This window comes from Scomber japonicus, chromosome 6 (genome assembly GCF_027409825.1).
Source record: "Scomber japonicus isolate fScoJap1 chromosome 6, fScoJap1.pri, whole genome shotgun sequence".
Classification (NCBI taxonomy): Eukaryota; Metazoa; Chordata; class Actinopteri; order Scombriformes; family Scombridae; genus Scomber; species Scomber japonicus.
In genome coordinates this window covers 15,642,459-15,786,637 of record NC_070583.1, presented here as the reverse complement: position 1 = coordinate 15,786,637, position 144,179 = coordinate 15,642,459, and the positions used below count along the sequence as shown (strand labels likewise).

At 40.7% G+C, this 144,179-nt stretch overlaps 4 protein-coding genes across 12 annotated transcripts; 2 read left to right on the top strand and 2 right to left on the bottom strand.

The window, feature by feature from the left end:
* Positions 1-4,185: 4,185 nt before the first annotated feature.
* On the bottom strand, positions 4,186-18,265 carry kcnj5 (potassium inwardly rectifying channel subfamily J member 5). Its single transcript, XM_053321124.1, has 3 exons — positions 18,203-18,265; positions 15,228-16,101; positions 4,186-4,571 (listed from the first exon to the last, which is right to left on the bottom strand). Exons 1-3 carry the CDS (start codon positions 18,263-18,265, stop codon positions 4,186-4,188), a joined length of 1,323 nt encoding a protein of 440 aa, XP_053177099.1.
* A 32,460-nt stretch (positions 18,266-50,725) lies between these two features.
* kcnj1a.1 (potassium inwardly rectifying channel subfamily J member 1a, tandem duplicate 1) lies at positions 50,726-51,844 on the top strand. The gene has a single exon (XM_053321125.1). The coding sequence runs from the start codon at positions 50,726-50,728 to the stop codon at positions 51,842-51,844; it is 1,119 nt and encodes a 372-aa protein (XP_053177100.1).
* Positions 51,845-54,940: 3,096 nt separating this feature from the next.
* Positions 54,941-89,168, bottom strand: fli1 (Fli-1 proto-oncogene, ETS transcription factor). Of its 5 annotated transcripts, none has more exons than XM_053321117.1 (10): positions 89,107-89,168; positions 87,214-87,298; positions 77,200-77,411; positions 76,753-76,904; positions 75,174-75,377; positions 68,373-68,441; positions 59,742-59,801; positions 59,262-59,321; positions 58,437-58,484; positions 54,941-58,238 (listed from the first exon to the last, which is right to left on the bottom strand). In XM_053321117.1, exons 2-10 carry the CDS (start codon positions 87,250-87,252, stop codon positions 57,709-57,711), a joined length of 1,374 nt encoding a protein of 457 aa, XP_053177092.1. In that variant the 5' UTR covers positions 87,253-87,298; positions 89,107-89,168; the 3' UTR covers positions 54,941-57,708. The 5 variants fall into 5 exon arrangements, with proteins under 5 accessions (XP_053177092.1, XP_053177093.1, XP_053177094.1 ...); XM_053321118.1 differs by having other exon boundaries at positions 76,753-76,901; XM_053321119.1 differs by lacking the exons at positions 87,214-87,298; positions 89,107-89,168 and adding an exon at positions 82,393-82,612.
* A 12,346-nt stretch (positions 89,169-101,514) lies between these two features.
* On the top strand, positions 101,515-138,392 carry ets1 (v-ets avian erythroblastosis virus E26 oncogene homolog 1). 5 transcript variants are annotated; one of them, XM_053321114.1, is made up of 10 exons: positions 101,515-101,605; positions 103,109-103,185; positions 106,281-106,428; positions 126,008-126,127; positions 126,904-127,104; positions 127,416-127,493; positions 127,941-128,186; positions 129,562-129,822; positions 134,504-134,622; positions 135,059-138,392. In XM_053321114.1, exons 2-10 carry the CDS (start codon positions 103,117-103,119, stop codon positions 135,272-135,274), a joined length of 1,458 nt encoding a protein of 485 aa, XP_053177089.1. In that variant the 5' UTR covers positions 101,515-101,605; positions 103,109-103,116; the 3' UTR covers positions 135,275-138,392. The 5 variants fall into 5 exon arrangements, with proteins under 5 accessions (XP_053177089.1, XP_053177090.1, XP_053177087.1 ...); XM_053321115.1 differs by having other exon boundaries at positions 101,550-101,609; positions 102,989-103,185; positions 127,989-128,186; XM_053321112.1 differs by having other exon boundaries at positions 101,553-101,609; positions 102,989-103,185.
* The last annotated feature ends 5,787 nt before the right edge of the window (positions 138,393-144,179 follow it).

Below are 144,179 nucleotides of genomic sequence, written 5' to 3'. Positions count from 1 at the left end.
TTAGTTTTTCCTGCTCTCATGAGGAACTACATTTATTTAACCCCTCATTTTCTCACAGATGCTACACCTATATAACCTATAACTTTTCAAATGTGTTTATTTCAACGGCTTAACTGACCTGCTTCAAACACATTTTCACCATGAACAAACAGCAGTATGAAGTGCGTCACCTCAGAGCTCTTTGCGATTGGCTCACTTGTTCTGCGTAGCCTATTACATAAGGTTTTGTAACATGTTCACTGCTGGATTCTGGAGGCTTACAGCTTTTGTTCAGTTTGCAGAGGAAGATTCCCAGGAAACCCGCAGGTCGTGTGGGTTTCTACGCAGAGCTGCACATGAATAAGCATGTGCAAAAAAAAAAAAAAAAAGGGCTTCAGCCTATATGCACCAGCACCTTACAGTGGAGATAGGATGTCAAATTAAAAGCTACAAAAAGGGAATAAGAAATAAATACCATGCATAAAGCCCATCTTTTACCAGTGGGAGATGTAAGGGAATGAAGACAGAAGAGCTATTACAGTATCATGTAAGAGGTGATTTGAATGCATAATAAGATAATTGCAGCAAGGAGTCACAGTTGTTAAAGAGGGAGACAGTAGGGTTTAGGGGCTTTCTTTTTCAACTTTGGATGTCTCTTTTCTAGGCACTACATCACCAGGCAATCCACAGGAAAAAAAATCTGAATAGTACTTGTGCAACCAGTGCTCTGTTTGATTATGTCTGTGTGTGTCTGTTTGTGTCTTTCTTCTGTGTGGGACGTATTTGACAGGGTGACAGTCTGAGAGACATGCAGCAATAATATGGAGCTCTTACTACAATGTGCTGCACCAGAGTAAAATTCCACCCATTAACTTTTTTTTCTGTCACTGTAATTTTCTTTCTTATGCAGGATGTTTTATTCTGACTACACAGTTGTTAATAGCCTATGTGCTTCCTTCTTAGTCACAAGCATGCATTATTTAAGGGGAAAGGGAAGAGTATTAGCTGGCCACGGAAAGAACAATAGCTAGTTACTCTGTTGGTGCGGTGCCATTCATCAACCTTAGCAATGTTATCTCACTTTATTTTTCCTTTCATCATTTTTCTTTCCTGCTGTAGAAAAGACGAAAGCTTAAATAGATATATTTGTGTTCAGTTGTGTGTTTGTGGATGTTGCTGCTGACTTGAGGGTGTGATGACTGATTATGTCTCTCTTCCTCTCTTTTTCTCTCTCTCGCTATCTCTCTCTCACACACACACACACACATGCTCCCCCACACGCACCTGCCTTGGGTACCTATTTCAATGCACCATTCAATGGATGCATTATATTCATCATCGTACATTATTCAGATTTGAATCAGGGACTGTCATCTTGCTGACGATCTAGCTTCCAAATTTAATAGCTTGGACAAGAATAGCCTTGACAGCACATTGCTGTGATTCAGTGAATTTCTATGACACACTGGCCACCAAATGTAACATCATGTTCCATTTTCTGACTGGTGTACTCTGAGGGCTCTGGATAAATGTGATTACCCCTGTGAGTTCTGCAGTGTTTTCTCTGTCGTTAGTTAATAGCTGTGGTGGCCCTTTTAATCAGTCTGCCAGCTGTTTTCTGTGATTGTGTCTTTCCGTGTGTGTGCATGTGTCGAATGTAACTGCTGTCTCATAATACACAAAGCTGACTCAGGGATGCTGTGTAGGACTCCAGCAACCACAGTCATGTTCGTCCATGAGAAACCGCTGGTTATTTGCCTTTATAGATTTGAACAACTACTGTTAGATTTCAGGTTTTAGCACAAGAAGGGTGTAGGTTCCTGCTGTGATATATCCAGAATTTGCTGCTGTATATATGTTTTTAATTAATTTGTTTAAATTCAGATATGGAAAAAAGGAGATGTTATCCTCTGTATTTGTTTCATAGCATGCAGAGAGAAGTTTTTACCTGGAGCTTCAGTGCATGATAAAGTTGTGCTCTGCTGATAATTTAAGTTGCTTAAGTCTCCTTTTTTAAGATTTGGTGCACAGTTAATCAAGTTCTGCAAGTGCAAGAGTGGTAGTTGTTTTACCAAGAGCCATAGGTTAAATCTGCCATTTTGTCAGACTACAGCTGATAAAGTGTGGTCCCCGTTAAATTACAGTACTTTCCAATCCTCAGTTGCAAAGTTAGGTGCAAAAAAACTACTCACACAAAAGCACACACACACACACACACACACACACACACACACACACTTGCTCATGCATGCACACATTATCTAACAGGAACATCTTGTTCTTTCGGCCATATTATGTTTATTCCCATGAGAACACACAGAAAACAGATGACATTCCAACAATGAAAGATGATCTTTCTCTAATGACAAACATATCGTTTAGCAAATGGAATACATAGTAAGATGCTATAATGTCACAGTGGAAATAAATACATTGATTGGACAAGCATCTGTAAAAAATCAAAAAACAATTGGGGAATGGGAAATTTATCAATATCAGGAATCTCATTTTTCTCTCAACAAATGATATTTGGATACATTATCTGATAACATATTGTAGAAATCTCATAATTTGCATGCCTAGAAAATACCCTGTATTTACTGTATTAAACTTACTCAGCAATGGGGGACATAAGGGTTGATTCATGCATGCAAGCTCTGACATGTGTCCTTTCAAAGAAAAGTCAAAAAATACTGTAGGCTATGTCCCTCACAGGACAAGTGTCAGCTTCCAAAACAGTGGTCACAAGGGCCATAAACTATATCAAGCAAAAGACCCAGGGGCAGTTTGTGAAACAAAGCCAAAGTGCAGACTGAACTGAGTTTGCATGGACAATGAAGACCTTGAATCATAGGTGAACGTTAAAGGTAAACTTCAGAGGAAACAATTACAAAGAAGGCTCAACCAGACTCATGAGATTGGAGAGAAAACCTGCTGCTATCATTTGTATACTTTTATGCGACAGAAAAATATCCAGGTTGAATCTCATAAATATTTAAAACAAAAACAAAACAAACATTTAATGCTTGTGGAGCATTTGAAATATTCACGTGTGTGGTATATAAAAATCAAGAACATTTTAAATAGCAGTTGAACATAAATATTTCATATAAATATTTCAATCTACATTTGAATGTCACTTGTAACTAGGACTGACATGCATCAGCCATGTAGCGGTGTCTAGGAGGGTGGTTGGGTCAGTGTGGAGTCACCTCTTGGGAAGTTGTGCTTTATGTACCAAGAAAAGGGCACAGGATCAATGTTTTAGTAACTGTAACAAGAAAAGGAATTAAATCTTTAATCAGTCACAACATTTTCAAAATAGTCAGTCAGTAGCACATACAGTTTTTTACCAGCATTTGCTTCGTTCTTATTATTAATTTGAAACCCTGAAATGAGTATAAAATGAGGTACTCGCTGGCTTTTCTTGGGTCAAGGCTCCCGGTGTGTTGGGGAGACAGTCAGACACACAATGAAATTATTTATGGTGGTCCCGCCATGAGGAAGGCTTTCAACAAATAAAAAATAAAATCAGAAAGTGGTTGCCAGTACACGTTGCATTTTACGGATAAGTTCCTCTTGTCTTGCTAAAGGCAAACTACAAGCTGTACATATATCCTCCAGGTGAAGGGGACACAGAATAATAACAACACTGACAGAGAAAGGAAATAATAATCCCCCATGTCTTTTTGTGTTTAAAAAAAAAAAATCAATAGTAAAGTTCAATTATCACGCAGAAGCTGCTGTCAGACACATTAGCTGAGTTTTGAGACTTATATTCTGCTCAAATGAAGCTGAATTAACACACTCTAAAATGAGAATATTGGAGTATCCATGAAAAGCCCATGTTACTCTGTCATGGCTACTTGTTTCAGCTCAAGTTTAAATTATATAAGTTGAGCCGGTATAGCAGATAAGTGGTTATTACGATTATAAAAAGACAACCTGAACCACCAACCTTTAAGTGTAGATATAGATACTGTACGTGTGTGTCTTTGTATGTGTACTTACGTGTCTACAAAACCAATCTATACTATAGATTGACGCTCTAGTAGAGGAGTATTGCATGAGCCGGGGGCTGGAGAAAGATGCCTTGTCTCTCCAAACATTGCAATGGAACAAGCTGGCCATTGACTAAATGAAGCATTATATTGTCCAGTCCTCCTGTCCTTAATCTCTTGGGGTTTTTTTAGCTGATGTGGCTCATCAGTCAGGCAGTCCATCAGCAAGGGGCAGCTCCTCTAAAGCAGCAGCTGAGCCATTGGTTTCTCCTCTGTCACCCCCTGATTCTCTCTCCTCCTTGTCCTCATCCTGGTTTAGTGGGTCTGGTTTAGACAGGCGGTCTAGGGGGTCAAAAGTATGCGTTTTGGGTTCGGGGCTGAGGAGTGATAGCTGAGGCAATAGAGGCTCATCCCGAAACTTAGCAGCTAACTCCTTGGCGCTACAGGCGGGGGTGTTGGTCTCGTAGATATCATGGAAGTTGTTGTAGTCCACCTCGTAGAAGCCCTTCTCCAGAGAGAGGACCGGTGTGAAGCGGTAGCCCCAAAGCACCTCAGTGTCCAGGTAGGAACTTCGCGCCTGACATGTCATCCCTGTTACAGGTATGGATAGGTATAAGTGTCCACATAGACACACACACAGACAAACAAGCACAAAACAGCCACATATAGCACACATACACACGGTTTGGAAGGAGGGAAGTACACATACAGTCAGAGTGGACAGGTAAAGAAACACACACAAAGATGGAAAGAGGTGTGGGGGGAAAGAGAGACAGCATCAATTAATTATTCATGCTTATATAGACACTACACGCAGAAGAGGCCAGTAACCTGCACCATGTTTCCTGCATACCTCCATCGTGTTTGTGTAAGCTAAAATGTTTGAAATGCCACTGATCTAAATAGAAAGGTTTTTTTGTCATTTTGTTTGGCTGACAAAATACACACAACTGACTGGCGAAACAGTGTCAGTATTAATTTACTGTGTGATTGTGCCAACAAGCAAGTCAGGAAGAAAACAACCAAACTAAACAAACACGTTTGGGATGCCAGACATTTTTCTTTTGGAATGGAAAAAGAGAAATGCTCGGCCTTGAGAATGCTAAAGCCACAACTTTACTGTAAGTGTTTCTCATTAGCAAAATGTATGTATTGCTAGTGTCAAATATGGATTTTTAGGCACTACACAATGGTCCTCTTTATGGGCAGTGTTGATGTGTAGGTGTTAGGTTAACATTTTTTTTATGGCAGCAAAACCACAGGTGTAGCTAATAACATGAATGATGCTTGGCTTCTATTCAGTGTCCCAGAGAGCCATTTGACTGAGCCAGCTTGCATGATACCAGGGCCCTGAAACTGTCTCAATGAAATGGAATGTAGTCGTTAATAACATTACTAATTATGTCTGTGCTTTCCTGAAATGATAAAATCTCTGCTGTGAAAGCTCTATTAGTGATGTAGCTGAGCCGCAGATAGCCATGCGACTAATGATACAGACAAAAATGAGAAATAAGAAATGGGAAGTACAGAACTCGCAATTCACAAATGAGGCCGTCCATTGTCACTGCAAGGTATGAGTCTTTTAGGTTCAGTGGGAACATCAGATGCTTTCATTAGCGGTTAGCAAACTAGTTACTAACTCGCCTACATTCTGAAGCATTGCTTGTATTCAGGGACATTTTTTGTTTTAAGGTGATTAAAAAAAAGTTGTTTCAGTGCTTATTTCAGTGAAGCACACTCTTTTTTTCTCTCCCACAGCTTTTTGTTTATCACAGAGGTGTATTGCATTTGGTTTGCATCCTCAGGAAAGTGGCCACAAGCTAATCACAACAGCAGCCATTTACGGTCACCTTTTAAACTTTCAGAAGGTGATTGTTTGATACTCGAAAGACAGAGGTGTAGTATAGTTGTAGTATCACTTTAAACTGAACACACAACTCATCTTGGATACTGATTTGATAGCTTGCTTCCCCAGCTGTTGAGCAGTGTGTTTTTCCCCTATGAATGCTTAATATCCCCCATAACATCAAGCATGTGCTCTTAAAATAGATGTATTTGCCAAATTGATATGGCATCTAATGTCACTGCAAGAGGAGCGGCTTTTACACCTTTTCTTCAGCTTTCTCTCTGGAAGTGAGTGGCCTAGTTTCCACTTTTAACTTGTTTATTATTTCTGTGACTATCATCAAATGTAATATAGACTAGCATCTTTAGGTTTCTATTGAGAATTGTTTTCTATAGTGTCTGTTTATTGTTGGTTTTAAATTCCTAGTTATACTAAAACTTTGCAGTTCAAATACATTAAGAATATTTGTGAGGATCTTTTAACATCTTGTCATATTAGCATTGAAGAGATGCTGCATACAATGTTAATCTTTATATTGAAGGTGTTACTCAGGTGGACTCAATCCAAGTGTCCAGCTGCCTTTTACATTGAAATGTCCTATGAACAGGATGGCTAAGACTTTTTTCATAGACAATACTACAGCATTTTGATGATGCTCTGGTATGTTGATTATCATAGTAACATGAACAGGTTGTTCATGTGACAATCGATTCACAAATACAAATAGTTGAGTACTATACTCCATCCTCCAAACACACACACACACTTAACACACAAACAGGTTTTCAGATACTACAAGGGACACTGGAGACTATCCATAATTGAAGACACACTACATTTATCACTATCAGCATAAACAAATACTGTATGATAATGTCTCTCTTTTTCCTGTGCTGCTACAGTCAGCCCTTGGCTCCAGAACAGTGAGTTGGCTTTTTCATCTGTATTTTTTATAAAAGCACCTGTGATTTTTGTTTTGTTTTATGCATTTGGTTGAAAAAGTGTGCTTTGTGTGTAAAAGACACCTGTGCTGTGATGTGTTCATGTGCTTCAAGACTTGACAGTTAGCGGATGAGCAGCAGCCATTGAAGTAGAAGATGTTACTAAATTTGTATTATTCTTTTCATGACAATAATGTTTTGCTTTTTGTTGGAAATTTTGGATTTCTGAAAACACAAAACAACTTGTGAATGCAGTGATGTTTGGCAGCAGATGAACACAGCACCCACCTACTGTAAAACAGCTTCTGCTTTCTGTTATCTACTGTATTTTATTACATTTTTATTATGTAAACTACAAGGCTGCTGTTCCATGCTCACTGTTTCATCTTCTGAGCACATATTATTGTTTTCTAATATGAAATTATGTTGAACTGTGGTTCCCCATCAGACTGACAGTGAAAAAGCAACAAAAGCAAGCATGGACATCATGTAACTTTGGTTGCTTCTTGCATTACAAAAGTTGAAATTAGGGGTTTTCCACATGTATGTAAATGAAAACACAGCTTAGCATCATCTTAACAATAAGAGCAAACCAAAACACGTCTCAACTCGTATATCGGGATAAAGTGATTAAAAGCACCAGCATTATCTTTGTCTAACATAGGTGTAATTTGGCTGTTTCCATTTAGGTATTGTGTTTTCTATCATACCGGCACACCCGAATGGGCTCATTGTTAATATTATTACTTACACCTAGGGATGCTCGATATTGGCTTTTCTGCAGATATCCGATATTCCATTATTGTCCAACTCTTAATTTCCGATACCGATATCACCCGATACCAATACATGCAGGCTTTTCACACCAAAACTGTCAGGTAACAATATAACATATTTCCTATTGTGGAGTTAACACATTATGCCTAATTGTATTGTGATGCCTCACTGGATGCATACAATGCAACATGGCTTTCCAAATGTAAACAACTTCAACTTAAGTTATGGAAAAAAGTACCAATATGGCACTGCCATATTTATTATGCTCCTTTGTAGTCATTCCAAATTGCAAATTTACTATCCGTAGGACACACTTGGAAATAGTTCCAAACCACAGACATAAGCCCCGTTTCTGGAGGCGGGACCTTTACAGGAAGTCCTCTCATTCGCACCTCTCAGCTGTTGTGTCTCCATAGCAGAGTAGGACCCAGATAGGACCCACCGGAATCTGACGGTGACGTCACAAAGGCGACTCGCCGAAAACATAACAGAGAAAATGACAACGAGGAGGTAAACCTCGTTTCTGGTTTGTGAGTTCCTGTACATGGCGGTGGACACTGTGAACCTTTTAGCCACGGTTAGTGACCCACGAATCTAGCATGTTGTTGTTATGTGTCATCAAGCACGCGCAGATAAACGTCCCATGCTGCCTTCATGCAGGCTCGGAAATGCTGAAGCTTACAGAACAAACATCGGTTATAAAAACCTGATACGATACTTCCCGATATTACATTTTTAAATAAATATTGGCCGACATCCCTACTTACACCTGCTCTTTATTTGCCTTGACACATCAAAATGTCAGAGTGTCACTGCTGGTGTTACCGCTGTAATCACATGCTGCTCTTACTGTCAGTGCTAGCGTTTTTCATGTAGCCCCACCTCCACCTGTAAGCTCTGAGTCTACCCTGCGGGGGAAGTTGTTGTAATCACTCCCCATCCTCTGCTGAGCTTGGTGTATATTTCTAGGCATTGATGAGGTCAGAGCCTAGATGTCACATTCATGTAGTGTTCTGTTGATTAAATTACTGTAATGAATCTGTTCTGTGTTTTTCTTAAAAAAATGTTAAAAAAATATGTTGTAAAAAATACTACACATTTTAAACATATATATTTTCGTTGTACCAAACACATAATCTATGACTTATTCCCTTTTATTTGAAATCAATAATGTTTATGCATAAATAGAGTCAATCTTAATTCAATAAAAAGGTAATAATATTTTGTATGACTACAGTTAATCTGTTGTTGTGTGTTCATTTGCCCTTGTGTTTCATGGTGACTCTTGATTTCCCCCTCAAGGTTTCATGTACACAATCTGCTCTGACTACAGTGTGCTGACTAAGCTTGGTAACCTGTATAAGGACAACTAAAACTCATTCCCGTACCAGAGAACAAGACACCCAGGGCATGTCTTTTTTTCTCTCACTCCGCCGGATCACTCCGCCTTCCTTAGAAATACATTTTGCTGGCTTTAGTTGTAAGCATGTATGTTATACCTGCCAAGTGTTGTGATGGGGCTATACAGATGCACAGAAGCTTGTTCTGATCTGACGTTCCATATCATCAAGCCAGCATAATTTTCCTGCGTCTTCCAAAACCGTTACAAATCAATTTTATGGTGTGACAATGCTACGGTTGCGGTTTGTTTAGATTTAGGCATAAAAATGTCAGGTTTAGGGATGTTGGGGCCTCGACTTAAAGGCTATGGTGGACTGAACACATGGCTTTTCTTTGTCTGCTGAAAGACAAAGCATGAACTGCAGCCTCAAGGAAAAATCAAGGCCTGATTGACCTGCGCCCCCCTCAACAAAGGAAAACCGCCAAGGGGGCAAGCAGCGCCCCTTTCCCCCAGCCCTAACCGGTCTGGGTTTGAATCAGGCTGAACTCAGGATCCCATAATCCCCTGTGTGACTCTCGTCCCTCATTGGCCGTGAGACACCCGATGTCACTTCTAGCCACTGATGTCACCGCAGTCTTTAAAATGGGGATGCGCGAGTAACGCCTGGCCTTTAAACCAGTGAACAAGACGCTGTCTCTGCTAGCGACTAGTTTAAAAAGGTAAGCTTACACGTGTATTCCTCCCCCCACTTTTCTCCGAAGCTTCAACCCACGGGACGACAAGAAGAGTTCAACCGCGTTCCTGTGAACTCCACCCTGTTAATGGATTCCTTAGAGCCTGCTAATCAAAAGCAGTTCTTAAAACCCTTTCCAGCAGACGAAATGTAGCGAGACCCCTCGTTTGAACCCGTGGACAACCAATACCCGCGAGAATTGTCGAGAGCCGAAATCAGCGCCTGTTAGCCTGAAGGATCGGGAGCTTGAGGACATGAAAGACACACCGCTTGCACCAAGCCCATCTTACAGTAAGTGCTTTTCATCTGGGCAGAGTTATTAGTGTGTGTATAATACCAGTTTAGTATTATTTTGTATTGCTGTTTAAGCTTGTGTTTGGGCCAGCGCCCTCACTTGCTGTTTGACTCCATGAGTCTTTGTTTAACAGCTGTTGCCATAGTAATAGTCGCGGGTAACAGAAACATTTCCTCTACATTGTGTTTGTAGAGGACACAATGTGTTTGTAGAGGAATTAAGTCGTCCTGTCGAGTTGAGAGACCAGATTAAGCAGCCATTGACCCCACTGTGGCTCGCGAATATCTGTGGACCGACCAGCACCGTATTTCCTTTACAATCACGTCACTACCTTTGTTGGCAATTTAACTCGCCGTGGGTTAACGCCATCTTGAGCGAGAGGAATAACGGCTTTGTCAGCCTGCATCAGGTAACACGTGCACACAGCTTCCACGCTGTGTACATGTTTATCTGTGTATAAAATTTGCCATTCTCTCTCCCTCTTGATCGCTATCTCCCCTGCTTCTCTTTCTCACTCATCCCTCATCACACAGCTGTTGGTGAGACAAAACAGGCTAAGCTAAGCTACATGCTACATACAAGTAGCCTTTTCGTCAACTATGTGTGCTGCTGCTGAGCCGCTGTGTTGGGGAGCATTGACCACTAGTCGGTGCCATTGTGCCATTTTTGTCCAGCAGAAACGCCCCCCATGTCCGCCATACCATGCTCCTGAACACCCCCATTCTTACACACACCCACACCCTCTTTTTCTCTCCCTGCATCCACACACACACACACCTGTTTATTTGTACAGTCTTCCATACACATTTGTTGTTGTTTGTCTGTTAGTTATAGTAGTAGAGCAATTTATAACAATTCATTGATTAACTTGTTTATTAATAATTTGTTAATAAATTGTTATAGCTTTAAAGAGAAGTGTTTTGTGATCATTGTGCATATGCTATTGTGATAAGTTGCTAATCAAAGTAGTCAGAGCTCGGACTTTCTATTTGATTCTTGATTGTGGCTAATTTGATTGTTTGGTTAATGTTCCTGGTTTCTGGGTGGTGTCCCAAATGAATAACTAGAATTGATAATTATTTGATTTGGTTTTAATAATTTATCATTATTTATGATAATTAGTAGTCATTATTAATAACCAAAATCCCTTACATTCCTACATTTTTAGGGTCCCCGTAGTGAGGGTACCCAACATCTTTTTGGGGTGACTCATAGTGAGGCAGGGAATAATTGTAGTTTGGGTTTAAAATGTCTTTTTCTTTAAAGCTGGAGTAGGGGATTTGTGTCTCCCCCTTCTGGCAGTGAGAGCAAAGGGAGGCACCTGGCTATGATTGCTTGACACAGGTATGCAGCACCCGGCCCGGTAAAAAATGTTATGACTGTCCACTGTCACACCGAGATGTGTCACAGTATGCCTGATGGCCAGTAAGTTCTGCACTGAGGGTTTATGATAAGAGGACCTTTGTCTCCATGGTTACAATAATAACCTTGTGATTGAGATCAAGGAGTGACAGTGGTCATGGTTAAACGTAACAAATGTCACTTGGAGACAGGATCTCCTGTGTTAAAGTCTGACGTTTTGTTGACCCATCCATCCACCTCACCTCCTGTTCAGCTGACTTTATTGTTCTATTATAATGTCACCTAATTTCCTCCTTTGCTCCTGATGTACAAGAGTCATAATTCCTACAGCTGCTAGAGGACTTGTCACTTAAACATAAATATGTCGGGGCACTTGCTGAAATTACTTTTTCTTGGGAGGACCCTGACTGCCATTAACCCCTTGCGTCAGGTATAAATCTAGGTTAAATCTGCAGTTCTAAACTGCTGCTAATGGTAGTTTCCCTTCCAAAAGATGCAGCAGACTTAAACTGGACTGGATTGCAAGTCCTGAAATGGAGGTCTGAAACTTCTAGAGCTGTGGCTCTATAACTGGACTATATTGGCTGGGCCTGGTTCTGGTTGCTTTGAATCAATAAAACTGTGCCCTTGCTTTAAATAACGTCAAAACAAACACTTTGTAAGAGATTTTAAGCAATCATATCTGTTGTCAATCCATTTTAAACCACTACTGGTAACTATTACTAAAACTTACTTTTGGACTCTAGTACAGGTGTCTGTTTTCTGGGATTTTCCTGAAAAGCACTGAACCAAAAACATGAGTGCAGACACTCTTGTTCAATATTGATTCAAGATGCTTCCTGAATTATGAGAAACGTCTTGAAGCAGGCCTTGTTTTATGTATAAATAATTTACTGTAAAGAAAATCAGACAATCAGTTATCAGCATCACTGATGCACACGGCTGGGCCTCTGGCACACCAGAACAAGTATGATAAATGTAACAATAAACTGCAGCACAATCACGTTTTCTTTAGGAGCAAAATGTGAGATTAGGGAGTTTGGTTCATTATAGAACAACTTCTTCAGGGTTTCCAAAGACAATTTGGTAGTTTTGTACTGGATTTCTCTGTTTGTGTTTAAATACATGCTGCAAATAAAAGGATGTGAAAGTGGTAAACAGCAGAGAAAAAGTGGAAATATATAGATAGGTCAACAAAATAAGCAATTAAAACAGAAGTATTACTCTGTAGCTCTGTACGTCATCACCTTTAGCAGCTAAAAGTAAGTCGAACAATCTTACAACTACAGTGAAGATGTTGGTATTGCAGTCGTTGTGTGGAAGTCTACCATTTGTTTGAATCACCTATTCTTAATAAAGAAAATGATAGCTGATAGCTATGTGTGATAGTGAGGTCATCTTGATTTAGAATGTTCATGATTTCATATAGTTTTATGGTTCTCAAATACATATACATATATGTGACATTATTATTTTATTTATTAACTGAGAGAATGGAATTGACTTTATTGTATGTTCTACTTATTTAATTTATTTTAATTAGTGTGCAACCCTGTCATCAAGTGGGAAGTTACAATATTCTTCTCATTATCATATGTTACATTTTATATCAAATGCAGTGGAAGTGCCTGGAAAGCAAATGCTATTACAGATTTCCCAAGCCTGACTCACAATTATGCTGAAAACCGGATGGTTGTCAATGGAGGAAACAAGTGATGGCTGGCCATTAAGGAGAAAATGAAGCCATTTCGCACCCACTTATCTGTCACTACCAAAGTCTGTGACAACATCCATCTCATGGTGTGGTAAATATTTTACTCAAGAGTTTTAGTCTACAGAGTATGCCCGAACAATTCATGGGCAGCAGTAGATGCTCATTTCAATCTTTCTCAATTGGACTGAATTCATGAAATCATTATTTGTTTGATATGGGGCCATAAATGCATATTCTATTACTGTTTAAAAACATTTTAGTACATGACATGCATTTACTGTATCTTTACACTACAAATATTAAAAAAACAATATGCTTTTATGTGTGATCAGGTGGATAGTATTTTTTTTTTGTGTAACACAGCACTGGCCCAACATTGATTGATGCATAATTACTCTGAGAGGATGATTCATCAATTTCAAATAGCAAATGAGAATGCTTATTTAGCCATTGAATGTTTGTGACCTATGATCTTACACTTCAATTTATTATCAAACAAAAGTTCTTTTTACAGGCTTTAGTCAAACCCCAACATGGGATGCTGGTCCTATTTTGGTTAATACCATCCTGACTTCAGCATGTGTGTCAAATGCAGTACTGCAAGGATTTATATCAAGCTGTCGGCAAAAAATTTGAATCCAAGTGTCATGATTGCAATAATGATGCAAAATGGGTAAAAATAACATTAGTTAACCTTAATTCCCATGCTTAGGCAATATGTTTAACAAGTCTCAGTAAGGTTAACATGAGAACAGAGTGGGGGGAGGAACAGTAAATAGTCAGATAGGTCTGTTGCATAGCGGTCAAGGACAATGACGGCATAACCCCTGCATGATACCATGGTCTCTGCCGGTGAAGCGAGAGGTGATTTAATGTCTGAGTCAAGTATCCAGCAGTGTGGGCAGGAAGGATGATGGTGCAAATAAATAAATAAATAAATAGAGAGATCAAAAATGAAATAGAGCAGAAATTTTCAGATGCATGCAAAGCCATGCCTGATCACATTAGGGAGCTGTGTGGTTTGTGCTTTTGTTTTTGTTTTTTTATGACAATTGTGTTTCCAGGAGACTAAACACTCCTAATCAACCAGTGTGTCTCATTTATTGATGCAAAGTATGTTGATATCTAATAAAGTAAATTAGTAACATGTATAATGCATTGTATTTAAAATGAGTGTATTATAATTAGCCCTTGAACAAAGGCCAATAAACAATGCAGCTTAGGCATATGAACAATACCTGCTTTAGCCAATACCCCACAGAAAACACATTAGAACAGCAAATTAACAGCTAGCAGTGGGTCATCATGCTGTAAAGGTCTGTATTCATTACAATGATGAATAATAAGGTGATGAATAATAAGGTTTCATACAAGGGTTTTCAAAGATTACAAAACAATTACTTATTACTAATTACTAATTACTTACTTACTTAATATCATACATTGACTGTTTTTGAAAATCCCATGAATGAAACATGGACATAATAACCTGCTGTTATCTCATTTTGATAGTTGAGCTGAAGATGGTACAGTTTGCTCTTACAGCCTTGACAGACTTTTGTTGGGAAATAGGAGTTCTGTGGAACTTTACAGAAACACGGTCACGCCTGCCTTATAAATGAAAACTAGCCTGGAGCACTTCTTGGGACTGCCTGGCCTTTACTCAAAACACAGACCAGCAGTGTGGGTAGCTACACTTCATTCATTTTGAAATAAACAATATCAAAGGCATAACCTTGAAGTAGCAACAGTGGAAATGCGGGCAGCAGTGAGTACGTTGCAGCACAGAGAAACATTTGCAAGGCAGTTGTAGCAGACAGCTTGGACATCTTACAATTATCTGCCTGTGTGTAAAACATGCTTGGAAATGTTCAGAAAGGATTTGCTGATGAATGTTTGCATTAATGAAGAAACAATTGACAGCATCCTCAAAAACATTGTTAGCTTTTATGACATCATTAAAATAATAAAAACCTTAATTGAAACCTGTGCTAACCTTGAGCTGAAATGCATTAATATTATTTATGTCTCACTTAAGGAGCTGATTATCTGTTAATACTAGTCTATCTGTTTCCATCCTTTACAATATTATCTTTTGTTATTCTTTCCATTAATTTATCCATCCTCCCACCCCTGCCTCTCAGCTCACATCCTGCATTCAACAATTAATTTATCCAAATATCTGTCATATGTATTCTCTCTTTCCTCCTCCCTTGACCATCTACACCCCTTCATACCTGTGGCCTCCACCATGCCCTCGAGGATAACCACAATCTCGAACTCCTCCTTCTCCATTTGTGCCAGTGACATCTCCCAAAAGGGGCTCTTCTCGTTGATCTCATGAGAAATGATGAGCGGTGACACCAGGAAGAGGCGATCGTCTCCCGTGTCAAAGCCGATGTTGATGTCAGTCTGGTTGAGTGGGATGAACTCCCCCTCCTTCGTCTGTTGCGAGCGGATCAGCTTTGCTCGGATCGAGGCCTCCACGATGTGAGAGTTCCTCAGGTCACCAACACGAAACATCAGGCACATCTTGTTGTCTCGTACTGATATGACAGCTTTGTGTGAGAACATGAGGGTTTCGGCACGGTTCTTTGGCTGTGAGATCTTGACAAACATGCAGCCCACCATCATTGCATTAACAATGGAACCCAATATGGCCTGCACCAAAAGCAGTATGATACCTTCAGGGCATTTTTCTGTGATTACACGATAACCGTACCCAATGGTGGTCTCTGTTTCAATTGAGAAGAGAAAGGCTGAGACAAAACTGTTGAGGTTCTCAACGCAGGGGGTCCAGTCCTCCTCGTCACCATGCACCAGATCCCCACGGATGAGCGCAATCAGCCACCACAGAAAGCCAAAGAAAAGCCAGTTGACTACATAGACCAAGGTGAAAATAAAGAGACTAAGACGCCAGCGTAGGTCCACCAGTGTTGTGAACAAGTCACTGAGGTAACGGTAAGTCTCTTGCACGTTTCCGTGATGAACGTTGCACTTGCCATCCTTCTGCACATATCGCTGACGCGGTTTCTTTGCAGGGTCGGAAATCAAGTGGGTTCGCTCTGTCGAGATCTGAGCCTCCCGCAAGTGTTTGGGAAGCTTCTTCACCTACATGGAAGATGAAAGATATAGATAGAGAGGCACAGTAAGGGGAAGAAGAACAATGAAAAAAAGCAAGCAAACAAAGACAGAAAGAAAGGGGGAGAGTTGAGTTTTTTTCAGACAGTGGGATAACCTTTTTTATGTGATTTTATTGTAGCCTTTGCAAACCCACACTGTTCTGTGCTGCCGGAGGGGAGGCAAATAAAACTAAGTGCTGTTACATAGTTGCTACTCCATGCTGCTCCAAAATGACATTGTAGGTGTTGGGGGATGTATGTGTATGTACGGGGAGAAAGAGAGTAAGGACACAACAAGAACACAAGGTAACCCAGGTCTTTGTCTGTGTTGGCCCAGCTCCAGTGAGGCGATCTGGCTCCACAGCTGTGCCCTGCCTCTCCCCCTGTCCCCTGTGTTCCCTTCCGTTGCAACCAATGGGACATTGGCAGCACCTCCTTCATCCTCCCCCAACAGATGCTTATGGCATCCTTAAAATGAGAGACATGTGCCTAGCCACATATATACTCTTGTGAAGAAACAGGCTTTCACATATTGTACACACAGGATTTAAATATTTGGTGTCATGCGTGGATTTAAGAACATTTAGGGATACAAAAAACAATGACTGTCACACATTCTGGAAATATATTGCTACAAGCACTGCATAGCACTTGCCAAGTTGCTCTGCACTCTTTTTAGACAGATCCATGCATAGATTCAGATGGGAAGACGCACACCAGAGGACACAGTTTCAATGTACCTTTCAAACAGACCAAGGACATGTTGGCAGCACACTGACACTCTCCAATCTGAGTTGATAATTGAAAAGTGTTGTGTTGAGGCACGAAAAAAGCTCCTGTGTCCTCTGAATCTCTCACTGCTAATCGGACACCTGTGATCCGTCTCTCTCCAGGGTCATGCTCACATCACCAGGAAAGTTATGTCCTTTTGTGCTTGTACTGACTGCTCTTCTGCTCTATCACAAACACGATCACTCTCACAGTCCAGCCGGGGAAGGACATAATCTAAGGGCACCACAATATCCTTGCAGTGCCTTCGATTGTAGCGCCTGGATAATAAAATCTGTCAGAGAGGTTTATTCAAGATGGGCGAGTTTCATTGAGATGTCAGATGCTGTTTCACTGCTGTCCTGTGTGCATGCGCATTCGGTCAGGTATGTGTGTATTGAGTTTTAAGATATCGATTTGAAGTGATCTCTGTTTAAGGAACGTTTTGACAAAGAAGAATTGAAAGACAATGCTTATTGACCAGCATCGCAATTAGTGGCTTGATGACAATGCATTCAGTAAATGTCAACGGGCTCCCTTATGTCCAGCTGTGCTCAGAGGTATTGGATCAATTGTAGAGTCCCCCCATTTATTAGATTTAAACTTTCCACTGACAAAATCAGTGAATGTTCACATATTTGTTATTGTTCTGTTGTTGAGTTCTTGTTAATCACTACTACACTGCTTTCAAATGAATTTCCACACAGGTGCTAATTGAGTGATGGATGAAGCTGTCACAAGCAGTGTCACCCAATCTTTGGCCTTTGTAGTCAATACAGTCCCTGGGGGTGATGGTCCATAAACAAATTCATTAGTTCTCTCTGCGTGGCAGTAATAAGTGGTGGCTGTTTTCTCTCAATGAGCTCTCCCGGCCATGCTTGGGTAGACAGTTCCAATCAGGTGGAGAATCAGCACAGATAGCCAGTGAGACTTCACCCCTTGCTATTGGGACTGAGTAAAGTGTTTTTTCCTTGTGTCCCTTTACCAAGCAAACTGAAACATGCACTTATCTGAACAACACAAACAGGTTTGGTTTTACTTTGTTGTGCTTGATCTATATAATCTGTACCACTTAGTTGATCTGTAAAGCATGTATTCAGAATATCTATTGTATATCTAAGAGCCCTTTTATCCTCCTTATTTCCAACATTCTTGAAACCCCATCGGTCTGGTTTTCTTCCTTACACACACAGCTCAGTCCCACCTAATCATTCCCATCTCTCTATATCTTCTCCATCTCTTTCTCTTCTCTTTCAATTTGCTGCCACTACCATTTCTCATCACATGGTGTCTGTCACATATATTTTCTCAGAGTTGTTTACCTGTGCTGGCGTGACACCTATCTCCATGTTGTGGTCCATGAGGACTCGAGAATCTCCTGCCATCCTCAGCTGAAGCTTAACACCTGTAGGACATAAAAAGTATCACTGAGATATAATTCAGCCAAAACAATGAAAGCATTTCGCTGGCATTTACAACAACAAAATGAGCTTCACTGCATTGATCACCAACATTAAAATCAACCAATGCAACAGAGACTAAAGGTCAAAGCTGCAGTGCACTCAGACATATAAAAGCTTTATCCAGTGGACCTTAGCCCTCAGCTAAAATACACAGCCTCTTTGAAAAGAACATACATTATGTCTACACTAACAATGTGATGTTGATGTATAGTGCAACCCCCCAAGAACATTATTTTTCACTTGTCATTTAAATTGCTTAAATTTGTCAATATGTCAATATTTTCCAGCTGGTGTATATAGAACCCACAAAAACCCACAAAGGCAGTTTGAACCATATGCTTTTAAATCAAGTCAAATCTTCAGCAGACTACGATATTTGCATTTGTATTGGCTGGGATATGGGTAGAAGCTAAGAAGCTGCCATTACCGCAGTGGCATCCCATTTGTAAACCCAAGAAATAGCACTGTGGTGTAGTCTATGTCAGTATGTGAACCATATCACGTCTTTCGGGGGCCCTCACATTTTTCCTGGGGAGAGGGTGCACTGAGGGAATATTGACATGATAATCAATTAATGAAGACATAAAACCAAACAACACCAAAATCTGTTTGATACAATATAGCCAAGCAGGGCACTGCAGAGCAATGTACTATATTCTATAGCTTATCAGCACAAATAAGACAGAGCGAGGTTGATCTGTTCAGTTGTCACTTCTATCTCCAGCTTCTTCTTTCGCTTGTCCTATGTTGTCAGCCCAGGTGTTAGTGGGTCTGTGCTGACAGCAAACATAGCAGTCCCAGCAGCAGGTCTACAGTGTCGGTTGTCACTAACATTAGACAGTAGAAAATGCCACTGGCTCTGGTCTTCAGTCAATTGACATGTGTTGTTTTTTTTTTGGCATCACTGTATGCTGACGACCATATAACAGAGAAAAGAATAATATCGATTTGGTGCACAAACCAATAAGTGACCAATAAAGTTTTGCCTAACCCTAACCCTTTCAGTAAAACTGGGTGAAATGTATGATATATGATAGCATGGCCACACTTCGATTTCACTTTTTAAGCACTTTTATGGAGCTTTCACCCAACCCAAAATGTGAGCGACGAATGTGTGTTTTATTGTCTCTTCCAACATTAGTGCCAAACTTCAATTTTGGGGTGTAAAATCAATGTAAAATCATCAAGCCTCTACTCTGTCAAAAAAAGTGAAAGAATACTTCAGAAGAGTTTCACTTTTACATTTTCATATCCATTTTTTATTTTATTTTATTAAATTGTGTAACTCACCACAATGCAAGAAATCATCTGGATGACAAGCGTTTGCATGAAAATTAAACTGAAGACTAATGGCACAGTAGCTGAGGCAACTCTTTCACACAGCTTTCTGTCAAAAATGGTGATGTTATCTCTCCCAAAGCTGATATCATGATGTATTTATTTACTTATAATTATGGAAATATGCTCATGCTGCTGCCACTCACCTCTAAACCACGTAAAACCCTATACTTTACTCCATCACTGAAGACAGCTATCACACTCACTACTGTCAGGTCAGATATATGAAATCACTTTGAATCACGTTTGCTTACTACTAATTTGCTCTGCCAAAGGACATTTTTGTTGCCATAATTGTTGTATTTTTGTACAATGTTTTTTTCTACCATGCGCAAAGTCAAAGAGAAATCAGGATGGATGGAAGTGAAGGACTTTGACAGCACGGCTGGGATTTGCATCTTGAATCATGTATGCGGTACAGGTTTAGGCAACACAAAACACTATTATCAGGTAAAAATCTGGGTTTCAGCGAGATGTTAAAGTAAACACACCATGTGCTCACATTCTGTAAAAGATGAATGCACGTATCAAAGGGAACTACTACTGAATGTTGTCAGCTACCAACACAACTACCATGATTTCCCTGTCAGTTAAACTTGTTCAGATCAACTTTGTCATCAGAGATCACACCTCTGTGTATTCTGGTGAACAACCACTAATTAACAGCCAAGTGGGTAGCTCCAGGCCTGAAAAGTGAAGCCAAGGTGGAAGGACTTTAAACCTGCATTTAGAGTGTAGAGAGTAGAATTGAATAACTATTTCAGTGTGTTCCCAGGTCAAGAAAGTTAATTGAGAAAGTTAAAGTTTCAGTGTTCCGTTGTACTAACAGACCTACTAAGGAGTCAGCTGTTCAGTTTTTATGGTAAGTACTGTTTGTTTTAAATCTGTTTTCTGCTAGCCCAAATGGGAGCGTACCTATGTTCCCCGATCGTGGCTAACTCGGTTGCTAGCTCGGCGGCTAACTCAGCTAACTGTAGACGGGATCATCCCTATGTTCCCCGCTTTGTATGTGACCGGGGAACATTAGGGATGATCCCGCCCAAATTAGCATTAGCATTATCACAGTTAACCATGGACTGAGCAACTAATGCAACTAAGTTAGCAGCTAGCATGGGGGTTAGCTTCATCTTCTCATACAAATATGGTAACTTCTGGCTCCAAAAATCTAAGATGACAATGGTCAAAGTAAAAACTTGAGGCTTGGGAGTCCACAAACCAATGGGTGCAGGCCCGTTGTAACCAGGCAAGCAAACCAATCAATTGCCTAGGGCCCCGAGCTGGCCTGGGGCCCCCAGACAACGACTGGTTATGAATTGAATGCAACGACAAACTGTGTGAGCGCCCCTTTAAATTCTGTGATAGTCAATGCAGGAAAGTACACCACTGTTACTGGAATCCCCCACTAGTTGCTGACTGTAGCCTGCCAGCCAGGTTTGTGATTCCTGCAGCCGGACCCCAGCAAAATTTGAAGCTTCAGCTATCATGAAGCAGAGTTACCCCTCAGGAAGTTGTAAAAGAAAGAAGAAAAAAGAAGAGGAGGAAAAGAAAAAACAAGATGGTAAGTGATAATTTACATTGGATAAATTAGGTCTATGTGTCTTGTTCAAATAGTATAATATAGCAGCAGGTAGGCTAAACATACGGGTAATATTTATGTTAGCTTCCTGCGTGGCAGTCAGTGCTAGTAATGAATTCAAACAGTTAGTGCAAGAAACATAAACATTAGCTTGGGGTGTTTTTAAGCATTGGTAGCTGTGAAAGCAGCTGGATTCCTTGTAAATAAAATAAAATTCAGAAAAAAATATGGTAATGCTAACTCTAACCATATATTTTCTTTCTCCCTCAATGTGCTTTGCTTAAATTTCTAAGCCCTTTTCCTAGGGATGCCTCTACTGACGAAGGTGAGTAGTAGTTTCTGATGTCATGGTACTGAAGTATCTTTAAAAATGCCACTGAGAGCTGCTGAGAACACCGTAATACTATGGCTGCATATACAACAAAATAAGCATAGTAAGTTATTACATTCATAATGATGTTTACAAACTTTGCAACTTTGTTACTCAAGAATCTATGATTAAAACTATGGGGTAAAATAAATAATAAAAATTATTTGTGATTTTTTCTTTCTTTCATGATGATAATAAATACTATTTTGAATTAATATGTACTGATTTCAACGTTTTTTTGGAACAATTCATGCAATTAAAGGTAGAATATGTAGAATGAGCAGAACAACGCCATCTAATGTCTCGAGATCGTAGTCGCAACAACCAAAAAGTAATTCCAGCAGTCGGGTTGCCAGGTCCGGTGCCGGATTTTATTTTAGCTCTAACTCTGTAAATATACCACTTTATCCACATGTCTAACCTTTTTAGGCGAGAAAGTAGCCCTTTAGATCCACAATGTGACGCTAATTTGTCCAAATAACATCTGCTTAAAGTTTTGTTCCTCCGAATTGGAGCCACTCAAGTTAGCCGTAGCGAGTAACGCACTTCCGGTCATTTTCACAAAATAAAACACCCGTTGCCTTTAATTATTAAGAAAACCATAACGATAGAGTTGGTGCATTTATTTTGAAAACAGGAAGCGAACATACCCTCGCTGTAACTGACTTGAAACCACCGAGGTACATTACATTGTAACGCCACTGGGAGAGGCAGCAATGTCTCTGCATGTACTGCCTAATCCTAAACACCGATTGGCTTGTGTGTGGTGTCGTCAGAAGCAGGAGAGGCTCACGGTCGTAAACATCTAGTCACGTGTACTCTGAGATGGACGCGCAGGTCAGGAAATGACGTAAACGGACCGTATATGGTTTGTTATTTGTGTTATTACATTACGTGTTGGACTAAATACATGGACATATTGAGGAAAATATTCCGGTGTTATGAAAACGGATTTCATATTTCACAAGAATGGATACTTGGCGAGCTGTACAGAAAGTCCTGAGTCATAAGATGATCGTTGTGGATAAAGGGAAGACCTGAAGGTATGTAGGCATTATAGCTTTTCTCACTTAGCTGAGTGGCTAGCCGAGCTAATCGGTAATACTATTACGGCTGTGAGCAACCATATAAGTCGTGAGTGGTCTTGAATGAATCAGAACAATCTAAGCTTTCCAACAATGTACGGCATGAGTATATATGTTTAAGGGTTGGTGTTTAAAACATTCAGAAGACCGTGTGGCTACCTCCTAACATCCATCCCGTCCCGTGAACGGAACAGCGTGCGTTAAGAGGTTAATGATCAAATATCAAAATCCGAATAGCGTCAGAAAGTCAACCCACTCTCCACATTTCCATTGCTACCGTTTTGATACTTCATGGTACACAAACAAATAGCATCTCATATGAAACCTAAGACCCTGGCGAGTTCAACAGTACCACTATTATTGCGCTAAAAACTCAGTGAACCAGCAGCATACAAAGGTAAACAACCACTTATTTACAGCGACTAACAGATATTCTGTCTTACCTTCGAAGTTTTGTGATGAAAAGTTGTACTTGAGAGCAAAAAACGCTGGTTTTAGTGAGTCCAACACGGCTCTGCTTGTTTACAACTCCATTTCACCCAGTGCCAGCCTACAGTAGCTGCACCGGAACAACAGGCAACCCTGGCAACCCGCAATTCCGGCCGCTAATTGGCTGGTACAATGTACACAGAACGTGTCAAAAAATTTTTAAAATATTAATTCAGACTAAATATTTTTTTTTTATGGAAAAGCAATACTTTCATTCTGTACCCCTCAAAACGCCCCGTGGCTGTATTATTTAAAAAAAAATATAGCTTTTAATAAATATTCTACATATTCAACCTTTAAATCTTTCTTCCATTAATAGAAAACATTTGTAACTCCGTTACCATGACATTATATTAAATGTCTCATGCCTAGTATAAAAAACATTTCCAAATGAGTTTTTAAAATGTTATATTCTGAGAACCCCATGTTTGACGATGTTGAGTTTTATGGTTAAAAAATGTTATTCATTTTCTGTAACTCCATTACCGAGCACATTTTGGCTTCAAAGTCATATAAGGTCTTAATTTAATTAGATATTTTTATTATTTATTATTGTTTTTAAATGTCAGTTCATTAATCACTGAGTGGCCCCAAAATGTAGTGGAAATGTAACTCCATTACCGCGTGATCTTCCCCATTGATAAAATGGTCAAACCCTAACCCATATCTGTTTAAAATTGCCCATTCCATCTTATGTCAATTGCTCTGTCACTTTTATATTGTCTTTATTTTTATATTTTATTTGTATTGTTGCTTCTTTTTAATGTGTTTTTAATTTCACTAATTCTGTACGGTGCCCTTGAGTGCCAAGAAAGGCACCTTTAAATAAAATGTATTATTATTATTTTTATTAAACATATTTTTCGCTGTACATTCCACTGGACATTTCCGATTTTTTTAATAGGGGGCCTTCCTAATGTCTATGTTGTGCACTCTGTACTTAAAAATATGATACACAGACTTAATTGTTTTCCCAGCTGCACCATCAAATTAATCTCCCATTCATGAGGAAGAAGAAGACATGGGAGAGACTATATCCAGTGGTACCATGGCCTCAACATCAACACAAATTGGGTCTGCACCACTTCCCAGCACCTCAACAACACAAGGTACCACAAGCTGTGTAATTATAGCTGATATCCTGCACAGTTGCCCAGAGTCTTAAGTGATCATGTGCACTGTCAAATTGTTAAAACAAATGACCAGTGCAAATCACAGATATTGAATTCCCCCAAAACTGTGAATATACCAGTCACTTTGCCCATGGACATTTCTTCGATCATGGCTGATATATTCCATGAGCACAGACTCAGTATTCTGTATCCTTTGCACCGTTTTTGGGAAGCGTGACAATGCCTTAAGCTGTGGCTTCTGTACATGGAGGAACCTAGGTATGAGTTGCAGAGGAGACCGCAAACCAAGACAACTATAGATCAAAGAGGGCAGGACTTGATGCAGATCGAGATTGAACATTGGAAAGGTGTCAGAAGGAGAGTGCTTGCCATAATTTGTCATTTTGCAGAACGCAACCAGGCTTTAAGAGGGACCACAAGTGAGTTGTATGACCCTCAGAATGGGAATTTTCTGGCACAAGTTGAACTGATGGCACAGTTCGATTGAGTTATGAGTGAGATTGTGAGAAGAGTACACTGAGCAAAGTATTACTCTGTTATTATGGATTGCACTCTTGATGTCAGCCATGAGGAGCAGCTTTCCATTGTGTTGAGAATTGTCAATTGCGAACCATCTGTGTCTATTGCAGAACATTTTTTGGATTTACCAATGTTGAAGACATATCTGGTAAGGGCCTGACTGAAGTCCTGCTTGACCACTTGCAGAAACACAGCCTGAGCATTACTGACTGCTGTGGTCAATCTTATGGCAATGGCAACAATATGATGGGCCAAAAACTGGGTGTTCGGGCAAGAATTTTGCAATTGAATAACAAAGCATTGTGCATTCCATACAGCAGTCATACGCTTAATCTGGTTGTGGCAGATGCTGCCCATCTCCTTCTTTGGCGTGTTGCAAAGACTCATTCAGTTCTTCTGTTCAACGTTGGGCAGTTCTAAGGGAACATGTAAAGCAGCTCACTTTAAAACCTTTGTCAACAACAAGATGGGAGGCTCAGATTGACTGCGTGAAGGTGGTGCGATACCAGTGACCAGAGATCCTGGAAACCATGTCCTCTTCCATGGTGAGTTGAAGACCTGGTCTTTTCTGCATTGCACAATGACCTGGTACAATGTTTTGTACCTGGTCAATCATGTCAGCAAGCTCTGTGTTTGCCATACATAGACCAATGTGTGGTGCCACAGAATCAACACCGAGCACCACGAATTGATTCCGTTTTTTGTTTTGTTTTTAACGCGATTTTGAAATATAAATATCGTCCCATTCATTCACCTCCGCATAGCACTCTTACTCCCTGTCAGTCTCGTACACAGAGAGAGAGAGAGAGAGGCGCCCATACTTGCCAGTAGGACCCGCACTCGCCCGACGTTTTCAACCAACCCAACTGCAACTCGGACCGCAAGTATTAATATTAAAATAATGTACCCGACCTGCTTACCGACCTACTTATTTTAAAAGGTATCTTGATTAGCTTAATCATAGCCATACTGGCTTACGTAAAACTGACATCCCTGAGTCATATGCATTTAAAACAAAGTAGGCTATTACAATGTTGATGCCTAGCAGTTTAACGTGAGGAACCTGCATCATTGCATTAGCCTAATTTATTCTGCGTCAGCATTCATGCAAAAGTTAATAATAATAGCTTAACATTCACAATAAATAAGGATTTTCCACTAGCCTACATAAAATATTGTTTGAGCAGTTTCTCACAGGTCAGACCTCTACCTCTGCCTCAGTCTCCTTGCCAGCATTGCCCTGATTGTCCCAGTCTTATCTGTGACGAGCGGGATTTCTCAGCTGTGAATAGAGTAAGCACATAGAAATTCATTATTCCTTAGTATATTTCTTGAAGTAATGGGCATTTTAGTGCTCTATTGATAATAAATTGTATTTTATTTTATCCCCAGATAAAAACAGACCTCAGGAACAGGCTTCAAGGGGAACACCTGGCAGCCTGCTTAAGACTTTCCATAAATGGGCAAGAACCCAAGGAGGTCCCTTATAGGCATGGGCCGGTATGAGATTCTGACGGTATAACCTAGGTATAAATATTACGGTTTCACGGTATTATGATTACGGCTACAAAATGTGATGTTTTGAAATGTCTATTTAATTAAAAACAAAAAGAAAGATTTTTTTTTCTCCATTGAACGGTCTTTTATTTTTTGTAAATATGTATTTAAAATAAAAAATAACAGAATTCTCTAAATAAATAATAAAAAAAAATAAGTGCAGTCCTTAAACTGAGACTAAACCTGCAACTCAAGTCACGACATAAATGAATTATTTTTTGTGGGGAAAAAAACAACACAAAATGCAAATAAATGCAATCACTTAACCTGTGGCTCAAGATCAGAACATAAATAATTGAAAAAAGTAAAAACACATCTAAGATGAATATAAATAAATAAATGCAGGCAGGAGCTTAAAACTGAATCTCAACAGTTTTTGGAGACTTGCTCACGATCATATAGGATGTATTTCCTCCTCGCGCTGCTACTGTCCGGGACCTTCTTCCTCCAAGCCGCGGCCGTCTGTCTTTTTACGGTAGCCGAAGTATAAATACAGCCGACTTGGTCCTTTTAGACGGGGGGAAAGTTCGGGGGGCTCACCTCCTTCAGCCATCATACAGCCTGCAGAGCTACATGCTTGTAACAGCAACAGGAGGAGCGCCGGAGGAGGGCTACTTTACGCTGCAGCTGCACACGACTTGAGTGACCTCCACTTTCAGTGTGACGGAATATTTTTTGTGGTTTTGAAACCGTGACTTTTTCATACCGTGGTATAACTTGAAACCGGTAACCGGCCCATGCCTAGTCCCTTATGATAGGGCACTTGAGTTCTTTTTCAGGAAGCCACGTAAAATTAGGTGTTCTGATAGGGCATGCAAACTTTGCACCAAATAGGCTAATGCAGTTTCATTATTTTAGTTAGTTGCCTTGTTGTACTTGTAGTAGTTTCTTATATCTAATTATAGTATTTTATTTATTTTATTATTATATTTGTATTGTTACATTATACTGTTTATTTTGTTTGACCAAAAAAAGTTAAATACAACAACAGGTTGATATTGGTTGAGGTAGGTCTTGAGTTCAGTATTTGAAATAAAAACCTCCAGCTTTAGTTGTTTTTTGCAATTCATTCCTTGAATGTCACAGAATCTAAAGTTCAGGTAAACACTAAACTTTAACATCAATTTTGGTTCTCAACATGAAACTTAAAAGCAAACTATTCTACTGGCCTGCCCTGTAATGTATGGAGTTGGGCGAGGAATAAAACCAGGCAGGGTTCTGGTAAAATGTTTTTAGCTGTCTTCTCTTAAAGAACTTACTTTAAAGAATTAAGATTGAACTGAATAATTTCAAATGCTTCTTGTAGCTTTAAAAAAAAACAAATTTTAATGCATTATATGAGCATTATCCGCCATGTTACTTGTCCTGTTTTCTCATTTTCCAAACTGTGACCAACTCCAGTCTCCCTTCCCTGCAGAACTGTGAATTTCAGAAAGTTGTGGCTGAATGTCATTGTGCTAGCTATCATCGTCTGTTGTCTGGTCGGACGGTGACGCCCCCTCCCCCTGGTCAGAGCCCTTGCCCCTCAAAAGGTCTCCGTACGGCCCTGCACCACACATTGCTACCTGGTCTGTGGGAAACACTGAAGCTGCTACAAAGTCCAAATGTTTCCATGGAAACACTTGTGGCGCTATTCCACTATACAGTTCTAGCATTACTCGACTCGACACGGCTTGACTCGACTCGTTTTTTTTTGCGTTTCCACTAGGGATATACCGATACTAAATGTTACGTCATACTAAATGTTACGTCAACAGACTGCTGGCCACTGATTGGCCAGATAGTCTTCACTGGAAGAGTCATGAGCCGTCCCACACAAAAATCAAACATTTTAAATACCGGCAACAGCGTTACAGCCGTACGGATCAATTTTCTTGCTCTATGTGTGACAAAAGCCACATTCAGCAGCAAGTACACTACTACCTCCATGTCCTCCATTGTTTATGTGTTTGTGTCGCGTATACAGTTTCGTAGTCATTCGCCGTGGAAAAGGTCGTTCCTGGAACCGTGTCGAGTCGAGTAGTGCTAGAACTGTATAGTGGAAAAGCGCCATTAGAGCAGAAACAGAAGGAGTAAGAGAGTACCTTGAAGACTTGAGGGAAAACAGGCTTGCTTCCTGCCAAACCGATGCAACAGACAGAAAATCTGGATGTGGAAATGGCCCTTCCTGAGAAAAGGCAGCATTAAAAGACAAGACAGTTTCTATACGAAGGTACAGAGTAAACTCAGTCCACTCCAGATCTGCCCTTGGTTGACACAGCCCTCAGAAGCCTGGTTGACAGGTTTTCAAGATTGAAAGGTGTTTATGACCTTTATGACTTTCTCTTCTCAAAGGATAACATGAAGCACACAATAAAGAATGGAAAGCTTCATGAGCGTTGCAAGAAATTAGAACAAACCCTCCATGACATTCATGCAGATGACTTGGCACTTGAGATCAATTCATATCTCCACACTTTTCCAGACCATGTAGCCACCTGCCCATTTGACATGCTTAATTACATATACAGAGAGAAGCTGCTGGATCTGTACAGTTATTTAAGTATTGCCTCACGTCTACTCCTGACTCTTCCTGTGTCTGTGGCCTCAGGTGAGAGGAGCTTTTCAGCTTTGAAGCTGATAAAAACGTACATGAGGTCCACCATGGGCCAAGAGAGGCTCATAGGACTGGCACTTACATCGATTGAGCGTGATGTTCGCTGGTCTTTGAACAAGGAGGACATTGTGGTTATCTTTGCTAAGGCAGCAGTTTTAGATATTTTGCACATGATGGCCTTAAAGGTTAATCTTATATGTGTGTGTGTACTTTTATTGATGTTGGATTTTAAAATTACTACGCAACTTGCACTCTTTATAGGTTGTTTGTGAAGAATGTGTGCTTTTTCTGCATAGTTTTTTGTTAGTGTTTTATTTCAAATGTTCACATTTAAATATTCCTTTTGTTAATAATTTAAATAAGCAGTATTTGCACTGTTCAAAAATATTTTGTAGACAGTGTGTCTATGCTGTGGTTCCTGTAGGCTTTGGGCCGGCGGGGTAGGATGGTGAGGCGTAGGTTTTTTTGCTGTGGTGGGGGTGCCTCCAAGTCCATTTTGCTTGGGGCCCCCAAATTCCTAGAAACAGCCCTGAATGGGTGACATCAGGGTGGCTACTTTCCTTATTTTTTTTTACAGTCTATGCATACAGCCCATGCATTTGCAGCTTAGCATGTAAATCCACTGATACTGAACTGAAAGTACAAATACATTTTAAGTATTTTAAGATCAAAATGAGCACAGTAACACAAATCAAAGCAAATAAAATTAGGTGATAGAGGTGGAGCAATTTCACTGCTAAAAGACGAAAGTAAGGGATTATCTGTTAACCTCACATGGGAGATGACCCAGTGTACACTGTTGGCTAATTTGCCCATACAATGAAGCAGCCTCAGCTGCAGCGTTTTAACTATGTCATTTTTCCGTCATTTCCAGAATTGCTAGTTGCTACGGCTTCATGTGCCTGCTCACAGACACACACATATACACAAACGCAGATACTGTACACAACTCTATAAATACAGACAAACTGCTCCTCCGTGGACAAACCATGCTTCATATCAGAGGCAGTGATTTTTTCTTTTAATCCGAAGCAGGCAGAGAAATAAACACTGTCACAGGAAATTCAATTGCTTCTTTTACTTTACATTTAATCTAATGTAAAATGAGTGTTACATATTTTCTTTGTGGTTGTTTTTAGCTCCAGTGGAGCGATTAGGTGAAGCGCTGACAGGCTACATTATGTGTGATGAGATTTTAAAGAGTATTTCTCTGTTTATGCCGAAACAGGTATTTTTAAACATCTCTTATGTGAGATCCAGTGACAGGAGTAGTAGAAAAGGAACATTTTTAATGTCTCCTGAATGATTTGGGATGCAATAACATCTGCTGCTATAGAGGCGAGTGGGGGTGTGAGCGTGTTGGGGGAAAACCTTAGATAGAGCCATCATTTTAGCATCAACTTTACACCTTTGGAATTCCACAAGAGGCAATTAACTAATAGAGCCCTTGGGTGTTGTTTGAAAATCAACTATTTTTAATTTACTAAAAGAACAAGGGATACACAGGGTCTTGTAACCAACCAAGCAAACAAATCGGTTAAATTACCAAGGTCCCTGACCTTAACAACATCTGACATTTCTTTGTCATCTGTCTTTGATGTTACTCTATTTGATCGCTGACAAGCGAGGAGAGGGAATGCAAAGGCGAGAGTGGAAAAGTGAGAGGACCACGTCACAAATCAGATCCACACAGGAATGTAGTGTTGACATTGATGGTCCAAAGCAAAGGGCAGAGTGACGTGACAGGCATCTGAGTAGGGAGAAAGACAGACAGACGGACAGGAGAGATGCGTGGGACACACACAAACCTTCAGAAAAACCTCACAGAATACATTAAAGGGTTGCAAGGTCTCGCTTTCTGACTCATTTTAGGTTCTCTCATGAATTAAACATGACTCCCTGGAGATTTGTGAACTCCAGACCTGTGTGTATTTTCAGCGAGGCTGTGATTGCAGTGTCTGTTTGCAGCAGCAGACTCAACAAGCCCAAATGAGAGGTGTTCGAACATGGATACCAGCTGGGGTGTTTTATCTTGGCGCTTTAAGAGGGTAACAAGCATTTATCTTGTTACTGGGAGAGTGACAGGATGCTTTGGCTGAATTGTGTTTGTGTCCTGATAACAAGTGTACTCATCTATTGTGCTTAAAGCCAATGGGGTACTAGTAAACCAGGGAACTTGCTTCCTAAGGGATATCTATAGCACATATATTTCCCTTATTTGCTGACGCTGCATGCTGTAAACTATCTGTACAGAGTACTGCAAAATGTGTCTTTTTTCCTTCTAACCTGTGGCAAGCTCTATAATTTTCCCGTAGGGCCTGTACTGTACTGAATATCACACACTTCAAGATTTAATTTTCTACATTTTCAAAACTTCAGAAACTAGTGCTGTCAGCGCTGTGTGCAGCTCTGAAAGGTAGAAACTAGCTTAGAGCTGAGCAAATAGAGGGTTTTCTTATCAATACTAATCACCACTCCACTAAAGCTTCAGCAATAGATTAATTATCTGAATTATAATTTTCACTTGATCAACATCATTTTAAATGGTTTCATTCTATAAATTACTTTTTTGTTTCCCATTATATGGAGGTAATCAATTTAGTTTTTCTAGTCTGTGGAGAACACAGTTTCCTGCTTGAGACGTGCTTGTTTTGCAGATTCATAGATTGCTGCTGTTGGGTTCAAGCTTTGTCTCCTCAAATTGTTAATATATCAGTAGGGCAAAATCAGCATTATTTAAATAACAAAACAAACAAACAAAAAAGCATTACATTAACCCATCTCTCACCTTACAATAGTGCTTACGTTTTCACATTTCCTCTTTTGGGGTGGTAACACTACCGTTGACCATGACAGGGTTACAAATGGCAGCAAGATATTGCAAACTCAGCGGTAACCCTTAGTTTACAATACAAATTTGACTATTAGTGGGCGCTCATCCATAGACTTTGAGGTCATAGCTTGCTGTTTTCTGTCGATTCATCAAATACAGAGAACAGTGCTGACACGGTAGTGGCAGAAAAAATAGGCAAAAAGAAAAGAAAGAGGGAGAAGGAAGGAGGAAGAAAAGGACTGCAACAGAGCGGAGCTTCTCAGAATACTGAAACAACTATATTTACCGAATCACTGCATCAGATAGATATCTACACTGGTAGAGCCGTCCTAGCTTATCTGCTGTCTCTGCTTCGTAGGCATGGAGCTGGAACTTTCTATTTCCTTGATTCTTTACCCTCCCTCACTCCTTCCCTTGAGTGAAACTGAAGAGTCATGGTTACTGGACCTGTCACGATTATGTCCCGGGCTAAGATTGGCCCATAAAATAACATGGCTTCATCACTATCTCTGCTCACTTATGACACTTTGAGGTCAAGTGGGTCAAATGACTAAAAACGTCCCCAGCTAGTTTGGCTCCAGGCCCAGCAAACACACATACAGCACGCATGCATAGAGTCACACATACACACACACACACACACACACAATCAAACACACAAAGTTCATACCAACCCTCCCTCCCATTTTCCCATTATGCCTGCCCGATAGTGAGCTGAGTGTATCCAGTTGTGTCCTTCTCATGGATGACCTTCTCTGGAGTGACACTGCTGCACCGAGACGTTTGACTCACACTGGAGAAACAATTTCCCTAATGATTTCTCTCTCTCTCTCTCTCTCTCTCTCTCTCTCTCTTACACACAACCAAGCACACACACAGACGCATCTTTCTCTTTCCTTGCTCATCATTCACTCTCCCTCTTACAGTACATTCTGCTCACACATGTAGAAAAAAAATGATGATTGTTCAAGCCAAGAATAGCTATTTCATCGCTTCATTTTTCAGATCTACGTCACTCCTCCACCAAGATGAATATGTTTTTAAGTGATAGCCAAGATTTCAAAATGGTGCTGAGTGGAGCTTGGATGGGATTAAAATCCAACACCTCCTGGAGCCAAATAACACCCTCTTCAACCGTGCTGGCCTGGAGCATGACAGACAAGATGGTAAGAGTCCCAGAGAGAGAGACAAGAGATGTGTGAGGTTGGGTGGGCATGCTCCCCAACACCTTGCTTCTTCTTCTTATCAGGCGTTTCTGTCAGGCTCTTACCATGATTTACTGCCTGGATCCCACCATCCCTGGGCCACTTCTCCTACTTAGCAGGAGAGAATGATGGCTAAGCAAAATAACTAATTTTAAAGAGAGGAAACTATGTGGAGATAAGTAGTAATATCTGTTTAGTATTGTATATGTACAGTATGACTCTGCAGTAATAAGGCGAATCTCTGCATCAAATGTTACTTGCTGAGCAAGCAAACTTGATCCTACTATACTGGTTCATTACTCCTCTGTTTCACCTCACTGTAAAGGACAGCAGAGTGGGAGAGGAGAGTGGATGTTAGGCCATGAGGAAGGTGGGGTGGGGCTGCAGAGCCAGGCAGCGCATGGCAAATGCTGGAAGAGCCAAAGGTCAAATGTCTTGATTGGAATTCCTGACATGCTTCACTGTGTCCATGGGCTTGTCCCTTTGAGGAGCCTCCTTCTCTGTAGTCAGCACATAAAATCAGATTAAAATGGGATTATGGCTCTGCAGTTGCACGTTAATTTCTCAGACCAACTTGTTTGTTTGTTTTTCATTCATCTGACGAGGAATCAAACAAGCTTAAATCTCTGTTGCTACAGTGGATGATGGCAGATGATAGTGTGAATGAGTCTTAGCTGTATAAACGTGAAGCAAATTGGTGTGGATGATGTTCAGCAATCCCTTAATCTTTTAAAAAATATATCTTTAAAGAAATAAATAAAAAAAATCCATGCTGTCACTCTGCAGCCCTTATTATCCATGCAGTATTTCTCTTTTCTGTTGGTGTTAATGAGCTGCAAATGTACAGGGATGTGCTTCCCTAGGGTGATGGATGCTCACGGTTCATAGATGCTTACATAAAACCTGAAAAAAAGAGAAAAAAACATCCCACCAGATGTAGAGGAGGCCTCAGTGTGTTCACTTCCCACATCTCAAAGGTACTGCAGTGGTTAGCAGCATGACATTATTATGGAAGTAGGTTTTACATGTATGGAATGTCTTCTATTTTATTTGTATGTGAAGTGTAATTGTTGACAGTCTTCATCAATGTAAGCAAATCATATTCATGGGTATTTGTTATAGTCGCCAATTAAAATGTCCTTGGCCCTAGTGTTTTTGTTTCTAAATCATATGAGAAGCTAAACAATATTAAAATCAGCCTGCAGCTAGTGGTAATATCTACAAGTAAATGCACTATATGGCTGCAGAAATCTTGTAGGACAATAAATATGATCCCTCATGTGATTCAATTAAACTGGCCTGACCTGAATGCTTATCAACTGGACATGAAACATCAACGCATATCTTGCCATTGGCTGCCATGCTTTACAAAGGAGTCTCATGAATAGAACCAGGGATCCGCCTTTATTAAAATATCTCCAGATAAAGGCTGGTTTATCCCCAGGGCACAGCAAAGGGCAATAGATACTGTAAAACTTCTATTTCATTCCACATAACTTGCTGCTGAAAGATACTACTTCTGGTGTCACTGAGAGCAAGTTAAATCGGACATGGGATTAGGGATGGGAATAATTCATTTGAAAGCATTTTACAATCTCCTGTCTGTACGACAATAACAAAAGAAGTGGTGGAACACTTTGCTGTTATTAACGTTAATGTTATGTATCTCTATATCTATATGCACCGTTAGCTTTGGGGGGAAGTCATCACGGTCCAACACACTAAGCTGGCGCAGGGTTGTTGAGTTGAGACAGACCAAGTTGTTTTCTTCACCACAGTGTTGGTTAGAGGTGTTTAAAGCTGCAGTGTGTGTTGGTCAGACAATCTTGTTTGTATTAACATTAGCTGAGTGATGGCATAGATAGTTCACAGTGAACTTCACATTTGTCTCACAAAAGTAATTATTTAAATCAAAAAATGCTTGCAACCACTTATGTTTCTGAAGATGAACTACAAGACAGCTGAAGAAAACTTAACTTTCTGGAGGCTGCACTGAACTAACAGATGAGTTCCACCTTTTCCATTCGGTCAACACCAAATGCCTGAGTTAGGGTTAAGCTTGGAGACATGCAATTTGGATGGCTCGGACCAGTTCTTGATTCCCATTCCTACATGGGATGTACACTGAAATGCATGTTCACAGTTGTCAAAATGTAATCTGTGACAGATTACACGGGATTGTCAGTCTTGCTAAATGAACATTATTCCTTCCTATTTCTAATGCGATACTTCAAAATGGATGATAGGAACACAGCTTCTCCTATCCATGATGAGGAGTTGTGTTAGAGTAGCTGTGCTGGACAAACAAAGAGCACAGAGATGATCCCTAAAACAGTCATCTCTTTACAACCAAGCAGCAGGCGAAGGTTTGTTTATGCTGTTTGTTCGCTGAAGTAACAGCTACTGCATCAACTTTATGTGTGACAGGAGTGTAGAAGAAACCCATGCATAGTGAGGTCATTGCTGAAACAGTGAGTGGGTTGTACCATAAATCTGGTACATAAGTAGACAACAGTAGACACAGGAGCTTGAATTTACATTGGTTGCAGATATATGAGGGCATAAAGTGAGTGATTTTCCCTGCAGGATGACGAGATTGTGTAAGAAAATTTATGCTGCTGATCAGTTTCATGCAAATACCAAGAGATTGGACTGTGTTGTATTGTGCTCACAAAGTGCAAGGCTACATGTTTAAAATTATACACGTTTTTTTTTTTTTTTTTTTTCAAAGAGCCAAGTGCACAAACTAGAACCGAAGCAGAAATGAGGACTAATTCAGTGCTGCTGAATAAATAAGGGATATGCATGTAGGTCTATCAAAGCCCTACAAAAATACTGTATTTTTATGCAGTACTCTTGACATGCACACACATTTTCCAGGGCACTAAATACAAAAAAAAAAAATCTTAACGCCTGGCTAAGCTCTTGACACAAATGCGCCGCTGCGGTGTTAGAGAATGTGGATCTGCTTGAAGAACGGAGCTTTCTCCACATCCCCTAGAGACACGCAGTCTTGACTAAATAAACAGATCCAATTAATTATTCACAGTGTCTTCTCTTTTGAGAGTCTCCTTAGATCCTACTGAGAATTACATCTGTCCTTTGCCCTCTTTTGTCCACTTGTTAAGAAGATCAGGACATGGATAATAACTGAGCAGGAGTGGAGCGAGGTGCACAGTGTTGAGTTGCAGCTACAATGATAGTGCGGATAATAAGGTCAAAAGGCCATCCATCAAAAACCATTACATCTTAGAACTTTGCACTTCCCCCAACACTCTTTAAATAACCAATCATAATTCAACCATCTGCAGGGTCATAGTAGATTACAGTGATAAAAGTAGCTTGAAGTGTAGTAAATAAGCAGGTTTTGTTGCAAAGCAGTATTAAGAAATCATTCTGTCAGGGTGTGCTTTCGCTTTCCTTTTGCTCCGAAGAGTTTAACTTATGACATATGTAAAAATGTGTTTAATGATGAGAGCAGAGATGCACTTAGTTATTCTTCCACAATGTGCCAAAGAGGAGACATTAAAAAATGATGATTGAGTCCACACACAGCCTTGACGCTGTCTTTATATTCCCTGATGAGACAATACCATGAAGTACCGGAGCCTTGGGAAAACTGTGCTTGATTAATGTGGCTGCTAAGCTCACTGTCATTGTCATCAAAGTTTTACAGCAACAACTCTCAAGATGTGTGTCCTGCAGAGTGCACTGGATTGGAGCCGGGGGAGAAAATAGTGGTGTACGTCAGACATTAAACCAAGCAGCCCAAATCCTCAGCCAAGGAAGAATGTTTCAAGGGAATCAGTTGAAATGATTTTCTTTTAATGCGTTTTCCTACAATAGCAATAGCTGTCACTTCCCTGTGTCCATCTGCTCTATCTCCTGCTTCTATTGAACGTGTGAAAATGTGTAAAAGCAGAAACATGCGGTGCTGTGTGACAAAGGTACAAGACCCCCACCCCCGCCCCCTTCTCTGTACACACACACACGCACGCACGCACTTACAGCAACTCACAGTGCACATTCGCTCCGGGTTTGCTCCTGCTGCTACTGCGCTTGTAAAACTCACAGTTGAAAAACTCGCAATGTATCCGCATTGCACTAAAAGAACTATAGCACGGTACGCCAGTAGGCACAAACAGCAGTAGTGTTGACAGGCTTCTCTCTGCTTGCGTCAGAGAAATCTATTGCCTTTTTGATTACCCTGCCCCCGCCATGTGGACAAGGGGATGCATGGTGATGATCTATGTATCTCTGCAGTGACATCAGTGATATAAGATGAAGAGAACAAGATGTGATGATAAAGGTTGTGGTTGATAGAGGAGAGTAATCCAGCCACTTGTCCCCATCAACACTTTCCTTTTCGTGCTCCCTTGCTCTGGAAGTGTCTCACATCTTCCTTCGCTATTTGTCCACTTATCCCTCTCCTTGTTTCTCTCTGCAGTTGCTATCTTGTCCTTATAGTTACTGATCTTTCTTCAAGTAATGCACACTTTTTTTTGGCAAGCCACTCCAGATGGGATTTGTGGCTGTGCAATGATACACATAATGCAATCACAGCATGCAATGCCATCCACAGACAAATTGAGAGGAGGCAGCTTGGATGTGGAGCCACGGTTGTATCATGCATCAACGGCTTCAAAACCTCCCCTTTCCTCTTTTTGCCTTGCTCTCTCTGTCTCTTCCTCTGCTTTTATCCATCAGCGGCTTACCTTCAGGTCTCTGCAGGAGTAGCTGGCAGGCTCCCTTCGAGGCATTTCACAGCTGCTCTTCTCCCCAGGACTGCGCACTCCTTTCCTGGCTTTGTTCAGTCAACAACAGCCCTCCTGCCTCTCTCCTGCCATCCAGCTCCTTCTGCTCTTCACTGCTCTCTATCTACTCCTGTGTGCGAGGGGGGTCTGCCAGTACATGTGTGTATGAGGGTGTGTGTATGTGTGTGTGTGTGTGTGTGCATGTGTGAAAGAGGCAAATGAGGAGAGAGGGGAGGGAGAGAGAGAGAGGGAAGAGATGGGAAGGATGTAAATATGCGTGTTCTCTCTATTGAACGCTCCTCTTGTCTCACTTACAAACAGAGATTGGACCTCTTGTCTCTCAGGATTTGTCCTTTATAAAAGTGTATGGGTTTTTGCTTGTTTGCACAGTCCGTGTGTGTGTGTTTGTGTATGTGTGTGTGTACATCTGTCACAAGGCTCTCTTCCTGCGGCTGCAAAGAAACATCCTCAGAAAAGTCAAGTACAGATGTACAGTGAGAGGTAGGAAAAGAGACGAGTGTGTGTACACGTATTGAGGATGCAGGCAGCGTAAGAGCGATGGTGAAGAGGAGTGTGGTATAATCAATTGCTCTAAAACTGCAGTTGAAGAAAAAGCCCTAAAGGGTTGAGAGAGATATAAAGAGAGTCTTCGCAAAAACACACGGAGTAAGACAAAGAAACACGAGGAGAAACTTGCAGGTGTAAGAAAGTACCAGACAGGAGTGAACAGGATGAGGCATTGAAGGAAGCAAATACAGCGAAAGGGGAAGCAGTCAGGTAGAAATGAAATGGTGGATGGGACATTTTGACCCAGAATTTCTCACTAGAAGCAGCCAAAAAATAAGCTGTCAGGTCACTTTGACTAAATGTCACATAAATTGCAACTCTAGTTCTTTGCAAAGAGTAAAGGATGCTTCTTAAATGTTTGATTCGAGGGTGAATGTCAAATAAGTTCATATAGCAGCTAAATGGAGCCTGTGGGTTCATTTATTCCCAATATTTTAAATTCTGTTCAGGAGCTGCATGGCATAGGGAATAGTGTGTGATCTGTGATTGGGAAGTGTGAGCACATGAGAGGACGTACAGACAAAGACAGACTGATAGATACTTGACATTGAGACGTTATTAGCATGGCACAGAGAAAATAGACTGTAGACTCTACATAACAGAGGAGGAGTAATGAGAGTGAGAGCAAAGAGAGAGGAAGATAGGGAGATGCTGATAAGTGGGGGAGGAGCAGCTACAGTATTGCAGTCACCCATAAGCCGCTTCATATAGGTCTACTTCCTGCATTGAGTTTGGGAGGAGATTTATGACTCTGCAGCTCCCTTTTGTTCCTGCTTGTGCCTCCCCTGCTGAGTCGCAGGGGTAAAGCAAGATGCCTCGGAGATACTTCTTCTGTCCCCAGCCTCGACCAGCCTGGGAGCCGATGACAGCGGATTATGGAACATCAAGGAGTGAGGCTGCAATAATGAGGAGCTTGGGATTTGGCTGAGGTATACGAGTTCAGAGCCATGCTCACACTCACTCCTGGGGTAGAGGTGCTAATGTCAGCAGTGATCATGAAGTGTTTCTCAGTTGTAAAAATTCAGGTCCTTCAGTGCCTCTGCTACATGGATCCTGCGTGTGGATCATCAGCCCCTCGTGGCTCCCAGTTGCTCAGATCCGGGGTATGTGTAATTATTTCCCCTCCTGAGGTTACACCATTATTGATCAAAGCCGAGCTCCTTCCACCTTATTGCCTCTGCTGTTTATCCTGTGGAGAAATCCATTCAGTTGACTGTACCAGGTCACATTAATCACACATCACGTATTAATAAAAGCTTCTTGACACGTTCATTACTACAAATGCTCCAAGAAAACTTGCAAAGTGCATATTCATTTTCTTAATGTTATGGGGTGTGGGTAACACATTGTAATGGGCTCTTCACTGGTCCTTTAATAGATGATCTATTAGAATGATCAAACTGAAGTATCCCACTTTACTACAGGATGAAAACTTTTAATGCAAATAGTGAAGTGTTATGTATGTTCTGGGGCTGATTTAATATTCATCAATGCAGGCATTTCCATATGAAATAACCTGAGCTCTATCTCCTATGTTCACCCTGTGTGCTATTCTTAGTCTTCTTCCTGTAAGACTAAAAAATAAATGTGCGTTACTTGTTTACCATGTAAACAGCGGTTTAAATCTATACAAATAGAATGATTGTAAAAGCGAAATACATGACATAAATAATTGATTTCTGCAACTGGTTCTGTTAAAACACTTCAGACAGGATAACAGTATCTGGGGTTGGTCAGACTCTCGTGCAAAATGCCTCAGTCCAAACCAGCAACACTGACAGCAGCCCTCAGTCGATAGTGCATGTCAGGTCACAGTCATCAAGTGAAGAAATGATCATTTCAGAGGAAAGAGGAATTAGTTCCTCCTGGAGTCAGGAGAAAGTGTCATAATCCTCTCTCTGCTCCCTTGGCTCTGGTATTCTCTTCCTCCAGCAACACCTACACTGCCCCCCCCCCCCCCAATACACACACATACCATCATCCACACCCTCCCACCGACTCCCCCTTTGGCTTCTCTTTCTTTCACCTCCTCCCAGGCTTCATTAGCTCTGATTGATCCTCTTGTCAGAGCTTATGGCACCACGATGAACTGCATTGTTACAAGCAGCCTGAAACTAAAAGAAGCGGGAATGGATATCAGAGGACAACCACAATAAACATATCACTACAAGGGTATGATGGAGGAAGTTGAGTGTCTGAGCATGGGTGTGTGTGTGTGTACTGAGGAATTCCTTGACTAATTGCCAAAATGTGTCACACAGCAGAAATACTGAAGTTCTTGCTGAGGCTGCTGGCAAGGCACACTGCTATATGGTAATGTCTTAAATATTTAACTGTACAACCAATTTTCTGTTTTGCGTTTGGCGTTACGCAAAGATCGGAACTGGAGGCCAGCATTTAATAGCATGTAGAACTGGTGAATGCTTGAAGAAGCAAGGTATGTTTGCAATGAAAAATGTGTAAATTATTAAAGAATCTATCTGAGCGTAGCTGGTACAGCTTTGACTTATACAAAGTCTTCAGTGTCGTCATTTTAGTCCATAAACTAAAATTAGTTTATGGACGGGGAAAAAAACATGTAGAAACACAGCAGTAACCATTAAGTACCCCTTATTTTTCATATTTATATGCTATCATTTAAAGGGAAGCTTAACTTTAGGGGAAGAGTACATCTATTAGTGTTTAAATTATGAATTATATGAGTGTGAAGATCTACAGCGCAGCACAGTGCTTGTTATATGTGAATACATAATTTAGAAATACTGTAGCATGTTTTTCTCTTATGCACAGAACCCTTACATATTCACAGCGGGATTCCTAAGATAAAGCATATATATACACACATATATATACAGGCATCATACTGTATAAGATCATGTGCAATGACCACTGAACACCTTCTCAAAAACAACATTCAAATGTATATTGTAATGTAATATAACTGCTTTATGAATGGCAGTTTTTAATTTACAACATAAAATATTATGGGTGAGTAACCAAAATTATATTCCGCAATAGATGAGAAATCCTCCATTTGAAGCGAATTAAAGATGCTGATATCTTTATATATGACAATACCATAACTGGTAGCATGTGTGAGAGAGGAGATTACATCATTAGCATGTTTTCATGGAAAATAGATTTCCTTGCCAATTTATCTTTTGTCATTTGTCAATTTTTATACCATAACAGCTCTGTTGCCATTTATATGTTGAATTGAATAGAATGGGACTGCTCCTATCCAGGCGCTACAACACATTCCACTCACAGTGACACTATGTGGAGGAGAGAGGCATAGCAATGACTGATTAAACAATCACTGGACACTGCTATGCTTGGACGTTGTATCTATCTTGGGGGCATCTTAAACCTTTGCTACGCTATGGAAAACAGTGTATTCTTGTACAGTAACACATGCCAGATTTGAGACATTTTGGAAAATTTTGCAATTGCAAGCAGTAAAAAATAATGAAACTACAAATTGCTTTTTTTGGTTACACCCTATCAGCTACTGACAGCCTGTAGACGATATAAGCAGATATTTCTCTGTTGGTCTTTTTCTGTGAGAGCTACATGTAAGTGGTTAATATAATTGGTGACCACTGACAAAACCAATCCAGTACATTTTCAGCTCACTCTGTTCTCTGAAATCAAGAACTCAAATTTAAAATGTAATTTCCAGTGTTTCCTTTGTTGTTTATCTTGTCATCATTTGCAAAATGTTCCACTTAGTCCAGGTCTTGTGGGAAATCTTGTGTATCTCTTTGGATTGATGCCCTACTCAGTGGAGAGCAGTCCTGAGAAGACTAGCATCAATGATTATCTTGATAAACACACTTTTTCAATATGATGAGAATAGAGGAATAAGCACATATCACAAATAGCCCCAGAGATATATAAATATTTGATTTAATTAAATTATTTAGAAATAATTTGACATTTGACAAGAAATAGTCAAGAAGCACTTGACTCTTTGAGCCAGTTGCACCTTGCCCCATTTCCCCCTGTGGTCTATGCTATGTTTTAGTCAAAGATCAAAGGATCAATGACAAAAAATGTGGCATCCATAGTTTAGTGCAGCCATCTCTTCTAATGGCTATGTGTTAAAAGAATATAGTCTGTTGGGAGCTGCTGTCAGGTTCAGTTCTTACTGAGACACAGAGCTTACCTTCTGAACATATCCCTCCAGGCAGAAGGATTTTTAAATTCTCTTGGACACACCAGCTGCACAATTCTTGTGAAGGGTTTAATATGCAAGTTTAGAGATACCTTCTTCTCAAACAGTACTGCGCTTCAATATAGTCTGCAGGGAAGCACTGTCAGGCCCATCATTATAACCACTGCAAAGCAGAGATTAGTCTTTTTACCTCATTTTTTTCATTTGTAGAATATTACTTTGAGATACAAAAAGATAATGAAGTGGCTATAAAAACAGACAAAGAACTGTGGATCTGTATGAAATGTGATATAATGGCTATGTGGTTGGGTTAGCAACCTCAGAAAGGTATTCCCTCAAGTGGAACAAAAGTGCAGTGTTCTCTTGCGGATTTTGTCACCAGGTGTCACTTTACAACTTGCAAAATTGAATTCATGCTTATTCCACACCTGACACTGACCTTCGCTGAGCACAGAGGTGGGAGGGAGAAAAAGAAGTGAGAGAAGTGATTTTAAGCTTTTAAGAGAGGTTTTATATGTTCTTTCCTTTTCACTGAGTCACTTATTCAGGCGAGGTGGCTGCTGTTTAATCAGGCAGAAGTCCTTTGAGTGGTGAATGTGCGACAGGAGACATGAGACAGAACAGTATCATAATGTGACCTGAGAATATTGAGTGGAGGACAAAAATACTCATGTGATCCCCATACAACCTTGGGAAGCTTCAAATTGATGACTGATTATGCCAGAGGACAGAAAGGTCCCTAAAGACCCTGCACATGCAGTTTACAACCCTTTACAGTTCATTACACTATATACATTTATACCATACATTATAGTCATTGAAATCCAATTGAAAAAATATTCATGAAAGGCTTAAAAATAAGATATAAGATTGTTTTTATTCATTTCTGGTTGCAACCCCAAACCTGGTATTGTTCTAATATGTCCACAGGGCAAACAGAATGACAATCTGTTGTTCAAGAAACAAAACAGACAAATTGAAGCCTGATTTATGCTTCTGCGTCGGACCAACGACGTAGCTACGTGTAGCCCTCTGCGTCAACGCGGACCCCTACGCCATAGCCTGACGTGCACCTCCAAAAAATCCTAACTACGCGGACCGCAAGGGCGGTGATTGGTCGGGTCAAAGTGTCAGTTCCTTTAGCAGTTGCTTTATTTATTAATAATGAACAGAAGGTATGTGTTTTCTGTTATTAGCACATATAGCGCAATGCTACATGCTACTGTGACCGGAAGATAAACAAGGATACAGATAGAGACTCCTCTGAAATCACACACACACACACACAGACAGTCACAACCCCTAGCAACACGTTCCCTCGACGCAGAACTTCGAAAGGACAACAACGGTGTTGGAGCGGAGCGACGGTGTTGGAGCGGAGCGACGGTGTCGGAGCTCTGACGGCGTAGCCACGGCATCGCTCCGACGCAGAAGCATAAATCAGGTTTAATTGCCCTGGAGCCTTGCATAACACATCTAACTTGTCTGTAATGTAAATGTTTGAGCAACGCTTTTCATCTTACACTTCACTGCCTACTTACTGCATTCACATCCCAGCCATCTGCTTATGAAGCTGAAATTTGTATTAGAGAAGATTGCTTCTATAGATGTGTGCATTCCAACCAAAGGCATCAATACTGTATGCATAGATCCTACGATCATTATAGTTACAACAGATTGCCTTTTTCTACATGCCTATATCTCTGAATTTTCCAGACAAAATGTTCTTGCACAAAAGCAAATTGAGAGTAAGCTAGCAAAGTACAACTTCTGAGAAAACACTTTGCTGCTTATGTTTATATTATCACAAGAGGCAAATACTTTACCAACACATCGTCATAAATAAACAACCACATTGATTGATTGTACCATACGCTTCAGAACAACCCAAAGCATAGTTTTCTAGTATGTCACCTCTTTTCAAAACCATTACCACTGTTAGCAAATATTGATGTACTTATCGTGAGACAATGCTGCTGTTAAGGTCTGGTTAGGTTTAGGCACAAAACACAGTTGGTTATGGGTAAGGTAAGGTAAGGGTCAAAATGATCACTTGAAACATAGTATAGGTTAAAGTTTGGCAACCTTGGCAGTCTCCTGTCCAATTTTTGGCATATCTACCAATCCACCCAGCCCACCACCTCCTATTAGGGAAATTTGTCACCTTATATGGATGCCATCTGAAGTACTTCCTTGGGTCATTATTACTATGGCCGCTAGATGGCGTCTGTCAGTCAAATGTAACTACTGTATAAGTCCTTTTGCCGGCTGAATTTTCAACATATGCTGTTGTTTTTCTTCAGGACGGGCTGGTGAGCAAGTTGCACAGCTTGGGATTACAGTGCTTGGCATTTAGCACTTTGCCATTTTTACTCTGAGAATGATGGATATGGAATATGAATGCTCAGTGACATGATGACCCAGCAAAATGGCTGCAATCAGTGTATGGACCCCTCTCCCCCCTTTCCACTGACACACTCACTCACACACACACTAGCACACGCAGAGTTGTGTTTCCATGACTTCAGAGGACATTACATTGACTTACATTCATTTTTTAGATTTTACCCTAAACACTACTTGTCTAAACCTAACCTTAACCTTACCCTAACCTTAACATGACCCTAAACTAACACCAACTTTAAACCATGTCTTCGCCTTAAAATTAAGGATTTATGTTAAAATTACATACTTTTTGTCCCCCTTAAGGGAGACGAGACCCCACATCATGAGTAATACCTGGCCCACACACACGTACACACGCACATCATCCCTGAAGTATAGACTATTCAGTTCAACCCTATCAGATAATGTGATCATGTGATCATCACAAATCACAAAGGAAAGAAAAACATTTTTTATTTGATTTAAGCTAAAATTAATGAAAAGGTTTTATTCTAAGGCTACATTTCATAATTTATTCAGACTGCAATGACTTTTTTCAGACATGAAACAATTGCATGTGTTTTTTGACTGAACAACCTTTTTTTTAGGCAAAAATGAAACAAAGACTTTGAACACACAAACCAGAAACGCAGCAACCACCTCAGCTCCTACCATGTTTACTTCCTTGTTGTCATTTATTTGTTATGCTTTCGGTGACGTCAGAGTCCGGTGGGTCCTATCTGGGTCCTACTCTGCTATGGAAACACAATGGCCTAGAGGACCGAGGGAGAGGACGTTCCTGTAAAGTTCCCGCCTCCAAAATTTTACCAGGAACTTCCTGATGTTCCTGCTGTGGAAACGAGGCTATAGTGACTGTGGATGTATGTGTGGGTGTTTTTGTCCTGTTTAGATGATTGTCATGTTATAAATGTTAATAAACATATGTCATGGTCTTTTGTAGATTGGATTCAGAAATGATCTCCAGCATGGCTCTGGATTCTTCTTCTTATTTATTTATTTGACCATGTGACTTTGGCATATTTCAAATATCATTTTCAGTTGATTTAATGCAAATATACTGTACTGAATCTCTCAAAAACATTAGCAGCAACATATGGAGATAAATCTTGGTTTAATCTGTTGTATCTTTCCCCTGCTGTGCTAATCACTTCACAGGCAATAAAGATAAGTTACTGACTGGTGCCAACTAAAGCTGATAGACAGAAACTGACACAGAAACCCCCATTGTTCATCTGAATGCCCTAGGTGAGGAGGTAAGAAACTGCCATCGTTTACTATCACCTTGAGACATCAAGTTATCACAGGCACATCAGCTGATCCCTTAAACATATATTTCTGATCAATGAGATGACAGAGTTGTGTTTTCGTACTAATAAGCTTAGTAAAAGTGTAAAAGTAAACATTAACAGTGTTTACACGCGACAACTGTAGCACGTAATGGAGATCATTGACTTTTTCTTTGTCTTTTTCTCTGAACACTAAAAGTAACAACAGATGGAACAGTAATTTAAAATTATTTAAATTAATTAAATACTTCAAACACCTATTTATTACAACAACAACAAAAAAAGAATAATCACTTATGTTCATACTTCTTACAGCTCTCTCTTGAAAACAGCAACACCATCACTCTGAGGGACTAATCTGTTAATTGTTGTTTTGTTTTTTGGTCATTATTATTCAGTGGAAGCAATTGTCTCAGTATCGTCTTGCATTTCTATCAATCAAATGTGGCCTCCACGGGGATTAAGTTGCTAAACTGGCCCAAGAATCAGTGCAGCTATGTGATCTGGTGGCAATTGACCAGCCTTTTTTTTGAAACAAAGGACATTTAAAACAAGAGTCAATATAACAAACACACAAACTAACTCTTGAATAAAAGAAGAAGCTTAAATACAACAAGCTTGTCATCTTTTTTTCCCTTTTTTTACAATAGCTTAACCCACAAAAAAGCCTAATCTTGTTGTGTGTCAACAGTAATGTATTGTAGCTGTCAATAGAATACACCTTCTGCAGCTTGCAAGGTAATACAGCTTCCTTTTTTGTCACTTTTTCTGGGAACAATAGAGTTGAAAAATGACCTCTATAACAATTCACAACTTTTCTCTCCTCAGCATTCAGAGCATCTTCAGCTCATGAACTGATTTGGTTCCTGGCTGACCCGCAGAGCTATCTATTTGGAACTAGAGCATCTTTTTTTCATCTCCACCGCCTCTGTTGTCTCACTCCATCACCTATTTATGTTCTATGGTCCCCATATTTCATCACAACAAAGCTCTGTAGTTGTGGCAAAGAGAGGGAAATGGTTGCTGCTCGGGGGAAGATGACTCTGCCGTGCAGAGTTGTGAAGCACTGATGTTTGATTGATAATGACAACACTGTACCCGGGATGTGTTCAACATTTTTTATGGGGATTCTTTTCAGTGAATTTGAAATTACATGCATAAACAAACATGGGTTAAAGTTTCCTTTCAATCATGAACACATTCAAGGGATAACTATAAGATGTTAATATCAGCTGATAAAAAGCTGTGAAAGTGTAGCACCTTCTTATAGAATATTTTAAACATCCTTGCTGCTCAAATATTCTCTTATGTTATGGAACATATTTCACAATCAGATATCATAGCCTCAGCACAATCGTCCACTTACCAAAAGCTGGCAACAACAAACAAAAAAAACAACTTAATTGATTTCCCCAAAACAGCAGCTACTAAAATTGTGTCTGTGCGTGTGTGTCTACAGTAAATAATCCCACGTCACTGTGGAGCAAAGAACCGGAACCATATACAGATACTGTTTTGCGTTTACATCGTCAACATTCACTTGGCCATTTTCCTGGATTGTACACTCACTCACTTTGAAAAAGAGCTTAAATCCTAATAACAAACTAGAAACAACAAAGAGTAAATCCAGAGCAACTCTCAGACGGAGGACTGGGAGTGTAGCGGATAGAGGTCAGCTTGGCCCGCGCTGCCAGGCATCTGTGGGGTAAACACAACTTATTCGAGCCAGGAGGGAAGGGTATGCATGCATATGTGTGTTTGGGGGCGGAGGAGTGCTTGATGTCCCTGTGGGTGTAAACATCACTTGGATTATTCCAGCACACCTTGAGAGGACAGTATAAATGAACACAGGTGTTGGTCAACAGGTATAAAATGAGGACACACCTAAGCTGTCTCAATCAGTTGTGAACAAGAAACACACAGACACAGAGGAGAGGTCGAGCTGGAGATTTCAATTCATCAAGTTTTGGATGTGCCCCAGTACATGCAGGTGAGTGTGGGCTGAACAAAAATTTCACTTTCATGTTGTTGACATTTTTCATTTTCTGCTGTACCTCATTATTGCACAAGAAAAAAAAGATGAGTATGATGTCTGTGTTACTGGTTCAAATGCAGTTAATTGAATGGGATGTATGATTGTCACTATTGCTGTATTGTTACTATGAGAGAAAAAGAAAGAGGGCTGTACAATTATCTTTTTACATATATACTTTATATTTTATCGCGTGAAACTGGTTCGTAGCTTATTGACAAACGAAAGCATTCACCACAAATAGTGCATTAAGGCTCACTATAGATGTATTTCACTAACCCGCTCTTTAAATCAAAAGTATTTCTAAGTCCCTGCTATAGCTGAAGTTATGTAACAGTTACAAACAATTTTTAATAATAATCAAATTAGACTTTTGTTGCTCTGTCATTAGAATTAGCTTTAAAAATAATCTATTATAATGAATTAGACAATTAAATAGAAACATATATAAGATTAATAATCTGCTAATCTTAATGTCAATTAATGACAATAATGCAACAGAAATAACACTATTACTCTACTATATAATACCTAGATTTTTATTTGTTTTCCATCACAGTAGATAAGTAAAAGAAGAGGTTGTCCAGTGCTTTTCACTGTAACACACAAGATATAAGAACTGAGCCTGCACTTGGAAGACAGTGAACTCCCACCACTATATCCAAAGTATTAATTAACATTAAATCCAGTCAGCACAGTAGAGTGTTAAAGCTTTGAACTAAAGACACTATTACTGTCATGACTCTCTGAGCCTTTTAATCACAGAAATGGCTCAATACAGCCAAACATTCAAGGTACATTAAAAAGTTCTGTGTAAGGATACTGGTATGCCAACAATACAAGAAAAAAAGGTCAAATACAATTCGATCATTCATATAAGGAACATATGCATATACAGTTATTGCTAGTCTTAATGACTGATTTCATTTAAACTTTGATCTTATCTCAATAATCTTAGGTTAAAAATGCTTTGACTCTGAGTCATGACAAGAAGCAAAGGTTGTTTCCTTTTGGAAAGCTATTTGTTTTGAAATGCAAAGCAATAATTTAGAGTAAGTCGTCATACATGCAATTAAAATAGTCATTACCTGAAATGATTTCAGCTCTTGTTACAGTATGAAAACATGCTGACCTAATCACTGGGTGTGGAAGGAAAAGGTTTACATTCAAAGGGATTAAAGCTAGCAAACAAGCTACACCATGTGATTATCAGATTTCTTTTGGCAAAATCACTGTGTGTGAGCCTTGAGGGCTGAAAACAAAAACATAAACTCACTGCACTGATCGTTTTGTACTACTTAACACTCACTAACAAGCACGCCATGATCCAAATGGGTAGTTTGCATGACTTGGCAAGAACAGAGGCCATACTTGTTTGGAAACCTCTGTCAGCCAATACTGCCAGTTACCATTCATCAAGTACCAGACTTATGAGAACTCAGAGCTTGAATAAAGTCAAAGATTGTTATGTCTGTGAGCAGCTGGCCTTCTGGCAGGGTTTGCTCAAATTATTTTAATGCCACATTTATTTTTTGCTGCATTGAAACCTAGAAAACAAAGATGATCCTTGTTTTGAGACACTTACACGGGACCAAAAATCCCAAATTATTTGGTTTATTTGGATCACATGCGTTTCTCAGTGGAAACTTTTGTTTCTTATTAATGTCAGGTCTTTACTGCAATCCTGCATCCACCCAGGATTATAGCCTTTCACTAAGGATTTAAACTTCAGTGGGACAGAACAGCTTGGAACATATGAGACTGTACATACAGTAAGCAGTCCACAGTGAGGCTCAGTCATAAAGTAGGAAAACAGGGAAAACAAATTGTGAACAGAAATAGGACAGATGCTCACTGGAACTTATCATGAAATACAAAAATGCAAATAAACAATCTAAAAAAGAAGGAAAGTGATTTCAAGCACAAATGTTGTTGGATATATAACTGGGCATATACTGTATACTGCATTTGTCCTTGGCACAGAATGTGCAACTATATCCTCCTTTTTTCATCTCCCTTCCAGCACTTGACAGTCTGTGTCATCTCTACATTCTGCTCATTGATTGTGGTGCTTTCTGACAGACTGACTAGTTAAATGATGGACATTGTAATGCAAAGCTGGGGCATTACCGAGTACTCATTTATTTTATGTTTTATTATATTATACATATTTCTCATGTACTCAAGTGTGGTGGGGCCCCCGGTGCAGTGTCTGATGTGCTTACAGGATAAGTCAGCTATGAACAGACTGCATTTTTGCTTTGCTTTTATAAGTAGTGTAAAGTTTGCATTCATTTCATTTCCCATCACTAAAAACAGTTTTTCCTAAAATTTTATTTAAGTAATTCATCAGTGCATTTTCTTTACACAATTAATTGGTGACTAGTTATTATCTATGTACTTATGCTGTATATATTTTCTTTCGTTTTATTGTCTTGTAGGTGGTTGGCTTATAGAAAATGTGTGGATCCCTGAAAAAACGTATCCAGAATTATCTGAAGGACCGACAATATCAGAGGACCAGATTAGTAACCAAAGATGGTCGCTGCAACATTGAATATGGAAACATTATGTATAGCAAACACTTTGCCTTCCTGGCTGACTTCTGGACCACCTTTGTGGAGATCCGGTGGCGTTTTGTCCTATTCTTCTTTATCGCCTCTTTCACCCTTAGCTGGTTCATTTTTGGCCTGCTATGGTACTGGATTGCCCGCAGTAATGGAGATTTGAAGTGGCAAAACCCCCCTGCAGAACATATTCCATGTGTTGATAATGTTGTAGGACTCACCACTGCTTTTCTCTACTCCCTTGAAACCCAGACAACAATTGGGTATGGTGGACGAGCGCTCACCCCAGTTTGCCCAGGTGCTGTGGCGCTTCTCATCATCCAGTCCCTCCTTGGAGCAATTATCAACTGCTTCATGTGTGGAGTCATCTTGTCCAAAATCTCTTTGCCTAAAAAGAGGGCTAAGACCATCACATTTAGTGACATGGCTGTCATCAGCCCCAAAAATGGTTCCCTCTGCTTATCGATCCGAGTGGCTAACCTGCGCAAGACCCTGATGATAGGAAGCCAGATCTATGGCAAACTACTGAGGACAACAAACACACCAGATGGGGAGACCATCATCATGGATCAAGTGAACATTGACTTCATGGTGGACGCTGGCAAGGACAACCTCTTCTTTGTATGTCCTCTCACACTGTATCACATGATCGACAAGAGCAGCCCATTCTTCGAGATGGCGGTGGACACACTCCACAAGCAAGAGTTTGAGTTGGTTGTCTTCTTAGATGGTACTGCAGAGTCTACCAGCTCTGCCTGCCAAGTCCGGACCTCCTTTATTCCTCATGAGATCATGTGGGGCTACAATTTCTTGCCCATCATCTCCAGAAGCAAAGAGGGCAAGTACAGGGTCGATTTCTCTAACTTTTCCAAGGTGGTCCCTGTGGCCACTGCACACTGTGCCTACTGTTTCCATAACATCAGGGGTCATCATCACCACTCCAGAGATGGACATGACAACCAAGGTTTTGACGTCATTGATATTGATCAGCCGAATGTCACCAAGATGTGACACAATGGAGACAATGACAAACTCAAACAGGTGCTGGAGACAGGTGGGTTTACTTAATGGCAGCACATTGTGTAGCATTTAAATAAGAACGGAAAACCCACTTAATTGTTATTCTTTTGTGTTTAACACTGATAAGAAAACCATCTATGGGTCACAACACATAGCCTATTGTGAACTATTTGTATGTAAAACCACACCTGTCACTGTCTATTGACCAAAAACCTGTTCTCAGAAAGGAAACTGGGTCATGCAAGATGGCGAAACTACAATTCAAGAACAGAAAAAGAAAGTTCTCCAAATTGCTTGCACAAGAAATATACTAATGTTAGCTCTTGCTGTAAATTAGGATAAGTGGTCCAATTTAACTATGGCCTTACACATCAGGTTTACTGAGTATGGAGAGTCAGAACAAAACAAATGTATCATCCTGTATGCAAATCTTACAGTTACTTGAAGTTCTGGTGTTGAGGACCATGCTATTGTCATGGGGTAGGAAAAAGATAAAGTGGTTGCTCAATAATTCATGCTACTGTAGGCTGCTGTACACAAAGAGACACTTGGCCTTGAAGCATTAAAGTATGCTTAACTATTCAGACATCGAGGCACAATGGATTGGGCTCAGGAGCCAATTTTTTCAAACAGTGGGAGAGGTAGTTGGGGTTTTCTTCTTGAGTGAAGAAATTGTGAGAGAACAAAGCTCTCAGGAAACACTTAAATTATGGCTGCATGCAGCACTGACTTGTAGTATGAAAATCAATTATATTTGTTTGTCTTGTTTTGAATTTGATATCAAGGGAAAATAAAATAAAGGCTATTTTTACATTAAAGATGTGTGCATTGTATTAATCTTTTTCTAACCAAACTGGAACATCATATAAGTGTTGTTATCAAAAAGGTCAAGCAAAAATAATGACAGGTGCCAACCCCTATCACATATTCTCATCTACAAACAAAGTGAAGTTGTGACAGTAAACAGAGATAGTCAAAGTGTTTGGTAGATAACAGCTGTTGCGTACTGTCCATTATTTTGCCTGCAGGTTCTGAACATGAAACCAGAACTCTCCATTTAGAAAAATGACACAGCACATACTGTATGCTCGCATAGAGTTTTAATGGGTCTTGCTAAGGCAGACCTTCCTCCATGACCCCTCTAATGAACTACATGTTTGATCCTCATGAATTCGTCTGCTCTTAGAGATGTTACTGTAGCAAATAATAAGCAATAGTATTATTATTCGGTGAGAAAAGCAAGGTTGATAAATATGTCATATTTACAGCTAAAGATGATTCATGCTTCACTAGCACATTTTGATTAAAAAAAAGAAAAAACACAACTCAACACGGCTGTTGTGCCTCTGTTACATGTATTTTTGTCTCCATGCAAATTGATAAACAGTGCACTTTAAAAGGCTGGAGCTTACCATTTTTCACCATGCCCACATAACAATTAAACTACGAACACCTATCATTTGAAGCAGTGTTCAGGAAGAGAACTAAATTACGTAAAGAGTCATCAAAGTGTCTGCAAGAAGGTAAATACTGAGTAGGCTTATAAATAGATATGGCACACTAAGACGATTATAGATTTTACACCTGATGTTATAAAACACAAGTTGTGTTGTAAAGAAGGTGAGAGAAGCTGAGGTGGACAAAGTGAGTTTCCAGCTGAAATATTTACAGTTTTTGCCATGTTTCTTATGAATTGTACTTGTGACAATTCTGCAGGTGCAATTGACATTAAATGTCAACACTCAAGATGACGTGTAGTGCAACAGAGTGGATTGAGAGGTCAGGGTGTCAGCACTGACATCTCCATTACGTGATAATTACCTCTTGCCTTTATACAAGTGGTGCGAGTGGACCAACCATTTTGAATGAACCTAACCCATTCCCAATAAACATTTGTTGGAGATAGGGCCGAAAATACACACACATATGGTAAAAAATACTGGAAGGCTTAAGGTTTAAGGCTTAAGGCTACAAGGTAAGCTTTAAGTAGTGGTTGGTACAACAATATGGGTTTTCAAAGTGAATGAATAAGTGAGGGATTATTGTAGTGTTGCTAAATGGAGAGACTGTGAATGTTCGGATTATCTCCCAAGATGCAAAACTTTATGACTATATATCATATAAATGATATATGTTCAGCATTTCTCATACCTTGATAGATGAATGCTGGAGATTGGCAATTGTTAAGATAAATCTAGAAGGTTTTTTCTCCATTCTTGACAGAGCTTTCTCATCTGCCACTTTACTGTGTCAGTTTCTACAAATGGAGAAGTACAATTCCCTAAAAGTATCAGCCTTTGGCCTCATGTTTTCACTTGATTCCAAATATTTCTGGAACCAAACAGGGTGTGAACACAGATTAACAGTATTCTTGCAGTGAGAAAATGCAAGTTATGGTCATCATGGTTAAAAGCTGGCATCAAGAAAAGAAAGCCTGTAAATACGGAGCACTTTCCTTGTCCTCCGTCAACTTCTGTCTGTAAATGATTAGTGCTTAGAATATAAGCTAGTCTTTAAATTACAAACATTTACGCTGCCCTCCGTACACACAGTAAATGGGATGGACAACAACAGCACTGCAAACTACAGCCTCCAAAATGACCACAATGTTAAATCTAAACTTCTCTAAAAGAGCTTAGAGTTTTACTATATCCCCTTTGGTTATTTTGTGTATATATTCAATTATATTACAATCAGATGACAAGACTTTCATGGTTGATCAAGATTAAATTGCCTAACTACAAACTGCAACAACAACTTTATCTTTTTGTAAATCACATGGGAATCTAATTGAAAAAGGTACACTGTAGTCAAGAAAATGATTGAATAGCAAGATGTCTCAGATGTGATCAATACAAGGATACAAATGCAACCGCTGACTTATCTAAAAGAATAAAATAGCACAAGAAATATACAGTACACTTTGAAAATATGTAATGAGTTATCATGAGCTGTCATGAACTTGAGGGGAATGGATGTCCGGACTTGACAGATCCTGAGAAACTGTCACCATGGAAAATATACTGGCTGTGTTCACACTCAGGTCAAACTGTGGGCAAGCAATAGAAGATAACTTGAGAGGTAAAAACATTTATTTTGTCACATTTTCCTATACAAGTCCTTTTTCAAAAAGTATTACTTCATACATTGCAGGAATGACAATAATAATAATACACTGGGTAATTGTAAAATTATACACATATATATATATATTTATATATTTGATATCCAAAATACATTGCATATACGAAGTAGCACAGATCCCTTTTCATTGATAATGATTGTGAAATATGGAATTAAGGGTCCATTAGAATAATTTCTTTATGCTACAAATTACATGTTCCCTTTTTATTTGTTCATTTAAAGCTATAAAATTTCAGGAGACGCTTGTTGTGGATATGAATACTGTTTGTATTATTTTGCATAAAATACCTAAATTCTTTAATGCACAGGAAAAGCGACCAATTCCATGGCTATTTGGCATCAAAAGTCATTAATAGTGGAAAGAACCATCATTATCACATGTTGCATATAGAGTAAAGGAATCCCCGGTTATTAGATTATGATTCAAGCAGGCATTTGTGGTTTTCGGAATACTAGAAAATCTTGTGCACGTAAAGGCACGTAGGATGTTACATGTTGAATTTCAGAAATAATAACAATAACAAGAAAACAATAAATGTTAAAATGTATTGCCCAAATGTACAGATATAAAAAACGCTTAAAATGCTGAACAAACTACTTAGCAGAAATGGACTTAAAAGGTTTGCATTTTTGACCGAGGTCAACTCGTATTAATTCTCTTGACTTTTTAATACTGTGTCACATATGAAAATAACTCTGCATAATTTATACAGTAAGTTGCTTTAATGCCTAGTTGACTGATGCTTATAAAATAATAAAAAATAGGTCTGACAAACGCACAGCGTTTGCGAATCTGAGGATTTCTTTGTTTCATCTCGTCATACTTGATTGGTTTTGTTCTCTGATGAACTACTTAGTCCTAAGTAATTTATTTTCAAGTGTCCCTTTTCAGTTTCTCTAAAGTAATACTTTTGCTATTATTATAACAGCTTTGAACACCTGCAGATGGATATGTTTTGACATGATACTATTACATGATGATGAAATCCTGCCTTGAGATTCACGTGTATGTGGCTGGGCTTTAGATCAGTGAGAAACTAACATTCAAACACACATGCTGCTCTCAAACTAGGATCCAGCCCTGGTAAAATGCAACTTGACTGTCTATTAACATGACTTACTGCTAAGACACTTCTTTGTGTCTGTGTGACCTATATGGTCCTGACTGGCCTACATAGAGGGAGACACCCACCGTAACAGCCATTATTGTCAGAGTGCACTTCAAAATCAAAAATTGTCAGATTTCTTGTTTGACATGGAGATGACTGTATATATCTTACCATGCATTTCAGATGTAATGCTGTCTCTCTATAATTAATAGACAATAAATGGTTTAAAACAGCAGTTAAGGAATGGCACGAACATTGTGAGGGTCAGGCTTTGATTCTCATTTTGGCACATAGTAAAAGTAGATGCACTTATGGCACTGTGATAAAAAAAAACATCCAAACAACATCTTGTTATTTAGATATCAACATAGTTACATTTGGAAAAAGGCTATCCATGTTTTGAATTTAGACATTTTTGTGTCCAGCAAAAGTGATGTTAAGTAAAAGAACAATTTTTTTTTTCATTAAATGTTAACAAAGTGAAAACATCTGACAAATTTTGATTTTGCTCTAGGATATCCTTTTTACACGTGTTTCACAAACCAGACGACATTCACATTAATCCTGACATGGTCGAGCAACAAAACATCTGGAAATGACTGAAAGGCAACAACATGGCGAACATTTAATAGCCTAGTGTGTGGCCCCCTGAAAACATCTGACCTGGGTTGAATTATCGTTGCAAATTACTTCAATTACATCTTGACTCTTCTGTTGTGCTTCCCCAGCACAACTGAGTCAACTGTATACATTGCCCATCTTGAACTCCACACCCAACACAGAAAGCATTTGAAGTAACTAAGTTGACACAGGTCAGCAAAACATACAGCGCTTCCTTCTCTGGTATTTAACTCTTCTCTAGCCTTCCAGTTTGGAGGATAAATTAAATTGTGAATGGCATATTCCAGTTGCCAAATTTCATTCAGTGCTGAGAAAAGTCCATCTGTTTGAGAGCTCCTTCTTGTCCAGCGAATTCCAAAAGACTCTCCACACACACATAAAAAGATGTAGACGGACAGACGAGCAGACGGAGACAGTGGAAACAGAAGGCTAGATGTGGTGGGAATAAAAAACCCCGACAAGGCTGTAGACAGTAGAAAGGGCAGATGCTTTAAAGCGTAATGTACATAATGTACTGAGGAGGATGTAGATTGAGACCTATAAATAATAGGCCCATGTCTGGTTGTGGGGCGAGGAAGAAGACAGACTTGGGTTGCTCTCCTGTCCTTAGGCTTTGATTTGGGAAGGTTTTGGAAAGGATACCAACTGGCCTATAGTTGCAGCTCTCAGGAGGTTGGGAAAGAAAAAGGCACAGGAAACTCAGACGCACGTCCAAAACATAAACAAACAGTTGCTAGTCTTGTAAAGGTAAGTAGTATTCCATTTTGGACCATAGCATCCAGTTGTTTATAGATTTTTACAAATATAAAATAATCTCCTTCAATTTTTTCATCCTTCATTTATGAGTAAAATTTCTTCAGAGGACAACGGCCTCTATCAACTAGTCTTCATTGCTTCGGCGTCATTGGGAGTGCAGGTCAGCAATTGTGGACTTAGAAGGGGGGAGGTTTTCAAGGGTAGTGGATGGCCAGATAGAGGTGTTTAATAGTAACTGCCCAGGTGGGATGGCACATGGGTGTTAGGATGACGGGGAACATTTGGGTTGGGGTAGATACCTGCAGTGGGCGAGCTCCAGTATGGAGCGGTGGGTCCAAAGAAGTTAGAGGAGGTGACTGGCATGGACGGAGGGTGGGGGGACACAAAGTTGACCTTCTGCTGGTGGGCGTGGTAGGAAGGCACATAGGCTAGGTCCGAAGGGTACTTGTACATGGAGGACTCGGTGGGGTGTGGCTGCAGCGCCTGAGCGATGCCATGGAAGTCGAACTTGTAGGCGTAGCGCTTGCCGTGCACCTTGGTCATGATATTTTTGTCATAGTAGTAGCGCAGCGCACGGCTCAGCTTGTCGTAGTTCATATTGGGCTTGCTCTTACGCTCGCCCCAGCGCCGCGCCACCTCGTCCGGGTCTGTCATCTTGAACTCGCCGTTGGTGCCCTCCCAGGTAATACAGCCAGCATTGGCGCTGTCAGACAGGAGCTCCAGGAGGAACTGCCACAGTTGGATCTGACCTGATCCTGATGGTAGACACATACACAAACATTGGTCAGACACAGAGGCATCTTCATTCAACTAAGAGCACATTATTTACTGTTCACACCTTAACAGCTCATTATCTGCCAAATGAAGCCTGGGACATTTCTGAGAAACTTCCAAGACAATGTCCTATACACCTCGAATGCATTATAAATATGCATGGATGCTCAAATTCTTACCTGGATTGGCCAGGCGACTACTGGTGGGGCCCAGAATCTGGTAAGGATCTGTGGACAAAAGGAAATATTTGTTGGTATTCAGACTGCTGTGGTGATTTAAAGGAATGTGACCCACCAGTAATTGGTACTAACAGGTCAGTGATTTTGCCGTAGCACACAGACACAACAATTTTAATTGGAATACACTTGATAATGATAATTATCAATTTTTCTTTATTACTATTGTTCATAATATTATGTTTCAGCTTGAGTAATTAAAGCTAAATATGCTTCACTGTGGTGAAGTCTTGGATGAGTGTATTTGGATTATTGTGCTCTGCATACCCACTACATAATGAGCTGACCAGGAAAACCAATTACATGTGTTAATAGATATGTGGTTGAGAGGAAAGAGAAAAGTACACACACTCACAAGTAAGCACTCAAAGCTTGGTGGTAAACTGTATTCCAAAAAGTCCATTGTTAATTTGCAGCTGAAAGCCATGTAAACAATGGTTTCACACTTTTCGGTGGCTGTGATGATTGAACTAATGTTGAACTGTGTTTATTTACATTTATACTGCACTAACACATTAGATCTTTAGCTGATTATATGGCAATATTTAACATACAGTATGCAACAGTAATGTAAGGTGCAGTTTTTAGTTCTATAAAATCAGCCATCTGAGGAGTGCTTATCATTCTCTCATAATAACCATGCATCAACTGTTTTGAAATTCAAGAGAATAAGAAAAAATACAGGTGCAGACAGGTAATAACAGTTCTTGTTATACAGTATAGTGCTGGTACAATATTGACCAAGAAAACCATCAGGTAAGCTGTTACCTGGCTGAGGTCTAGGCTGCTCAGTGGACTTGGTCACATTCTGAGTTACCACTGGTGAGCCTGCAGAGACATAGAAAGAGAACGACATGAAAAAGGTTCAGAGAAAACATCAGTGGGATGGCTACAGATAACCAAGCTACACATCTTGAAGGCATGTTGTCAGCAGTGGTCCAAAGTCAATAAGGCAGTAACGGGTGGCTGGACTGACTTCTGTTCATGTTCTGACAACAGAGGCTGTAATCTGTCCTACACGTCTAGACATTGTGGATGTTGGAACTGTCTCTAGTGTGATGCAAACTTAGGTTAAATAGTGTTTGCAAATAATTTGGTGGCCTTAACCTGCATGGAATGACAGATGTTAATGTTCACACCACATCAAGTTTAATGTACAATAGATCACAACCGCTTTCAGTAGGTTATAGTTATGTATACTTTTCAGTTACGAATACTTTTCAGCTTTAATGATTTTTGTGTCCTCACCTTTGCCACTGTGCATATTGTTTGACCATCCTGTCCGCCGTACAGCATCATATGAAGGGTCTGAAAAAGAAAGAGAAAAATATGAAATATTGTTATTACAATTCATTCACAAGATTAGCGGGTGAACTCAAGTGTTATGAAAATTTGCGGCACCCTGAGCAAAATGCTGTGTATTTAGTGAAATTACAATCTCAATGTCGATACCCAACATTTGCCTGTGTGTACGTGACTACTCATCTCACTGTGTGCTTGCCTCTCTAAGAAATGCAACTGTCACAGAAAAAAAAGGACCAGTGCCAAAAGGCATCAATAAATCCATCAGAAAATGGTTGAAGAAACCCTCGACAGGATGTCTGGGTATGGTAATGTGGTTTGGTTAGCATGCAGTGATGATTTAAATGTAGGTGGCACAATCATTGACAAAGACTACAGTTAGTTGAGCAGCTTGCAAAATTCTGACCACAAATAAAAGGAGTGATGTAAATTAACGTACAACAGAGACACACACATAGACAATCCATGTAGATGGTGTTCACTCCCTTCCCAATGCCCCACACAAGTGGCTTTCATGAAACCTTGTCAAACAGCCAACCTGGCCCAGTTTGCATGAGTTGTACCTGCTGTGTGTCTGCGGTTCAAACCTCACTGAGTGTGAAGCTGGACAGCTTCCAGTAACAATCAATCACTCTGACACAAGCAGATAAAACAGAGGATGTATCGCTCCCCTGGCAATGACTCAAAAACACCCTGGTATACTCACAGTGCACCTGGCCAGCGCCCTTGTATTATTGTGGGATATAACAGTTCAAATGCTTGCCAGAATACAGGGAAATATGATGCGTATTTTGGCCAGATATGCTTTTCAAAATGTTATCATGCTCTGCAAATCTTTTTGTCGACAGTGTTTCTCGTCAGCAGTGTTTCTCCCAGAGGGCAGCGATAGAGATGGTGTAATGGTGATGACAGAGGTTGTTGCTGGGATCAGCAAGCTGTTAGAAGGTCAAGAGGCAATCCCATTTCCCATCAGTGTAGGCTGAATTTTTTAGAAGCAGGTATTGGCAATTAAAGTTGGTGGTTTGTATCCCTAGGTATGGCTCTGACGATCTTGTCAGAGAAGGCGAACAAGCAAGACTTGATCCCTTTGCAACAAACTGAACACCAAATCCTGCAATGAATCAGATCAATATACAACAAAGACTGAATGAAACTGTAAAACTTGCTCAAATATGAAGCATGATGTAGCTTATAAATAGTTTATGGCACACAATGTGGATTATTAATTATTAATCTGAAAAGGTATGGTGATTAGAATATGTTTTGACACTTGTCGCTGTGTTGACTCCAGATTATAAATGCTTTCTGAATATGTGTGTGTGTGGGCGGATGTCTTTTGATGGACATGAATATTTATATGGTTGCAAATTATTGTCATTTTATCCAGTGCATTACAATTATTCACATACTGCCAGATGAAAAGATCATCATTAAATTCACTATTATGTACTCCATGTAGTTGTCTAAACTTTGTCAGTCTTATTTATGTTCATACATGGCAAAGTCCTTCCATCTGGCACATAAGATGCAGTTAAACAATCAATTGCATGTGAAGCATGTTTTTCAGTCTTTTAAGTCTGAAGAAGAAAATCTTCCCCCAAATTCATTTGGGCTTTATGTGACATCGTGACCTATATACACATCATACAGATACATCATCATCATCATCATCATCATCGTCATCAGCTGCCACTACAAGTCCCGCCATTTCTAAACACTGTACAATACTGCCCTCTTGTGGATCAAAACATATTGACATTATAATATACCCATTTACCCCTCTTGGTTTCCCTAAAATAAACAACAAACCAAATTCTTTAGTTCTCCTTAAAGCACAACTGAACTCTAGACTCTAATCTCTTGACAGCCATAAAAACAGTGTTTGCCTAGTAACTTGCCACACAAGTGTTTTATTGTTTCACTAATTTCATAGCCCACCAATGGAAATGTAAAAACACTTCAAATCCAATTATAAGTGTTGTGCTTCTTTCAAAGGACATTTTGTTGCCTTGTTTTCCCTTTCCTTATTGGCAGAATATTCTCCAATGGGAAAAACTTCCTGCTGCTAAGGGACCCCTTGATCTCATCACTAATTTCAAACTTTTCAACTTTTAACCTCCAGTGTTTAACCAAAAGGCCAATTCCTGTCTGCAGACAATAAGAGGGTTCTGGTTTCTGACTGGAGAAAAGTTATATTCAAAATTAAGTAAAAGGGCATGTAGTTCAAAAATTTAAGGATAAAGTATAATGAACAAAGCAAAACTTAAAAAAAAAAAGTTAATTAATTGGAATATGATGAAACAAATGAAATAAAGAGGAGCGCAATAGAGATTAAGACAAAAAGAGGGAGAAGAGGGACAAAGAACAAGCGGGCTCCCGTGGCTCAGCAGGGCTGTCAGGTTCAATCTGGTGTGGGCCGGCAGGATAGCCAAGGAGCAGTGACTGGGGGAGAGTCCTGGGAGACTTGCGTTTCCTGCCTGCTTCGCCTGCAGACAACCTCTCTTTGTTTTACTGGCCCTTTTTTCCCCTCTACTCACCGCCAGCCCCCACCTCCGTCCACTCTCCACCACCCCAAAAAAACACAACGGGGCTACCTCCATCTACGTGCAGAGAGGGGTTACAAACAGAAGAGGAGATGGTGGGGGAGAAGCAGAAGTGTGGCAGACGATGGAGACAGATTAAGTGCACAAAAAAAGAGGGAAAGAGAAAGCAGAATGGGCAAAAGAAAGAGTAGGGGAAGAAAGGACTTAAGAGAGGGAAGAAAAAATATTGAAAAAAAAAAGTCAGACAAAACACAACTTTGGAATTTGAAAAGAAAACAATGGCAGCAAATCCAGCTACTGTCTGGTATGGGCTGGAGGAGATGCCCAGTACTATGGGCTCATCCACATCTTTTATATACCCTTGGTGAAGTTGTTGGCAGCAGACTGCATTCAATTCCAAAAAAAAAAAAAAAAAAGTTCCTTTACCCACACACGAGCGAGAATAGAGAAGGAGAAGGCCAAAAAGCCCAAACAGTGCTCTACAATTAAAGGTTTTCAATACTATTCACTCCGTTTTGAGGTTAATTGGAACAAGACAAAGGTGGGGTAATGGAAGTAAAAGTGCAGAAGGAGGAAGAAGCAGCAGATGTAAAATGTACAAAACCCAAGTGGTCGGGGGTATGTGGAGTGAGCCAGCCACGCAAACACAGACACAGACCTGAATGTGCACACACAGAGCTGCCTCATCCCAAACCCCGTCCTCCTCCCCCCACCCTCCTTCATTTTTCCAGGCCTCGCTCTGACTGCGACTTGAGCCAGTTTCCACTCTGGTCTGGGGTGTGGTGCACGCTCCTGGGAGACTTCGACTGCAGGACCAGTTAGTCAAAACAAGGCCCGGGCGCTAGACAGAGAGGCAGAGAGAGACAGAGAGACACAAGGAGCAAGAGAGAAAGAGAGACAGAGGGAGACACGAGAAAGAAAGAGAGAGCAAACATGGAGTATGGAGGGTGAGATAGAAAGAGACTGAAGAAGTAGAGAGTCGTGTCGTGGACTGTTTTTAGCTCAGAGCCTGAGCCAAGGAGAGAGACTCAGACAGGGTAAACTTTTTTAATACCCGTAATACAGGTGCTTTAAAAGCCATCTGTGTGAGTCAGGAGCCATAAGAGGAGGATAATGATGGCAAACTACAGGAGCGAGAAACACTGTAGACAATGAGTGTACCAGAATAGAGCAACAGAGGACTATAACACTGCTGCGTATATGTGTGGGCAAAAGTTACGGGCAACTCTCTCAGTGTTATTATTCCAAAGAGAGATTTTCATCTGTCGTTTACTTTTTCTTTAATTTAGAAATGCAGAGGGAGCAATTGAGAGTGAATAGATTGAATGTGAATATGTGAGCGGCCTGTTCAAGTAATAGTGCACTTTAAGCTGTATTGCCCCTTTGACTTGGCAGCAAAGTGAATAAATTCACAGAGGTGAATCATCATCTTTCACTGAGGAGCATTGGAGAATATGAGTGTCCTTACTTACTAAAAAAAGTACAAACAAAGGCTAAAAGAAAAAAAAAAGTCAATAAAGGTGCAAAGCCTCCGCACAGTCAATAGCTGGACAAGTAGGCAACAACCAGGACTGTCAGTTTATTATACTGTAGGTTAACCTCCACACTGTACAATATGCATACTTTCCTATACTCAAAAGCAATGCAATGGTATACTATAATACATGCTGCACGGAGACATGAAGGAACCCACCCACACACACACACACAGACACACACACACGCACCCTTTCATAGCTGCTGCATTCCATGTTTTATATGCTCTCTTTTATTCATAACATTGCATTTTACACCACAGAGTCTGGAGCAGATTAAGGGTTGTCTCCTGCTGTATGCTTGTGCTTACTCTACCCCAAAGAGCCTGTATGGTATTTGACTGTTCTCGAAAGGCAATATGAACTTGAACATCTGGCAATACTGGTCTGAGAAAATGTTGATAAAGGCTTCTCCTGAAGCAAGGTTTCTTTAATGGAGAACTGTTGAGTCACACACTCCTGACTAACAATTTTGATGTTTTTACTCCTAATCTTGTTTCATTTTTGTACTTAAATTGGCATGAAAGTTTCGTAATATTTAATAGGGGTTAATAAGTTGCATGACTTTAGGGTCAATAAAAATATTTCAAAACAAGGTGATTTATTTCAAATTTGGAAGGATATCAAGGCAAGTTGTATTTCCTAATTCCTAAGAAGTCTCCCTATTGGAGATGCAAGCTTTTTTCTCGTCTAGAAGTGGTTGACTGTACAATGGTTGGGATCACAGGACACATCTAGAGGCACAGTCAATGTTACAGGAGCCCATAATAGAAATCACCTCTTGTGAAAGGGAAATGCTGTTGAAGGGAGTGACCCTCTATTCCTGCCAGTCCAAATACCTGGTGCTGAGAACCAGGAAGGCCGGGGTCGGGGGTGACCGAGCAGAATCTTATCTGGCTTGCCCATTGGTCTATTGGTATTGAAGCTGGGCGAGAAAAAAGTACAAAGCCTGCTAACGCTCATGACTGGGGCAGATAGAGAGAGGCAGAGGGCATTCTCGGACACTTATCAGACCTAGTGTTTCCTCTTTTCCTGCCTTGATAGGGCCTCTCATCCTGTGAGCAAGGCTATCACTGTTATTGCAGTCCTTTCTCCCGTCTCTGGTGGTGACACTATATAGCCAATGTAAAGGATGTGTAGCTTTTTTTAACAGATATGTGGTGCAGCCTTCACACAGTTCATGTTGTGTCAGCACAAAATAATGTTTTTAGAGTGAAAAGGTATCCAGAGGAAAGAGACAGTCATCCTGAGCTGTTGTGGGTGTTTCTCTAAGAAGCTCTGTTTGGGTTTTGGAAGGATTTTACAGGTCACATCAAAACTATGAGCAGCAATGGCAAATGAGTCAACAGTTCCATATTGACAGCTGCATCTACAATTAATCATAGATTTAAAAGTGTAAATGGTAATTCAATTAGTTATTTGTTTGAGTAACTTATAGTCAACTAAGAGACGTGTAAGAAAAAAATAATTCACTAAGCAGCCTATTTGATCATAACATAAACAAAATGCTGACCTTACAAGTTTAATATTTATAATTTGAAACCAAAGTTGATGAATCTCTCAACGAACATTCATAAATGTCAATACCTTAAAATGGACTGGAGAAAAAAAAAGGAATCTAGTAATATGTGCGATTCAAGAACATTTGACTTGTGTTGATACCCAATACCCAACATTCAATGTGCCATAATTTGAATCTTCTCTATACTTTTGTTAGGTTTCATCAAAAGGTAGTGATCTACGGTGGCCGAGACCCGCCATAGTTGCAAATAAAAGTAACGCTGCAAACAAAAAGAAACGCTGCTGCAAATAAAAAGAAACGCTGCTGCATATAAAAGAAACGCTGCAAATATAAAGACACACCGCAGCAAACAAAAAAAAAACGCTGCAAATAAAAACAAACGCCGCAGCAAACAAAAAAAAAACACCGCAGCATATAATAAAAAAAAAACGGAAGTGGATTACCGGGGACTGTTTTTGCCGAAACACCGGAAGAAGAAACAACAACAACAGGACTACGAATTGGAAAACGAACTAGAAAGTAAGTGAAAATAGTAGTGTTTAATGTCGCTACTTGTACTTTTTAATGTGTTATTTGGTCAGGCGATGTAGCCCCAGGTTTTAAGTTGAACTGGAGAATGCCGGTGTATTGTTAGCTTCGGCTAACACGGGGAGACCACTAACGAGAGTGGAAACAACTGACGGCTACATAGTTCCGGCAGCTTATTACTGTCGTTGTTGTTGTTGCTTGTACGTGTAGGTCAGGAAAAGACGTAAAAGGGACCGTATATGGTTTGTTATTTGTGTTATTACGTTACGTGTTGGACTAAATACATGGACATATTGAGGAAAGTATTTCGATGTTATGGAAATGGATTTCATATTTCACAAGAATGGATATTTGGCGAGCTGTACAGAAAGTCCTGAGTCATAAGATGATCGTTGTGGATAAAGGGAAGACTTTGAAGGTATGTAGAGATTATAGCTGTTTTTACTTTAGCTGAGTGGCTAGCCGAGCTAATCGCTAATACTATTACGGCTGTGAGCAACCAATATAATTCGTGAGTGGTCTTGAATGAATCAGGGCAACCTATGCTTTCTAACAATGTACGGCATGAATATATATGTTTAAGGGTTGGTGTTTAAAACATTGAGAAGGACTTGTGGCTACCTCCCAACCTCCGACCCGTCCCGTAGGCGGAACAGCGTGTTTTAAGTGTCTGCAGTTCCGATCCTCATCCCCATGTTGGCTGAAACAGACAAGTCATCCTCAAACATACTGAAAACCATATTGATGTTTGGTTTGCAGTAAGTCATCCCTAATGTTTATGTGGCTTTGAGGATGTTCCTCACGTTGCCGGTGACAAACTGTGAGGGGGAGCGCTCATTTTCTCATTTGGGGAGAATCAAAAATGAGCTGAGAACAACCATGAATCAAAAACGCCTGAAGTCCTTATCATTACTGGCAATAGAGTCTGAACTTGTCAGAGACCTGGACTTTAGCGATGTTGTGGAGAAGTTTGCTAGGAGAAAGGCCAGGGGAAAGGTCATTGTATAAGGGAGCTACTCTAATGTGTGTGTGTATCCTTGCCTCCCAAGTGTTGTTAATGTGCATTGTTTTTTTATGACTCGGAAAACATTTGTTGGGATGTTTGATATTGTGGAGATTCTATGAACAGGTCGTTTGCTATTCTTTGAAGTGTTTCTGCATATCTGAGTGTAGACTGTTTTCATAATACACACATACACTGCATGTGCTGAGAGTCTTGTGTTGAATTTATCAGTCAGTGTGAATCCTGTGACCAGCATTTTCGTTGAGTCCTTTCAGTCTATGGTTGCGTCTCGTCTCGTTTTCGTCACGTGATTAAGGTTCGTTGACGAAGATATTTCGTCATCATTTTCGTTGACGTTTTCCAATGCGTAGTGTTGTTTTTATTTGCAGCGTTTTTTTTGTTTGCTGCGGTGTGTCTTTTTATTTGCAGCGTTTCTTTTATATGCAGCAGCGTTTCTTTTTATTTGCAGCAGCGTTTCTTTTTGTTTGCAGCGTTACTTTTATTTGCAGCTATGGCGGGTCTCGGCCACCGTAGTGATCTCTTAGAAATAGCATAGAAATTGATTTTGTAGAACAAAATATGCACAAGGTGATAAACTCCATTCTCAGACAGCTGCTCTTGTCTTGGGTTTAAGACAAAAGCCTCTCAAGATTGTACTGTTACAATCTTTTCATTCCTCTGCCATAAATACACCCACAGACAAACACACACACACACACACACACACACACACACACACACACACACACACACACACACTCTTCACACATTTCCAATCCAATCTGGTCTGAAGCAGCCGCCAATCAGCCTCTTCTGCCGTGTGTGTTGCACCATACACATTGTTGCTTCAGCACCTGTCTCTGATGCATGTCTCTCAGTAAACAACCTCATTCACATGTCTTACATCCCGCATCTTTTCCTATAATCGCTACATTCATAGTGTGTGTCCACCCCAGCTGCTGTGGATAGAACTAATCAGTACACTGCTTTTGTCTTCTTGTTAATACGCCTGTATTCTGAGGCTGCCCTTCTAAGCTGCAATGTGTTGTCACAGGTATCGGTTTTGAATAGTACGGTCTGCTGTAGCAGCTTGCCTACTGTTATTTTAACAACACAAAAGGTGCACCTGCCCAGAGCCTTGTCAGTGGCAAGCAGTGACTGCATGCGCTTTGGATTTGCGTGATTGCTCTGTATTCTCAAGTGTGTGTGTGTGTGCTCCGTGTGTGTTTTTGTTTGTATCTGCTTGTGTGAAGCTGGCAGCTACAGTGAAGGAGTATTTTACAGCACTGCTGAAAATTCTGACCTCTATTCTTTGAACCTATTATTCTCACCTCATTCCCTTGATGTAAAACAGTTCAGCTCTGAAAACACTTAAGCCAAACCAAATACAGAGACACATGGATAAAGACGTGGATAAAAGATAGACAATAAAAATTGTGCTCCTACCCTCTTTGGCAGCTAGGCGAGGGGATGGGTCTGTGTGAGATGGCGTGTTGTAGGATAATGATGAGCTACCTGCAAAGAGAAAAGAAAACACATTAAGACAAAAGAATGTCTTATGTACCTGTCCTGTAATAACACAGACAAAGGAATGACACCAAAACTTGCACATAAAAACCTGAATAAACTAGTAAGATCATTTTCACGAAGTCTCTTATGCTTATCAGGAAATTAGAATATAATCAGTTATCTCATGTAGATGTAAACTTTTATAATCATCCTGAAAATTAGCTATAAAGGAAATTTAGAGTAACACTTGGGCACCCCTATTGAACTCTGAGTCATATATAGATATAACAATAGCCAGCAGGTGGCAGTAAGAAAGTTCAGCTCAATTACTGTCAAGCAGCACTCAAGCCCCTTTCAATTTTTGAACTGTGTCCCTGTTTTGTCTTAAAAAATAATCTCAGAAGGAAAATAATTCATGACACATAAATCTATCCCCAAATATAAAAAATCTTGCAACGTGTGTGCACTGTCAATCCACCAAATGTAGGAAAAACCCTAAAGTCTGCCAGCATTTTCACTGCAAACCCCTATTCCTGAATAATAAAGTCGGAGAGGCAAGACTCTACATATGGCTGCCTATTCATTTCACCTTATGGAGCAGAACTCTGCGCTGCATTCCTGCACTTACACAGGCACCCTGGGCGGCACCAAAATGCTCTCTTAATTTTAGCTGCCCCCAGGCATAAATCAGCGAGTGGAAAAACAGACCCAAAAATGCACAGAGAAAACACAAGAGCTGCTGCTACTACATGGGGAGTGTTAAGATTTAGCACTACGACTGCTAAGAGGAGCTGCTGAGTAGGGAAGATACATTTTCTGAATCGGGGGCTGGGGGGAGCTGACAAAGACAAAAACTGAAATGAAAAATAAATAGTTTGTGATGAGCACTTCTTGAGATTTGCTGCAGGATATTGTACCTAACTCACTATGCAGTTGGTGGTGGGGTTGGGGGTGAAAAGGCCCACGGTGGCAGACTAGGGGTCTGTTTTTAAGGGAGTGGTGGAGGAGAAAAGAGGGGTGCTCCACAAATGTATTCTAACCTCCCAACACCCCACCCCTCCCAGTTCTACCTACTCCACGGCACCCCCAAGGCTCTGGGTCTAATTTAGAAACCTGGGGGCCTCAGAACAGGGGAGCCATTGTATGAGGCAGGGTCCCTGCACAGCAATCAAATGCAGTCCCTTGTAGAAAAATAATTCCACACACAGAGTGTAAGCGCACACGACGCAAGTAAGCCACCAAAGCACCATCTCTGGAATGAGGGAGAAAGTGTAAGAGAAAAGATGAACAGGCAGACAGAAAAAAGAGAAATAAAGAAGGGAGGGAGGAAGGGGCTGTTAACCCTTTTCCTACTGTGTGCCACATATGTGGGCTGACCCAGACAGGCAAACAGGCAGCATTGCTGAGAAAACCTCAAAACCATCCCACAGAGAGATTCAGGACTGCTGTACAAGAGAGAGTGAGAGTGAGTGAGAGCGGAGGGGTGAGTGAGCAACACACACAGAGAGAGAGAGGGACCACAGCTGACAGTTTGGTGGAGGGAGTCTTGGCTGTGTTGCCTATTTATTTGGACGGCCTCTTTCTCTCTTAGAAAACAAACATATCCTGGTAATCTGACAGCACAGTGGGAGGACTGACCAGTGTTCAGCCTTTAAGACCCTCACTCTCCCTTTCCCTCCCTAGTCACATCTGCTGAGAGTCTGTTAGATTACATAACATCCACAAACAATTTTCTTTTCTCTCCTTCCTATGACTGATGGCTCTTTCCAAAGGCACTGTCCTCCAGTTTGGCATGCCTATAATATTGACAGAGATCTTTCAGGTCTTGTGATGGACCTCCATTGGGCCCCTGCTGTTTATCCTGTACAGCCATATGATACCATCGCCTAAAACATGTGGCACAGACTTTGTCAACAAACTGAGGGTCCCAGCCGTGCAGTTTTGGGCATTCTGCCACCAAAAGAGAGCCAAGTAGACTCTAGCCAACAGAAAGTCATCATTTAGCTCTATATAAAAAAGCTGCACTGACTAGAACCATTGCCCATCAGGCACCGTAGAAATTTACAACTAGTCCTCAAAACTTAAAAAGACTGTCATTCTTCCAAAGTGACTTATATGAGCACTGTCTGATCTGATGCCCTTATTGTCAAGACATCATTTGTAAGTGCCTGCCAATACTATAATTAAGGTTTGGTAAGGTTAAGGCACAGAATACTGAGTAAAAATAGGGACATATCATGGTTTGGTTAGAGTAACTACCAGATTGTGGTTTGGATAAACACTTATGAGTACCCTGCTGATGTAGCATTGCACTCCTATTAGTCAGACTCACAATGGACATTTTTTTGGGGTGTTTTTTTTAAGGACCAAAATCGATGCAGCAGAACTACAGACATTCTTCTTCCTTGTCAAAACCTTCCACCCACATTACACACAGTGCAACCCAACCAACAGTCTGTCTAGACATTTGGGTGTTATGCTAGTAGCAGCTAATGTAGCCTCAATCAGAGATTAGTAGCAGGCTACAGAGGGCTTGTAAGGTCACTTCTTTCTAACTCCACATTTAGGTTTTTTAATTTTCAAACTTGTAGTAGTCATCAACTCTAACCAATGGTGATCAAATTTTTTTTAGCTCCCTATGGAGCCAAAAAATGCTTTATATATATATTTTTTCACATATGCAATAGTACTCCTCAGCACCTGTGGTTTTCCTTTAAGCTTAGGGGAATATTATTTACATATATTGTTATTATATATTACCGATATGTGAATGGACTACACACCCAGTCACCACCATAGCTCTGCTTTCATTTCTGCCATGCTACGTACAGGATACCTATACCTACATACTGACACTGGATGCTGGCAATGCAAGTAAATCATGAGCTGCAGAATCATCCAATATGAATAATATTATTCATATATATTATTCCTAGGAATACATGGTATTACTCGCCAGAGAAATTATAGAATTGGTTGTTTGTTCAAATGGCTAAAACTGCCTTTTTTATGGACCACTTGTGGCCATAAAATTTATGGCATTTGTCTCTCAGAAGTAGAGGTGGAAATGTTGTCATAGTTCCACAAACACTTTTAAGGAGGTGGCTGGGGTGGATGGATGGGGTAAAAATGTGAGTTTGACATTAGAGACAACTGTTCACATCTTGTCACCTATACAGTACTAACAACCAATGTTGTTTTTGACAATCATTTAAAGACCACAATCTTTTCCTAAGCATAACCAAATGTTTCTGCATTACCGCTATACTGTTATTATAGGAATAAGGAACTTTTAAAATGTATCCATTAAAGTAAAAAAAGGCTTATAGAATCATCCAATATTATATATGACAATTGAGATACAGTTATTTTAGACCTCAAAGCAGCCAGCTTCAATTACTGCTGAACTCATCTCTAACCCTGTTTACATGAATGGCAACAGCTTATTATCCACCTCCACTTATGCTAATGCGATATGTACATAAATTCTTGTAGCGCTAAGTGTCTGAACCCCGGCAGTCAAGTGAGCAGCCGCAGACTGCTCTATAATGGTGGCTTACAGCAGACAGCTAACAGTAAAGGGTGCAGAGCCAGGCCGTTGAGCCTCTCTGCACTAGTGATAATCTGCCAATAGAAAGAACTAATGCAAGGGGAGCTCAATAAAAATGTTGTGAGGGGAGAAAGCGAGAGAGAGAGAGAGAGAGAGAGAGAGAGAGAGAGAGCTCTCCAGACCTCCTTTTTCCCTACTCAGCCTTCGAGCCCAGATGTTTATGGTCTGTATAAACTATTGAGGGCTCGAGAATGTCCCCCACTCTGGAGCGAGTAGCAGCAGCAGTGCAGTGCAGGAGCCCAGACTTATCACTCTCTCTCTCTCTCTCTCTCTCTCTCTCTCTCTCTCTCTCTCTCTCTCTCTCTCTCTCTCTCTCTGTCTCTGTCTGTCTCTCTCTCTCTCTCTCTCCCTCTGTCTTGACTCCCTCACTGTAAATCCATCCAGACACAAGCAAAGGCGACAGCTGGGAAACAGAACTATTGCTATTCTCCAATGGCACTCAATCATGACCACCCTGGACCGTTTCCACACACTTCTAAAAAACAGTCCACCTCCCCGACTTCTTTTTTTCTATCTCACACTTGCATTCTGTAACTGTTTATCTCGCCCCTGCCCTTGTCCTCAGTTAACTACTGTAAAGACTCCCTGTCAAGGATATCTTTCTACGTCCAATTTCTTCTGTTTCTTTCTTTCAAGTCTCAGTCTTGTTACTTTTTCCTCCTCATTCTCTCCTTCTCCCTTGTCCTTCTTCTCTCTCTCCTCTTGCATCTCTGTGTGTTGGAGGATACAGTGTCTCGTTGTCTGAGGTTTTTGCTCTGCTCCGTTTCCAGCACATGTGGTATCAAACCGACCTACATGGGTGTGATAAAGCAAACAGTCCGCGGTCCCTCCCTAACAGACTAATTTGAACAAATTCTCAAATTGCACCCCAAATTGAAAGCACATTGGGGTGCGGGCGGCCATCATTTATAAAAATCTGGATAAGTGACCAACAATGAGGGCAAAATAATGCATGGGCAACTACCCTTGTTACTGCAAGCAGCTGGGTAGCCAGACAGATGTTCAGATTGTGCCCGTGGTTGCGCCAGTGTGGGTGCACCAACGTTATTCCTGCGCATGACGTGGCAGGAATGTTTTGTTATGGTATGGCCGAAGGGAGGGGAAGTGTTTCCCTACCCCGTGCCGAGTGTACATACAGCGCTTAATGACTCTGAGGAATGTTAATCAGAGGTTCAATAAACAGACGCAAACACACACATGATGCACACAGATGTGTATGAAATTATTTCAGTGACCCTTTGGACCATCCATTATTCAGAGGAGGATCGGGTAATGTATGAAAGAGCCCTGAATGAGGCTGGAGGAAGACATCACATGACCTGTAATCACTAATACTTCCATGGTTTGGCTCAGTTCCCCCGCCCCCTCTCTTTCTTTTTCTGTATTCTGGAAGCTCGGCCCAGCTCCAACACTCGTGAGTGAAGCCAGAGGTCTATTTTCTGGACGGGGTTACTCCTCGTCTATGATTGTGTTTGTTTGTGCTGCGGGGGCAGAAGAGAGACCGGCTTTAGTTACCAAATCATTGGCCCTGCAGGGTCTGCATATAGCCTCAACCCGCCTCCTCTTTCTCCTGCTCCTTCACTGTCTTTCTTAGACATTCATTTACTAACATGGTTCCTCTTGCCCTTAGGCTCCCAGTGTCAATAATACACACTGCTCACTTCTCCGAGAGCTGCCCCGAAACAGGTCAGTCAGTCCAGGCACGGGATGGGAGCATTCATCTTTTTTGATTGTCGGGAATGGATCCAAAGCAATTTCAGCTGGCAAGTGGAAAGGATTCCCGAGACATCTCTTCTGTCTCCAAAACACACAAGGTCTAAATCAAAAAAAGGGCAGCATTGGGCAGAGTCGCGGTGCAGCACGCCTAAGCCGTGGCTAAGTCCCGCAGCCAGTGGCCATAATGAAAACTGCTTTGCGGAGTGTGCCCAGTGGCGGTCAGACAGATCCACCCGCTGCAGCGCGGCACAATGAGGCTGTTATACTCATGACAAGCATCTCTCTCTGCCCAGACGCTGTGCATAGAGAAAACTGTTGACACCCACAAAATACAGTTCCCATTACATCACACTAAGGCCCATCACAATTTTTTGGGAGTAATTTTAAATTTAGTTGAGCCATCAGTCACTCCACCCAACGTGGCGTCATGATATTCTGCAGCAGCAGCAAAGGCAGCTCTTACTATTATTCAGTTTAGAATGCAAAGTATTGGGACAAAATGATGGGACAAAGGGGCCTCTGACAGTTATATAATTGAGATCTACTTATTTTGAAGGTAAGCACTGGGCATACCTATTGTTTGAACTGGACCTTGCTGTGTATTTAAGCTTTCCCCCACACCACATGTTACATCTTTTTATATTAAAATGTCATTTACATACTGCCTCAGAAAATTGGCTTCATTTCCCCACCGAAACATATGAAGCAGGATTACACTGAGAACCTCTTCAAAGGTAAAAGGCTCAAATTTAGTTGCCTCCATCGCAAATTGCAGATCAACTTTCTTTGCTGTGCTGAACACACAGGCCTAGCATGATTCCTGAGGCAATGCACCTGGGCTTCATCTTTCTGTGGACCATGTGGAATAAGGCGCTGCAAAGTGTAGTGGAGGATGCAGTCGATGGTTATCTCGATAGGGAAAGAAACTCTCCTGGTTTCCACAGCTCTGTTTAAGGCTGGGTAGCCATTATGGAGAAATGAGTTTCCAGTGAAAGCAATTTCATTGTTTATTGATGGTAATATGAATATAGTGCGGTGAAAAAAAAAGTGTCATGTTGTTTGCCCAGGATTGGCATTTTTTCCTCTCACATCTCATCCAAAAATAAAGAAAAGTGTATGAAAAGAGGCTTGTGTCTTGACTGAAAGTTGATTATGACTTCTTTTCTTTGGCAAAAATAGATGCAAGCACATACTTTGACAGTAGACATGGAGTGAAGTTCAACAAAATGACTGTCCTCGTGCTGTCTCGTACTAGATTTTTTTTTTAATCACCCCAGGCAGAATTCAGTCTTCTGATCAAATTTCAGAATTGTTGGAGTCTTTCTTTCACTGATCTCTGACTTAATTAATCATTCTTTTTTCTCGAGTTGCTCAGTTCATTCTTAAAACCAATTCTCACAGAGCATACTTACTTTCCCTGAGGTAATTGAGATGAGAGAGAAGCACTTCGGCGTTGTACATGGTGGTGAGCCGGAGGAAGTCGTCCTTGCTCATCTTGCAGAGCTCTTTGCCGTCTGTGTTCTGAAACATGGCCGTGTCGATCTCTAACAGGCCGTACTCCTTGATAGCCCACTCTAGCCACTGGCGCACATGGTCCTGGGACCACAATGATGGGTCTGCAGGATGAGAAAAGAAGAAGTTTATTGACTCCAACACTGTTGGTTCTGGACAGACAGCAATGAAGACAGAGTTGAGAGGGTTTCGTATCTCACTAGGGTAGAGGAAGAGGGAAAAATGAACAAATTGGAAACAGAATTTTATATCAGTAGCAGACCTGGTTCACATAGTAAATAATACTTTGTCGTATTTTAACCACAGAAGGATTTACTGGAGTGGGATGACTCATACTAAGTTTCAGGTAAATCATCTTTCACAGTATTCATTCTGAAGTCCTATGCTCTCATTGTTTAACATTTGTAGTATGTCGTATATTGTTCCATCTAGCTATAAAATGGACTAAAACAAACACGCAGTATGTTAAATATACTGTAAAGTCAATCTTGAAACCGAAGCCCAAACTTACCACTAGTGGTTTAAGGAGTGGCTCCTATTAGGTTAATAGATGAGTGGCCTTTTGCATCAGTTTAGCACAACACTTTAATAAGCATTACATTGGAAACTATACCAAGGCTCCATTTGATTTTATGAATTTCATTTTCTCATTTTTTGGGAAAATATAGTCATTCTCTTTGGCTCTGTGGCCCAAGTGTAACAACGTAATCAACTTTCACATTAAAATAACTTTTTTACAGGCTTCAACCCTGAAACTACACTTGTTCCTCCCAGAACTGACTTCTGACTGGTGCTGTATTTCAAGATTCAATTTGTGAAACCAGAGAAGAAATATATCGGTCTGGCAGACAAACAGACATCTCTACCTGCACACATTCAGCCGTGCTTCCACGGGTGACATAAAACATTGGAACAATGCTTTACCCCATGAACCAGCTATATAAAAATTGGACTCATAAAACATTTACAGCAGACTAGCAAAACTTTAAAAAAGTGGATTCTTTTAGGATAAATGACCCATCAACTGTTGTCTGCTGTTTGACTGTATGTCTCTTGGTCTTATTGTTTTCTGGTCTTGTTGGACCTTCATAGTGATCTTATTTTCTTTTGTTTTGTTTGAGTCTGTTCTGTTTTTTTCTCAATTATTTGCCTGAGTGCTTTCCTTCCTGGTAGAAATAGTGTTTTGTTTTGTTCTATTTTATTTTCTCTGTTTATTGTAAGTATTATTATCATTGTTGTTATTGGAGTGATTTTCTTTTACAGCTGAGAGTGTTTAGTGAGGGTATGAGGTGATATGAGGGGTGCCAGGTGAGGGGAATTGAGGTTTGATGTGAGAGGTATTAATGGTTGTATTGTCTGACTGTTTCATATGCAGTGTGCATTTTAATGGGGATCCTAATAAACAAATAAATAAAAAGGCATACACAATATAACCATCCTATGCCAGATATGAAGAATAAAAAGAAAAGCTCATCTTACCTGCAGGTACAATGACTCTTCGCTCATTGGTGGTCATGTTGGGGGGAGGGGCGTTCTTCTCATCCATGTAGTTTCCATAGTTCATCTGAGATGTGTCACTACCCACCAGCTTATTACATTTACCCACACTGCAGTCCACCGGAGACTCCCTGCTACACACACACACACACACACACACACACACACACACACACACACACACACACACACACACACACACACAAGTGAGTTGTAAAAATATTATCAGCAGATAAATTGGGTGTTGTTGGTTTTCCTTTCCAGCCATTGACTTTGGCATGAGCTATTTAAGCCCTTTGCTGGCCAGGGCCAAGTATGTAGAAGATTAGAAGCAAAAGTGAAGGTTAGTCTAATAAAGACAGATAAAAAAAAGTCATATTTTACATGGCTGAAGAATGTTACACACAGGAAGTGGTTTTCATGCCCTACCTGGATCCATTCATGTGCTCATATTCTCTCTTGACGTTGACCCGCACTGGCTGGTTGATCCACTCCTGCTGTGGGGGTAAGGGGTTGATTTTGTGGGTCTGGCCGTAGTCCTGTGTGCCAGATGCAGTCATGTCTGTCTTGGGGAGAGGGGCAGCAGCAGCGTATGGGGGCTCAAATAAGGACTGGTCTTCACTCACCACTGATAGCGCCTCCTGTAAGTAGAAATTAACAAATACTTGGTATGTCTTTCTTCACTCATGTTACAAGTTATGTAAGCAAATTCCAAATAGGCCACATACAGCCAAACCAATATGCACTTTAAAGGATTAGAGACAATTAGCTCAGCTCAGCATAAAGACTGGAAGCAAGGGGCAACTGCTAGTCTGGCTCTCTCCAAAGGTAGTATAAAATACATGTACAAGCACCTCTAATTATCTCTTTTATATAAAAAGCACCAGTTGTAGTTTTATGTGGGCACTGTGACTTCCTGGAGTCTCTGCTGGTTCCCTGCCACATAACTTCACACTTCTGATTTAGTGCAGATTCAAAAATTAAGATATTATGTATTAGTTAGTGAGCTTTAGAGGTGATGAGACCTTTGAACAGTGACAGTCCAACTGTTTCCCGCTGTGTTCTTCATGCTAAGCTAAGCTAACGATCTCCTGGCTGTAGCTTCATTTTTACAGTACAGATATGAGAGTGGCATCTCTCTTCTCTGTCCTTGGCAATGCCGTGAATTAATGTATTTCCTGAAATGTCAAACTACTTAGAATGATAAGAACACACTCACAAAAAAATCCAACTTCAATCTCTTATTTGACACTACCCAGAAACCTGTGATGTCAAAATTTTTAATCTCTTGAGTATGTTTTGTTTAGAGTAATTATGTGCAGTTATGGGTCATATCGCAGTCTGGCATCCTAAGTAGTTTGTGTATACAGCCCACGTAGCAACTGTAGCTTCCTGTTGATGTTAGGATGACTTCAATCATGCCCACAGTGGAGTAAGACAGAGTTGTAAGCTTGGGCGCAACCAACATGCTGATTTACTAACATTATCAGTGAATACATACAACTATTCTACTGGTAATGACCCATAGGTCTACAGATCAAAAAGACAAACAAAAAGCTTCTTAAATTGATATTTTCAAATGTATTGTAGAACTGACAAAACATCCTGTAGAAAACTTTCCAGATTCCTGACTTTGGAATAATTTTCACTATCTGTATCTTCTTTAAGTCACTGGACACCAGACTTCTGTGTCAGGCCCTGGTGTGTGTGTCTTGTCTGGGACTTGGGTTTCCCTCCACAGCTGAAGACTCAACAGAAGCAAGGGGGGGTCACTGCTACACTGACCCCTCTGCTGTGGCTCAGCTGGAGCAATGTAAGTTTATTAAAGAAAACAAACGCAGAAACTCTCGGCTGGCCAAGATATTACGTGGTTCCAACATGCTCCTTGTGTAATGTCTTGGAAGTAAAGCATGGATTAAGTACTTGATGGGTTACATTTTAACATGCAGATGTCACCACTTAGTATTTGACAGTGAACAGAGTCGCGCAATGTCACAATCACAGACCCGTCCCACGCGCAAATTGAAAGGATGCTTAACAATGACTTGATGAGCCAGTCTTTGTCATTATTGCTCCATCTGTCATTGTTAAAAACAATCAAACAAACAAATACCGAAAACAATAAGTCAGAATATCAAGTGAAATCATTACAGTCATATGGCTCTGCTGAGGATTAGACTCGGGTCTGACTCACATCTGGATCTGATAGGATCTGATGGCACAGCTTAGACCGAGACGTGTCTAATCCCCGAGGACTGAATTATTTCATTCCAAAATGCCACATATCTGCTTCAGGGGAAAAATGCTACTTGATATTCATTGATCAATATTTCCAACATGTAGCCGTTTGCATTCTCTGAAAATCCTCAAGATCTCACATAACTTCAGTACCATTCCACTCTAAGACATTTCATGTGAGTAGAGAGTTTTCATTTATCTTTTTTTTCTGAACTATATATCTTATTTAGTCGCAGAAGTTTTCACTGGTGCACCTGTCCACTGACTATAGTCTGTATGAAGTATACACAAGGACACACAGTAACAAACAGTACAGTAGTTAGTCAAATATAATTGACTAAAATCTACTTTAAGAAATAGTAGTAATAATTCATCTTTGTCTTGGGGTGAATTTTTTTTGTCAGTCATAGCTGCTTCATAGACTATAAACAGAGACAAAATATGAATATTTTTACTCTGAACTGATACTGTGTGTAAAGAAAAAATGTTTGGATTTAATCTAAGTATAAAATCAAATTAGCTGCAAATTATTTGTGAAACGATACAGGACCTCATATTTGGAGGACATATTTCTGACTACTTTAATAATTGATTTTTTAAAGTTTTCTGAAGTTATGACAAACTTTGCTGTGGAAAAATTTATATTTTAAATATGTATTGGCACTGTAGTGCCCTCTATTGTAATGCCACAGATGAATGAAGGTTTTAAAATAATGGAGTATGTATACAATGATATTCAAAGTCACATAGCACACAGCACTTTACCATGAAGCACAGAGCACTGTGACTGTGACGGTCACTGAAAATACTGACTATAGCACTTTATATGATTTTATGTTGTTTGATGTTCTGTTTGTCCTTTTTTATTGATGCTGTTCCTCATGCCTTTTAAATTGCCCCTCAGGGCCAAATAAAGTGTTTTCAATTGAATTGAATTGAATTGAAATCTAGACGTGAGTTAAACTTGTCTTTACCTTTGACTAAAATGCACCTGTGTTCAGGATTAACAGTATGATGAGGAAATCTCGGATATTATAATTCATGTGTCATCACACACAGTTAGAAACAAATACCACAGGTAAAATACAAAACACACTTAAGGGACTTTATAAAATACTCCACTTCAGGTTAATTTGGGGAATAGAAAAGCTGAACCTCTCCAGAACATTTAGCCATCTCGCCAGAATTAGATTTTCCAGTGATTTCATCAGTGGGATCCATCATAGTCAGAACCCTGGCAGCTAGACTTACTATCTGAGCGGCGCACACCAGCTAGTCTGTGGATGATAAAGTATAGAAGAGTGATTGAATGTCTCACTAAAGCCCGATAAGGGCTTAGTCAACTATTATGACTGTTGCACGTTATATTTACAGTGACATATCAGCCTGCACAATTGAGAACATGACTGGCAAGTGGCGTGTGCTTATCAAGATTGCGGAGGGTTTTTAAAAATAGGAACACACCACTCTCATGAAGAGAAGCTGAAAGGACAACAGACCAGTGCCAATTTGGAGTGTTTTCTTTCCAGTATCTATGGGGAACACACACATACTGCCAGTCAGAGCTACTGGCAGTTTTCTGTCTGTCTCACAATGTCCTCAGATAATTTCTGAAAAAATGGTTGTCTGCCACTTTTAACCAGTTGAAACTCAAAACTCTATTAAACTTCTGAAATTAAAGTAGAAAAAAATACTTTTTATACAATTTTTCTGAAAACCTTACAATACATCTCTCTATAGTCCCTCAAACAAAGAAGGAAAAAACATCAAGTGAATAATAGCTCAGCTGTTGAGCTGCAAACACTGTTATAAGCATTGTGTGAGTGTGACACCTGCTGGGAGCCACCTCTGTTCTGTTTACATCAGTCAAGTCTATCTCCCCAAATGCGTCACGACGGAGCAGACTGGATATATGCAATATCTCCACATCCAGACTACACGTGTGTCTGTTTGGCGTTCACACACAGCCATCCAGCAGGAGCCACCCAGGGGGGGCATTCCTGTCTTTTGTTTAAGGAGGAAAAGGAAACCTGTCAGGAAAAGATTGTGTAGAACAGGAAGCTCTCGTGGCTAGAGAGCCCTTCCTTTCTTTTAGCGAGTATGAATGCAGCTAACAGCCAGTCATTTACACCCAAGGATTCAATTATGATTACATTAATTGTCACAACTTATTGCTTTGTTACAAACAGGCTGAGACATTGATGTCCTCTTGCAGCATGGCATTCATCCCCCTATACATAGCAAAATAATCACAGCGCTGTGAGCGGTGACTGACGGGATTTAAGTGACTATATGCAGCCTGACATTTTTGTCTGGCCAACGTTTACACTCTTCCAAAACTCATACCACACCCAGCCGCCACAAACCCGCTACTTTAAATTTCTAAAGGAAAACAAGACGCATCGCCTTTCAGCAACAATAAGGTTTAATGCAGACCCTGCATTCTTCTAAGCTTACACTTGTTAACTGGGGGGACACAGACTGAACGCATCGTGGAGTGAACTAATAGGGACTTGCCATTCAACATCTGGTGGCTGCAGCCATAATGCATCTGGAATTTGACTGTCGGGGGCCAGTAGCCAATGTTAATGTAGACCAGCGCTCTCGGCTATCAACATACCGTTTCAAAATAGTTGTGTAACTATATAAGGAGCAAGCCAAGGTATCATTGTGAAGCCTTGCGGTTGAAAGTGTTGCAAACTGTGCAGTTACCGCATAAAGTTACCAAATGACAGCTTTCCTTACACTTTGACAAAACTTTCTGTCCAAGAAACGGACGGGACAACAGTTACAACAATCTAACAACAACAAAGGGAGAAGTATTATTCATTTTTATGAATACCAAACCATCGTATTTGTCCCAATACAGGATCTTCGGACCGATGTGCCACACTGTTGCGCAGCTCGACACATCGTATAGCGGTACATCCCGTCGTGGCTATTGCTCAATCCCCGCTGCCCAGACTAAACCAAATCGTAGAACTCGTGGATTATTTATACCTATGAGAAAGCACAGACTACAGCGTATGGTCTGAAACAAAGTATCTCCTTTGTGCCTTTCCAGACGTGCGTAATTGTGCGCTTGGTCCCCAAAATCCAGTGCGTGATTCTGATTTAGCCTTGAATCCACATCGTCGCGTATCCTCATAAACAGGCAGCTTATTGGAAAAGGAAAGGATATACTTTCAAAGAAAGAGGAAAAAGAAGGAAATCTGGTTACCGCTTTCAAACCGAGAGAAAAAAGCCGCTCATCGTCGTCAGATTGGAGGTCCCAGCTCACAGACCGACACAGAGGGGCATTTCAACCCATTGCTTAAAAAAAGGAGGCGCAACTCCGAAAAAGCGGTCTCCCACAAACTCATACACCCCGTTCTCCACCCTTACCTTAATAGTTCCGTCCATTTTGCGCAATTTTCAGCGGACCCCGACAATATCCCAAACATGACACGCTCCTGAATTAATTCCAGACCCCGGTATGTGGCGGAGAGAAAGAGACACTTTTACCGGATTGCGTTTTTTCTTTCTCTAAATTTGGGAAGTGAAGTCACCGCTGTTGAGAAGGTTGAGAAGGAAGCTGTGTGTCACCGAAAAGCCCTGCCTTCAAAAAAGCAGGATACTGTCCCAGAGAGATAAGCAGGGAAAACAATTGAGTGTTCGCTCCACTGTTATGTTTTTCTGCTCGGAAATATTTACAGGATGGCTGCCTGCGTTGTGCATAGCCATTGCGGTGTAAGCCTGCTATAGAATAGTGTTGTGTGTTTTGCTTTCCCAGTAATGTCACAGATGGTGTGGAGGGGTTTACTATTTGTCCGACTTGAATTATTTCTAGACACATTTAACTGTGGTTTTCTGTATGGAGGTTTACTGTCGAAGGATACTTTAAGTTATGTGATATCATGTTTTAGACAGATTTTGGTTCACGCCTACACTTAAGGCTTTTATCTGGCCATGCCTCCATGCATCTTTAAATTAGCCTATTATCTCTTATATTTTATAGGCTATTATACAGTGAAATTGATTCATGAGTGAATTGCTGTCGAATTCAGTTTTGCTGTGTTTTTAACATGCATTGACAGTAAAGAATCTATCTACATGGAAGAAAGTTGATGGGGCTCTAAATCAAAAAAGGAGAAAAAACCTGAACACCTATGACAGGAGTTGTTGCAACCCTTCTTTTTTTGTTACAACTCTCCATGCCTCTGTGAAGTTTTCCTGAGACACCATTAATAAAATTCAAGCATTCAGCTCCTAACCGCACTATAGTCAGCGGGTCTGGTCTACACGTGTGTGTCTGCTGCTCAGCACAGGACTGAATGGATGAAATGCAGCACGCAGCCAGAAATTGTAGTGTGCACTTGAAAAGGGTGGGGGCACAATTATTATTATTGTTATTATTATTATTATTATTATTATTATTATTATTATTATTATTATAGAATTTGCTGTTGTCATTCAGTGTTTTTCTACTCTCCTGAGTCACGAAAAAAAAAATCCCATAGTAGTAAGCATAGTATTTTCCCCCCTTTTTGACTACCCTATGAAATTGCCCTCATCAATTCAAGCATAGTTTTAGCGCAGATGCTAGACAAGGAGCCAGCTCTGAACGTGACCAGACCAATAACACTGCAAAAAACGTCCATTTTCAAACATCAGTGTTATTTTGATATTCAAGACAAAACACACACGCACACGCACACGATGGATAATATAAGACTTAGAAAATACTCAATTTAGATACTTTAAATCCACTTTGACAAAGTTCTATTTTGATTGTTTCATGGATTTGTTTGGAACAAACTTGAGTAGTCTACCTTGGCAAACTAAACATCATTCCACCGGCATTAAGAAAATCACATTTGATAGAAACATGTTACTTTGGAGAAAAGTGAATGTATTTCATTCAGTCTGCAACTGTTTGCGTTGTTTATGAATATAGTAGGACTGTTGATGGTGAATATTTTTTGCAGTGTTGGGGTTCTGCCTCTGGGAGCGACTACTAAGAGTGGCCAAACAGAGACTGCGCCGCAACGAGTGACAGCAGGGCCGGCCTGTCTGCTCTCGACTTGGGGGTCTGGTGGGGCTGAGGGCCCCACCCTTGGGACCACCACATCTGGATCCTGCTAAGGGTCAAGGCTTCTCCTGCCTGAGGCCAGTTCAGCCTCGTGTAATTAAGGGAGACACCTTGTTTAACTCTTCACTGGCTGGTTTGGTCCTTTTTGTTTTCCTATACATTCCAGAGTCTGAGCATTTCATATAGCCTACTTCTTTTATTCAAGGAAGATACTTTATGAAGTGACAAAATAAATAGGTGCTTAAGATGTGGCCTCAAGCTGGACTTCATCACCAGTGGAATCTCTTCATATTTTGATCCTGTCAGTTTTATACTATGATGTATTTCTTTGGATTTATATCATCTTTGTCCAAAAAAGGTGAGTTATAGCCACTTTACCGCAGAAGCCAAAACGACTTTAAGTGGTGTATATAATTGAAATGCAGTGAAATGAAATACAGCTGCAAATTTACAGGATTCTTTTCAAATGACACAGAAATCCTCACGTTTTCATGAGAAGTCTGATTTCCTAATCTGACAGCATCTTTCCAAAAACTTTGACTCAGACAAGATCATTCCCTCTCTGTATTCAAATAACTGCAACCATCCCACTCATAAAGCTCATTAGGAAGTCTGGGGGTCCCGGACCTACCAAGACCATAATGAATACAGTGGTAACAAACATTTTGGAAGGCCAATAAACAGATGCAAGTTGGTTTACACAGTGAACCACAGAACATCTGGCTTGACGCTGGAACTAGACAGCCAGACATTTCTTCCTTACACCACGAGCCAGTAGCTCCTCAGTCTCTCCGCTGGGGCAACAAGCCAGAGGTGGGCGGACACTATGCTGGGTTTATGTTCAGTAGCCTTTCAATTGTTAGACCCATCCTTTCTTCTTTAGCTTATATGAAAATCTATAGTATTACAGCCTTCAGTTGGGTTTAGTGTAGAATGTGGTCACAGACTTGCATGGAAAAAGTGAGGGTTAGGGTTTTTATTTCTCACATAGGCCATACAAGTGAAATAAAAGTTAAATAAGTTACTTTAATCATTTCAATTTGACAGTGAATGTTCTGCTTCATGCAAACATACTGTAACTTGTTGTCTCACAACAAATTAGCATGCAAATTCTCAAAACATGTCCTCATATGTATCAAATATGTGTCAATTATTTTCCTTCATTACGCTTTGCATAAAACAATATTTTTTACAGTGTAGTCCATGAATTGAAAAGTTTATATTTTTAACATAATTTGGTCACTCTTTGCCCATGCGCAAGGGGACCTCATTTCATCATTCCTGAAGTGGGAAATGATGCGTGGAGTACTGAGTGTTGTGAGAAACTTTTTTTTTTTTTTTTAGCTGTTACTGTTATTCCAGCGAAGAAATAGTCCCAGTCTACAGTATGTGAGTCTGATAAAGTTGCTGTTTATTAGACTGCAGACTTGTATTCAGATCATTCCTTCTCTCGGGCTAAAAGACAGCCCGAGTCAAAATACTGAGGGCAAAAAGTGGAGTCTGCAGCACATATATAAGCACGAACTGTCTGGCCCCTCGCTCTAGGCCATAATTAATTTGAGATTTATTTTTATTGGAGAGTTCCAGTCTCGCCTGGCCTTAACCAAACAAAACCAAATGCTGGGCCGTGGAGTCGCTTGAATGAAGAATATTTCTTTTAAATTTTGTATTGAGGCGTGCCACATTCTGACCAATATCTCCCTGAATGTGAGTGATTGAGTGCAGAGCTTGCACGCAAAAAAACACATGCTAAGTCTTAATCCTGGTAGAAAAAAAAAATCAATATATAAAAATATACTCTGTATGAAAAAAACAGATATATTCCACAGCAAATAAAAGAAGGTATGTGAATCTTCAGGGACGCAAGCACTGTGAAATTGACAGTTTATTTCAAAAATCGCCTTCCTGTTCAAGTCCCACTAACCTCTGCTGCTCCCTCGCTGGCCTCCTCTCTTATTTAGGGAGCAGAAAGGCTCATTTAAAAGCATATTTTCTCCTAAAACATTCCTCGCTATTAAACTCTCTAACAACAAATCAGGAATTGTTCTGATCTGAGCTCTGAAACGCCGGGTCTCTCTGCAGTGGCACAAACGCAGTGGCTGGATGAAAAGACTCCTTATTCAAAGGGGAAACAAGTCTTCAAAACATTAACAAGTCGCCCTTAGAAAAATACCTTGATTATTAAGATATTACCATAGCTCGCTACGGCACAATGGCTCATTTAAATGAGCCACAATCAGAACAGTCAGCCTCTGCAGATTATTATGATGGATGTGAGCAAACGTCATGCAGCCAAACCAAATTTACTGACACAACTGCGAGTGGAGTGCACGTTGAACTTGACATTATGGGGACATTATATGGTCACAATGGGTTTTATTTCACAAAGAAATGTTTTTCATGTCCAGTTGCAGATATTCACGCTGAGCCATATGTAAAGCAATGCAGTTTTTTTCTCTTTTTTAAAAAATGTGAAAACCAGATGTGTGCACTGTTTGCTTTATTTACATTGTCAGGACTGTGGTGGAGAGAGTCAGAGAGAGAGGGAGAGAGAGAGAGAGAGAGAGAGACGTTGTGACGTCAAACACGATAATAACCCATTTTTGGATTGAAGACGAAGAGTCAAATCGATCTTGACAACCCTGATAGACCACAACAGAAGCACATTTCAACAAGCACTGCAAGCATGAAGAGAAAAGGAAAAAAAAACAACAAGGTGGCAATCACATGCAATAAGCTTAGCATATGTGGTAAAGCTACAGGTGTTTAACCTACAGTGGCCTGTAATCATTTTTAAAAAGTAATGTGAGTTGTTTAACAGTAATTTAATCCATTCTCTCATATAAAAGATCATGAAAGCGCCCTGTAAACAGATATGTACATTTGTTTCTAATGCAGACACTCATATTTAGGGTGCTTAAGCATCATTTCCTTTGTATTATAGGGTCACTTTAATAATTATTTTGTTTTAAAACTCAGTGTAAGACTGTGATGATGATCAATTGGGTATTATAGACTTTTACTGTTGGATAATAGATGAGATGCATGCGTTTATTTGTCTAAGTCATAAAAAATGAAAGGACCCCAGTTTGTCCCTCCAACATTACCTGGCCGAAGAGACGGTGGTGTCTTACCTTTACGTAAGACGACGTGTCAGGGACAGTTTGAAACATGTCTACTTGACAGACAGGCCCAAGGGTGCTCAGTGTCCAAAGGGCCCTGGGAGGAGGGGAGGATAGAAAGATTAACAACACTTGAAAAACATCATCATCATTGTTATGTCACATAATTCTATTTTAATGTGCTGATTTTATTCTTAAATTCCCATTTCCTGTCTTGTTGTCATCAGTTACTCATAACACACAAGACTTGCTGTGCAGCAAACGTTCACCAAATACTGCTGGTTTTGTGCACTTCCACACATAGGGCACTCAGGGGTCACCACACCAAAATAAAGAGAAAGCCAAATTTGCTTAATGGCCCGCTGTATGTCTGACCGCACGCATAATGCTGGGATTTATTCATATAACCTCGATTTTAACAGTGGTCAGATGTATTAGATACGGGTAGGCTTTAATGGCACTTGTCCGAACGTTAACAACACCAATAGATGGAAATTACACCACTGGTAACATGGATGAATTAGTACTGCAAGTCCCCCAATAAGAGCTGGGCAGCAAGAAGAAGAGGTCTGTGGGCCCCATCCCAACCCCCATCACGTTTTCCCCTGAAGCTTACCACATATTGAAACACTTTTCGCTTTAATAAGTGCAGCTTACAAAGTCTAGGGTGAAAGGGCACTTAGAGGACGGTGTCTTTAGCCCTTCCCTCCCTGCGCAATTATTAGGAAGGCAGAGGCATATACCATCACAAATAACTGTTATATATACTGTGTGGTGAAGCAAATGGATGTATATGGACCTCTATATCTGCATTGATGACGCACCATTATAGTTCAACACATCTTAATCAGACCTATGGGACATGCTTCTCCTGATCAGTAGCATGCATGTTCTGACCTGTCACGATTATAAATATACAACCAGGAACCTTTTTTTCCCCCGACTCTGTATTTTTAGCATAATTAGGGGTGGATGCACATGAGGGGCCCGTGTGATCTTAAGCCAATACCTTACAGAAAAATTCAACAAAAAACGAAAAATGATGAACAGGGTAACTCATAGCACCAACACACGTCAGTTAATTGCACCACAAGTTCTCCCTTCTTTTTTTTTTTTACAGCGCAATTTCACGTTTCTGCTGAAGTGTTGTTGCGCATTGAATTCCTGCCTCAGTTCCCCCCATGATAAATTAGCCAAGGAAGGGGAGGGGGGCTTATATATGAACGTGGCACGGTTTAAATACTTGTAGGGGACCAGTGTTTTTTTTTTTTTTTTGTCTTCTCGGCTCCTGCAGGCAAACGCAGGGCTCGGCTCATAAAGTTCCCCAAATGCATCCAATTTCTAAGCGGTAAAAAGCGCATAGGATACCACATCTGCAGCCAATTACGCAGAGGAGGACTGGTGAATAACGGCGTGAACCTTCCTCCGAGACGGCCCCGTGGGCCGGGACCCCTCTAGTGTTACATTTTAAGCATCTTACCTTGCTGTTATCCATCATAAAGGAGAGCCAACTACGCATTCCATTTTTCCTTACCATAGACTAGACTTTCCCTAAAGTGAGACTGCATAGAAAGGAGCTGACACAAAAAAGGCCAGCACTTTTCGAGTGCAAAACTCGGACACTGAATCAGGTAAAAGTCTGAATAAAAAGTCGGATGCAACAAGTCACAAAAATAACACAAAGCTTGAGACTGAAGTTTTTACTACCGCTGTCATTCCGAAACGCGTGCACTATTTTTGATCGAGTAAGGAGCAATCCTCTAATTTGATTGTGTTTTAAAAAAATCAATTATAACATTCAAACAAGTGTAAATGATTTGCTGTCCTCCTGAATGAACATATACGCTGCAGAGTTTGCCTGTGCAGAGCTTCAGTAAACGCGAATCTGTTATTTTTCCCACTCACCTGTCGTTATTGTGTCGGTCGTTTGATCTTTTCGATTTAATCACTCCTCCTCCTATTTTAAAATAATTAGTCCCGTCCAAGCAAAGCCGTTTCCAAAATGATGATGATGACAGGGAGTTATTTTGGAAGGGGCGAAAAGGAGAGCCGGGTGTATGAATGGAAATGTTCCTAGGATGAGAGAGCCGCGACCAATGAGCAGCGAGAGAAAACCTCCCCTTGCCTGCAGTGTGAGGCCACTGAACCATGAAATAAGGGAAAAGCAGAGCCAGAAAGAGCGTCATAAATCTGCTTTATAAAGTCTTTTGGTAAAGAAAATTGTTGGCAAAATCTTTTAAAAAATGTTTTGTTTTTGAAGTGTTTTATTAGTTGTTGGTGTTAATTTGTAATAAAGTGAATATGCACAACACTGAACTGTGAACTGTGATGCATATGATTCATCAGTCTGGGATCTTGAAAAAAAGAGATATTAATACAAAAATAAGAAAATATCAATAATCTCTCACCTGTAAACTTTCCTTCACCACACTGATGTACAATATCTGTTCATATGTTTATTTGCGCTCTACTAGAACCGCAGAAAGCGTTTTATATGACATATTAGTACTAATTAATAAAGTATCATTTATGAGGATCAAACGTGAGATAAAATAGAAGGTCATCTTTATTTTGACACCTCTACACTCCAAGATAAACCTTCATTCCCTCCAGCAGGGCAATGATGAATCGGAGGTCCAAATGTTAATTCCTAATCACAATAAATTAGTGCAATTTATTTTAATAATGAATCAATAACAGCATCCATCCGTTTATTCATGTGCAGATATTCATTCATGCTCCTGCCTGTGCTCATGGTGACAGTTCCCGCAGGAATACAACAGCAACACGATTTCCTTTTGCAGCGGGGTTGATCTTTTCCTGCTCAGTTGACCCCGCTCAGTTCACTAACTTCATTTCCTTCACATTGCCCTCATCTTCGACCAAGAGTCCCCCAAAGGATGTAGGGTAATTCACGGTGAGGAAAGTCGCCCAACCGTGGCATTTTATAGCCCCATCAAGGTCGCTATTCCACACAGAGCAACCGAAGTGAAACAGAGAAGTTGCCTGTAACTTTTCTTGTCTGCGCTGGAGAGCTTATAACGCATGGCAAGGACATGTTTGAGATGTGGGATCTGTTGCTTTAATTTGATACTTTATCATGTTGCTCAATGTAGAAATAATTAATCATTTGATTTGCTTCTTTCCAGTAGACAATGGCTCAGATAGATAAAAAGTTTATCTGGAAAAAAACAGTGATTTCCCGAGAACTCAATGTAATAACAACCCCTCATTATGTAAAACAATCAGTTGTAATAACAGCACAACCCTAAAACGCAGAAGTATACTAAGTGACTTTATAAGATGATTTGTGTTTTTCTTTTTTCTTTTTTTTTAAACAGAGGTCATCTGGTAAAAAGGTCGTCTTTCATCACCGGCTAGACCTTCTGTTTGTTGCACCGTTTCCTAATGCAATGATTAAGAACAACAACATTGATAATAGTGTTCCCAGCATAAAACAATGGACGGAAATCCCAACATCCGTTTTACTGAAAAATGGCATTCATGCGCCTGCTGTGTTGCCTTCCTCAGGATACAGTAGAAGAAGTTTTCTAACACGTTTGAGCAGCAACTATTAAATTCTCAAGACAGAAAAAAGAAAAAAAAATCTATATGTAATATGATCATTTATAGATATGCTATACTGAGCTAATATTAATTATAATTAATACCGATAAAATGTTAGAACATCAGGCTAAGCAAAGTCCCCATTTAACCAAAAAGAGCTTTAAGCTACCTTAATGACCATTGATGTAAAATACATCAGATATTATGTAAAACCAGCAGTTTAGAATGAGTCAAAACAAAAGTTGTGTGATTTAAGACCAAAGAAACAAAAACAGTCTACACCTTCGGAGCATTTTCATTGAAGTGACCATCCACTGTTCTTTACCTACATCATTTTCTATACCTACACTACACTATAGGTCAGTTGATATTGGGAATGAACCTGTTTAAACTCAAGTCAAACTCGTGATTTATGAGGACAGTTTAAACTGCACGAGGTCATCAGAGGTTGTCGAACTGACCTGCTGTGATTGTCTAAACTTTCTGACACTGATGGCTTTGTCCTATGTGGCAACACCCCATCTCTTGTGTATTATAATGAGGGGGGAAAAGGCAGAATATATTTGCAAATCCTCTGTCTGGTCGTTTCATCAAGATTTGCACCACACAGGCCTTCTTGGCTTTTGTACTTTATCTTGGTATTGACATTAAATGCGGAATGTGGCTGTGGTGATTATGCTTCTGGGTGGAGGGCTGATGCAAGACTCTTGTCAGTATTGTGATTGTCTACTGTTAATATTTAGCTGTGTGTGTTTTAATATTGTTGCAAGAAGAATCTTCCCTTGTGCGATAATAAACAGGCTTAATCCCATTCTGCAATGAAGCCAAACAATCTGCCATCAACAGTTTCCCATATGCAGCCCACTGCCTTTCCTCACTGGTATGTTAACATTTCAGAGCTGCTTCTCTTGGGATTCCACCAAAAACACTTGTATTTGAGATGATGTGGGCAACCTACAGACATCTGTGATTACATCGCCTAGAGTAAATGAAGCTCCTTACTCTGAACTGTAATGAGTTATTTATTTAGTTGAAGGGGCTACCGAGAGATGATCTGGAGATGGAGATTGGTCCCATTCCAGACCTTTTTTTCCCGTCCTCGGGGAGAGAGAAAATGGCAGTGTGGCACCAGGGAAGGCAGGGCAAAATATCAAATCTTTTCACGCAAGCTTCCAGGCAGTCATGGAACAGCAATGGAACAGAGCTCATGTTAAAAGGAGTGGAAGTTTTCTTACCTTAATGTTTGCACTGGTTTGAAAAAAATGAAGAGCGGCCTAATTGAGAAATGCAAGATGACCTGTAGCTGTTGCAAGGGGGTCTTAACCAATGTACCCTCTTTCAACACTTACATACAACAAACTGCAATTATGATAAAAGAAAAAGGGTAATGGAGTTTAAAATGTACGCTTGTCCTGCCAGTCCAACCAAACAAGGTAGTGAATCAACAAACTTAACAGTATCAAACCAAATAATTCAAATAAACTTATCAAAACTATGCATGTCCGTTGAAAATCACTCACCCCAAGTGCAGACAGCAGCCCATTCTGGTCTACAGTGATAATTAGCAAGGGGAAGTATTAAATTAAAGCAAGGCAGTCATTTTATGAGGCAAGCATTTATGAAGGTAATAGCATCCCTATAAATTAACGACCTCCCAATGGCTCCTGATGTGTTGCCACTCATCAGGTTCAGAGCAAACCTCTGATACGTCCACAATATGACTTCATCTGTATTCTCACCCTGGGGGTTAAGTGCTGAGACGAGAGCTTGGGAGAGTAAATGTTTGCAGAGCGACATGTGGTGTCGAGACAAAATGCATGTTGTCATTACATACAATATGTTCTGGTATGTGCTTCATCAAAAGAGTTGTGCATATAAGAGTCAGTGTCTACATGTGTGTGTGCACGTGCATGCACGTTTGTGCTTTATGCATCTACAGTGTATGCCCACAATTACTTCTCACAACACCAAGAAAAATATGGTAAATTTCTCTTTTCTGAGGGCATATATGTGGATTTCCCAGACCACTTATGTCAATTCAGCTGTAAGTGTGGACACACCCTGCCTCTGGCCCAGACTGGGTATGGGAAACTAAGGTGCACCCCATACATTTTAAATCAATCTCAGTTGCCATGGGGGGAGTCATCCCTAGATGAACACCACACGGCTGAAATAAAGCTCCTGAACATGACTGCTTCTGTGGAAAAAAGCGGGGCAAACAAGCTCAGGAGGAAAGCAGTGCCATTTAGAAAGCCTAAATCATCCCCTGAACTATAAATCCACTGACCGCTCATCATTCAGCAGCATTTTAAAAAGCCCTTAAAGAAAAACACTGGGTGAAATGAATATGCTGTCACCTCTCATTTGGGTCTGGCCCACTGGCTCAATAAGAAAAGTGTTGTTCCCTGGAAGGCTGCTAGCCTGAGCTGAGCTCTCAGGTTTAGGGTTTACCCCTGTCCCGCATTCTCAAGGCTTTTACTTTGAGGCCCGCGTCTCTTTCCTCCCCCACGTCCCCCCAGACATGTCTGACAGGCTGAACTCGATGTGGGCTGCTCACCAGACTACAAAAATCATTCATCTGTGCCTTCAGACGGTCAAATCTGGATCTAATAAAGGGAGCTTGCCTATTGATCCTATTCATAGGCAAATGCAATGTCCTCTCTTACCACTGGAGGGCTCTCTGGCTCAAGCTAGAGGCAGCTCATTGAGGATCTGGGTGCCCTTTTGTTCATAATGGGAGACATTATGAACAAGCATTTTTTCCCCCTACAAATAAGCACAGGTAATTCATGATGAAAATGTGAAAAGTTCTTCAGTTAATATTTTTTTCTTTTTTCTTATTTTATTTGTATTTTGTATCAAGATATATGTTCCTGTGATTGACCCAAGAGATTGACATCTGCAAGATAAGAAGTTTGTTTCCTATACTGAACTGTGTGAAGCTTTAAAAAAACAGCCCTTGTGGGATTATTGAGGCCAAAGACAAACAACGGCACTCTCCCCTTCACCTGTGGCACAAACAAACATGTGAAACAGGAAACACATGCTGCTGTGCACTGACTCCGTGCCAGCCAGATGAGAGCGGGACATTGTTTTCTTCTAAACAGTCGAGTGAAGCAGAATGAAAGTACAGGCCACAAAACAACATATACCCACACAGGCAAGGACGAGGCAAGGAAAGCATGTAAGAATGAAAGAGAAGAGAGAGAGAGGAGAGTGAGTCACAGTCACTTTTAGGGTTGTGTTTATGTGTGGGTGAGGGCACTACCCCAAAACGCCTAGGCAAACCACAGCATTCCACACCAGGTCTTAAAGAGACAGAGCGACGCTGTCATCATGGATATTTGGGGAGTAAAGTGTTAACACATGGTGAGGGCCATTTGAGACGGCTGGTGAGACGCACAGAAGCCAGTAGGTGGCCATGCCAGCTCTCAGACTGCATCCTGACAGAAGAGCATTCAAGCTCAAACTCTAATGTCAGATAGTGTTTCACACACACAAAAAAGGGTTTAGAAATTCTCTTTCAATGCAACGTGACAGGAACTAATAAAATGTCGAAAGATACCAAAAAAATGTCACATCAAGTTTTTTATTGTTTGTTTGTGCCATGTTTGTGTCATGCTTTGACTAAAGATGATTGTTTAAGATGTGCTGTATCTGCATTTCAGAGATCCAGTGATAGAGGGCACAGTTGAGCTGTGAAAGTGTGATAGCGGCAGCATGTTGATGTCAGGCTTGTGTTTGAAACTTTCCCCAGTACTGTGCAAACGTTTGAACAAGCCAGGGTAAGCATGTATTTTAAAGTCTACACCATTAACATAAAACTTCAGCATTGTTATTGTCATAACTATACAACTCCTAGAGCCCTTATAGTGACCTTTACTTTCACAAGTTACACAAGACAATATATATTAAGTCAGCTGTAGCAAACTTTAAAGACTCCTGTGTCAAAAACAGTCACAAATGCTTGTTTCTGGTTCAGTTTCAGTGAAAATTGCTCTCAATTTGATACAAATCAATGTCATACGTACAGGTACTTAGTGTACAAAACCATAATGTTTACTATCATCTCAGAATTGAATGATATAATATGGATAAACCAGAAGGTCGACAAGGCACTTGATCCCTTCTGGGATGTTACCCACATCACAAACATGAACCCTGCAATGTAAAGGTTGATAATACACATCACTCTGCGGTACCATGCTGAAAGCATCTTTCATCCATAAACAGACAGCAGTGTTGGTTAGCAGTCTGAATGATAACAGACCCAGATTGCATGCATATGGAAAAAAAAGACAGCACACTGCTAGGAAGAGAGACAACGAAGACAAGAAACAGAGAATGAGAAATGAGTTGTGTAGGCGTGAGGAGGGAGATCACAGTATGGGGGTGTTGCTATGTTGATAATCGGGTGGTTAGATAGAAGGTAAGAGTATGGTACCAGAGAAAGAGAAAGTTTTTTTTGGTGGTGGTGGTGGTGGTGGTGGTGATGGTGGTATTGTGTTGCGTGTGTGTGGGGGGTAAGTGGAGAAAGGGCCTCTGAGATGGGGGATGCAAAGGAGGAAATGAAATGGAAGTTAGGGGACAAAAAGAGAAACAGACTGTTTCCTCACTAAAAATCCATAGCAGTACATGGACTTAACATCCTTAAACCATCAACTGCGCTCTAAAAATAGTCTTAGTTTCTGCACAGTAAGAGGTGGGAGTGGGAGCAAGGGTGAATAAGGTGTGGGTGAGTGGGGGCGGCTGGTGGTTGGAAATGGGAATGAGAGTATGAGACCGGGAGTGAAAAGTTGGAGAGTAACAAAGATGCACCACTCTGCCAGACAGTGGTGATGAGAGATGGGTTAGAGATTGCGTGTGCATGTGTGTGAGAGGGAGAGAGATACAGAGTAACAGAGTTAAAGTGTAAGAGAGAAAACCTACAAACCCAGTTATAGCAGCCCTTTCACTTGGCAAACTCAAAAGTAGATACAACAGAGATTCTGGGATGAAAAAGTACACAATTTGTACTTTTTGAAAACACTCATTTTGAAAACACTCACACATTGAATGAAATTTGGCTTGGGCGGAGCATAAAAGTGGTGTTCACCTTTTAAGCTTTAAATGTATTTAACTTGCCTGTCATTCATATAGAGTAAAACAAATACATAGAAGGTATTTCCAAATAGTTTTCAACCCAGAAGGTGCTGTAAGGACAGAGAGTTGGAGGATGAGCTGGTGGCAGAAAATACATAAGACAGGAAAGGACACCAGACACAGGACACAAGACAGATCTGGTGAAAACCAGCCACTGACAAGCTGCTCCTTCTTCCCTCTCATCACCCCGATAAGCCCTCCTCTGTAGCCTGAACCACACCTCATCACAGGCTGGGTGAAGTGAACGAAGCTGACAGGTCTAACAGCAGCACTGGTGTTGTTATCAGTGTGAACACAACAGGGATGTAGTGGTAGCTAATAATACCTCTTTCACACAACAAGTGAGCAGGGAAATACTGAGTGTCAGTGTAAATGGGCTCAGTGAGTTCCTTTAATTACCCCCCATGATAGATTTAGATTAGTGAAGTTAAATCAGCCCAGGTTTTGTGTAAAAGGTGTGAATGAGTTAACACTATGATAAGAAGCCACCTATTCTCAGAGCAGATAGCCTCTTTAACACCCTATATAGGATAGCATGTATGTGATATAGAGAGTTGATAAAAACTATGCAACTTCTAAGATGTTCATGTCCTGAATGGATTGGAAGTTCATGTGTTATCTCTTATCAGATTCACTTGAGTATTATCACTTTTGAGTTAGATGGCTCTGCGAGAACACTGAGCAAACACATCCTGGAATAAATGCCTGTTGCAGAAACAAAAAACAGTTGACAAAGGTGGGATGTTATAATTTTGTCCAAATCAAGTGGTTGTTACTCACATCATGTAAGTTTGCTTTTTTTCTTGCTGCTCTGAGCACTTTTTTTTCTCCAGCATGTTCTCTCTGTCCCTCTGTCTTTCTCTCTCCCCATCTGTCTCACTGATTGCTCGCCCTCTACGTGCCTCCCAGGCCTGCCTCTCCACCTCTCCTCTCCCGCTCCAGCCTTCCCTCGCTCCTCTAATGAGAGTGTGTGTTACACAGGCATTCAGAAAACCTCCTCTGCTAATTACATGACAAGCATCTCGTTCTGGGACACTAATGAAGAGGAATAGCAAGCTGTAGACGCCACTGGAGCAGTGGAGGTGGTGGTGTGAGTGCGTGTGTGGTGGATGTGGTGGCCGGGAGGGGCGGGGGGGTCAAACTGGCCACTGGGTGGGGTGTTTGTATGTGTATATGTACATGGGGGGGTTATTCTGGCGCCAGGCCAGCAGCTTATCAACCAGGGGCATGTTGGACTCAGCAGCTCACTCGCTCCCTCCCTCCTCAGCTTGCTTTTTCCTTTCATCTCACTATACTCTCATCTTTTTTCTCATAGAGATCAGTGTAAGGGTGTTATTTTGCCATGCAATGTTAACTGAGAACTTATTATATAATGTCAAATTTGACCTTTTTTTAACATTTCAGAATGGTGAAAAGACCCTTAACACCATCCTTGTAGCCGGAATTGTTACAAGATTTCCTAAAGTGACCCAGAATATAGAAAAATAAAATTAAACATTCCAACTTTTTTTATTTTTGGGCAGCTGATACATTTGTGTATAAGGAGGGTATTCTTGGTTTGATTGTGAGTGTATAAAACCTAAAGAATGAACTCTCTCCTCTCTTTGAAAGCATAATGAAGGATTAATCACCCAGTTCAGAAGTTTGGTAAAGAGACTAATTATGAGGGGATGGTGTGAAGGGTCAGAAAATGAAAATTATGTAAAGGTTAGAGATGGTTTAAGCTTTGAAAACAACACTTTGTTCTGTGAGTACGATATAAAATACATGCAAATTCATGATCTGTTACTGCTCACTGTCCTGTGAGCTGTACTGGCTCTTTGCATAAAAGACTACATGTCCAGTGTTAGTTTCAATCAGTTTGTTGGGGGTATGCCAGTGAATAAACACAACACTGAGTGATAAATAAGAGAATTAGACTGGAGCCACAGTACATGCATACACACACGTACAGAGAAACTCATGCATGGAGCACAAAAAGGGAGCAAGAGCAACCTAGGCATAAATCCAACAACTCAGCATGTGATTTGGAGGAACTCGTTCTGTCAAGAGGCACACTCAAACAGAAGATCGCTGTCCCGTACCATCCCTCGTGAAACGCTTGAGAAACACAAACCATCTGGAGGCTATAGTGCACACTCTCGACCCATCAAATATTGAGGATGTTTGTCTGATTTACAGAGCCTATTTAGGACTGTTTGGACAACTTGGCTGAGGGATTGGTGCTTTAATTAAAGATAATATCAAGAGCTAATATTGCCCCCAAGACCTTTGCCTCACAGTCAACAGTGCAACAAAGTCACGGTTCTTTGGGTGAGGGTGAGGGTCTCAACCACAAACACTTCTAAATTAATCTAGTCAGGCCTGATACAAAGGCTGCCCCATGTTCTTTATTTCACTGAGGTAAGCGCTCTATATTTCCCCTTTTTCTCTCTGCTGATGCCAATTTAAACGCAGGCTTTTTCAGGCCCAAGCCCACCACGGTGATGGCATATTGATACTGTCATAAAATACTACATCCTCACTTTATTCATTAGAACTGGGCTTTAATCTAAAAATATCATGGGCAGGGAATAAAACAGTTTTAAGCAGCAGAAAGATTAGGCCTGTACTTCGCTCTCTGAGCAATGAGCACCACAGCTCGGAAACACTGAGGCCCAAAATAGATGTTCTTCTCATAAAGGGCTCCTTCTTTGTAGTCGACATACAGCAACAACATCTGCTGGGCAGTTTCTATTGGGGGAACAGATTCGGGCAGGCTATCAAAGAGAGAGGCGATCTCCTGTGAGAAGCGGTGGGCGGAGGACTCTCTTTCTTTTTTCTACCCCCCCCCCCCCCCCCCCCTCTTTCCCTTTCTATCTCTTGCTTCCAAAAATCTGTAGCAATCAGGACGATGCTAATAAAAGACCATTAATATCACCTGTCAGCGCTATCTTTGGAAGATTCAAAATGAGAAAATGAGACAAAAGGATTCACAGTCTGGAGCTGCTCACCAAGATGTAGGGAAACGGTGGAGGACAGACAGCAGTATGGTTTGGTGTGCTGAATTTGTTCTTTTTGGGTTTTTTTTGTTAAAGGCATTGAGATGTCAGAAATCCGTTAATGTCACAAGATAAAGACAGTATAAGAACTGCAGAACAGTCTTATTTAATATTATTTGTAATTCATCCACAAAACAGGGTTTTCTTAGTTAAAACACTGGGTTTGCAGGACTGGTAGAATGTCTCAATGCTTGCTTTACCCTTTCTGTTTTACTTAAAGCAAACTATAGCTTTATTTATGGGCCTTTTGTCTGTGTTTTCAATATGGAATTGTCACTTCTGGACACATGGTAAGGATAAGAATATGACCCCTATGTGACTCCAGATACTGTATCTTTCAAGACAGAGAATGAACCTGTCATGAAATCTTTGTTTCAGGGCTTAAGTTATCAGGTCAAGATTTCAAACTCCTGATGGGATAAGATGAGGAATGTGGCATTGAACATTTTGAAGATTTTAGATGTTCAGGTAGAAATGGACCCGTATCAGTTCAGAGCTGTTGTAGATGCAAAAAAAGACTTTACCAAGAGAGTGTTGGTAAAGGCCATAAACCCCAGCAGGTCTTTTGAATGATGGGTTTCACTGGCAGTGATGGCAAGGCGTTGTCTGTTTAATGTAAAACATGAGCACAGCCAGCACATAGACGGAGCCTCTGAGTGGAAAAAGGTGGCACCATAATGGGGAGGTGAAAGGCAAGGGGGCAACGTGATGATAGCGGCTTCATGCGGAGCAGAAGTGTATCGAGGGCCTTGCCTTTGAACTGGTGAGCCAGTTAATTGAAACAGCATTGCCGGGGCATCGGCTGAGGATCTGGATCACATTCATCCCCGCTTTTATTCAATTTGGTCTCATCACAGGGGCGCGTCCCGTGCTTCTCTCTCCACATGGCAATAAGTCATACCCTCGCCTTTTGCCCTCGACGTGTTGCCCATCTGTGTCCCCTGGGGGCCCAGGGTGCTGAGGCCCATGGAACGAAGAGGGATTCAGACGAGGTCTTGAGAAAATGCAGGCTGCCTGCCACTGAGCCCCTTATGGTACTTCTTCATGCCTCTCACCTTGGACTTGACCCCCCCCACCCCTCTCCTCAGCTCCTCACTCAAACACACACACACACACACACACACACACACACACACACACACACACACACATTTACTTACCCCCAGACTTCAAGATTTACTGTTAAGAGCAGTGGCTGTCAGGAGGTTTGAACCGTGCACTTTCTAATTCAAACAAATGCTGCACTGAGGTCACGGAATTATCATGGTGCCACAAGGTGTTTAAGATGACTCACAAGTGTTGAGTGTTAAGCTGATAGAGAGAGAGAGAGAGAGAGAGAGAGAACATGTGGAGGAGAGAGCACTCTATGCTTTTAGGTATCAATGCAGTGTGAGCCTGTGAGCTTGCAGCGTGTAAATAAATAAACAAATAAAGCGATAAATAGGCAAATAGACAGATAAACCTTCACACTCTTACCTGGTTATCACCTGTCCCTATCAGAGCAGGTGCTTGTAGATCTTGTGTTGTACTGGGGGGAACTTCTCATTTCGCAGAAGAGTGGTCAACGTTTCTGTCATAGCTTTAATCAGTGTCGCACATGCACTGGCTGGTGGTTGAGGTTAGGAGGTGGGATGTGGGGGATGATATGATAGTCAGTGATGTACAGTAAATAAATATTCAAGAAGAAGAAACTTCTCAGGGGCATTCTGGCAAGACCTGAGACAAATTGATTTGACAGCGACAGTTCCTCAAGGAATTCATTGAGGTCTAGTTTGATTTGATTTCAGAGGTTCACCATGCAGGACAATACAAGTATATGTTAAAAAATGTTTACTATAGCAAATATTAAAATATTAGCTACAGATACGAATGTCCAAAACTGGCAAATCCCACTCATCTGGTGTTTTCACAAACGCAGACACACACACACACTCACACATACGCCCACACACGTACATACACACAGATGACAACATCACAGGAAGATCAGCCATTGTCATAATCATCACCCCCGGTCTCCATGTGATGTTTTCCTGCCTCTTTCCTGCTATTTTTCCCAGTAAAACATGGGCTAAAGCACACAAACACACAAACAAACAAACACATAAAACAAACTGAATTCAAATGTAACTTGAATTAAAACAGGTCATATTTACATAACCCCCAACTTGGAGAAACAATATATATATAGGCATATGGGTTACTTAAAGAACTAAGTCTATAAAGAACAAACAGTGTCATTGTGAGGCTGAAGAGAAACCTTTTAGTTTATTTTAGATGGACACTGGATAAATATCCTTCATCCACATAATAAAGTGGAAATTGTAGGGATGTAGTTTGAATAAAAAAATGCTGTAGATTTCCTGAGGTGACTCCAAAGTCATTATTGACCACCTCAGGTTCTCTACAAGTTTACACCTGTACTGCGGTTGCATGTGAACCACAACTGCATGTGAAGTCCAAAGACTACATACAGGAGGAAAAAAGGGATTTGGAGAGGATCACCGTATGATTGAGGGAGGGACTAAAAGTGTGCATAATATTCCTTCCTCTGTGGGACTCGCTGCGAGCAGGTACAGCATCTCTGCAGTCCACCGCTCAGCTGTCACACTCAGCTGCCCGACGCCTCCAGCTCACAGGAAACTTCATAGTCGGTAAGTGCAAAGTTTTCTTTTTGTACCGATTTTTTCCCTACAAATGAACTGATGGGATGAAAGAACGTGTGATATTCTCGGCTGTCGGTCAGATCGTCTCTCATTCATCAGGCGGAAAGTGTTGGCTTCAAAGTTTCTGTTTTTTCCCGTCAGGAATTCTCATAAAGCGTGCAGCGTGCTTTTTTTCAATGGTCTCGACCTGTTTCATCTCTGCTTATTTTAACGAGTTTACAGCAGCTTTCAGAATGTGGGAATTGAAGTTGCACGCACATTTGCATCTCTTATTTTTAATTGAATTTGCTCCAATAGTTAAAAAATGTTTCTTATAGCCTATAGACTCGAAACAAACTTAGTTCAATATCATTAAAATACAATATATAAATAGGAGATATTTATATCACAAAAATGCATAATTCGTTGATTTACTCTTTTATTTCCCATTGAATTATTTTCCCCAGAAAATCAATGACATTTTAGTTAAATAAGGTAGTGCAAGCATTTGAATGGCATAACTGATTTGCACATTATTCACTTTATGTATGGGTACTTTTTTTTCTGAAACAAGAACATCTGAATCTTTTTGAGCTGGCGAACATCTGCAAGCATTGAGTGCTGGCGCATCTTTCCTTCAGTCTGTCAACAGCTGCCACAGACCAGATATGCCAAATTGCTTAACATATGAATGTGAGGAAGATGGGACCTGTGTGCAACGTGCCACTGCCCATGTACACCATTCCTTCTCTAATGTGAATCCTCCAGCTCAGTTTCCAGTCTCTTTTGTTGATGCTGCTCCAAGTAAACAATGTGAAGTGATAAGCAAAGTGTGTAGGAGGGGAGGAAGGAGAGGAAAAGGAAGGAGAATGAGGAGGAGGAAGATGTGAGGCAGATGAGGGGAGGAGGCAGTCTCGTAAGGAGAAGGGAGGGAGAGACAGTGAGAGAGAAGTGATGGAAACATTAAGATGACAAGCCTCTGGATGGTTGGATTTGCTTATTTTTTATTATTTTTTTCAAAAAAAGGGAAAAGATCATGTACTTCAACAGAAAACACCTATAAATATAATAAACTCCTGCAAGCCTAAAACCTAAATCAGACATTGATTAGATGAGATGATAATGTCTTCTAAAAAAGGCCTTAAAATCACCATTTTCACCCTTTTGAACTGTGCAGCAGATATTGCAGGTTATTGAAACCCGGCTCAGATTTCTTTCTCTCCCCTCTCTTCGACCCCCTTCCCTCCCTCTCCTTGTCTCTCTCCTCTCCCACACACCTACATATACACACACAAATGCTCATGTACCCCCCCGCCGCCCACACACGCACACACACACACACACACACACACACACACACACACACACACACACACACACACACACACAGAGTGTATACCACATAGTTGCACACACAAAGTGTAAACAGTGTGTGATAGATAGGTTGCTCCACCCTGCCTCGTCTGTTTGTGTGTTGATCCCTTCAGCAGGCCCTGCTTCTCCTGTCCACAGCGTTCGTGATGAGTTACTACATGGATCCAGTTTCTTCCTACCCGGCCCTTCACCCCTGTGACCGTCTGGGCGCAATGGTAAGACCTCCCTCATAAATTATCTCCATGCTAAGGCTGCCTCAGCTACCTACCACACAGCCAGCCAAGAGTGTGAGGGAATGAGTGTTTTTGTGCGTGTGTGTGTGTGTGTGTGTGTGTGTGTGTGTCTGTGTCTGTGTGTGTGTGTCTGTGTCTGTGGTAGTTGCTCAGCCACATGGCAATATGGGAATGTGTGCAGGAGCATAAGAGTGGTGTGCTCGTATGTGTGCTAGCAACTCTGGATTCCATCACCTCACAGGAACACACTGTATCTGAACATCTTTCCTGTTGAGTGTAGTTCTCCAGTGTTGCACTAACAGTGTCCCTGTACATGGTGTTTCTCATGATTTCGTCAAAAGTTAGGAAACAGAGCTGTTGAACAAGACGATGTTCTACAAGGCTGTGTAATCGCACTCATGAACTCTTCTGTGTTGCACAACCACCCTGCGAAAAGATGCACTTCTCTTTAGTGAAGTAATATTGTAAATATTGAGACCTGTAGGCCTCCAGCCTTGCCACTAACCAATCAAATTGGAGTCAGAACATTTCCACCAAATAACACTTTTCTCAGCTAAGCCACCCGCTCAGTGCTTTGCAACAGTCTGTTTGCGAGAACACCAGGGCTCTTAACACTTCTCAAATGAGAGAGCTGAATACAGAGTCAGAGACAGTGGTAGCTGGGAACATTGGGATTCCTGTCAGGTGAGCATTTGAAGGGTGAAGGCCAAGGAGCGGCAAAATAAATGCCTCCATTTGTATGCAGAGCGCTGGCACATTAGGATAAGAGACTGAGGTTATATGCAAATGGCAACCCCACCCTGGTCTGAGAGAAAACACAGAAGGATACAGCTCCCTGGATCCTAATTGGCTCAGGTGGTGGGGCTTGCCTTTGAAATTGAGACTACTGTATACCAGGGCAGACTTGGTCAAAAGGTGAACCAAGGCCACCTCAGTAGCTCTATTCTTTTGAATTTACATGAATTATCAGTAGAAAGCAGAGGGTGTGATGTTTTTTTAAATTTTAATTCTATTTTTTTTACTTTTCTATGTTTACAACTGAGTGAGTGCCAGTGTCTTACATGTTTCACAAAGACTTTATCAAAAAAACACTGGATAAAAATAAGGGCTCCCAAGCCGCACTGTAACAATCAAATACAACATTTCAGAAGATGAAAGGCGATCAGCTTCAAATGATTCCAATCAGCCAACATGCACAACACCAGAGCCCTGAAACTGCACACATTAATAATGTTATCATTTACACTAGTGCTTTTCTTTATAGCGCACAGGTGCGTTTAATTGCACCTGTCCGTTAACTGTAGACACATCAGTTCCATCTTAGAGCCACCAGGGGGCAGATAAACTAAATACAAATGGCGAATGAATAAAAAAAATAAAATAAATGAGTGAATGATTGTGTACATTTATGTTTTCACACTGTATGAAAAGAGTGAGTCACTAATGTTAGTTTAACACTCCCTATATACTTTAGGATTTCTTTTTTCATGTAATTTTCAATGTTCCCATTTTACAAAACACAAAAAAGTGTATATGTGTCAGAATTATGGTCTCGGTGCTTTCATGATGTCCCATTGTTATTTTTATTGTTCAGTGGAGTGTTCAGTTCATGAACTTGTTTCTCCTGCAACAGCCTCACATACAAATAACTGTTGTTATGTTAGTGATTTTAGTTGTAGTCATATGTAATGCCATATGCATATCTGTTTTGCTTTTTTCACTATTAGTACAGTAGCATGGAAAAAACTATAAAATACAGCCAATAAAATCAAATAAACTAAATGACGGTGTTTGGACAAGTTAAGGCAGAGGAAAGTCTTCTTAATGTTTTATATTGCAAATATTAGGTATCTCATGTGTGGAGACATATACAGAAAAAGTATAGTATCCTGTTCAGCGTTCAAATTGTAGATTGACCTCTGCATGCAAAGTTATCCTACACTTAAGAGGAACTGATCAAAGGACATGCTCTCTCTGTTATCTCCACTGCTATCTACGTCAGTCTATCTGTCTAATCCATAAATCATCCATGTGGCTCCCTCCATGCCTGTCTAACTTTTCCCTCCTTACTGACTGACCTGATAGGAGAGGGTAGCGTCCCATGCAAACCCCTGAGGAGCATTGTAAACTGCCTCCCTGATCCTCTGGTCAGGTTAGCCATCCATAAAGCTACTGATAAATGCTGCTGTGCTTAAACAGGGGATGCTTATCAGATCGGCAGTCTGTCAGTTACACATACTGTATGACATATGATACTCAAACATCCCTAGTGGAGACTGCATTGCCAAGACTAACTGGCAATGCATTTCTCTCAGTCTCTTTTAGCATATTACAAATAGAAATGATCAATTCTTGCCCTTTGATTGACAGTCTCGGAAACAAAATGAAATGTACTATGAAAACAAATTACATGTTGTGTACATAACTGTGGAGAATATGTTATTCCAGCATGAGTGGAGGAAACTCAAGGATACTTAAAACTGAATTGAAAAACAGCATAAATCCCTCATTTTACAACCAGAGACACTAGTTCGATCATTTGTCTAGTTCAGCATAGACTTGTGAGAAAAATGCCAATCCCCTGTTCACATCACTTTCACACAGTACTGTCCAACAATATCTATTGAAGGTTTTGTTTGTTGTCAAATGAACGTTTTGATATGCTAAAAATGGCCAAGTGGCTACCCCCCCTTCCCTTTCTATCTCTTGTATCCACATAGAATTTCATATCTCTCCTGGCTCCCCTGTCAAGTGCTGACTTTAGACTTCCCCCTTGGTGCAACCTCTTACGTGAACTTTACTGTGATAAGCAGGATAAAACAACACAGCAAAGATAAACTGAATGAGTCAAATTTAGCCACAAGGGTTATCTGTGCAGGAAAACAATGAAAAAAAAAGTTTTCAAAATCCAAGGTTGCACTGCTGAACACTACTGGAAAGATGTTTTCAGCTGCAGCTTCATTCCCCCAGGATGTGGTGAAAATAAGTGTTTTCACTAGTTAACAGATAGAAAACCTTTATTAATGCTTGGGCTAAATGAAAAATGTGTAATATTGCTGTGTGTTGTTCATTCCCAGAGGCAGAGTGGAGGGGTTGCAGTGGGCCCTCAGACCCAGCTCCCAGGTGTGGTTCACCCTCAGCAACAGTATTATCCATCACAGCCCATTTACCCCCAGGATATACCACTGCAGGAGGTACCCAACGGACATGACATGTGCCCTACAGGTAAGAAATGAACATAAACAGTCTAACGTCAAATGTGGTGCAAGGTACTTTAAGAGGATGTGATCAGTCATAGTCAGCTTTTACCATGAAACATAGTTGAAAATTGATCAGCAGTTATAATAATTAATTAGTGATTGTTCAAAGCAAAATAATACACAGCAACAATTTACCTTCTATTTTTAGTTATACAGTGCATGCTTCCATGTATAATGCATCCAAAACAGACAATAGTTCACTGCAAATAAACAGCTTAGAGCAAACAAAAGACTTTGTGTTAACTGCAGTGCTAAATGGACAATCAGTCACACTGCAGGATTCATGTCTGCGATCTCGACATACACATTTAAACTCCCTCATTTGGTTTTTTTCTGAAGACACACATGCACACACGATCTCAACTTTGCCAGTTGTTCTGCATCTGATGCAAGAGGGATGTTGGTGATACTGACCCGGAGGGCAATGCCTTTACCAGACAACCCCGCCCCCCACCCACTCCTCCCTGCCATCTCCTTTTTTTCCCTCTGTATCTTCACTCTTCTTGTGGGGACAACCAAATGCCCTGCATTCTTCTGCTTCCAATCATCTCTTTTTTCTATTTTTTTTTGTGTCAAATGAGTTTTATTTTAAACTGGAACATTCCTTTCAGTGCATTTGCCTGTGTTTGACTCTGGCCTCTTCTCGTCCTCAAAAGTGATTGATGCTGGTGGACTGGGATGCATGCCACGGGAGTGGGGTAGGGGTGCTGGGGGGCACAAGCTTTCTTCCGTCACCTCCCTGAGCTGGATGCAGGGGGCAAGACAGGGGGCCAAAGGGCGGCCATCTTTTTCCCAAGCCTCTGGTCTGGTCTCTAGAGAGGTAGAGGGGGCCAGAGTGTGCACATGTGTGTGTGTGTGTGTGTGTGTGTGTGTGTGTGTGTGTGTGTGTGTGTGTGTGTGTGTGTGTGTGTGTGTGTGTGTGTGTGTGTGTGTGTGCATGTAGGGGAGGGAGTCAGGATTTGATGGGATTTGCTGATGTTTGTTGCCAGAGACACACTCCTTTGCAGCCCTCACTTCATTGCTCCCAGCGCTAAACCGTTGACATAAACATTGCTGAGTGGAAAAAAATGACCGAGCTCTGACCTTTTTTTTCTCATTCTCCTCTTAAATCCTACACTATGCAGACCACAGGTCTAAGAGCATTCAAGCCACCTGGAGATGTTGTTAGAGTCATTTAGCCCTTGTCCTCGGTGACACAAAGTGCTGCTGAGGTTTTTTTTTTGCCACCAGCATACAGCGTTATGAGTCTGTTCTAACCTCAAAGTAGCGAAATAACCTCTGACACAGTCTTCACACCCTGTAGCCGTTGCTTTGACTCATTTCTCTCAAACTGAAACACAGCCTCCCCTTGAATATTTTGGGCTTGCCATTTCTGATCACTAATATTCTTTTCAATTAGAATTGGAGGCATGCATAATTTTGTCTTTGTCCTGTTGTTTTAGTTATCCCTTTCAATCATATCAGATAAAGATCAGCTGAAATAATTACTCTACCTGTGGGGTCGTGTGGCAGCAGAACTTCTAAGGCATCTCTTTTAGTTTGATTCAGGTCTGTGAAGCTTAAATTGTCACTAGCATCAGTCCATTCATGTAAAGAGAAATTTGTGTAAATGCAAACTCCTCTTATTCTTCAAACTCTTTAGTGAAAGTTGCCAAAATCCCCCAACTCCCTCACAAACCAAATCTTTCCTAGATATATGGGATGATATATTTTATTTAACATTTAGTAAGTGAGGTAGGTTATGTATGATTTTGCAGCTGAAGTCACTTTTTTCCCCATTAAGAATGGACTGGGTGTTGTTAAAATGAAATGTGCTTGTGTGAGAAAGAAAAAGCACAGAGCAGATGTGAGGCGGGGATGTTGGATGTTAAAGGACCATCGCATGTTTGGCCCAGAGCCCAATGTCACACACACTGCTTCCTGACAACAGCCATGCCACAGTGATGTTTACACTAACCCAGCTCTACTCTTCACTATCCAACACTTGCACCATAGATCCTGTTGTAAACTCCCATTGTAAAAACTCACAATGTACAAGTGTGTGTATGTGTGTGTGAGAAAAAAAAGTTTGTGTGTATTTCTGTGTGCAATCGTATGTAAATCCACACATAGATATCACACACATGCACCCCAACCTCCACCAAACATCCTGCAGTGATGCGCACTCCACATTTTCATTCATTAAATTCGCACCCTGCACTCTGGTGTGTATTGTATTACAACATCCTCCCATTCAGTAAAGCACACACACACATATACGCACAGACACGCACACACGCACGCACACACACACACACACAGACACACACACACACACACACACACACACACACACACCAACTCCCAGGCACTGGTGAGTTCACTGTACATTAAAACATGCACTCCCATTTAGTACACGCAGACACAGCTGTGATCTGGCACTCAGGGACCATTGGCCTGTGTTTTATTTGATGTGATTTGACAGCTGGACAGTTGGAAGAGGAGGGGAACAGGGTGGAAAGAAAAGAGAGAGTGGGTGGAATAGAGTATGAGGAGAAAAGACGGATAAGGAGAGGGATAAGTCACAGGACTGGGACTGGTGTTGGTAGGAGGAGAAGAGACGAGGGGAGGAGGATCTGAGATGTGGAGCCTTAGGGCGGGGGGCTTCGCCTCTGATGAGGGGCACGTCCTCACGGGTGCAGGACCATTTTTTATTTCTAAAAGTAAACAGGCAGCCTGCGGGGGTCTGGGGGGTTATGGGAAAGGAGGAAACAGTGATGCTAATCAGGCCGGCGCACACTTCCCCCTCCAACAATAAAACAAAACAAGAGTGGAAACACGGAAAAGCGACAGACAACTGTAGAGGAATGGGTCTATACTGCTGCCATGGTCCTAGATTTGAACTGCATGTTATGATGATAGTTCTGAGGCAAGAGGTGTTATTCCATAAACAGAGGAAAGAGGTTATCTGTTGCTGCTTCACTGTACATGTGTAGATTTTATTGTATTTTTAGAAGTCTGAACTATTGGAATGAGTATCTGACTTCTGAGGAGTGGTTCTATTGTGTGTTAAAATGGACATGTTTACAATAGAGTCAGTCTGTAATTTGTATCCCAAAGTACTGTTTCCCTGAACTAAAAGGATAATCTCAACAATTCATTTCTGGTGAATATTTTTTTCTCTTTGAAGAACCATTAATTTGAGTACTTTTTAATAGTACATCTTTTGACCTTCATGGAAATTACCCCTAACTGACATCTATTGAAGATCCTCTTATTTTAGAGTCAATATTTTCTGTCCTTATTTTAAAGATGCTCCACTTTAGAGTATCAGCCAAATATGCAGATTAAAAACTTTCCCATAATTCTACAAGTTTTATTTCTAGGAACTGTTAGTGTAGTAAGTTCTTCCTGATAGGGTGGTGACTAATTACAAACCACTTCAGTTGGAGAACATGCAGTACTGAAACACACGCAATCACTGACGGGTGATGATGCAACAGATGCCAGCTCATCAGGAAAGGTGGTACTTTAATGAATCCTGAGAGACCTCCCTTTGTTTTAATGTTTATATTGTTAGCATAGCAATATTCACAGACGGTTTACTACAATGAGTGTACAACAGTAACGGTAAGACCTCTTACTTTGTCTCGTTATTTGTGTTCATAGTGGACTCCAGTCCTTCAATAAAAGGCCCTCGAATAAATCACAATATAAAGAGCCTTTATATGAAAAGTAACCAAAAAACAAGCAACTGTATTATTACAACAGGATTATTTTCATTTCAGTATACTGTTATTTTGAGTGTAATACACAAGCTTCATTTATTCAATAAAAAATAAATTAAAACTGCAGACTGATGTATTTTTTCTTCAGTTATGGGGACTAGTGGAGCTTTATCTGAGAGCTTGTTGGTAAAAGGGAGGGAGGGATAGAGGGAGGGCAAGACGAAGGGAGGGAGGTCTGGGAGGCAAAGAGACTCAGAGGGGGGTGGGGATAATTGAATTATCTGCACAATGGAGTGATGGGGGGCACGTGGTGCCGCTAATGGAGGAAGAGATGTCCTTTTTAGCGAAGCTAATTGTTCAGAAAAGAGCTGAGCCTTTGTTCAGGGAGGCCCTGCTACTTTCCCAGTGCACTTACATGCACACAATTTAGTAGCGCACATGCACACACTGACACACATACACATACACACCAGCACTCTGTCTGAACAGATTTTGGAATGCGAGGCACAAGGGAAAACCATACACAAGCACAGTACACCATACACAATCACACACACACACACACACACACACACACACACACACACACACACACACACTGGGATACACTGCTCCTGTCCCAACTAACCCTCTGATCTCAGCAGGAGTGCATCCAGCCTGTGGCACCTTCAGACAGCATCCACCACAGATAGAGCTGAGACTGAGCCACTAGACAGAGGCCATAAGGACCCTACTGTTTTACTGTTTCACTGTCTGCTCTCTCTCTCTTCATCCCTCTATGTGCGTTTGTGCTCATCACACGACTGTGTGTGTGCTTGAGTGTCTGTGAAAGAGTGACTGATTGATTACATGCTAAATGCTGTCTATTCACACAATGTATCCATTGTCTGAGAAGTTTCACTCTTCGATTTCATTCCAGCAAAGTCATCACTTTATATTTTATATTTGTAAATGTGGAACAAAATGTGTAGTGTTGAAACCAGAATAGTTAAAGCTATTCAAATTCCTCCAACATCAAAGAAGAAATGGCACTTGACAGGTGTATGGATTGCTCTAAATCGAATAACCTTTCAGTTAACTCTATGAAAAGTAGCAGGTGCAACGGTTACATCTAAGGATTATAGACAGGCAGACAACACAGATGTGCCAGGGAGAGACAGAGACAGCAGGAGAGATCAGCGAGGAGAGCGAGCTGCTTCAGCTAGGGTTGCTATACTGCAAGGCAAATGAGTGAAGCCGGCTAACTGTCAAAACCATGGCAACAGCATTTGCCAGGTGAAGAAAAGAGACACTGAAACCAAAACTTGTTTGATCTGGGACGTTTGTCCTCAAGTGTACTAGCACATACACTTGTTGGTTGTTTTATGAGACTGTAAGACAATTAACAATCTCTCTGTCTAAAAGGAAATGACAGTTTGTTTCGACCTTAGTTGTTTTCTGGGCTTGTATTGTGTAAAACTTGGACTCAAGCAGCTGATCTTGCTGGAGATAAAGTCATTTTTTTTCCTATTTAACAATTACATTTTTTATGGGAATCATTTTCCTCATGTCACCATGTCCTTTTCATAAAAATGTGTTTGGTTTCAGGGTCATTGTACACCCGGTTGTCTTTTGGCAATACAAATGGTCAGTGCTCTGAGAAACAGATCAGTAACTTACTGTACTGCGATACGAGAACAGAAATGTGTTCAGTGTGTTTCCTGGCAACAGGAATTTAAAGCAACAATGCTGATTGTTATCACCTTGTCAACAAACTGCCTATTCATTTATTTAAAAAATAAAAAATAAAAATCAGTTTAGTAATTCAGGCTGGATCATATCATAGAAGTATGCATTCTCAGAACTATTGGGAAATACCATTGCAATGCTTTCATGCAAATTTTACACGTAAAGATGTGAAGACAGGCCGAAGAAAGCACTAATTGAAATAGACTACATTGACGCCAGCAAAGGTATTAGTCAGCAACACCATTAAACCTCTAATGGCTACCCTTAGGCACAAAAGGACCGAGGCTGTCCTTTTAAGAACAGATACGAGGGAGTTCATTAACAGAAAACAAAAAGGTCCAGTCAGAGAGAGTGAGAGACTGACTGACTGACTGACTGGGATGGAGTGAGAGAAACTGCTCCCCCGTCCATTCTTCTCCTTCCATCACCCCCTCTACTTTGACCCTGGTGATGCAGCTCCTCTCACCGCAGAACCCACCAGCACTCTTCCCAGACGAGGCTCCTATCAGGCCTATGAAACCTGATCCAGGGCTGCTAATGGAACTGGTGAAGCACCACCAGTTTAAAAATCCATGCATGATCAATATTCCTGGCTCCCCTGCCTCCATCCACATCATCCCATTTAGAAATACATGAGTATAGTACATACAGAAGTATCATGTTGACGCTCATGGTCGGTGCGCTGCATGAGTCACTCTAACAAGGTTGCTTAAGATGAAGGCGGAGTTATGGAAATAGAGCGCTGGTGCATTTGAGAAAAACAATTTACCTTGTTTGATTAATGAAGAAAAGATTGAAAGCATTTACATTAACCTGACTCCATAATATTCCTTTATTGTTTCTTAGTGGAGCCCAGTTTTCTTGCATTTGTAGGCAAGCAGTAGGTTCCACTAGAACCTGTGCAAGAATTACTATTAAAATCTGTTATTGCTGTTTCCGTTGTCATGGGAGGTCTTCCCTAATGGCAGTGGAGCCATACTGTGGCTAAAAAGCCAAATCATTCCCTTGTCTTTGTTCTTTTCCAGTGGCAGAGCAAATTTTTGATTCAATTTCCAGTAAGGCATGGTCATTGTTCCTGATTATTGTAGATAAGGAGGTACAAAAGTCTAAAAACAGCAATGCAAACTGGGAATCAGAACAGACAGTTTCCCTTGTTCAAACTAGATTTTCATTGATGGTCTTGGTGACAGAATACCCAGTTTGATTGATTTTAATATTTGTATGACTAAACCATGTACCATTTCTATGTCTTACTTTAAAAAAGAAGGATTTCACACATAATATATGTATTTGCAAAGATTCATACCTATGTTAGGTTGGCTATCTAGGGGGAAAAAAGACATAGTTTGTTTTTATTGATCAGTACAAGGTGAACAGGAAATACTCTGAGGTGTTTATGAGGGTGAGTTACAAGTTATGAGGACGCCTGGAACTGCAGAGTATAGGACACAGACAGACTGGACTCTGATTTTTTAGCTCATAGTCACCATATGTTCGAATATAAATAAAAAACCCTAACCCATCTAGACTGTTACGGGAATTAATTTGTACACAGCTATTTTAAGATCTAAAACGATTACCAAAGACTTGCCTCTCGTTTCTTACTTAACTTAGGAAATAGCCTACAATAGTAGACTACTGTTCCTATAATGTTTTTAAAGACATTCACAATGATTCTGTGGTGCAAATTATATTTTACTCCATGTTGTTTTTATCCCCTAGAATTTGCCTGCAGCATTTCAGTAATATTTCTAGAGGAACCCACACTGTAGTTGTCTTTATATTATTATAAAACTTACTTTTTGGCATAAAAGATGGTATTACGAAGTGTTTACTGTCATGTTAGGATGGTGTCCCCCTATGATGTGGTTTACTATAGTTCCAAACTGTTCAACAACTCTGACATCTCTTGAGTGTTTCTCATCCCTGTAAAACGGGAGTCATTTGCGGGAACATACAGACTCCTGACTCCTGACGTGAAGGGGTCTTGGGACAAGTATGTTCTCACAGAGATACGAGGGAGGTGGTAGTAGACTACTATTAAATTGTGTGTGTGTGTGTGTGTGTGTGTGTGTGTGTGTGAGAGAGAGAGAGCGTGCGCGTGTGTGTGAAGGGGCGGGGGGAAGTGTGTGTATGTGTGTGTGTGTGTGGTGGGGGGGTATTGTAATTGAATTGTGAATCAACTGGCAAGTCAGTCCCAAACACCGCCCCTTTCAGCTGTCGTCGCACTCCGCTCTTTGCAATGCAACGCCCATAAACCAGAGATAGAGAGGAAGGAGTGAGGGAGTGTGTGAGTGAGTAAGAAAGAACGAGGAAAAGAGGGAGTCTGTGTGTATGTGCCAGAGAGGGAAAGAGAAAGACAAGTTAAGAGTAAAAGAAACGGAATCGGTATTTAGTGTGAGAGAGAGGCTTTACAAATCGGCCAGTTGAATTGTCCGGGGCGCCAGAGGAAGACAACATTTTCCCTTATATTGTGTTTTTGGAGCTGTTAGAATAAAAGAGGGACGCGGCGTTATTAAGTCACACTGATCTGATGGTCATGACGGCAGCTGTCGATATGAAACCGACGTTAACAATCATAAAGGCTGAAAAAATGGACGGTGAGTAATACAACTCTTCTGTAAGAGCTTGACAGTTAACACGAGACTATCATGACTCCTTTCATGCTTGTGAGCTTACGGGCTGGTGGCAGATCAGAGTGTTAATTGTCGGGAAATAGATGCGCTCTGAGGGACATAACGTCCTGAACATATTTCACTGTGAAGATGTGTTGGTTGCTCAATATTGGACAACACGCAACAGGAAAATGCAGTCACGCCTGAGGCTCTACAATCATGTAATATGCTGTACAGTATGCCCTGTGTGTTTCTTTTCTCTTATTGAATGAATCATGCTCTCAGCCGTGCCTTTTATAATTCATAACATGACGTTGTCTGTGAAACAGGGCGCAAATCTGAAAAAGTTACAACACAATAGTTAACACATTTTTGGACACTGCTAGCAGTTACCTTACTTGACTATATCATACAGGCACAACTTATAGCAACTAAAATGTTAAGTTCATTCATTGTTTTTCAATGTTGATAGTCTGATGTGACATTTTTAGACATACTATGTTTTTCACTGAGCATGTTCCATACTAATGGCTTCTCCAGATTTGCTTTTGCAAACAGCCTATCCTTAAACTGTTGTCTATTTAAAGTTTTGTCATGTTTTGTGTTGGACTGGTGTAACTTGACTGTGCTTTGTAGGTTTGATATCTTCTATTTCTGTCCTTATGTCTTTAATCTCTCTCTGGATCTCAGCCTCCTCTCTCTCCCATCTAAGCACCCATCTCTGACTATAGTCAGTGCCATTCTGGGAGAGCCAAAGCACTCTGCCCAGCAGACATGGGAGACAGGCAGTGGTGCCTAATCACCCCCCACCTCCCCCTCTCCTACCACCAACCCCGCTGTCTTCTCTCCCTCCCTCCCTTCTTTCGCCCCCCCCTCCCCATTCAGTGGTAGAAACTGACTTTCCAAAGGGAAGGAGAGGCAGGCTGAGGTGATGAATCTGCAGTGCTGAGGCTTGCCTCTCTGACCCTGCTGCCTGGAAGACTTGGCTTGCTGCAGGGGTTGTCCAGGGCACAGGCAGGGAAGCCCACAACTGTGTGCTGTGTTTGGGTTTTGGGTTCAAACCTTTGTGTGGTTTCACTTCTCATTTTGTGTGACTGTATTTTAAACAGAAAGATGGCAGACATGGTGGTGTGTTTGGATAATTTGCATTTAGCAGCTTTTTACATTAACTAATCCCCTGTGCTTTTGCAGCTCAGGTGGTGTTTGTAAGGCAGTAAGCAGCACTGATGCATCATGGAAATTTGATACTAATTGCAAGTGTTGACCCACAAGGAGCTGTGACTCACCACATTAACCACCTTCTCCTCACTGTCAATACCTGCAGAGCGTACACTCTCATATACACATCTCACTAACTCACATTAAAAGTGCTGACGGCTGCAGTTAAGTTGCCAAAGCGTAGCGCTATCTTGCAAAACCATTTCGCAATGCTCACTCCCGCTTGCACTCAACTTGGGTGCACCCGGGTCAAGCTGAGGCTGCCAAGGAGCAGTTCACAAATTGAGACAAGCACATCTTTTCTCCACCTCTCTCTCGCACACATAGACACACACTCATTGTTCTTGTTCACTCCTTGGTATTATCACGCTTACAAGATAAACATGCTACTAACGTTCTCACTGTTCCTGATTCCAAAAAAGACAAAACAGTGATGCTTTCAACCTACAATGAATGTTGATTGGTCCCCCAGCACAGTACCATGGCATTGCGGAAGTATATATATATATATATATATATATATATATATATATATATATATATATATTTATTATTTTTTCTTTTCTTGTGGTTTCCAGCCCACCTTACTATATTGTTTGTTTTCCTTTGTGATGAAAGTGTAGCCAGTGTCAGCTTACTCATGGCCTGTCCCCTCTCTCTCTCTCTGTGTCTTTCTCTTTCTCTCTCTCTGTCTTTCTCTTTCTCTCTCTCTCTCTCTTTCTCTCTCTCTCTCTGTCTTTCTCTTTCTCTCTCTCTCTCACACACACACACACACACACACACACACACACACACACACACACACACACTTCTGAGGTCAGAGGTGCACCCAAACACACCTTCTAACGTTCCACCAAGCTTTTTATCCCTCTGTTCAGTGTTAAAGTAGTCAAATCCTCATATAGAACACTTACTTCAATGTAACCCAGATCATGGCCACTTATTATTGAGAGCATCATATAGACATAATGAAAGTGTCAGCCCTGCAGAGACGAGTTTCAAATACAGGGGGAATGTTACTCAGTATGGAAGGTGTTGGATCTTGACATAACGATCATTTAAGGTTATCTAAGTATAGGTTTAAAACTTAATACCAGAAAGTTGTCAACCGTTTACAGTATAAAGACTGGTCTGTTTCAGACTTCAGTGACTCGTCCCTCTTTTACTTTCCTTCTCTGTTCGTCGGGGTTCAGTGACTGACAGGAATGTTTGTGAGCATGCCCTGCTGGGTGGCATGCATGGAGGCATAGAAGGTGCAAGAGGGGGAGTCTCACTTTTATCTGATCAAAACACTGCTGTTTGTTATAGCTGGCGTTCCTGATGATTTTGCTGAGAGCCCTTATATGGCATCTTGTTCCACCCCTGCTGCGTATGCACACAAGCACACACAGGCCATACCACACGGATGACAAAGGCATCAGTGACTTATCTCTCCTGGGTTGCCTCCCATGTTGGTATGGTGAGGAGAGGGTTAGTTTCTGTCAGAGCAGTCTTACATAAGCTTCAGATTTTTTTTTTTTTGCTTCAGTGTGTTTGTGTCAGCACTCCTTCAGTAGTGCAGTGTAATATATGCCAATGTTTTAGTGTGCATTGCTGCCTGGCAGCTGTGCAAACACTGTTTGGGTGATCCAGGCTTCTCTTGATGTGGTCTGTCAATGAATCGGGCCAAACGGAGCAAACAGGCCCATTTTTCATCTGATGTGCGCCATGTCAAACGGAGGGCGATATGGTTTGCCGGATCAAAACCTGATTAGTGAGCCCAGTGTTCAGTGCATCACCCATAATTCATTAGGTAGTGTTTGACCAGGCCATGTTTGTGCCTAGAGGGTAACAGATACCAGCGTCCTCAATAAGCCTCCCTGTGCTGGTCAGGCTTGTCGACAGACTGGGTGAGTAGTAGTAGTAAAGTGGCTGTCTGTGAATTTCCACAATGACCCTGTCTTTGTTTCTTTCTGGCACTGCTCATTGATGCCACTGTGTTACATCAAATGGGTTATCCCCCCCATTCAGTCAGCATTTCATTCATTGCTTTTTCCTTCAGCCAGTCATTCGCAATCTTGCCCATATAAACATAAAACCATTATAGTGCGTAGGTCCTATCTTGGCGCTTCCCTGGTGACTACACGCCTTAATCTTTGCTTATAAAGCTTAGTCATAAAGTAAGGCGTGTTAGCAGCAGATACAGCAGTCTGCTAAATAGTAAGCATATGGGCCACAGAGAGGGGGAGAGAGAGGGAAAGAGAAACAGAGAGAGACCTTCCAAGGTGTGGCTGATTTGATGGTAGAAAATAGTCTTGGCTAAAATTAAAATAGAAGAAGATTAAAATTATTAGAAAGCCCCTCACAGCAATCAGTCTTCAACATCGTCTCGTTTTACTCACATTCTGCAAAAAAGCCAACAACCAAAACAAAGGAAAATATGTTCCTTGGCGGGAGAAATAAAGCATTAACAAGCTCCTTTTGTAACAGACAACTCTTTTCAATCATTCACCCACCCACTCACCCAATTCACCCTCCAGTGTTCCTCCCACTCCTTTCCCTTTCTTCCTCTGCTTCTATTTTTTTCTGCTGGCCACATGAGTTTCTCTCATGTCACCTTGATGTGGTGTATAGTGCATTCCTTATGTTCGCACGTTGTCCCATCCCCACTCATTCCTTGCTTGTAATCCCTGAGTCATGGCACTAGACGCCTGCTGCACCACACGCCACTGGCTATCCCACGGTGTGTCTGTTTGGCTCGCTTACTGGTTTATGCTGCCACAGGCCTATCTCCTTCCTACATAACCAGTCAGACTGTGAACCCCTAACTGGCCTGACGCTGCCCCAGAATGGCTCCACCACCACCCGCGTATCTCCACATCATCCCGAGTGCTTTAAAACTTTTTCGGTCCTCTCGCTCTGTTGCTGTTTCTATTATATGGTTCCACATTTAGGAGCTGTGTTTCCTATAATGGAATGGAAAGTGGGATAGTTTAGAAACATGCCTGCTTTGAGAATCAAGGAAACGGGTTTGTTTCACCACCGATGTTCATCTGTCCACAACGAGGCTGTGTCACTCATTTTGTTCAGTGTATGTTCCAGATTTTCTTCCCCTGTTTTCTCTTTTGTCTGCCTTTTCTGCACGCCACCTGTTTTTGAAGTCAGTAAGCATTGCATGCTGCTTTTGTAATCAGGTGAACAAATGGGGGACAGGCACAGATTTTATGTGTATCAGACCTAAAGTGTCAAATTTTGTATTGATTGATTGGCCTGCCGATCCAAAGACTGATTTAAAAAAAAAAAGGGTTTGTTTGAAGAGGCAGACTCTGCTGTGTAGGTGCGACTATGTGGCTCTAATGATGGGTTGGACCTAAGTGACGCAGTCAGATGGGAGGCACATGTGTTCTGGCAGCCATGGAGGAGGTCGAGCAATGTGAAGTGTTTCGGCTGCCGTTGGGGTTGCTGCTATGAGAGTAAAAGCAGCTGGATTCCATAGCTTTGTCTGCCTGACCTCCCTTGTGTCTGCACTTTTTACATATTGAAATGAGTCGCTTTTACTGACTACATCTGGTGTAGGCCCACACATCCACAACATAATGAGAACTTGACAGTATTTGCTTACAGAGATGTCATTGTGTTGGTGGAAAATTAACTTTGGGCTTCACATAAATACTCATTAGAGATGCTCTGTTTGCTGCCTAAAACATGCATTTGTTTTATTTGTACTTGCATGGTAACAGGGTCAAATTTTGAGTCATCGAACAGGAATTGTACAAGATATGGTCATTGCTTTCATCATGATAAGTCACATTGTCAAATGAAGCAGCACGATATTCCCTGAAGTCCAGTCATTCTTTGATGGAATGAGTCACGGTCTGTGCGTGCTTGTGTGTATAAGAGAGAGAGAGAGCCGGCGAGAGAGAGAGCTAGAGAACACACCATGAGCATGAGTTTACACATCTGCAATCATACGCGCATGTTGTGGAAATTACTTCCATCTCTTATTGCAAAACACTGAGTTGTAACTTTCCAGTTATCAAACTGTGGTTTACATCTTTTCATCAGCACCGTCAGCCAAAGCTGAGGTGTTTCACACTGTCATGAGAAATAACACATATCTTAAATAAGATAAAGAAAGAGAGATGTGGCCAGATGTTTGATGTTTTATACTCCTATTAGCCATGGAGCCTACACTGAGCTTAAAATAGAAGGGTAATTCATCATCTTGAGCTGAAACCATTTTGCCACTTAGACCACAAGTCATTTTTGGTCACATTAGAGGAAAACAAGAAAGCTGTGAGAAGCACATTAGCGATTGTAAAACAGAGGTGGAATGTGAGGCACGCAACATGAAAACACTGAGGTCTGGGGGGAATTTATTTATCAAGTATCCATCTGTCGCCCATAGTTCGCCATCAAACAAGCAACAAGTTTCGTATACATGTATGATGTATAATTAGACCCAGCCATTACAAGATGTACATGCATGTGAGTACTGTATGTGTACAAAAGCACAGTTGAGTGGCTGTGTGTGAATGTGTGGCTGTATAGTGTTCCACATAATTCACACTTATATCAAGAACCTGGTTGTGGAATTTATCAGTTTGGACTAAGAAATGGGGCAGGCCCCATGTTTTGTGGAAAAAATGCAATACACAGAGTAAACTGTTTGTCAGATATGTCGTGTGTTTGGTTTAATGCCTAAACAGTTCCTCCAGAGCATCCCCTGTCTGTTTACAACAGGGATGGAGCCTGGGAGTACAGCGAGCCTGGATACAGCGAGGATAACACCACCTGCACCCTCCAGTACAGTAGTCGATGTCATTTCTAGTTTTCCTGCCACAGTGTTAGGGAATATGCCTTGAACTGATGTATAAATCAGGGTTTTTGGATTAAGTAGTGCTTTTATTATAAATATTTAACATACAAGGGGGTCATAGAAAACCTTGAAGTTGTGTGAAATTTGTCAGAGCTCTGCTGCTGGTATATAGTTGTAGTGCATATCGAGTTTTAGCTTAAAAAAAAAAAAAAAGTCTGCCTTCTCCAAGTAATAGAGAACTTGAAGATTGTGAAATGGGCTGTTGTGAAAACGACATTATCGTTGCTCAACCTTTGATACTTGATGCATACCTAAAAGCAAGTCTTTTTCACACTGCTGAAGATCACAGAGCAACAAACTCTGTAGGCAGTTAAACAAGCAATAAGCAGCCAAATCCTGCTAAAAGTGCTTTGTCTCTGTTTCCCATCGTTCCCCTGGAAATGAAAGTATTTCCATCAAGCTTTCAGCAAAAATATGTCTAGCGTCTGTTGGCGGTGGCGCGGATCATTTAAAACTCAGAGGTAATGTCATATCAAGCGCTTAGACTTTAGCATAAACAGTAGAGTTAATGCACTTTCACATTATAAGCTAATATGATTTCAGAAATGGAGGGAGTGGAAGAAAGAAAGACAGCAAGACAGCTATAGGGTATTTGTCTCACTTATTGTCTGCTTCAGTAGCCGGTGTGTCTGTGGTGGTGATGATCCTGGACAACTCTAGTTTCATGGTCAAAGACAGATGTCAGCAGTAGTGGCCTTGTCCTATACAGCTGCTTTACAACACCACAGGCTTGTGCTGCAAGAGGGCAGCCAGAAGGCAGTGGTGGTGGCCTAAGAATAAAACTAGTGTTTCAGCACCGTTGTTCATGAGGGTGGGATGGTCCTGGTTTGTGTGTTGGATCTCTCTAGGTTAACACTGTCCTGCTTTTGGAGCAGGCATGGTCTAGGTCTGGTCTGGCTTCTTCACTTTGGCTTAAACTAGCTCTACACTTCTATTTCTGGTCCTTGGCATTGAGATGAAAATCTAAACAGCAAAGCGGCTGAGTGAACAAGCAGCCCTCTCAAAACTAGACTGCCACCCCGTCTTCCTCCTCTTACTCCACTGCAGCACTCAGTCACCACTTTATCACCCTGTGGCGCTGAATGGGCCCCCTTCATGTTGGTACAGTTTATGACCCTGCGTTCTCAGACCAGGGGTCCAGATACGGATCGCCATCAAAGGCTCTCTCTCAGATACCACTGTCACCTCTGGTCTTCTGTGGGTAGACTGGTCTGCCTTAAAGAGCCAATTATAAGTCCTTGGCAAGTAGCCAGGACCTCTGCTCTTTTCCCCTGCACTTTGTTGTGACCTTGCTCATATGTACCTGCATGTAGGGAAATTCAGGAAGGCCTTAGTGGTGGATCTGAAATGTTTGACCCTCACCTGAACCCACAGTTCACCTCACTTCCCACAGGAAGTGGCAACTTAGCCACAGGAAATGGACTCTTGAACTGATTTTGAGAAATCCCACCATATGCTTCACCACAGAGGGGCATAAGCTGGCATACATATCCCTTTCAGATGTTGTCCTCATTTTTTTCACAGCCCACTCCTCACGCCAACACACACCCACTGATTGAATAAACTCTATAGGGCTATTTATAGCTCAATCGCATGATAGAAAGCATATTGTACCTTATTTGTTGGGTCTGGTTGCCTGCTCTGCTTGTTTCATTGCATCATTCTGAGTGGAGGCAGGAGTCCAGGCTTTATGAATGAACCAAGTCTCTGCCAGAGACTGGGAGATGGCACCGATCCCACTGTGATGTCACTCCAGAGACAAGGAGAAGAGAGGGAGCTTTATGAGACCTCACATTCATTCATCTGTCTCTTTCCCTCTCTGTGTGCCCCGGTTCTCTTGTCCTGTGATGGGCTCATATTACAGGCTAGTGACTCATCCCCCCTACTCAGTTACCCCTCACCCACCCGAGATGCTCCCTTGCTATCTTCTCCAGCCCTGTCCCGCCCTACCCAGCCCTGCCTGTTCCAGTCCCATGGATTTTGGCTCCAGCCACAAGAAATCCCAATTTCACGCCCATGCTCTAGTGCACAGGCAAAGAAGTTTGCTAATTTAGTTCATGTGTGTGTATGTTTATATGCGTGTCAGTTTAACAACCTGAGGTGCCGAATACAACCTTTCTCTAAAGCTGGCTTGCGGCCTGGTCACAAGGGCAGGGCAGTAAAGGTGCACAGTCTGTCAGTTGGAATCCCCTGAGGGAAAAATATCATCGTCGCACTCAGCACTCTGTCCATTACTCATATCATGGCAAGAGGGGAGTGGCAAATCAATACCTTTTTACTGTACATCCAGACTAAACATCAGTTTCACCTCATCAATGATTCTTAGAATGATTCATCATTAGCAGAAATTGGAAGCAGACATTCTTTTTACTCCCAAGTCTTGTTAGTGAAATGCGAATGCCATAATATTGCCTGAGATTTACACCCGCTCCCACATTTTGTGAACTAAGTGGATGGGACTCATTTTGTGGACAGACCCACACTCTCTAATGTGGAAAGTGATGACTTGTGGATGCTCTAACTCTCAGTACATACTGACCATTCTGTTTCTAATGGGACTCGTAGGCATTGAAATCCTATCAGGACTTCATCATTTACTCAAGATTGTCTGGATCCTCGCTCCCCTCTCTCACTAATGGATGCACACTGTACATTAGCTCTGCCGCAGATAACTTTCTTATGGATCATTCACCATGGAGACTGTTCTATTATCTGTGCACATTTAGGTTTTGTGTTTGTCTTCCAGCAGTTCTGGGGAGTGCCACGTTTTTTAAGATTGAAATTCAGTCTACAAAATCCCAACAAAGCAACATACATACATTACATACTATTAAGAAAGTAAAAGGTAGCAAAGAAAAAATTTGTCCTTCTAGAAATTGTCACCTAATAGTTCAAACTTGTTGTGCTTTGAAATACTTCAAGACAGTAAACAAAAAGGCCACTTCAAACTCATTTTAATCAAGTGTTTTAAAATAGTAACAAAAGAAATCACACAAATTGCAGTTTGCATTTTAATTTGCTCTATAATCATGGTTCACATATTTCTGTCAGTAGAGTGGCTAATGGTAGTTCTCATGCACTATGCTGTTGAATGTCTTTGATGGAGGATTTAGTGCTAAAGTGGGTTCAAGACTGTGTGGGCAAGTACAGGCTGGGTTGATAAAAGTGATGGGGAGGGAAGGGTGTAAACGGTTCGAAAGTGCAGCCAAACTCCACTCGATCCAGCTTAAATAAACTGCCACATTTCGCTTTTGCCTTCACATCAAAGCGCAGACTGTCTGAGCCCCAGTCCCATCTCAGTTTTCAGCCGTTTGCAACATGTACGTTTTTGCACTACCAACACTTCTTAGAAGACAGAATGAGCTCAGTAGAGACCCGGACAACCTTGCTGTCAGGGGTTACTTGTACACAAAGGCAGCTTGCTCAAGTCTTTATGTTCACTGTGAAACTGCATTGTTCACATTGATATGTGACCCGTGTCTGACAGTGCTTCAACTGAGGTCTTATGTGGGACTGTAAAACTGTTTATTTTCAACTCCTCTACCTTGCTTTTACTCCTGACTGAAATGAATAACTTTGTGTTTGTTCACCAGTGTAACTGACAGCAATATATTATTACAGGCCTAATTGAATCACAGCAAGAAGCAAAGAGCTCTTGTCTGTCCTCTGCTTTGGGTCTGTTGTAGGGTTTTTTTTTTCTTTAGAGAGAGAAAAAAAGGAAGGGGGAAAAAAAGTCAAAAGACTGAAAAAAGAAAATGAGAGACCTAATTTTACAAACAGCCAGACAGACATTGGTTACATGGGCGAAGGAGGGACAGCTGCTGTACATTCCAGACGAGGTCGAGACGTCAGTGAGTGGTGAAAACAAGCATGAACTGTATGTTGCCCCAGTGTACTGCTGGCAGATAAAACCACCAGCCAGTGGAGATGCCAGAACATCTGGGTTCGAATGGTGAATGGCAGTGCTGTGAGAGGGGTGACACAACTTTTCCCCACCACTAGTTTGCCTTCAAGCCGAGCCTCCTGTGATCTGGTTTTTAACGATTTTAATTGACACGCAATCAGGACAGACAGGAAAAACACTAAACAAATACATGCTGCAAATATTGAAAGCTCTTTAAAACGCATGATTTTTAACCTGCTGAGCCCCCAATATATCCTGTTGTGATCTATGAAAATTTTTATGTAATGACGTTTATCCCCCAAGCTGATGGGACAAGATCATATCTTTATGTCATACTGCAGATTCTAACAAATCATGATATATGTCTGTCATGGTTGTGTGGGCGCTTTGTGGGTACTTGCAGATTGAATGAGGAAGACATGCCAGTTAATTGGTACTCTAGAGACTTTCTGTGTCTATTTACAAGTCATTTGTTGAGTCTTGGCCCGATTAGTTTTTAGCAGTCTATTCTAGTAGAAGTGGCCTGGGGGTCTTTCCCCTTCTTCCCACATCATCTCCCCTCCTTTGTCCCCTTATCCCACACTTCTGTAGCCTGGTCAGCCTAATTAGATGAGTGCGAGTCATCAGGCACTGTTTAAAGCCATCAAAGGGAGTTCTGTTCCCCACTGGATGCCCACTGGCTGTGAGTAGAGAACAGTAAGCCTAGTGTGTGACTGAGACCCTCGAGACAGCCCACCCCCAGCTCTCCTAGCCACCCGCTAGCAGCCATGGTGACATCATCACCTCATCCCTCGACCCTTGACCTCTCTCAGTGTTTGACCCCATGCTTGGTCCAGTGACAGTAGGCCCACTGTGTAGGGGCAACATGGTAGGAGGGCTAGAAGGGGTCATGGTGTCACTGATGGGCACCAGGTGCTGCACTCCCACCAAGGATGTGCAGGTTGGAGAGAGATGATGTTTGCAGAATTAGCAAATAAATGTGTGTGTTTAGTTTAATGCAGAGTGCTAAATGAGTGGGATTTGCCGTAGGAGCCTGCCAGAAATACCAGAAACTGTAGACTATTGTGAAAAAGTGTTGCATGACATTTTCTGAACTGGTCTTAGTCATCTTGCACTACATCCAATGGAGTGGCGGCTCTTGTTTAAATAGATTGGACCTAATATGGAGACAGTGTCTGTCTAGACGGGATGTAATTGTTGAGCAGTGTTGTTAATCATGGTCAGATACAACTGTGTTGATTTTGTTTGAATATTTGTGTGTGTTTTTGTGTGTGTGAGTGGTGAATTGAATCGTACAAGCCCCCCCCCCCCCCGCCCTCTGTCTCAACAAAATTTTCCATTAAGTAAATTTCAACGTCATGAAATGCAATACCGGATGTATTGCTATAGCTTGGGTTGTCAATAATAATTAAAGCAGTATATGATGTTGACATATAAATAATTAAAATCCCACATTATATAGATAACGCGATTGTTCATCATAATCATTGTTCTTTGTCATTTGTGATATACAGATCCGGAGTGTGGAGATGTCCCCCTACTAACTCCTGGAAGTAAAGAGATGATGTCCCAGGCCCTGAAGGCCACCTTCAGTGGCTTCACCAAGGAGCAACAGCGGCTGGGTATTCCCAAAGGTAAAACTGCCAGCTGCTTGTACTCTCATTAGTCTCTGCTAACATTTTCATTGAGGAAATTATGCACATCTTATCAGTAAAGCATGAGCACTCAAAACCACCACAACTTGTCACAATCTGACATATTCATCAGAACCCTCCGTAAGACATCTCTTAGAAGGATTCACTGAAAAACCAGGAGACACCCAGTTATTTTAGTGGCCTTACATTACATACATTTCAGTCTAGGCAGACTTACTGACTGCAACATCATCAGAATGTAGACGCAAAAACATACAGTAAAATAATGAGTTTCCAAATTGAGGCTGCCGCAGAGCCTCTTCATGCTGTTTGGAAACAGCAGGGCTCTTAGTATCTGTCTATGTAATCATACTATATTTGCAAACTATGGTTTTGGCTTGTCATGACCACTGCTGTTCACATCCATTGCTGCTCTATTGAATAGCTATGGCCAGGTATATTAACCACAAAAGAGCGGTGAAACTTGACAGCATAACCAAAGATTCAGATTTTCTCACATTGAAAACAAAGCATAATACATAATGTGTTGCAGTTCATAGTACCACAACCAGAAAAAAGGAAATGTATTCTGTATTGTCACAAGTTGACATAAATGCTTGAATAAATGTATGTGTAGTATATGCGGAAAGTATAAATACGAATATATTTTAAAAAAGTATAAATGCACCTTTTATACTACAAGTTACTTTAAACAAAATAATTGGTATACAAATGTAAAGAGTGAATATAACATCACCAATTGTGATTCTCTTCAGATCCCAGACAGTGGACGGAAAACAATGTAGCTCAGTGGCTAACATGGACAGTGAACGAGTTCAGTCTGAAGAATGTTGACTTTGACAAATTCTGCATGAACGGAGCCAGCCTGTGTGCGATGGGGAAGGAGTGCTTCCTGGACTTAGCACCTGACTTTGTGGGTGACATCCTCTGGGAACATTTAGAAATGCTTCAAAAAGGTAAGGCCACATTGACAAGACAAGTTAATACATATATATTTTCTGATATAAGATGGGTTGCAGTAGAGACTCTTTTTTTTCCTTTTCTTTCTCACTTACTATATGTGAGAATAACCCACACCACACAGGGTGATATCACCGCTTGCACCAATTTAGGACTGTGTAGGCATTCACTATAGTAACAGGAGTCAAACAGGAAGACGCAATTTAGCTCAGTCCATTAATTTTTGATAATGCTGGATGCAGTTACATGATACATGAAATCAATGGAGTGGTCACTGATGCTTGTTCTCTATCTATTTTTCATGAAGAGGATACAAAGCATTACCCCATCAATGGGCTGACCTCCAACTTCCAGGAATCCCGTTATACCTCAGACTACTTTGTCAGTAAGTACTCATCACACTTATTGTCAATCACTGCATAATGGCACATGCTTAGAATATGTATGAATGATTTAGAGTTATGAATAAAAGATAATTTAATGTTAGAAAAATTGATTATTTTTAATTGCACATGATTAAATTATTTTTGGGTATGGATTACCCAAAAATATAACCAGTACAGCTTTGCAGCTATAGGTGTATATTGATCTTAACTCATAAAAAAAAAAAATATTGCATCAGGTTTTGGCAAGTTTGATGCATGTTTAATCAGTAATCTTGTCTAAAATGTACAAGATTCATAAAGTGCACTCAAGATTACTCACTGAGTGGGTAGTTCAACACAAGACATCTGATGACTCCACTCTCCTAAGATAGATCTACCTCCTCTGTTTTGTGCCTAGATTTCCTGCCCTACCTTCTATCTACACATATTCCCCTTTGTTTCTCCAGGCTATGGTGTTGAGCATGCTCAGTGTGTCCCTCCTTCTGAATACTCAGAGCCCGGCTTCATCACAGAGTCCTACCAGACGCTTCATCCCATCAGCTCAGAGGAATTGCTGACGCTCAAATACGAGAGTGAATACCCTGCTGTCATCCTACGGGACACACCCCTCAACCCTCTGCAGGGGGACTACTTCTCTGTCAAGCAGGAGGTGGTATCCCCTGACAACATGTGTGTGGGACGCCTGAGCAGAGGTGAGAGGTCACACATTAGAACAGATTTGAGATTGTAGCATAGAGAGAGAGAGAGAGCAGTGAATTTTTGCTGCACTTAACAGTTTGGATTGAGTGCTTGATAAATGTGTTTGTGTGAGTGCGTGTGAATGTTAAGTGTTTCTGTGGGTGAGTGTGTGCGTGTGATTGTGCTGAAGCTACCAGAATTTTGCCATGCCACATCAGTGTGTATGTATTAGAAGAGAAGAAAAAAATAGGGCCTCTGGTAGGTTTGTGGTTCAAACAAACCCGCCTCATACACTCTATCTGGGTTTGGAAAAACAAAAAAAACCTCTATTGTTTTTGACAGAGTGATACACGAACAAAGCCGCAACAAATTCTCTTCTTGCCGCCTGTCCTTTATGTAAAATAGTGGTGTAACCTTCAAGATTTTTTTTCTTTCTCATTTGTCTTGGCCTCTTTTCCTCGACTCAACCTTATACTTCTGGGTAAGGAGATAGAGGTGTCATCCTCAGCTAGCGAGCGTGGGGTTTTCTCACGAAGCCGTTTGCTTTTCTGTATGCGCAGGCTTGTTTTCTCTCCCAGTGATAGTTTACAGAGGAATTAGCAGCATGGTTTACATTTATAGCCATAAAGCTAGGATTTTCTTCTCACAAATCCCCAGCTGCATAAATGAATACCATGTGCCATGTACACTATACAAGCCTCCCTCCAGTGCTTTAGGCATTTGCCTGCAAGGTATGAGGTCCAATCCTCATGCCTCACACATACCAAGCTTTTCAGCATTGCATTGTGCTCTCCCATCATGGGAAAGTATTTCGTAGCACAACTGATATCCACATGTGGCTTCAATTTCAGCAGTTGAAGATTTCAGCATCAGTCGAGGCGCTGCATTATCTGTCATTTGTTAATGACTCGCCATTGAAAGGCTCCTCTTATCTTTCCCAAGGCCAAAAATAGCAAGGCAATTTGTGTGATTGTCTTCAATTTAAAATCAAATCCAAATGGTGGTTATATGAGTGAAATTAGGTGTGAAATAGAGAGAAACATGGCACCATAGAGAACAACGTAACATAGTGAGAAGGTGTTTTTAATGTCACTATCAGTAATGTAGCTTCATTATCAGCAGCAAAAACCATACCAATTTAAATTCCTATGCATTCAAGTGTATTCATTTAACAAATAGTTACATGTCCATTCAGGGTTTTTTACATTTTTAATTGTGATATGCTTTCAAATTACATTTTGCTGCTTTGTAACAATTTGATTTCTCTCTGCCTTTTTGGAATGACTGACTCATTGTTCTAAAAGCATCTTTTTAACTTATACAGTTGATGTATTAACTTGTGCATTTCTTTTTGTGCATTTGCCCTTTCCACTCATCATTTCCTCTCAGGTAAACTCGGTGGCCAGGACTCCTTTGAGAGCATTGAGAGCTTTGAGAGCTGTGACCGATTGACCCAGTCATGGAGCAGCCAGTCTTCATTCAGCAGCCTGCAGCGGGTACCTTCATATGACAGTTTTGACTCAGAAGACTACCCCACCGCCTTGCATGGCCACAAGCCCAAAGGCACCTTCAAAGACTATGTGAGGGAGCGCTCAGACCTCAGCAAGGATAAACCCGTCATCCCAGCAGCGGCCCTGGCAGGATACACAGGTAAGATGTCGAGAGGTCATAGTTTATGTACATTATCATTTTGTATAGATTCCTACCTTGTAAAGTGCTGCAACATTTTAAAGACCTTTTACATTGCAGTCATTTTCAAAATGTCGCAGATGGAAAAACACAGGGTTGCCTATAACATCAATCATAGGCGTGCTCCCTGTAGGTGTGCCAGTACGCCTGCATGAACAATACCAAGGCCCTCATACTGGTGCATCTAAAATACATTTGTTTTTAGTGTCACACAATTGTAACAAGATGTAGAACTATGTTAAACTACACTAAACTGCACCAGTAGCAGATAAAAGGAACTGTTTCAAAAGACCTGATGGAGAGTAAGCTCCATAATTGATGGAGGTTTAAGCTTTTCATTTAAAGCATTATGTTAGTGTTTTGGTTCATTTTTTGTTTTTCTAGCTTCAAAAGAAACAGTGTTCTGACATTCACCTTTTAAAAAAAAACAACAACAACAAAAACAAAAAAAGAGATATCAAGACGAAACAAAAAAACGGGCCACATACTTCATCACGTCTTTTCACAGAATGTATCGCAAGAACAGATTGAGGTTGGGTCAAATCAAATTTTTTCAATACTGTGAACATCACAAAGAAAATTGAATTTCCAAAGATAGCAGAAGTCTCAGCAGTGGATGTCTCCAAAGCAGGGCAAAAAAAAAGCCAAATTATTGGTTGCATTGCTAATTTTGTAATGAAATGTGCATGCAAGTCTCACACAAGATGCATAATACAGCCACTTCTATAAGGAATACATTCAGCGCAACTGTAACACACTAGTTGCTGCTCTGCAAAAGCCCCAGATATGAGGGTGCCTTAATGCACTGCTTTTAGACCAAAAGAAAAAAAAACACCTTTTTACCCAAGCCACACGAGTCATACATTACAGGAAACAAAATAGATTTTGCTCGTACCCTGTTCTTTTTCTACTGTTTTTTTTCTCTCTCTCTCTCTCTCTCTCTCTCTCTCTCTCTCTCTCTCTCTCTCTCTCTCTCTCTCTCTCTCTCTCTCTCTCTCTCCTTTGTTCTGTCTTCACTTCTCATCTACCTCCTTGTTATCTGCAGCCCGCATCTCAACCTATTTTTTCCAGGTCGTCCTAGCAACGCTGGTGAAACATAGAAATTATGCCTGCCCCTGCACATAACACCAGAGTGAAATTATCTCTTCATCTCATGAGGCATCTTCATACTTGAACATGCTCAAAGAGTTTATGGTTTATGTGTATTCTCCAAGTTGAATAAGATGTGGAGATATATGCATGCTCCTCTAAATAAAACACACTATTTTTAAGTGTTACTACATTTAACATGTTACCAGGATGTCTTCTTACACTGAGCCATAAATGTTGCATCTATAATTACACAAATGTAGGAAATGCATATATACATTTCTGAAATTGTTTAACCCGCATCCCATTGTTAATGAACTTTTTACACATATGGATGGTACTTTCTAAGTCATGCATTGCATAAGAAACTAAATATTAAATGTAAGTTGAGTCTGCATTGTCACTTGAAAACTGGATTATGAAGAGATTTAAACAGATACAGAGTAGACACTGAATCGCGCCAAACAGTTTGGGACTTTCTCAGCTGTGTTTAAATTATAGTCACAGGACTGCAAGATTGCCAGCATTGGAGAAGGGGAAATCCAGGCGAATTCTCAACGTCACTAACAATGCATACATCAGATCTCAATGGACTGTCCCAAAGTTGGTATGCACAAGTTAATTGGTCATCTGTATGGTTATTAGTTCAAAAGACGCTTATAGAACAATGAGTCATTCATTCGTAATGATGTTGGAAAGATGTTGTAATATACACATAATCGAATAATGAAGAGTCTAAGAGTCTAAAAGCCCCTCTAGTGATCATTAGAAGCAGTGACGCTCCCTGACTGAACCGACACACTCAAATGTAGAAGATAATGTATCATCCACACACACACACACACCCGTGCACTATGGTTCTATCGTCCTTGATGAAGCTTCTTTGACAGAAATCTTGGTGTGTTATATCAAATTTTGAACCATGTTGAAATATCTTATTCCACCACTTTTGGAAATGCACAACCAGGCAAACAGTCCAGATTCATGCATTCCTAACATTCTGACTCCATTTACCACTTCAATCCAACATCTGACGTATCAGTTATTATGTCAGGATAGATGACTCCAAAGAGCTCATGTGTGAAAGCCTGGTGAGTGTTTCCAGCTTAATGCATAGTAATGTATTCTCACTGAGGGGAATGTGCTTCCTCTGAGCTTTTACACAATCAGAAAGTGAAAGATGGGGGGAAAAAATCATGCCAAAATACCTCGATTTTTCTGAAAGAGAAAAATGTCAGGCAGTCTACTCTTATCCTAGCTGTTACTAGGAGCAGTGTAAGGAGAATGTAGGCCTCTCAAAGATGGAAGTATGTATAAGTACTATGTTTGTGTGCCTGTGTGTGTGTGTGTGTGTGTGTGTGTGTGTGTGTATGAAGAAATAAAGAAACAAAAGGGAGAACAAGCGAGGAAAAAAAAAAAGAAATCAAACCTTAAAATAAAAAGAACAACTTTTGTAAAAATCCAAATTGTTGTTTATGACAGCATGACAGCTTGCTCTGCTCAACTTCCTGTCCCAGTCACGGGGTGACAGGTGACACTTGTAGCGAGGACAGGGAGCCTGATAAGGCTGCAGAGAGATAAGTGAGGCTCCATTTGTCATATACGTGGTTTCCTGTGAAAATTCACCCTGTGTACCTCAGCCTACAGTAACACCAGGCAGCCTTACAACATGGTGAAGTCTCAGTCTGTATCATAATGCTTTGCTCTCTATTTCCTAGTCTCACAAGTACAAAAATACAAATGAACAGAGTTTCATTTGCATCACCACTGAAAGAATACGTAACGTGGCAAAGGGTAAATCAGTAATAATTTAGTAATTAATCATTATCAAGTTCTTTATTAAGTGAGAATATTTGCTGGTTCCACCGTTTTAAATGTAAGAATCACAATTCATATAGTTTTGTGTTTAAGATAAGATACTATATTAGTTTGGGCTGTGGTCTATTCTTGGTATTTGTCATTACTTTTTACAAAAAAGAGTCCATAGATGAATCGATAATCATTAGTTGCAGCTTCAGTCACCACCCTGCATTCTCACTTTAGCTATATATGCTCAAGATTAATTTAGCGGGCCAAGGGTCAGAGACTTAACGCTGCTGTGAATGTGACCCCCCACCCCATTCACCACTTTGGCACACTGTATGCTTATTCAATGAGGCCCATTGTGCATGGAGACTCGTAACATATTTTTGGAAACTATTATTTTTTTTGTAATGGGGTCGCCTACATTCTGGCGTGAGAGCACAGGGGGCTGGTGCAGACTTTTGGAATGTGAGTCAAAGTTCTGTGTGTGAAAGAGACCCAGTGTTGCAGCCCTGCATTTTCCAAAGTCGGGGTGGCTGTTGTCAGGCACCTTTTCCAATCCTAACCGGAGTAAAGAGGCCTCAGAAATGCAATTTCAAGAGTACAACCCACGTGTCTGTTTCTTTTTGTTTGTGTTGTATAAGCGTACATTTGGTTTTCTGAGGCACTTGACTGAGGTGACTTTTGCTTAGCTTCAGTTTTGCTGAGGCGGTATGCTGCATAGGCAGGTGTGATTTCAACATGCAAGCCTCAAAGTGGGTGGGTTAGTGCATATGCTGAAAAACCACAAGATCAAAGTGTGCTGCAGTGAATCTAGCTCAGAAACAAAACCAGCCTTTTTTGGTGTTGTTCTACTCCCCCTCTTTTTAACACGAATTGTAAAAAGACTTAAGTTCTGTTTTAACTACTCATTATATTACTCTTTATTTATCAATTAATGCATTCCACCATAATATTATAGATAACTTAACAACCCCTCTCACTCACTCTCACACAGACAGACACACACAGTCTGTATTCAAGTCCTAAAGATGTTTCTGAAGTCCAAAGGCAGACCCTCTTATTTTTAACTAGTGATTTCATCAGTGTGGAACTCATACAGACACAGACTCTAGATTCACATACTGCACAGGGCAACTGGCAGACAAGGGAATACATGATGAATGGGACTGTTGTATTTAGGAGGACATTTGGTTCCACTGCTGTACTTCAGTCTGACCCAGATTAGAAGGTTTACTTTGTCTCCTCTCAGACCTAAATGAAAAATTGGCATGAATATTTAATGCTTTTATACATAGCAGAAGTATAAAGGAGTATATTCCTCCTTTTGACTTGGGTTGTACTTTTGTTTTTCAAATAGCTTCCATCTCCTTTTCATCTTTGCAGCACATTAACAGAGATTCTGCATGATTCTAATGTGCCTCACTGCTCTTATCTCTGTTATGCACATACCACCTACCACTCCTTGAACCTCTTAAGTTGCATTTAACATTACCATACATGTGATAAAATGCAATATTATATATAATAGTATTTGGTAGCTGTCAACAAGTAATAAGACTGCAGAACTTGAGAGCACTCGTTGAATCTGGATGTCTAGCAAAGTGTGATCCTAAAGTCACACTTTGCTAATTAAATCCTCACACAGCGTTTACACCAACAACAATGTGTTTCCTCAGTCTCAATAGCTGTTCTTAAAATGCACCCGGTCGCTTACTCTCTCTATTTCTCTCTTCCATCTGTTCTACAGGCAGTGGCCCCATCCAGCTGTGGCAGTTTCTCCTGGAGCTGCTGACCGACAAGTCTTGCCAGTCCTTCATCAGCTGGACAGGCGATGGCTGGGAGTTCAAGCTTTCTGACCCAGATGAGGTGAGAGGTTGTGACCCCTCTGGTCATCGGCACACGTGATGGGAGGTCTTAAGCGTTTAGCCAGATGAACAAGATGTCTTCGTTCTTTGTAAACAGTTTGCATGCCTTGCTTGGCTCAATTATTATTATTATTATTAGTATTATTAGTATCATTAGCATTGTTTGTGGAAAAGATAGATGTACTTATTTATTTCAAAATAACTTCAATATACCAAAAGTCAAAGTAGTGTTCTTGGATGTTAAAACATCTCTGAATTGTTTTGCCTAAATACAAACATACATGCAGGTATTGTAATGCTACATTAGGTGACTAACAGATTAAATTAAAATGCAAGATATTGAAGTGGTTGGTTAATTTGAAATTACAATTTGTTGTATGTAGTTTTTCAGTTGTTAATGGCTCATAGTAACCATCTTATTCCCTGTGTTGTTTCAGGTTGCTCGGAGGTGGGGAAAGAGGAAAAACAAGCCCAAGATGAACTATGAGAAGCTGAGCCGTGGCCTGCGCTACTACTATGACAAGAATATCATCCACAAGACATCAGGGAAACGCTACGTCTACCGCTTTGTCTGTGACTTAAAAAGCCTGCTGGGGTACACTCCTGAGGAGCTGCATGCAATGTTGGATGTAAAGCCTGATACGGACGAGTGAAAGCAAAGATGAAAAAGAAGGTGAAGACAAAACTTAAGAAGCGACGTCGACTGGGGCTCATAAAGTGGTCTTAACTGTTTGATAGAGTCTGTATACCATTTTTTTGGGGACCAAAAATGTTTTAATGACTAACTGTGGTCTTTGTCATCTTTGAAGCTCTTGTCTCCCAGACCATGTTTTAAAAGAAGGCACAAGCCAAAAAAGCCTGTATTCATACCCTGTTGCATTTGAGATGTGTGTGTGCGCATGTGTGTGTGAGCGTGCGCGCCTGTGTGTGTGTGTGTGAGCCTGTGTATGTGTGATATATACCAATATTATTTAGCAGCTCAAGGCAGATGGAGTGCTATCAGGTAGAGTTCAGGTTCCGTTCTGCCTAAGCAGCACAGCGGTGAGGCAGGAGGAGGCAGAAAGTTGAGAGAGGGAAAGAGAAAAATCAAATGATTAATGTCATTGTTGGGGAAAATGGGTGGGTGGAAAGTTCCCTCTAAGACAATGGTTGCCAAAATGTAAAAACCGAACCGAGGAAGGTATAATGTCATATTTACATACTGTACATGCTCACTGTTTCTCTTTTGCAAGGAAAGAGTTTTCAGCTTTGACCAAAAAGTGTCATTTATAGTCTGTTGTTTGAGGAGCGTATGCTTGTGCCAGTATTATATTATTGATGTTGAAAACACCCAATGTAAACCTACCAGGCATATATTGGAAAGAAAGAGTATTTTTCTTATGTTGTCAATGAAGGTATTACAGTGGAACCAAACATTAGATGCCAAGTTTAATTGCTCTGTTCTCAAGAAGCCTTAAACTGAAATGTACTGATTTGTTATCAGACAACACTAGAGACTCTGGCCCTGTGCTTTTAGGGCGTGAGGACCCGGTGAGATCACTCATACCAAGAGTGTCTGATAGACAGACAACTGAAAGTAGCCGTTGCTTTTGAAACTGATGCTTTCACCTTTACGTACATGTTTGCCACCGTGTTAGACACACACATATTGTGACTGAAACTTATGCATTTTTGCATATACCACCAGTATTAGCAAACTGTAGACAATCTTTGTGGGGAAATTCAGGAGTCCTTGGTGGGAGTTGTTTAATGTGCAGATTAGAAGTATAATTTGTCAATTCACTGTCCACGTTAGCATTGCTTTAGAAGTGTTTGAATAGTCCTCTGTCTGTCTGTCTGTCTGTACAATAAAATCACAAGTGAAGTAGTTGAGGAAGGGATTTTTAAAAAGTCCTAAGAATGTCAGTGTTTTTTTCTTTTCATCATGCAGTAAACAGTGGATGCAGTATTTTGTGAAGGTACAGTGCAGGAAAAAGGGAAAGGCAATATAAAAATGTTGACGTCAGAGAGAATCAGGAGCTATATGTGATAGATGGAGGTAATTGAAAGAAAAAGTGGATGCTGCAGGTAAAGATCGCTTGTGAGGTCTGACAGAGAGTGACTGACAGGAATGATGCGAGCTGGCACTGCTTGGGGGGTTAGCATTACATGTGTTGTGTACTGAGGACTTTGTTTGACGCTGCCATTGAGGTTTGCTCCAGTTCTTAGATGAAACCATCGCAAATGGAGACCTATTAAGACTAGTGTCAGACATTTAATATTTACATTTCTGTGTTACTTATCTATTGAAAGATACTATTAGGCTCATAGTAAGTAACCTATGTATGATTCCACTCATATATGTGCAGTTTGCTCAGAATACATGCTTTAAGATTCACTGGTTTCATATGAGCAAATTGGCAGCAGTTTCCTCTCAATAGTGGGAACAGTGTCTGTACACTGGCCTTATGGGAAATGCCAAAGTTGAATATCATCTTAGAATACAATGTTATTGTTTACAGTGGCTGAATGTTACCCATATGGATGAAAATAGCTTTTGAGATGTCTATTTGTACAGATTGTATTTCATAATGCTTTATTGAGACCCAGATTACATAAATAAGCAAGAGACAAAGCAGGAATAATAACCAAAACCCATGTGAGGTCTTTGGCCACGGTGCTTTGTGTATCGTCCACAATGTTGGAAGACAGGGACCAGAATTCTCTCACATTCTTTAGAAAGTGTTGACTTTTCTTTTATCTTTTGTTAATATGTTGGAAAGCACACAGCTTTACGACAAAGAGAAACGCCTTCCGCTGATAGGGGTTTCCCACTGATTGCATAAAAGAGATGCTGTGTATGTTCATGATGTTAAATTGGTAAGAACCTCATCCATCATCATCTAGCAGTAACTTACAAATTCTCACCTATGCTTTTCATCCAACACAAATAATTGGATCTCCAACAAATTGGTCATAAACTGTACTGTACTTTCATTCTTTTCTGTACATTGATGTCAAGGTTTCAAAACACTGTTGTTGTTGTTTTTTCTTTTTTTGTATTGTTCAGGTTTTTTTTTTTTTCAGATGTCAGTGTTTTATGTAAGAGAGAGCTTTACAGATTTTAAAAACGTGTAATAGTTCAATATGGAAAAAAAAAGTTTTTGTTTTCAACACAAAGTCAGACAGTTGTTTAGTGCGGTTGGCTTCAAAAGATAAATGTGCAAAGAATAAGCATACTGTTACCTAAAATGTTAATATTTTGAAAATTATTTTGTCTATCATTAAGTGTCACAGATTACGATCTACTGCAGGAGTTGTATAAAGAAATTCTGTTTGGTAATACAGTACATACCAATAGTGGCATATGCATATCTCAGAATGAATTCAGAAGGAAAACCATTTTTGTTTTCATGTTTTTTGTATATTTTATAGTGTCTCTGTATTTTTGTTATGAGATCATTTTTATTGTATTTAGTTCACAAACATTTGAATATTTTTCAATAATTTATATTTTATAAAAGACAAGAGACGCAGACAGCTGGTGCTTTCATGGGGATTTAAAGGTAGCGCAGGACAAAATAATGTAGCGATTATTTTTGTTTTGTTTTTGTTTGTTGTTGTTTTTTATTCTTTTTTTTTTACATAGAAAATAGACCTGTCTGCTAGAGAAAAAAGGCTGATGCTGGCCCATCAATGATTTCTGCTGGAAAGGTTTTATAAACTGTAGCTTCTATTTCTAAAATGTACTTAATGTACTTCAAAATGTTATAAAATATATGTGAACAAAGATTTCATAATTGTGTGTGTCGTTACTGCTTTGATTCACAGGCACAAATGATCTATCCATAATAGACTGTTACATTATTATAACAAACTATTACATATTATTTACTTTACCATACTAATTTAGTATAATGCACATTATTATAATTACTTTCACTGTTCTGTATGGAAACACACTGCTGTTTTGTTTCTGTACTGCAGGAAAACTCATTAAGAGATATTAAGAGCCATCCACAGTGTGCAGTAATTATTAAAGCTAGATGGATTAAATGATTGGTTCTGCAATACTCCCCAACTCAAAGTGGCACAAGCTGTGTCAGATTGTTCATACAAATCTGTCCTTTGTTCTAATCAACACATTCTGGTTCTTCAAAGGAGGCCTAGGTTCCCTTTGAAATGCAAGCGGGCCATGGTGTGTCCCATTTTAACGAGTGTGTCCCACGCGCACTGATGAGGTGACGTCAAAACAGAACCAGCACACTGGGGCCCATTCATGTGCTTGTAACCCCGGGCTCATATAAATTCCACTGTAGATAGAAAACATACAGGGCCGTGGCCTGTTGCCCCAAACAGCACAGCTGTTTGGCCCCGGTGCAGCAGTCTAGCAATAAGGCCAAAATACAAGTCCAGGTCCAGGCTGATTTTCAATTTAAGAAAAAGTCATCCTGAATGTAAAAACAAAATAGAATGCACATCAGAGTATCTTATGAAAAGACACTATTCTAGGAATGTGTAGGTAAGTTGGGACAAATTAACATGACAAAAGTAATTATGGCACTTTTCACAGAAATGTAAAGATGACAATGATGTTGATAAAGTAAGACACATACTGTGTAAATTGAATGTTCTGCACATACATGAATGATTTCAGATACTTCAGCCCACAGCTAACAACACAATAGAGCTGTCCTCTGTCAAAATCAAACCCACATAGGCTACTCCTGTTGGACCTGCTGGTGGTGTTCTTGGCAGCGTGCAGGCTGAGGTTACCCAGGTGGTTCTTCTCCTGTTCCACCTCCCTCGATCTGACTGGGCTGATGATCCAGACCAGACGTGACCGCCAGGCAGGTTTTTAAATACTTGCCCGGACAGTGCACATTCCAACAGACCTGGAACAGAATCCAAACAATTATGATACCACTCATACCTGCTTATTTCACATCCAAACCCAGACACAGCTGGCTCACACAGACATATTTTACCCATTTATTTCCCCTCTCTCTCACTCTGTGCCTCTTTCAAAGACAGCTTCCACTGATCTAAAGCAACATTTTAAAGTGAAAGACAGCGAGAGAAAGAGGCATAAAGAAAAGAGGAAGTCTGTGCTGAAAAGTGAGAACTGTCACGCATGACAGTCTCAGAAAGTTGTCTTGATGATTTCTGCTTCTCACGACAAAAAGTATCACCTCCTGTCGTCAGCAGCTTACAGCTCTCTTGACACTGGAGTGCAGTTCATTTGTCAGATTTCAAACCTAAATATTTATCTAAAGGGTCTTACCATGCTACATCTGCCTCCTGCATGTAGTCTTAACATGACTGAAAAAGACAGAGAGGGAGGTTAAATGATGCATTGTTGTTGCCATGAAATTGGGAAATATTTGGAGTAGCCATAGTAGGAACACTATTCCAATAAAAACTTAAATCTCTAAAGAAGATTTATTAGGTGAAATAAATAACTTACTGTAACTATTCTCTAGATTTATCTCATCAGTGTATGCATGGATGTTTATTTCCTAGTACAGGATTCAGTACATCAAGGTGATATTGATGAAATGATAGTGATGATAGTGGTCTGTCAGTCTGCACCTGGTCTATTTGAGTTTACCATGCTGGCACACAACGTAGTTGAAGCACAACCCATTAAAACATTAACACTGCAATGTGGCATATATCTAAGTACTGCAAATGCGTCTTCTTCTCCAACATGACTCATGGCTATATTCACCCTAGATCCATATCATTAAAGAAGAGATCTGGGGTTAGTATGTTGTGTCTACTTCTTAAATTACCACTATACTGCTGCAGTATAGGAAGCCAAAACATGATGGGGTTGCTTTACATAGAAACTGAGGCACTTTTTAGACATTGATGGGTCAAAGAGTAGTTGTCTAATTGGAGAGTTTTGAGTCCATGCAACATGTATTTTAGGGTATTCCTATGTGGGAGTGAAAAATATGAGATGAGGGAATGGAAACTGATTTACAGATGATTGACCACTGCAGCAGAGCAAACTCTTTCTGTGATTGTGAAGGTCTGGGCTAAGCACTAGTTATAATTTTTTTCTGTCTAATTATTAATCCTTTTATTAAGATGATGGTACTATATTACACCATTAAAATATTTCTAGGTCAGTAGCAGAGCTTTCTGATATGCTTTACTGCTTTCAAGAAATGCACACAACACGTACCCTCCCTTAATTGCCTTAATTAGTAGCATAACATTCAAATGAAATAATAGGCAGCACTGTGGTTGAGCCAAATTATAAAACCAGTCATGGTGAATACTAAATACTAAATTGAAAACATGCTGCAGCTAGCAACACTAAGTTTTGTGGTCTTGACAGTAATTTGCAGTAGATTTAGTAAATATGTCCCTGTATCTCTTAAACCAGTCACACTCATCAGGGGTGGTGAATACTACTAAAAGAAACTGCTTTTGTGGTGAAACTAATGTGTGTATACAACACCATAAATCCCCACAGAAAGTTACATAAATCTCCATATACATGTGTATGTCATCGAAATGAATTATAAAGATCAGTGCCGCAGAACTGGTATTTTCATCACACTGAAGTAAAACTTGACCACCCCTTGGCTCAAAAGGAAATGTTGTATTAGTATATTTGAGTCATGAATGTCATTACTGCAAAATCCCTGTCAGCTCTTACCCTTAGTCGTGTACTTATACATTGACAGTCTTCGGATTTAAGACCTAATAGACCTTCTGCTATGATAACTATATCTATCCTCAATGCCTTAAATTAACTTCTTGTCCATAGAAAGAGAATCCCTGTGACGCACAAAAGACCAGCTCAGTGGTTCCATTACGCAGAGAAGTTGTGAAATATGACCAATGTGTCCCTGAGGGCCCCCATGGCCAAACTTAAGACACAGTTGCCTGGGGATATATCCATCCATGTCCTATTGTCCTTCATGGTTGGATTGACTTAGGCCAGTATGTCCAGGGATTACCATAAACAGAGTTTCCAAATATGACCCTTCTCATGGATTCTAGAGAAACAGACAACCAACCAGAGAGTTAAGTATTGATAAAGGTGAACAATTTGCCTACTGATCTATTGCCAACCCCAGGATTTTATATACTGGATATCTTTTTAATATCAAAGCCAAATAATGCACCAAATGTGTGAGAACTTTTTGCACCGATTGGAAAACCAATTCATCAAACTGGACTGCTGCATCAAGAAGTGGTCAAGCTTTTTGTTGTTTGATGCTGAATCTCAATATTACCTGCTTTGGAAAAGCTATATCTGGTATCAACACTCTAAACACAGCTGCATCTTTAACTCCCCACATGTCCACAAATCAGTTGCAGTGTGCTTTGTGGATGCTGGTTTATTTATTTCACATCAAAACACGCCAGCACAATTTTACTGAGAAGCGTGTTTAACTGTAAAGGTTAAATGTTGATGCAGAATTTAGCACTGGTTGATTAGCAACACCCGTGGTTAGCGGCGGTAACAGGAAGTGGAGGTTAACACTACAGCAAACACTCATTCAGTCGCTACTTTGTCAGAAACACAATAGAGCAGTACAGCCAAACAAACACATTTTAATGAAAGTGGTGTCAGTCAATGATAATTGCAATGTGATATTGCACAGTAGAATTTTAAACACCAACAAGGCACAGTAAATGTTGTTACCTAGCCGATGAATTGGAGGATTGCAGCATGTCGCTTTCAGATCATCATCAATGAGGCTTGTGGCTTCTTGTAACATTACTTCCTTTTTAAAATGAAAAATGATCAGCTGACAAAAATACATGGTCAGTAACAAATATGCTGCCTGTCTTGTCACTTCCTGACTGTGTTTTGCCAGATGAACATCATTAATATAAAGCAGCAGCAGTACGTGGGAAATATTGGGTGTGAAGAAACTTGATATAGCTCTGATATGATGGTGATGGGGGAGCTGTAAACAGCAAAGCTGTTATCAATTAGATAAAATTAAAGACAGTACAGTGTCCTGTATATGAGGGCTATTTGAATCCAGTATGGGAATGATGGACTCCAAACTTAATCCTTAATCCTGACTAAAGAATGTAAATGGATATTGCTGAAAATATGCCAATTGAAAATTGTCTTTAAAACAGGATTTGATTCATGCAATTTGGTGGATTCTATCTTTAGACACCCCCAACAATGAAAATGTTTAACCTTGTTTAACATGTCCATGTGGTGTTTAATATGCTGCAAGACAGGGGCGGAATAAGCAGTCAATGCCATGGCTGAGCATTTCTGCTTTGAAACTAGAGTGCACCAAGGTCAGTCAGGCAGGATTCCCTATGTAACAAATCTAAGGAAACACTCATTTATAAGCAAAGATAATTATATATAGAGTCTACCTCATCAGGTTTTCCATGGCAGCTAATTCTGATCAGCATGGAAAACTAGCCATTGAGTTGAAAAGTTGAAAAAGAGTCTGGCATAATGATGTTTACAAAGTTGCCATCAAAAGAGTGCACACCTCTTCTACTTGCCTCTGAGGCGTTGTAGTTTGCTACACCATTCTACTGTTGCGGGGCATTGTGTCCTCAGGTGCTGCAGTCCATTGAAGGCCACTCTAAGCTTCGGTGGAAGTGAGGTGGATGACTTGTTTATAGTGTTTAATGTTTAGAAGTTCAACTGGTGTGAAAACTTCAGGAGTCCCTAATATTCGTAACATCATAACTGAGAGCCTGAGAAGCCGCTGCACTGCTGTACACCATCAGGAATATATTTACATATTCATAGATTCTAGAATTTTTAATGAGGGAGACGGAGTACATGACATTTAAAGGATTTTAAAATTGTAATCATACTTTTTGCGGATCATATCAGACACATTATTATTCCAAACAAAGTATTTTTATACATCATAATACATGTCTGGAGAAGATCTTTAAGAAATTGCAAATGGTTTGTATCGTCTTACGTTGGTATTTTTATCTTTCTTCGTAAACCAAATACAAACTAACCATGATGGAGACAATTTCACAAACTGACACTGTCTAAGATTTTTTTTTTTTTTTTTAAATGTGTCTTTCCAAGCTATATAACCTATGGTCTCAGGGTTTGTCACACACTTTAAACCTCTCCTGTTCCTCCCCTCCTCACTTTCATTGTATTGTTGTGGCTGAGATGTGTTGAACCGCATGTCTTGGCAGGTGTGGTGACTGTATTATCCAGGCTTATGAAGGGCAGATCCAGGCCATCCCCTGCTTTGGCTGGTAATTTGCATTTTTATTACCATTGTCGCATCCTCAGTTAATACACCATTGACTCCCAGAGCCACCCCTGGACCTAACGGCATCACCTTGCTATCCCACATGAAATGAGAGTGCCTGCTGGCCTCCGGATCTGCATTGGCTGAAGCTCAGGTACCAGTCGACCTGGCATTCTGGGACGGAAATGGAGTGTCCTCTCATGTTAATGTGGACTTTCCATTAGGAAAGATGATTGATTTGTGCTGTGCTGTTGCTCTGAATAGGCAATAGACTGGCACAATAAAAGAGTGAGATTTGCTTTGTGTGCAGGTGAAGCCGTATGTGAACTAGAGTGTGACTGAATCAGGG

Excerpts from the sequence above, each read along its gene's own strand:
- kcnj5 (XM_053321124.1), bottom strand. The coding sequence starts at position 18,265 with ATGGCAGGAGATTCTCGAGTCCTCATGGACCACAACATGGAGATAGGT. Across the intron at positions 16,102-18,202 it reads TAGGTGTCACGCCAGCACAG|GTGAAGAAGCTTCCCAAACA; the intron begins GTAAACAACTCT and ends TCTTCCATGTAG. Across the intron at positions 4,572-15,227 it reads GGGCATGGTGGAGGCCACAG|GGATGACATGTCAGGCGCGA; the intron begins GTATGAAGGGGT and ends TACCTGTAACAG.
- kcnj1a.1 (XM_053321125.1), top strand. The coding sequence starts at position 50,726 with ATGTGTGGATCCCTGAAAAAACGTATCCAGAATTATCTGAAGGACCGA.
- fli1 (XM_053321117.1), bottom strand. The coding sequence starts at position 87,252 with ATGTTTCAAACTGTCCCTGACACGTCGTCTTACGTAAAG. Across the intron at positions 68,442-75,173 it reads TCTCAATTACCTCAGGGAAA|GTAGCTCATCATTATCCTAC; the intron begins GTAAGTATGCTC and ends TTCTCTTTGCAG. Across the intron at positions 58,485-59,261 it reads GCAGCCTAGACCTCAGCCAG|ATCCTTACCAGATTCTGGGC; the intron begins GTAACAGCTTAC and ends TTTTGTCCACAG.
- ets1 (XM_053321114.1), top strand. The coding sequence starts at position 103,117 with ATGAGTTACTACATGGATCCAGTTTCTTCCTACCCGGCCCTTCACCCC. Across the intron at positions 103,186-106,280 it reads GTGACCGTCTGGGCGCAATG|AGGCAGAGTGGAGGGGTTGC; the intron begins GTAAGACCTCCC and ends GTTCATTCCCAG. Across the intron at positions 134,623-135,058 it reads AGCTTTCTGACCCAGATGAG|GTTGCTCGGAGGTGGGGAAA; the intron begins GTGAGAGGTTGT and ends GTGTTGTTTCAG.